The 144179-nt window shown below is 42.6% G+C and overlaps 6 protein-coding genes across 7 annotated transcripts in view; 1 reads left to right on the forward strand and 5 right to left on the reverse strand.

Annotated features, from left to right (window-relative positions):
- stag1a (STAG1 cohesin complex component a) overlaps positions 1-846 on the reverse strand; it is a 67957-nt gene extending 67111 nt beyond the window's left edge. The window contains exon 1 of the mRNA XM_080784751.1: positions 693-846. The gene's annotated coding sequence lies outside the window, so the exon portion shown is untranslated. The remainder of the gene's footprint in view (positions 1-692) is intronic.
- Positions 847-25980: 25134 nt separating this feature from the next.
- Positions 25981-32685, forward strand: slc35g2a (solute carrier family 35 member G2a; the record flags this gene model as incomplete). 2 transcript variants are annotated; one of them, XM_080784120.1, is made up of 2 exons in its annotated part: positions 25981-26098; positions 31306-32685. In XM_080784120.1, exon 2 carries the CDS (start codon positions 31324-31326, stop codon positions 32683-32685), a length of 1362 nt encoding a protein of 453 aa, XP_080640246.1. In that variant the 5' UTR covers positions 25981-26098; positions 31306-31323. The 2 variants fall into 2 exon arrangements, with proteins under 2 accessions (XP_080640246.1, XP_080640245.1); XM_080784119.1 differs by lacking the exon at positions 25981-26098 and adding an exon at positions 26883-26985.
- Positions 32686-35261: 2576 nt separating this feature from the next.
- LOC308329032 (pentraxin-related protein PTX3-like) lies at positions 35262-36844 on the reverse strand. The gene is made up of 2 exons (XM_080783190.1): positions 36505-36844; positions 35262-36123 (listed from the first exon to the last, which is right to left on the reverse strand). Exons 1-2 carry the CDS (start codon positions 36638-36640, stop codon positions 35537-35539), a joined length of 723 nt encoding a protein of 240 aa, XP_080639316.1. The 5' UTR covers positions 36641-36844; the 3' UTR covers positions 35262-35536.
- A 10891-nt stretch (positions 36845-47735) lies between these two features.
- LOC308330161 (endophilin-B1-like) lies at positions 47736-56379 on the reverse strand. The gene is made up of 10 exons (XM_080784891.1): positions 56266-56379; positions 55767-55908; positions 55145-55273; positions 53886-54019; positions 52650-52742; positions 52334-52423; positions 52165-52188; positions 51957-52046; positions 49114-49214; positions 47736-48559 (listed from the first exon to the last, which is right to left on the reverse strand). Exons 1-10 carry the CDS (start codon positions 56320-56322, stop codon positions 47854-47856), a joined length of 1566 nt encoding a protein of 521 aa, XP_080641017.1. The 5' UTR covers positions 56323-56379; the 3' UTR covers positions 47736-47853.
- A 3036-nt stretch (positions 56380-59415) lies between these two features.
- On the reverse strand, positions 59416-103600 carry atr (ATR checkpoint kinase). The gene is made up of 48 exons (XM_080784890.1): positions 103438-103600; positions 103185-103276; positions 102613-102771; positions 101411-102324; positions 101047-101189; positions 100025-100195; positions 98992-99155; positions 98570-98722; positions 97885-98083; positions 95228-95493; positions 94706-94896; positions 93879-93979; positions 93333-93507; positions 92294-92449; positions 91258-91452; positions 90268-90363; positions 90058-90138; positions 89452-89547; positions 88559-88689; positions 88288-88431; positions 87920-88013; positions 87034-87159; positions 86709-86915; positions 86461-86574; positions 86234-86349; positions 85417-85537; positions 84794-84931; positions 84006-84177; positions 83205-83371; positions 82569-82733; positions 80521-80612; positions 80074-80165; positions 79348-79525; positions 78792-78977; positions 77373-77532; positions 75852-76031; positions 75553-75695; positions 74203-74300; positions 73117-73346; positions 72780-72914; positions 72409-72609; positions 70998-71141; positions 70680-70830; positions 69537-69693; positions 64180-64333; positions 63787-63938; positions 63063-63168; positions 59416-59800 (listed from the first exon to the last, which is right to left on the reverse strand). Exons 1-48 carry the CDS (start codon positions 103488-103490, stop codon positions 59627-59629), a joined length of 7833 nt encoding a protein of 2610 aa, XP_080641016.1. The 5' UTR covers positions 103491-103600; the 3' UTR covers positions 59416-59626.
- Positions 103601-106079: 2479 nt separating this feature from the next.
- Positions 106080-116884, reverse strand: pls1 (plastin 1 (I isoform); the record flags this gene model as incomplete). Its single annotated transcript, XM_080783538.1, has 15 exons — positions 106080-106584; positions 106959-107092; positions 107291-107414; positions 109001-109134; positions 109347-109461; positions 109970-110048; positions 110258-110453; positions 112150-112245; positions 112405-112547; positions 113485-113650; positions 114580-114667; positions 114917-115049; positions 115560-115689; positions 116059-116219; positions 116815-116884. 15 exons carry the CDS (start codon positions 116882-116884, stop codon positions 106446-106448), a joined length of 1908 nt encoding a protein of 635 aa, XP_080639664.1. The 3' UTR covers positions 106080-106445.
- Positions 116885-144179: the final 27295 nt, after the last annotated feature.

A 144179-nucleotide genomic window follows, 5' to 3' on the forward strand; every position in this document is an offset into this window, starting at 1 on the left:
ATCTGAGATCTGACGAATCACCACAACAAAATTAGTCTGCTAAAACTTGAAACATCAAAGGGCGGGATATTCGTGTTGATACAAGAAAGAAAAAGTAACAGTCAAGAAGCAGAGATCGCATCCCACATCCTTAAATAGATGCATATGCAAGTAGCAGAACGGGAAAAGGCGAATAACAATGAAGTCCACAACCAACGTGGCAAGTAGCATTCGCACAGATGACAATAACCAACGCGCTGCACGACGAGCGGGCAGCAATACTGTACAATCATAATAGGAGTCTGCAAATGAGGAGGGGGGGGGGGGGGGTGCTCACAATTCTGCACTTCACTGCCTTGCAAGAGGCACAAAACACGTCACACCGCATGGCTTTATATTTGTTGACGAGCCAAACTCTCGCGTCTGGTGGCTATTTGTATCAAAGAGGGGAGTGTTGTTGCGGCCACCACTTGCCTTCTAGCAAGTGGTCTTTGCTGAAAATATTCGAGCTAGCTTGCGAGGCTAATCGCTCAGCTCTGTGTAACTGACTGGGGGAAGAGAGAGAGGGAGAGAGAAAGCACATTCACCTCCGTTAGCTACAGCGCCCATCCCCCAACTAACCAGCCTTCCCCCGTTCTGTGTCCACCATCTTTAATCTGTGCTCCGTCTCTCTTCCCACCGCTCAAAACATCACCAAAACACAAGTCACTCACCTTTATCGACCATCGCTGAGTCAAAAAGGACCTTCCGAAATAATGAATCGATATTTGTGTGTATATTGTGCGTATATTAATATTGAAAATTGGCCGTGCGAGCGGAACCGCGCCTTGGAGAAGAGCAGCAATCCTAAACTGCCATCTGGTGGTATTTTTCTCTCTGTAATGCAGCAGGAACGGCGCAGCCTCAGACCGAGACAAAGCTGCCCCCTGGCGGACACACCGCGCGGCGGACACGCGCCCCAGGGGCGAGGATGGGGAGGGAGGGACTGCAAGACCCCGCCAACATAACACTCGCGGGGACGCGCACACGAGAGGAGAAGGGGGGGCCCTCCCCCCTTTCTCTCTATCTCTCTCTCTCTCTCTCTCTCTCTCTCTCTCTCTCTCTCTCTCTCTATATATATATATATATATATATCTCTATCTCTCTCTCTGTCTATCAATTTGACAATTTTGGTCACATGTCCCAAAGGCTACCCTGGAAAATATTGAATTGACATAAGGAGTGAGATAGACTGTAGAACAGGGGTAGACAACCTTAGGCACGGCCGCACGGGTGCCACCATTGGCACAGGGGAGATTGATCACTGGCACACTGGCGTCTGAGAGAGAGGTTTCTCCTTTTAAAACAAATCATTCAAATATTAGCCTGTTAAATTATTATATATTATTATCGTTTTATTCAAACCGATAACTGACTGGGAGGGAGTCTGGGAGATAGGCAGGGTATTGCTAATCTAAGTGTAATGATCATACATCCTGAAAGAAAATATTTCTATTAGAAGAATAAAACATAAAGGCTGTTGTTATGTTTAGTATTATGTATTTGAGTTGTACTTGAAATGTACTGTAATTCTGCAAACTGTTAATAAATACTTAAATCAACTAATCAATCAAAAAAGCCTATGGACAATCAAAATCAGTTGATGACTGACTATCAAGAAAACGAAAACATTGCACTAGAACAGGGGCAGGCAACCTTTGGCACCGGTGCCAACATTGGCACTAAGGAGGGTGATCACTGGCACACTGGCATAAGTGTGAGAGAGGACTTTTGGTTTAAAATAAACTATTTAAACTTAGTCAAATAAGTCCCTCACATTTGTATGTACAGTAAATTACATCCTGCACATAATTATACATTCATTAAAACTCTGAACTCTGACTGGGGAGGGAGTCTGGGAGATACGTGGGTCATTGCTCTGAGACTAATGATCATTATATGAATAATAAATATAAATATTAAAAATAAGGATATTTCCGTGGACAATCAAAATGTGTTGGAAATGTTGATGTGGTGTCATTCAAATTAATGTTGACATGGCACACTGACTATCCAGAAAATAAAAACATGGCACTTAATTCCAAAAAGGTTGCAGACCCCTGCACTAGAATACAGTTATTATTTTACTTCTGCCTTTAAAATGCACTTTAATTTGTCTAAATTGAAATGGGCCTACAAATAAACCTGCATTTAATTTCTCATTAAACGTAATTACACATCAGCTTGAATGTACATTACATTACATTAGAGTCCTACTGTACATATTTCCAGCAAGAACTCAATTAAACCTACTGTATTAGCTTCACTTAAAACAATACCATATATCTTTGCACGCGCATGCGTGCGCTGTGTGTGTGTGTGTGTGTGTGTGTGTGTGTGTGTGTGTGTGTGTGTGTGTGTGTGTGCATGCTTGTGTTAAGAGGACACAAAGGACTATTTTCTCACAACCTTCCTCTCTCATACACACACACACACACGCACACGCACACGCACACGCACACGCACACACACACACACACACACACACACACACACACAGGCCACACTCATACACACACTTGGAGATGTTTGATCTGATGGACATGCCATGCTGTTGTTGTTGTCCATGGCAACAGCACGTAATGCTCATAAATACTTCAGCCACATCCCTTTAAGGGTTGTTTGTTTCAGAACCACGTGTATGTGTGTGCTTGCACATGCCTTGCACACACACACACACACACACACGCGCGCGCACACATGTGCGCATGCACGCACGCACGTGCACATACACAAACAACCCCTTAGCTACAGGTTTTCTCACACAGGCATGTTTCCGCAATCAAACTTGTGATATTATGCTCTAATGGATGGTCTAATGAGGCATTTGATTCCACAGGTTTGCACTTGGGATCGACAATGAGTATAAGCTGCAAATAGGGAAGTCTAATTGTGCCATTTTTAGGCTACAGTAGAAAAACATTGATGGTAGTTCTTGTCAATGTGTCATGAAGGAAGTGAAATCTAAATTTTCTTACGGGTAAATATTTTTGGACTTTATACATGGGAAAGGTTTGCCGAGTGTGCATGCTATTTGTTTCAGCTGCAATGAACCACTGTCTCCTAACATTTACACAGTGCTTTACTGCTGTGTGCTGAGCATCTCCATGCAGCTGTAAGAGTTAAGGGGCAGTAAGTGCCTTGCTCAAGGGCACAGTTGGGTTAATCATTCACCTCCCCCTCCACAGAGCCAGTTCAGTAGTCAAAAATTCTATTGCGTTTGCCTTTGACTTGTCTTTGTCTTTTGTATATGTATATGTAATTTGTAAGTTGATTAGCGGTATACTGTGGTTACTTTGCGCCGTACGAACCTTCCTAGCCGTCCCGCCAATTTTGATGCGTATGCACCGTCCCAGCAAATTGTGCCTGATACGGCAGTGGTGCCAGATTACATACATCTGTATAACTAGCTCTCAATGATGACGTGATAAAGATGTGGATTAGAGGACCCAATGCCAGAGTGTAATTGGTTTTCGATGGTGACGTAATGACGATATGTTTTAGTGTTGGGAGGATTAAAGGTAATGCTCCTGTGTATACATGTATGTAATCTGGCACCACTGCCGTATCAGGCACAATTTGCTGGGACGGTGCATACGCATCAAAATTGGCGGGACGGCTGAGGTGGTGCATACGAGTCCCGGGCGAAACTAGTACTTGCGCAAGTAACAAGTGAAATTGGAAGTGATGACACACAAATAAGTGAGAAGACAAAATTGGAACTGGAACAGTGAAACTGAAGCTGATATATGAATAGGTGATCTATCCTGATTCCCTGAAATTAGCAGCCCACCTGAGAGTGTATTTTCTGTTCATTAAGAGATATTAAGAGTTGGAGAGACAACCTTTGTTAGTGGACAAACACTATAGACCATATTCATACATAGATCTTGTCATTAAGTTAACTAGAGCAGTGCCCGTTGGGCTTTTGTGCTGGTTCTGTACAACAGGCGATCCAACAGACTCGACACGGGCACTGCACTCCCTGTGGTGTGGAACGTGTGTCAAATTTGTAGTGAGTGGGGCGAACGGTTTTCGATTTACGTCGATTACAGACGTATGTAGAACCACATGAACCCATAGGGTCCCTGTAAGAATCATACCGGTAATGGTTATAGGTGATCACTTGTCAAAAATAGGCAAACATTCAGCAAAAGCATACATGTACAGCACCCCAGGAGTGAGAACCTTTATCACATAGGTGGTGTGAAATAATTAATTTAACATTTAATATGTTAGCACTGAAGAGTAGCACTGAAGAGTAGGCCTACATACCATAGAATAGGCTACCATATCAGTATTGAAGTACTCAGTTACTAGGGTTAAGTGTAGGCATGGGTGTGGTTACGTTTAGGGTAAGGATTTGAGGTGGCGTCAGTAGTATACTCAGGTGAAGTGTCTGGAAGTGTCTGGTGTGTGGTTTGTTAATGTTGGACGGGTCACTGTGTGCCTTTGTTGTCTTGTATTGTGCATTGTATTGTATCTTTATGCTGCAGAGCGGGTCCTTGGGGTCCAAGACAAATTTCTTCCTCGGGAGACAAAATAAAGAAACCTTGAACTTGTCTTAAAAAGTGAATTCCATGCTGCACTGGCATCTTTGTGGCCCTTATGACCACACTCAATCAGTGATGTGATGTTACAACAGGTATTTTCCATCAGGTGTCGTTTAATATTTTATTATTAAAGATTGAAGACTTTTATCGTTACATCTTATACACAACAGAGTAAAATTATTTGGTTTTGGTTCCTGTTACGACCTTATATGGGGTCTTGGCTCCAAAGGAGTAACATATGTGGCTATCAAGGATCACAAACCAGGGTTACAAAAAAGTGTACATTTATTGAAGGGGGTACAAAAGGGAAAATAAAATAAATGGCAGCACACCCTTACCAAGCTTCCCTCTTCGGAACACAAGAGAATGGTTTACAAAAGACAGCCCATAGTGGTCTGCACTTCAAACACTCAGTAGATATGGCGCACACAGCCTACAGCCTACAAACAGGATCAGCACAGGTGACGGATGCCTGCGGTAGCAAGACTAACGCGGAGCTTCTCCCAGGCTTTTATGCTGGCTGCTGGCTGATTGAGAATGAGGCCCAGGTGCCACTCCTCCAATCTCCACTCCACCCTCCAATCACCATGCAGCACTGAAAATCACTGACAGTGGATTACACACAAATCAAACCAACACTAAGGCCACATAGGCCCGTAACAGTTCCTCAACACTGTATAGCAAATAACAACAATAACTAAAGTTATTCAACTGGGATGAATATGTGTAATGTATCATCAGTCATCAGGAACCAAGGAAGCTGTGGTGGAAAATAACATCTACAACAAACGGTGCAACCTTTAGCCTTTGTGGCACCTCCTATTCAGCAGAAGTGAACATACTTTTGGAGGTATGCTCTACAGAGGCCCCTCAACATGCATTTCTAATTTGGGGTTGATATCGTATTCTTAGTAAGAAACAGGTCCCTAGTGTCAGTATGGAAGTGTCATTGTCACATGACACCCGAGATTATTACCACTGAAATTGGTGGGGAAGAAAATGACATGTTCTTCTGCCACAAGCAGTGATATTTGTAACATATGGCACATCCTCTGGTTATAAGTGAAATTGTGTTTTGGCTCTGCGCTGTTTACAATTTACAATTTAGGCATTTAGCAGACGCTCTTAATCCAGAGCGATTTACATTAAGCAAGAACAAAAAAGCATGGGAATACATCACATAAAAACATTTATCAAGAAACATGCGTAAGCTAAGAAAGTAACAGTGGAATATCTATATAATGAAGCTATACATATAAACTATACATCTATACTACTATGCTATACATATGTACTATGACGTGCTATGACTACATACAATGCAATTATAGTGCTGTCTACATAACATGTTTAGATCGAGACCCATCAATGTGTGATTCAAATTTGAGGTCGATTAGACGCATTAATGATTTGGGGAATTTTTGGTCAAACTACTGTAGATGTTCAGGCCGGAAAATAAATCCTGTTTCAAGTGGCCTACACATAGGCATGTTACAGCCATGTGCATGTTACTCCACAGAGAAGAAGATTGTGTGCACATCTCTTGCCTGTATTTAGGGCATGCTGGATGTCAAGGCATCAAGGCGAACATCAAAGAGCAGGAAGAAACATTTGCCTAATGAAGACCAGTGGGTTGAAATGTTGCATTTGTTTTGCCATAATAAAGTAAGTCTCTTTGGAGCTCTAGAAACAAGTGTGCAGATATTTCTTCCTCCTCTTTGTACTACTACTGTATAATAGGGGGACGGGAGGGATGGGGGTTCACAGGGGTTGTGACTGCCTGTCAAGTAGGTTGTTTTTGTGCAGACTGAGAACCCTTCGATCCTCACCCTGGAGTCAGCCCAGCTCCTTATCCAGACATCAGTCTTATCAAAACTTCATGATCATTGTAACTCCCTCCTTACTGGCCTCCCGGCATGCGCACTTAAGCCAATTGATCCAAAATGCCGCAGCTCGCCTGGTCTTCAACCAGCCAAAGATTTCACATGTCTCCACTTGTACAAAGTACAAAACTCTAATGGTAGCCTTCACAGCAACCAAAGGTATGACACCCCCATATCTTGCAAGTCTGATCGAACCCTACAAACCCTCCCGCAAGCTCAGATCAACCGACGCAGGGAGGCTGGAAGTAATTTCGCTAAAAGTGCCGGGACAACTGACAACGCTCCACACGTCCCAAACTCTTCTCCCTTCTGGCTCCAAAACTATATGGAATTACTTCCTATAGCAATCATAACTGCAGAGTGCAGACTCACTCCCAAACTTCCGCCATAGTCTGAAAATCCACCTCTTCAGACTCCATCTTAGCCCATAGCACTTGCCGTAGCACTTGCCCTAGCCTCGACAACCTACAGGCATATGCATAGGCTCAAGTTATGTAACTTAAATAGCATTTTATGTAGACATAGCACTCTGTATAGTTTCATTATATTGATATTCCAATGTTAGGTTCTTAGTTTACGTATGATTCATGATGATTCTTTTTATGTATTTGATGTATTACCATTCTTGTTTACTAGTGTAAATCGCTCTGGATTAAGAGCATATCTTCTAAATGCCTAAATTGTAAATAGTTTTTGTGTTCCTGTTCCTGTTTTTTATTTTATTTTATTTTTTATGTAGGCTACCATGTTTAGTTTAGTTTAGTCTTTCTGTTTCAGTTTTTCTGGTTGCTGCGGCTGTTAATCTGTCCTGTGACATTTGTATGCTGTTGATGGGCCTTTATGTGAAATGTGAATACAAAAATATCTCTGGATCTTCCGGCAAAAGAGTTTAACGGACAACTTTAGTTTTTTCCAACCAAGGTTCATGTTTTAGGTCGTTATTAGAGAAAGTAAAAGATGAGTGTTAATTTCTTTTCATTTACTGCTTTCTTTAGTTTTAGCGATTTTCGAGATTCTTTGACATTCAATAGATCCCGTGATCTTTTGTGGCCAGATGAAATTTCCTGGGGTCTAGGACTATAGCAAATAATAATAAAGACATCGCCATCAAACTTTGGGGGAAAAAAAATAAAAAAAATAGTTCAAATGCCCCACACCCTGTCAAAACACTCTCTTTCTCTAATAAAGACCTACAATATAAAGAACCTTGGTTGAAGAAAACAATAACAGTCATAAGGGAATTTAAGTGATTCTGGGTGGACACTGATGTATCATAATATGATAAACACATGAACGCATAAGGTCCCTGCAAGCCTGCAAAGTTTGCACTTGGTTTGAAATAGGCTCTGTTGCAGGAGCCTGACCTCAGCAGCATAGTGTGCATAGAAACCCTATCGGTGCAGTTATATGTAAAGACATGAGTCACGTGACTTGGCCTGTTATAGTGCCACCTTGAGGCTGATTTGAAAAAGTGGCATTCTACCTCAGCCTAGTGGGAATATGCATTCAACCCCAATCGGACACTGCGCTGATGAGTTGTGGGATTTTGTACAAAACGGGACATTTTTCAAGTGGCATTTCTTCCGCGGTCTAGTAGGAATGTGTGTGCAAAAGTTCACGGAAATCACACAATGGGTTCATGATTAACTTTGGAAGCCAATCTTAGCCAATCAGGATGGAGTCTGAAAAATCTGAAAGACCTGTTTCGTTGAATGGCAAATGTGTTTTGCAAAAAGCGGCCTCCTGGTGGCGCTATAACAGGCCAATGGGAAAACTTTGGGGCAGAGGTTCAGCTCTGGCATCCAGGGAGTGTGTGTGCAGAGAGGGTGGCTGCGATCAAGCCAACGGTGCCAGAGATTAGCTGTCCACAGACGGACACACGGACAGATGGACGGAGTGCAAAACATACTCTCCCCATGCCTTCAGCTGGTGGAGACAAACATTTTTACAGTTTAGTGTCGGGTTTGTTTTGCTACTACTATGGAATTAATTTAGTCTGCCATAGCATTGTTTTCTGTTTATTAAATAGCTGGAGAGACAGGGAGTTTAAAGAAGAGAATATGTGTGGAGTGTTGCCCACAGTGTTTTAGCTGATCTAAGTGGGAAGAGTTTCTGAGAGTCCTAAACTCTAACACTGGCCTCATGAAGGTTAATAATTACCATATGGTTTGCACTACAACAGCCAGTCCAGGTGCTAGTGTTCACATATAGAAAAGTGTAGCCTACTCCTCAGTCAGAAGTTAGAACACAGATCCCCTCAGGGCTGGTTGCCTACCCAGAGGCCAGAGCTGTGTTGAACTTGCGACCTGTTATAGTGCTACCATTAGGCAGATATAATAAAATAGGGTGTACATTTTTCATTGTCTTGGTGGGACTGGGGATGTGTGTGCAAATTGTTGCACTCTTTTGTGGCATTTTGTGCAAAACGGGCCACTTCCGCAGCTAATTGTAGCCAATTGGAATGGAATATAAGAAATCTTGATCACATGTGTACCAATGATGTTTGGACAAACCTGCAGGAATAGTAGCAAAAATGTGTTCAAGGCCGATGTGAAGAATTTGGGGTGGAGGTTCTTCCTTGGCCTCCTGGGAATGTGCCTGCAAAGTTTTACACTACGGTCGGCAATCGGGCCACCGATGCCCGAGATCGGAGATCAGCCAGTCATTCAGCCAGACAGACAGATGGACGGATGTACAGACAAACTCACAGGAGCTAAAACATAATCATATCATGCCAATGAAGTAATTAAATGTCTTGTTACCAATATCGTCTTGCAATGTTATCCAACATTTACTGTATTCCCAACACCTTCCAATAGCATTCTCATCCACCTTTTGGCAGCTGATTTATACTATACAGCAAGATATGTTTTTGAGAGCTTCATCCTCAATTTGTGGATAACTTTGTCCTACTTCACGAATACGATTCATTCAAATCTAACAAGAAGAAAGCTATACTCCCTTTCCCTTCCTATTTCAGATTACTCCCATTTCAGTCTACCCTAGTAACTTGCAACCATAGACTGTAAAAAATATGGACAAAGCGTTCCCCGGGTCTAACATGAACGTAAAATGAAGCCTGTCAGTCCTTGAATTGTAAGTCGCCATCTTTCTAGATCCGTTTGGGCCCAGCTGAGCCATTGGCTGGCCCAGACAACGAGGCGGGACTTCCCCCCTTCTTCTTCGTTGGTTTTTATTTTGACTCGAGTGGGTGGGGGATCCCGTTCATAGACTGTAACGGTAGCCACGCCCCTCAGAACATACGCGACTTTATTGTCATTTTTTAAATAAATGGGACCATAATTTTCCAAAAAGAATATTATGACATTAGAAATGAGACTTTAAACTAGTGACTGGAAGCAGAAAGTATTCATGACCATGTTTATTAAGGTAATACAGTCTAGGTGAAGTTGGGCCCAAATACATGGACTTCTATGGGGCTATGGGTTTTTTTGGGCCCAATGACAGCGCCACAACAGGCCATTATATGAACTTTCAGGAAATCCCGATTTCCTTGTGGCTTCACAAAATATCTGTCTGACTGCCCCCCTGCTTGCAACACATAAATTATAAATGGAAATGGGGAATACATTTCTAACTTGGATTAATAATACAAACACACAAACACCATATTCATAAATATGGTCCTGGAGCCTCTTGCAGCATATGTGATAAACCTTTACACACTCTCCTCAAACACTCTCCAAGACATCCCAGATTTCCAACTAGGCAGATAATGTGTCAACATACTGTACGTACGCATGCATGCACACACCACGGCACGCACACAGAGAACTGCACAAAAACACACTGGCTCTCACAAATACAGATGACTTACATGCATACACAATCACACAGACTTCTACCAAACCAGGCTCTTGTTGTCTGCCAACTCTCCCACCCTTGTAGCAAACAGTCTGGTTGTGTGTTATTGTTCCCTTGTTATGTAGACAGTAGATCACTTGCTTTCAGCCATGCTCAGACACACACACACACACACACACACACACACACACACACACACACACACACACACACACACACACACACACACACACACACACGCCCGTGGTGTCCTGTGTTCTGTGCCGTGAAGCGTTCATACTTTTATATTATTAGACAGCTAATCCAGATAATTGTTACCGTGTTCTTTTCAGAGCTTAGGATCTAGAGACAGATTTCCATTAATTTCCCCATAAAAGATTGTGGATTTCTTTTCCCCTCACTCCATTAGTCTCAATTGAGACCCGGAGAAACAGTGGTGCAGATAGTATTGATCTCTCTCTCTCTCTCTGTCATTCTCACGCACACGCGCACGCGCACGCACACGCACACACACACACACACACACACACACACACACACACACACACACACACACACACACACACACACAAGTCCATCATAAACAGAAACTTTAACCTGTTACCGTAACCATAGAAACAGAGGCCATCTGGCCGTGCATCGTTGGAGCTGCTCTTCTAGATTGTTAGGATAATCACAGTGTATCACTTAGGAACAGTCAATTCTAATGACTGACACCTCAATCTGTTGGTAAACACTGGCCGCAGGCTTCAAGGGGGTCGATGACGGTAGGTATAGCACAAACTCGTTTTAAACCTTTCTCTTTTATTTGGGTTCGATTTCACATTTAAGCAGTCCAACTGATGCCCTTATCTAGAGGAACAAATGCAACTGCAGGCTGTGCTCATATTTATATAATTGGCCTGAATATAAGACAAGATAAGTTATTTTCCAATGGAAATGTCCTAAACACACAGAGTTGCACCACTTACTTCACACCCGTGTGAAGTAAGTGGTGCAACTCTGTGTGGGGGTCCCCGGGGGTCCCCGGAAGTTCCAGACCCACAGGAACGCACCCAGGGTGCCGGCCCCGTTCTGTCGAGCCGCCTCGCGTCCGAAACGGTAGAAAAATTACAAAGTCACCATGTGGGGGTCCCTGGGGGGTCTCCGGAATATCCAGGAACGCGCCCAGGGGGCCGGGCCGGTTCCAGCATGCCGCCCTGCAGTACTGTACTGTACTGTACTGTACTGTACTGTACTGTACTGTACTGTACTGTACTGTACTGGCACACCCAAAATCATCATATAAATACAGTTAATATGTGCGTGTGTACTGTGTTTCTGTGTGTTTTGCTCACAAATGGTGAAAAACAACCATGCTGTTTTGGTGCTCAGACCCAGGCACCCACCCACACATCCACACATCCACACACATATCTCCGTAAGGGAGTGGTTGCACCACTCAAAAACGGGGTCTTATTATAATCGGGGACTAGACTATTTGACATTCAATGTTTCCACAAATTAGTCTTGAAAAATCGTCTTATAATCAGAATCGTCTTATATTCATGACAATACAGGTAATATTAAGGTGTCGAAGCTGTGTGGTGGTCGATAATGAATCAATAAAAATAAATACAAATTGTATTCCACTGAGTATTGTAAATGAAAACTTTAATTGCAAGTTAATTTGTAGATTTAGGTTATGATTACAAAACAATTAAGCCCTATTTTGTATATTTAAAAAACTGTAGCCTACTTAAGTATATTTCCATGCCAATACTTTTTCTGAAATCAAAATTTTAATACAGTATACTATTACTTGTAACAGAGTATTTCTAAATTGTGGTATGGGCAATGGTGAAAAATCAATTAGGAAAAATCTGAGTACTTCATCCACCTCTGTTACTGTGATCTCAGATTGATCATACAAGAGAGAAATACCACAGAGCATTGCCCTGTGTCATGCTATACCCATACAATATGGTTCTCATTTGCAGCTGCAATCTGCATGCTTGCTGATTCCACACTGAGAGAGTGAACCAAGTGAATAAAGTAATTCTCGTCCATGCTCAGAAGCCGTTGACTATAACTATTAATGGCTCCATTTATAATTCCATTTGAGACTGCTTGTAGAATTGTAGTTTCCTCTCCACCCCACACCTTCCTGTCTCATACCTTATTCTCCTCTCTCTCTCTCTCGTCATTTCGCACTCCCTCTAGTACCTCTCTTTCTTTCTACCTCTCTTTCTCTCTCTCTCTCTTCCATCTCTCACCACCTTCGTGTCTCACATTCACTGTCATTTCAATCATCTATTACTCTCTTTTCCGAGCTTTCCCTATCCCCTCTCTTTCTCTCCTATGCTGTCTCCACACTCGGTTTCCTCCCCTCCTTTACAACCCCTCACCCCCCCTCCACTCTCCCCGCTTCTCCTGTGCTGAGGTCATGTAAAATGTATGAGAGGTACTGTAGTGTATGAGAGGTACTGTAGTGTATGAGAGGTACTGTAATGTATGAGAGGTACTGTAATGTATGAGAGGTACTGTAATGTATGAGAGGTACTGTAGTGTATGAGAGGTACTGTAGTGTATGAGAGGTACTGTAGTGTATGAGAGGTACTGTAATGTATGAGAGGTACTGTAGTGTATGAGAGGTACTGTAGTGTATGAGAGGTACTGTAGTGTATGAGAGGTACTGTAGTGTATGAGAGGTACTGTAGTGTATGAGAGGTACTGTAATGTATGAGAGGTACTGTAGTGTATGAGAGGTACTGTAATGTATGAGAGGTACTGTAATGTATGAGAGGTACTGTAGTGTATGAGAGGTACTGTAATGTATGAGAGGTAGTGTATGAGAGGTACTGTAATGTATGAGAGGTACTGTAATGTATGAGAGGTACTATAGTGTATGAGAGGTACTGTAATGTATGAGAGGTACTGTAGTGTATGAGAGGTACTGTAGTGTATGAGAGGTACTGTAATGTATGAGAGGTACTGTAGTGTATGAGAGGTACTGTAGTGTATGAGAGGTACTGTAATGTATGAGAGGTACTGTAGTGTATGAGAGGTACTGTAGTGTATGAGAGGTACTGTAATGTATGAGAGGTACTGTAGTGTATGAGAGGTACTGTAATGTATGAGAGGTACTGTAGTGTATGAGAGGTACTGTAATGTATGAGAGGTACTGTAATGTATGAGAGGTACTGTAATGTATGAGAGGTACTGTAATGTATGAGAGGTACTGTAGTGTATGAGAGGTACTGTAGTGTATGAGAGGTACTGTAGTGTATGAGAGGTACTGTAATGTATGAGAGGTACTGTAATGTATGAGAGGTACTGTAATGTATGAGAGGTACTGTAATGTATGAGAGGTACTGTAGTGTATGAGAGGTACTGTAGTGTATGAGAGGTACTGTAGTGTATGAGAGGTACTGTAGTGTATGAGAGGTACTGTAGTGTATGAGAGGTACTGTAGTGTATGAGAGGTACTGTAATGTATGAGAGGTACTGTAATGTATGAGAGGTACTGTAATGTATGAGAGGTACTGTAGTGTATGAGAGGTACTGTAGTGTATGAGAGGTACTGTAATGTATGAGAGGTACTGTAATGTATGAGAGGTACTGTAATGTATGAGAGGTACTGTAATGTATGAGAGGTACTGTAGTGTATGAGAGGTACTGTAATGTATGAGAGGTACTGTAGTGTATGAGAGGTACTGTAATGTATGAGAGGTACTGTAATGTATGAGAGGTACTGTAATGTATGAGAGGTACTGTAATGTATGAGAGGTACTGTAGTGTATGAGAGGTACTGTAGTGTATGAGAGGTACTGTAATGTATGAGAGGTACTGTAGTGTATGAGAGGTACTGTAGTGCGCTATATTAGCAGGCGAGGCCATCACAATCGTATTGCTGAACCAAGCACCCATCATACATCATATCTCACTCTACACTATGGTACACACACACACACACACACACACACACACACGTACGCATGCACACATGCACTCATGCACACACACACACACACACACACACACACACACACACACACACACGCGCGCGCGCGCGCACAACCATTCACATAAGAGAGCAGGTATGCAGTCGCTGCAGGTCTTCTACACAATGCTGTGGCCCTTCTTACTTCCTTCAGCTTCCACCAGAGCAGTGTATTCACATTCCTCAAATGGTTCCTATCTGTCTTGGTTTACAGTTTCCCCCCTCATCTTGACAACTCCCATAATGAAAATCAGCATTGAGACGGGCTGAAGACACCAGCATTTGAATGATGATGTAGCCTTTATACAGATCAACACTCAACTCTGAGTTATCACTCCAAACACAGAACAACAGGTCACTCAGCACAGCAAGTAAAATAATTGTGCAATATGGGGCAGATGGGTTCATGCTTTTGAAGCACTTCATCAGGTGAGCCGGCTGTTTGACGTTGCTGCTAAGTTCCCTGAGCTAATGCTTTATCTATATGGTGTGGGATCTTATTTCATGAATTTTGTATGCTTTTGTATGATTGTATGTTTTGGATATTAATAATCTGATTTATATTTTATGTGTTTCTTTTGATTTAGTGCTGATCACACACCCAGTGACACCATGAGAACAAGAGACAGAGAAAAAAAACCGGGGTGACAGAGAGAGAACAGTTTATCTTGTAATTTATTGTCACCCACATTGGAATTAAAATAAAGAGAAAATGAAAGAGAACTAGAAACATTCTCCAGATCCCCACCATGAGGCCAGCTAGGTTGAAACATTTGCCTACTATAGTGTGCATGCAATTTTTCACATCTATCTATCCAGCGGTGCCTGACATTAGGTTCAAGGTTCAAGGTTGTTTATTAGTGTCCCCGAAGGGCAAAAGGTTTTACAGCAGGTCATAAGGCTTGAAACACATACATCAATCAAACCAAACTTATTGCTACTGGTCGCAAGCGTGCATCTTCAGAAGAAAAAGAAAGAGGTGGGGGGGATAGGGGGGTATGGGGGGGCGGGGGGGTAAGAAGACTTGGGTGGGGGATAGGGGGGGGGGGGGGGGGGGGAGTGTGGTGTGGGTGACGGGGGCTTGGGGCAGTCTGTCTGTCTGTCAGACAGACAGACAGACTTACTGTACATCAGTGAAAACATAATCCCCTGCCTTCGGTTGTTCCACGGCCTGCAGGGTTAATGATCTGATGGATGGATGGAGAGAGTTATGGAGCATAGATGTAACAGTGGCTAAATGATAAACGTTTGAGAGGTTGTGGCGGCAGCAGCAGCAACTGTATGAAGTATCGAAGCATTAAATTAGCAACAGGCAACAGCAACCATAGAGTATGAAGCATTGAAACACTAATCTAGCAGAAGCTGCAACTGAAAGCAAGCATTGAAGCAGCACAGGTAAACAGTATGAATGATTGCAGCAGGAGCAGTGCGAAGCACTGACACACTGACGTAGCAGCAGCTGTATGCAAATAGGATCTGTGCATAACTGTACTTATGGTGGAGAATCTGTTTCCTGTTGCGGTTCATTTTCAGTTTTCACATAATAGTATTGTTTGATTGGCCAATTAGCATATTTCAACAGGAAACATATGAAAGTGTCATTTCCAGTTCAGTGCCACACAATACTCCTTACAGCCCTATAGCCTGGCGCAGCCAGACCTCATCCGCCCCTATTGCATATGCATATGCCCCGAGGCAGTGCAGCGCACTGGTATATTAGTATCGCAACGCAAGGCTACTACAGCCCTGAACGCCTCCTGGACCACTATATAGAACCCTTCGTAAAGGTGCCTGTATTGGGATTGTATTCCGCTGGGCAGAAGGATGATGTCAAAAGCAGAAAGGGTGCCTGCCACACGTTTTTCCCCTTTTTTACTTTCTTTAACTGTATACTGTATATGATGATTAGCTATTTTCATAGAAGTGTATATTTATATGTCTTTAAATGTTCTGATTAATTGAAAATGGAGGACCCTGATGGCTTTTTCTGGTTCTATCCTCGTAGCAGGTCTGATTTGGTGTAACGTGGTGTGTTGTGGACTAGTGGTGTAATATGGTGTGGTTTGGACTGTGTGCAGTAGACGTCTCTGTAGGGGGCTATGCCAGCAGGGTAGCAAGAACACAGGGGGGAGGGGACAGTGTGACAGGCAAGGGTCAGGCAAGTGTCAGAAAAACAAGAGCAGCCCAACTCAGACAAAGATATGGCCTACAAGTGTAGCAGGCAGAAAGTCCAGTCACAAGTAGCTCCATATCGGACCTCATTCCTTCCGCTCATAGAGTATAAGGCGGCGGTATAGGTGGCGGTGGCTCAGGGGTAGAGTGGCTGGATGGTAACCGCAAGGTTACCAGCTCGAACCCGGGCTCCCCCAGGGTTAGTGTGGAAGTGTCCTTGAGCAAGACACTGAACCCCTAATTGCTCCCGATGTGCTGGTTGGTGCCTTGCATGGTTTCCACCGCCATCAGTGTATGAATGGGTGTGCGAATGGGTGAATGTAATGCACAATCTATGTAAAGCGCGCTATATAATTGCACCATTTACCATTTATAAGCAGAGGGACTGAGGTCCTATATGGGGCTAGTAGTCACATAAGCAATGATCAGAAACAGACAGGCAGTCCAATACATGCAGACAAATCCAAAATGTCACTTTGTTTTCATCATCTTAAAATTTGTTTTTATTCACAAGCTTTGTTTGTGTTTTTACTTATTTTAAGAGCATCTATATGAGTTTATTTGTGTTTAACTTTTTATTTTTATTTGCGATTTCTCTGGTTTATTCTGATTCTTGTACTCTTATTTGTGTCTCTTCAACATTTTCTAATTCTGTAAAGTACTTGTTCTCTATAAATACATTTGGATTGGGTACAGGGAGACAAATCCAAATCCTAAATAGGGCCACAGGCAGAAATCCAAAACAAAGAAACAACCGAAACCAGAAGCTGGTAACTGAGATGAGACTCACCAGCACACACAACATGAAATGCAGAATCTGAAATGGGCCTCGATCAGGCAAACAGAAACCGACGGAAGGCTCTCACACTGACATAAGAGTTATAATTTAATTTAACATGGTATGAATAGCCTCTGTTCCGGGTTTCTAGAAGGTGGCTTACCTTACCTGTCTCCTGTTCCAGTTGATTTTCCCATAGCATTTTGATTGATCTTTGATTGGTTCGGCTGCAGGTTTGAACCAGAAAAACATATAACACACTAGAGTTAATTAGTGAACTCCTACATAGTATATATCCACGTTTTTCCCTGCAAACGTACTGAGGCTCCTTCTGTGTGTGCTTTACTTCCTTTAGGCCGTGTTGCCATGTCTGCTTATTATAAGCGACCTTTGACTAGTTTTTTCTGTAAAGTCACTTGCAAATAAATTATTGGTGCCTTTTTTATTAAAATGTTAAAGAAATATTCAAAATACTTTACTTTAATTTATTCTCAATGTGTTTTTAAATAACAGACACAATGTGTCGCTGTGAGCTTGTAGATCAGCTATATTCATTTCATTTGTGCTTGTTTTCATAGACCTGGCCACTTGTTTCTCTTGCAAAACTGGCAACACAGCAAGAGAAAGAGGAACTTATGCACACACAAACGCAAAGACTTATGGGCTATATGAAAAATGTGAATAGGACTCAGGAAAGAGTGAATGGGCTGACTGATCTGACTGATCTAAATGGTGCATTTATATATAGCGGCTTTATCCAAGGCGCTTTACATAGATTGTGCATTACATTCACACACACATTGCGGCAGAAGCCATGCAAGGTACCAACCAGCACATCGGGAGCAATTTGGGGTTCTTGCCCAAGGAAACTTCGACATGTAGACAGGAGGAGCCGGGATTCGAACCGCCGACCCATGGATCATTGGACGACCTGCTCTAGCTCCTGAGCCACAGTCGCCACACGGTCCCATGGTCTCTGAGCTGCACATAATTGTAGTGGAGAAAAATAGCCACAGTCAAGAGAGCTGTATTGGCAAAGAAACACTCAGATCAAAACTGTTTAGTCTCACTCTGCCCTTGACCACCTATTCCATTATTAATTTCCCCTCTGAGCCGAAAGAGTGAGTGTGTGAGAGAGAGAGCAAGAGCTTTTAAATGGAAATATCGGATGTACTCTAAAACTAGACAACCTCTCAGACGATCAACACCTCATCTTAACTCTTTTTTGCACCATCCCCACTTTTCTACACTCTCCTTCTCCACTGGCTAAATAGAAGTGTATGTTAATAAATATTTCAATCAAACTCTGTTTATGCGTCCTCCGTCTTCTCTGCTTACTCTCGATTCTCATCACGGTGTGTGTGAGATTACCAACTTGGTTCAGTCCCAACTTCTGGATGTAGAAGTGTAGAAATGTGTTCCCATCACCAATGGGGATAGTGAGCAGTTGGGATAAAGATAGATAGCTTGTTCCCATGTACCTTTACTCACCATTACTATGGTAACACAGCATACACTCCGCAACACCAACCCACCCATCGGCTATGTGTGTATGTCGAATACTGTATGCTCATGCATAGCACACACACACACACACACACACACACACACACACACACACACACACACACACACACACACACACACACACACACACACACACACACACGTAGCCAAGTAAGTCTTATCACTCTCCTGCACCATGCATCTCCCTACTGCAATCAACTCCCTGGGTTATATAATGTGGAGCATAGCAGAAAAATACTTTTTCTATCAGGGGAAGACTATGTCTCAAGTAAGCTAATTTATGCTGACATTTACAGGCCACAAACAGTCCATTAAAACAATATCCTACTACCTATTTAAATACAGACCTTATGTTGACAGAAAATAAGTATGTTGGCCCACAGTCCTAATTTCTAGACATTGTTGACATTGGTAGGTTGACAGGATATTGTAATTTGTTTTACACTCCAGCACCCTGACAACTAGAGCCTGAATCATCTTTTATAGTGATGTGTCTATTTGCTCTTATTCAAGGTGACCGGTTCCCTTCGACTGTGATGTTTTAGAGAGCACCTGTTTCCATCTCAGTTGTAGCAGAAGCTGTTTTAGTTTTTCTCTGTTCCTTTGGTGTCTTCCATTTCTTACATTAACAAGGAATTAAATTCTTGAATCGGAGCTGCAACGGTTAGCACATTTTCTTTTTGAGAAAGCTGATTCAATTCTTTTAAGAGTTTTTTTTAATTAATTTTTATTATGTGTGTGCTTTTTGCCTTTATTGATAGACTTTTACAGTATTACGACAGGAATTGGGAGAGATACCTGCCATGGCTGAATACGGTACCAGTTGTATAATTGCAACAGGGCCCTATAGGGGAGCTGTACGTTTCAAGTTTATTAGTGAATTAACCAAATTTATATTTCCATGACACATTTAGTTGATTTTCATCAAGTGACATTTTCACACGCATATGATTTGTGTAACTGCATGCATTACTATTGATAGAAGGATTGGACAGGGAGGCCATTCATGTATTTTAAGATGATTTTATTTGAAGAATTCAAATGAAACAATGCATTCTTTTCACGTGCGCTGAATCGTTAAATAAATGACTGACCAAACCAACACAAATAATGTGATGAAAGTTAAATGTGAATTTATTCAGGGTAAATATACAGAGTTGGGTATAGAACTCAAATAAAGCCAAATTACAAACATTCTTCCCAGACTGGGGTAAGTCCATGCAAACAGAGTCAAGCAGCGTTCAGTCAAACTCCTAAGTTGCCTATTAAAGGAAAAGAAACACATTTGTATGTAATCAACAACAATTTCAGTGAAATTGGGAGAGCATACCACCTGAGCATGTTTGTCCAACGAGGAGAGAATGAAAGTATGTCCTAGTCAAAGCCTGATCAGCAGTCAGCACCAACTCAGCACAGCTGTCTACACAGCTAATCAGTCAGAGGTGTTACAGTATCACATCAAGCTGATTCTCTCTGTGTTACTGTCCAAGGTGCTGAACTCTGTCTCCATAGCTGGCTCACATGCTGGGGTCCAGTGTAATGCGACTCTTGGGATTGTGTTGATGTCCATTCTGAGCACATGGCCATCCAGGTCCACCTGCGTTTATTGGTTATACTGTGCATGTTGTCTTGTTGGGTGATGTTGAGGAGGTTATTGTTTGAGATGGTCTTGGCAAGTTGGGCCAGAATATGTGCAGGATCTTTTGCAGGCATGATGTGTGGAAAGTGGATAGTTTATGAGAGTACGCAGCTTTGGTAAATCCGTAGTTTCGTTTTTGTGCTGTATTGCTTTGATTTCCAGATTTTCTTAAGTCTTATGAAGGTTGTGTATGCTTTGTTTATCCGGTTTTGAATGTCCTTACTAGCTCCCCCATCGTGGTGAATGATGCTTCCAAGGTGTGAAGTGATTTGTATTCTCCAATACCTGTTCCTCTTTTGTTATATGTGTTGTTGGTGTATTGGTGTTGATGGGCATGATTTTGGTTTTATTGTTGTTAACGATCAGTCCAACTTGTTGGCCATAGTGTTGTCTGTTTTTTCCTGAAGATGTGTGTGTGTATGTGTCGAGGTCTTCAATGGTGGAATGCAGGGTCCATCGTATCCCTCTTGCCTTGTCTTCTGTGGCTCATGACCCAGTCATGACCCAGTCTAAAGAGTTCTGCGTTTTGGTAAGTAACGAAGTAAATTTACTGTAGTACTGTACTTAAGTAGCCTACAATTTTGAGGTATTTCCAATTTCCAGTACTTTTACTTCTACTACACTACATTTTAGAGGCAAATATTGCCTCAATGCGTTGCGATGCGACGCGTTGTTGTAATTGTTGTAAATGAATGCATCTGTGAGGCATGCAGTGGCGGAGAGGCAGAAAACAGAGTGATAGAAAGAGGGACCTGGTAAAGAGGGGAAGTGAAGAGAGTGGAGGGAGAACAGGAGAGATAACGGGGCTGCCTCATATACTGTATGGCTTCATTGTATGACAAGCTCACATGTGAGCTTGTAGATCTGCTATTATTTCTGTCATACGGAGCATAAATTAAGCATAAGACGATGATGTCTTACTTTATCTGTATACATTAACAATTCATCTTTATGTAAAAACGTAAAGATTCAATAAGAAATGTTATAAAAAAGCATAATATAAGACGATGATAAGAGATGGAGAGATGGTGAGAAATGCGTAATTTTACTCCTAGAGCAGACACAATGGGAGAGTGATGATTTGTAGGCGTAGGAACCTTTTTTATGGATTGGGTTTCTTTTACTGGCCATTTATTTCTACCTCACACAGACATAAGAAAGGGATGTTATTGGTTTTATGATGTTTTCAGCATTATGTATATTATCATTGTTTGCACAGAAACATGTAGGGACAGAAGGATTGAGTATTGTTGATGAGAAACAATCTCTCTCTCTCTCTCTCTCTCTCTCTGCATCTCTCGCACACACACACACACACACACACACACACGACAGAACACTCAATGAACACTCAATGAACATGGGTACACTGATTGGATTTTCGGATGTCACGCATGCTCAGCCTGAGACAATGATTCAATTTTCTCATACACCATACACCCTCCCCTTATCTTTTTTCTCTTTCCATCTCTGCCCCCTTCTTTGTCCCTCCCTCCTTCCCTTTCTCCTCTCTCATCAAGTTGAAAGGGATAGCTATAAGTAGTGAACATCTATAGGTAAAAAGTAAAAACATGTACTCCCACCTGCAAGCCTAATCCCTGGATGCTCTCGTCTCGACACATCCACATGGGATTCGTGCTATTGTTATTTTTGTCTGAATATGTCTCGTACTTATCACAGATTTATCGCCAAATCAAGATGCCATTGTCCAGATCTCAGTAAATCACAGGCAACGCACACCAGGGCTCTGATCTGTGTTATTGAGTGATGTTCTCTTAGAGTGGCTATGTGGGGCACCATGTTCACTGTGTCAAAGTCAAAAGTGAGGCCAAAAGCCACCCAATCTCATCTGTCCTGGTGCAGTGCCTCCTGATGGATCCTGAGGAGTCCAGTCACATCTACTTTGTGAGACACACCATCGTTGGTCAGCACCTCTGATAACTCCCTCATGAAAGGCATGAACTCCTGCATGTGTTCTATACTCAAAGGAAGGATGGAGAATGTATGGAGCCATGGTGGCATGCAGGGAAGCTCAAATACATTCTTTGTCACTTTCTCTGACAGTCTTTCTGTGGAATGTGTGCTCGGAGATGCTATACAATGCATGTTTCTGCCAATGCCGAACCAGGGCTCAATTACATTGGAATAACTTCCTCCCCCGTCTTCTAGGCACATTGTACTTACCATGTCCTTTGTGAATTTGAAAGACTTCCTTGAATGTTCAACTCTCCAGTCTCACTAAGCACCTGCTCCTGTTCCGTAATGAATCTCTAATCACACACAGCAAGGTAGGCCTACTCTATAACTAGCTTAGCATTCCTTTTGTATGTCTTGCCAATGGCCCAAAGTGGGCAACATGCATGGCACTTCAGATCATACCATGCAGCAGTTGTCGCACCCTGTCAATCTCTATCCAAGAGCTTTTGGTCTGCAGCAGGCTATACCGCCAGGATTCTTACAAACACCAATCGCAGATCACACATCACACCGGTCCTCGCTTCACTTCACTGGTTACCCATTAAATCCAGAATCAATTTCAAAATCATTTTAACAACTTATAAGGCGTTACATGGGCTGGCCCCACCCTACATCTCAGACCTCCTGCTTCAAAAACAAAATACAAGATCACTCCGGTCCTCAGACAAGGGCCTACTGAAAATTCCGGCGACTAAACGCGTAACCAAGGGCAACCGGGCATTTGCCGTAGCTGCTCCCACACTGTGGAATGCCCTCCCCCTTTTTATAAAGAATGCAGAGTCTGTTGACATTTTTAAGAAGTCACTGAAAACATATTTATTTCGTTTGTATTTTGAGCTGTGATTTGTCGCTTTTAATTGATTGTCTTTGTTTTTACCTTGTTGTACAGCACTTTGTAAACTGTTGTTTTGAAAAGTGCTTTATAAATAAAATTTACTTACTTACTTACCTTGGACACAACAACTTTAGTAAGGTCCTAGGACAGCGTTATTGATTACTACCTTATTAACCGCATCTTCAATCCTTCATGGTGGAGTCTGGACCATTATGTTTAGATTAGTGTGGAATTTATAGGGTCTCAGTCAAATGTCAAATGTACGATGTGCTCAGCCATGTTTAGTTTAGTTTATTTATTTAGCACATACTGTAGTTATACAAAGAAAATAGACAATATATATATCAATGAGTAAAAATATACTGTGCGAGGAAATGAAGAAGCCATGGGCTGGCTTATTTGGAACAGCTGTGCACTAAAGAAATTAAAACACAGACTGTACAAAAAGGGGAATAAACAATACAACAACATAAACACAAAAGAAAAGATAATACATCAAACTAAATCATGTAAACTACAGCGAGCCATGGTGAACTCTCTAACAGGGAGAGAAAAAGTTGGCAATCTGAGTAACAGCAAACAGATGCTTTCCCTGATTAAACTTAGTTGTTTGAAATGAAGGAAGATTCCCTGAGCCCCGGTTTCAGGTCTCAGATACTGCAGCATGGCCTATTCCCTCCTGGCCCAATAGATGTCTGGAAGGAGATGGGGTGCGTGAGGTCATTTCCTGTGGTGGGCGACTTGGCGTTGTATTTCACAAAAAGGTCGGTAACCTCTTCTTGAGTAAAGTTATCCATCTCAGTTACGATGTCCTCCATCTCAGCCTTTCCTTGTTCCTTGGAGGTGGGCATTGAGGAGATGGTCCACATGCCCTGGCGTCTTCAGCACAGGCTCTTCAGAACATGTCAAAATGGCCATGCACTCAATCCTAAATGAACTCCTAAACTATAGGAGATCCTGCACAAAACTCTTTTTTGATCAAGCTTTGTGATCACTTTTAATGCCATTTTTTCCCACTGGATCATTCTGATCAAAAAGCTCAGGGACTTACTGAGGTCGTCATTAGATCCAAATAGTATGGATTCTGTTTTTCCCAGATGTATAGTGCAGTTTGTTATCGGAAAGGAGAGAACACAATTATTACCGAGATCAGTGCTGCAGGACTCTTTCGACCTGCAATTTGTACCTGTCCAAGACCAGGAGCACTGAGTCATCCGCGAACAGGAACAAATTGCAGTTACAACTTAATAAACTTGATTTCATGTCATTAATGTATGACTGTACTGCATGCACTATATGCTTATCACATAAAGAGTCCCTCTTCAAATGATCTTGCATCTTGGTTCAGTCATCCTTTGGGCTACATGGACAATGGACTTTAGTCTACATCAGGGGCACCTTCCTCTTTCACTACTACGCATCATAACCCCCTATTCTTTAACTGAAAGCCTGAGCATTGTTAGAACCTCTTCAATACTGCCATATAGGGTTGTAACAATATAGTAACTGTATAGAAATATCAACTTTAATAAAAATAAAAATAAATAGAATATCGATATGTAAATTGTAAACAGCAAATATCGTATCTTATCGTTTGACTTTGTATCGTATCGTTTCGCAATGGAAATAATCTGTATCAAATCGTTTTGCAATGTAAACAATTTAATCACTCAATTGTCAATCAATTGTCCATATGTGTTCAAAAACAATGTCCATCTATTTGCCAGATCATCACAGTGATTACTTATTTATATCCATATTTTCCATAATAATACATCTTTGCTTCAAAAGAACCTGCACTATCCACAAGTTTCACACAAATTGAATGTATTTGCTACTGTATCGATCTCAAATCATTGAAACGTATCGTATCATCATAATGAACCAATATCGTCCATGTATCGTATCGTCAACCATATTGTGATACTTATCTTATCGTTGTTAAAATGTCTCGTTACACACCCCTACATGCTATATCATTCAGATAGTATAAAGACCTATACTTCTATCTCTTTAAAAGTCCCATTCTATATTATATCTAGACCGGTGGCGGTGACCTTCAGGCACAAGCCAGCCTACACTCTGGGACCTCACAGCATGTATTCCCAACATGCAAGTTGGGGGAATGCATTATGCATGCCCAGAGTGATGAAATATATATAAGGTGGGGGGGGGGGGGGGGGGGGGTTCATGCAAGCAGGCAGGCACAGGATGCAGGCACACATGTTGAGACATCTGTGTGTGTGTGTGTGTGTGTGTGTGTGTGTGTGTGTGTGTGTGTGTGTGTGTGTGTGTGTGTGTGTGTGTGTGTGTGTGATAATACACAAACAGAGGTATATAGATCATCATGGACACACTAGGCACTATAGGCAGTGATTGATTAGGACGTCATCATGTGTACTGTCACGCATGCTCAGCCTCAAGACAACTATAGTTTCTCATACCCCCCCCCCCCCCCCCCCATCGAGCTGAGAGGGAGCCATCCGTAACCGTATACATCAGTGCTGATAAAGCCAAAGCGTGAACAGACAGAGTTACGTCTAATTATAATGGCAACATTCGAATATCACGTCCCACGGTCGAGACGCGCTACTCGTGGAGGCTGTCGAGAGTCTCGAACAACAAGATAACTGATAACATCTGCCTGGAGTCAGTGAAACCGTCTCTCTCTCTCTCTCTCTCTCTCTCTCTCTCTCTCTCTCTCTCTCCCTCTCTCTCGGAGAGCGTCCTGACCTGACTGTCGCATATGAGGAGGATAGACGAATGAGAAATGAGTGGTAACTGGTGACTGCAACCAGTGAGTCTTTCTGCCCTTTAACAGGCATAGCAGGTGCTCCCTATAATGGCCGAGGCTCGGAGAGAAAGTTGACTGCAGCTGGGCGTGGGAATCTTTAGTTGGGAGAAAGCAGGTGAGCTATCCGGTGGGCCATTTCTGCATGCCCCATAGCCCGATTTGTTATTATTAAGAAATGTTTTTATATATATATATATATATATATATATATATATGTGTGTATTATGTATTATTAGGCCAATATTATTTATTTTGCGAATTTAGTGATTTGCGCCTCTATCGCCGATCGATCCACGGGCGCAGCATGTGCACGAGTACGCACTTTTGTTCCATTCATGAAAGCGATATAGGCTACTATACAGGTTTCGCGTATTTGGGTTATTGACTATGTTATTGCATGCTTGCTTGGTCTGGTGAAATATGCACTGAAATGCGGACGCTGATGTGTCCCCCGTCGCCGATCAATGATCACAGCATTAATGCTGGTCTTTAAACGTCTTATACGATCTATAGAGCAAACAACATTGCCAGTGTGTGTGTGTGTGTGTGTGTGTGTGTGTGTGTGTGTGTGTGGGGGGGGGGGGGGCGCGCGTCACGTCATGGCATGGGGGCGCGTCAGCGAGGGACGAAGATAACCTTGACATGACACACGAGAGGCGCAATAAAAGGATGACGCACGCGCCGCACGCGCCACTCACGAAAAAGCTACTTCCCGATCTGTTATAGGCTACCTATTTATGTCACGGACATACACGCACCGTGCGTGACGCACGCACACACAGTCACACACCTATTCACACAACCTCACCACTGACCACATAAAATGACGCGGTTATTGTCTGCTCCTGAGTCCTGGCAGTCGGACTCTCAAGATGCCACAGGAATATTTGATAAATAGGACACCGACTGCCCATCTGGACAACACAATTACCAACCAAGAGGCACATTATTGCCATCGCATAAAAGGCATTAGGCAACAGAAATTAGGCTACGAGCATATAGGTAATGTATCATTAATTACTCCTATGGAACATAGCTAAATACATGCTACGTTTTCTTTAATCTATGTTATCAAAGTGTCATGTTCCGAATCCATAGAAAACGCATTGATTCACATCACAGCAGCAGCAGCAGCAGATGTGCCTGACTTGGTGTGCTGGTTTACGGACGGTGTGTGTGAGCTTATAAGGTGTGAAACAGGCTTTTGTGAGAGCTGCAACAGTGGCAACAGCATTGCAGAGGCAGGCTGCAGCTGTACATTTACAACAATGGACTGAGAGACCAAAAGGGGACAGAGGGGACTTAATCTTACTTCAGCAGGACATGATCAGATTTGTTGGACATGCCAATTATGGGAAGGAAGCATGACATGATGACAGTCAGATTATTTCCACAAATCAGTGTGGCTGTTTGCTTTACTTTTGTCATATTCCCATCCCATGAGGTCTCCTTCAGTAAATGGCAAATCCATAAACTTTTTTTTACTTTACATTATATTGACTGATTGATTGATTGATTGATTGATTGAATACTTTATTGGCAGAAATGTAATCAGTAGGCCTATACAGGGTATAAAACACAAGACCAATAGGATTGCCGCAAAAAGTTAGGTTGTTTCCATTCAGGTCCTGGGTATTCAATTCATAATCATGACAAAAATTCAAATCATCATAAAAGGTAAAAAATAACAAACAAAAATCACACCTGTGTGAAGTGATCTTTATTATTAATGGAATTTAATGTTTGTGTTAGGGACAAAACAAACGTTAAACCTATAGCGCCCCTCAAAAATGTACAGCTTTTTGTGATTATTCAGGGAAGGGGGTTTGCTGGGTGTGCTTGTTCCATTTCACATTCCCATGGGAACTGCCCAGAGCAGCCCCTTAACCCATTTTAGGCGGGAACCCCTTTTGGTGTTATAGCATTACGTTATGCTTTAGCTATTTAAAAATAGCAGATCTACAAGCTCATAGCTTGTATAGGTCTGCTATTAAATCTAAGAACGACATTTTTAGAATCTGATCTCAGGTCAGAATGGGTTAAAGTCTTCTGCTTCTGGCCACCGTGCTTATTATCACAAAATAAAATCAATCAAAGCTTGTTATCGCAGAATAAAAAAACAAAGCTTATTATCACCAAACAAAATCAATCAATTGTGGTGCTGGATTACGTGCCTTGCTCAAAGGCACCTCAACTGTAGTTATACTGAAATAAGAGGATAGCGTTTTCAAACCGGCAACTTTCCAGCATTAGCCTGCAGCCTAACCGTATCCCTATTCGGGGCATGTCATAATAGGCTGAACATTTCACGAGAATAGCAGATCTACAAACGTATAGATATTGAGCTGATCGATGATGATCGATGGAGTTGTACTGTAGATTATATTGATCGGCTGTATTCAGTGAAGAGATTTAGTGAGATTGGAGGGGGAAAAGGAGAGGGCCTGGGGAACATGGTCAACAAAGTGTAATATTATAGGATTTAAGAGGTTCAATTCACAATTCTGCACCCGCAAGGCTATAGACATATGCTGAAGCTGACCTGTTTATTAAAGGATAAATGGTATAAGTGACAGCTAGTTAAAGGCAGCAGCAGACTCAGACTGCATACACTATATACTCATAGTTTGTGACATTGGCACATTCATTTTGTGCTGATAAGTGGAAATATTCCCTATGCCTACAGAAAGAAGTCAGTCAGAAGTGACATGACTGCACCACACATACAACAGACTGACTGCACCACACATACAACAGACTGACTGCACCACACATACAACAGACTGACTGCACCACACATACAACAGACTGACTGCACCACACATACAACAGACTGACTGCACCACACATACAACAGACTGACTGCACCACACATACAACAGACTGACTGCACCACACATACAACAGACTGACTGCACCACACATACAACAGACTGACTGCACCACACATACAACAGACTGACTGCACCACACATACAACAGACTGTGTGGGTATTTTGTGCTTAAACCGACTGCCAGTTATTTTCCCTTCCAGACCTACAAAACTAAAGTGTGATGGGGGCCCAGATCTTTGGGGATGTTGATGTTCTCATGTCTGTGAAAAATGAAATACATTTATTACAAGATGTATTTATAATAGCAAGAGTGGTGTAATTTACTGCCCTAAAAAAAACATTAAAGTCCATAGACTTGGCTACCACGAATTGCATCATAATTTACCCTAAACAAATATTAAAGTCCATAATACTTGGCATGAATTACATAATTGACCCTAAACAAACACTAAAGTCTATAGACTTTGCTGGGGATAGGGAATTTATAATTAAGCTCTAAACAAACTCGGCTGGCCTAATTTAGGAAAACCTGCATTGGAGAAAAAATAATATCAATTGCAATTTATTCACCCAATTTTCCCTTTTCCTGCATCATTCGGCTCAGGTTTTTGCTAATTTCTCAAGATATTTCAGTAGGCCTACATGAAAAACAATATATAGGCTATATCTATATACACATACTGTACGTACACTGACAAAGAATAGGAAAATATGGCACTTGATGTCAAAAAGGTTGCCGACCCCTGTACAGTGTGTGCAAGTCTGTGTGTAGGCTACTGTAACTGTAGGCCTGAGCTGTTGATGCTCAGTCTCTGTCTCTGTAAATGTTAATTTTATCAATTCAGTTGTTAGTTTTTTCTCAATAACAGCGTCTCACATCTTCCCACATATCAGGTTGGAAAGATTTGAAATACAGACTGTGCATGTATTCATGTGTTAGCATGATTTCTGTGTTACTAGGTGTATATCGCTATATAGTCCAAGTAACATCAGCTCAGTCATTATCAAGCTTTCCATGTCTACAGTATGTTAAAATGACCTTCACGCAGGGTTACCGATGGTTGGCAATACCTGTTAAATGCCATGTGGCTTGCTGCCTCATCTCTCTCTCTCTCTCTCTCTCTCTGAACATTTTCAAGTGCCATTTCTTCCTCTGCCTAGTGGGAATGTGTGTGCAACTGTGCAACATTTCACGGAAATCACACAGTGTGCATGATTTGTGGCATTTTGTATGAAATGGAGCACACCTGCGAACTTTGGAAGGAAGCTTAGCCATCAGGCTGGAGTCTGAAAAATCTGAAAGACCCGTTTTGTTTAATGGCTCTAGAGAGACTATTATGTGTACTAATTTGCGTGATGTTTGGACAATATCTGTAGGTGTACTGTCAAAATAATTGTTTTACAAAAAGCAGCCTCCTGGTGGCGGTGGCGCTATAACAGGCCGATGTGAAACATTTGGCTCTGACATCAAGGGTGTGTGCGCAGTGCCAGTGTACTGCGATCAAGCCCATGGTGCCAGAGATTAGCTGTCCACAGATGGACACTCACACACACACACACACACACACACACAGACACATGGATGGATGGATGGACGGAGTGCAAAACATACTCTCCCCATGCCTTCGGCTGGTGGAGACAACAAACATTTCAACAAACAATGGTCACTCACCAATTCAACATCAACAGCTCAGTCTGGAGTGGGATATGGAGGTCTAAAATCATGATCAAATGTTGACCAGTGTTAGTAATTTTAATGTATAATCATGAAAAGTTAAATGTTTGTAGAAGGGATACTGACTGAGACAAAGTTCTGAGGACTGAGACAAAGTTCTGAGTTTATACTAGGGTGTGGTGGTGGTGGTGATGATTGCCAATTCCAAACTGGTGTGAGTGAGTGAGTGAGTGAGTGAGTGAGTGAGTGAGTGAGTGAGTGAGTGAGTGAGTGAGTGATTGGTGTGGATGATGAGCTGTGGAAGGATGTAGCTGCGGATAGAACCGTGACCAATACAAACAGTTATAATCCTGGGTTACACAGGACCTTCTAGCTGTGAGGCGACAGCGCTACCGACTGCGCCACCGGTGATGTTTGGTAGTTTGGCAACACCATGTGGCGACTGGTGGTCACATTGTGTGTGTTTTAATAATACATTCACAAAATGTCTACGTGGGTGAGTGAGTGTGTCACCAGGGTATCTAGAATAACCCTGACTGATCAACATGATGCCATATAGGCCTTAAGTCATAGAATGGCCTGGCTGCTTTGATTTCCTCTCCACATTTTACATGGCAGGAATGTAGGGGGGCAGACTCTCACAAATAAAAATAGTATTTAATGAAGCAGTCACACAACACATTTATGTGGAATGGTTATTGTGAAAGATATTACACGATATAAAAATAACCTTTTGATTTAAAATCCTACACAGAATGATTTAAATATATGCTGTATTTATGTCACTCAGTGACCTCTCTCTTCCTCCCCCAGGTCTCTGTCTACTATACCATGGAGTCCACCCACCTGCTCAGCGGCTCTAAGAAGAGAGTCAAGATCCACCCTCACACCGTCACAGCCAAGTACGCCACACACACCGCATACTCCCCCCAGCCCGGCATACACACACATTTCCCCCAGCCCGGGGATGAGGGCTACGATGATGCTCCCTCCTTTGAGGACTTTGGCTCCTTCCTGGAGGAGACGTCGGACCGGAAGCAACTGACAGAGGGCAGGAGGTGGCCGCGGACTCTGTTTGGCTCAAGAGACAAAGGCAAAGACACGCCCCTCAAACCACAGGCCACGGGGGCGGGGGGAGGAGACGGGGGGGACGGGGGTCCGAAAGTACCTGGGAGGGGCGTCGGAGAGCAGCTGGCTAGCTTTGGGGAAGCGTCTGTCTCCGCCTCCCGCCTGACCTGGGTGGGGCTGCTCGGTGCGGCGCTGGCTCACGGCTGTCTCATTGTTCTTACCCGTCTGGCCTCGGAGCGCTTCGGCCTCGGACCCCTGTTCCTGCTGCTGGTGCGCTCCGTTGTCCAGCTGGTCTCTGTGGCCGTACCACTGCAGAGGGGGGAGAACCCCTTTGGCCCAGAGGGCTACCGTCTACGTCTGCTCTGCTATGGCGTCGCTTACTCCGTCTCCCTCTGCTGCTCTTACTCCTCGCTAACCTTCGTCTCCTCGGGAGACGCCACGGCAACCTGGCGCCTGGCGACTACGGCGCTGTCGGCCATTCTGGCCTTCCTGCTCCTGGAGGAGAGGCTGGGATTGGCTGATGGCATCACCATAGCAGCAGGCCTGTGCGGCCTGGGTCTAGTGCTGCTTCCTACGGCAGATGAGAACGAGGCAGGCTTCTCGCCGAGTGACCCAGCAGTGTTCTGGAGGAGCGCGTTTGGCTGGTCCCTGTCAGCCCTGGCTGGGCTGTGGATGGCCCTGGCCCTGGTTGGCTATCGCTCCCTAAAGGAACGCGTTGGGGTCGGTACCGCTCTGTTTACTGTCAGCTGGACTGGTTCTCTGCTGGCCCCAGCCTCCTTGGTCCTGCTCCAAGAGGGCTGGTCCTGGCCCTCCAGTGCCCCCGCCTGGGGCCTGGTGCTGGGGCTGGCTGCCTGCTCGGTATCGGCCTTCCTGGGAATGACCCACGCCCTCACTCGGCTCCATCCTGCACTGGTGTCCACTTCTCAGAGTGTGGAGATACCCGTCGCTATGCTGCTGCAGCTGTTCCTGCTCCCATCAGCTCCCTCTGCCCCTGAGGTCGTCGGGAACGTGATGGTGGTACTGAGTGTAGGTTGGCTGGTGGCGATGAAGCTCCTTCCCTCTCGCGGGGGTGGGCGGAAACAAAGAGAGGAGTATGAGGAGATTCTGGACTCACCCATCAAATAGAAATAGACAATTCCTGTTCGTTGAAGTGCTCTCCCTATCCCTGCCCCCTCTTTGTGAACACGGTTGGTGTGAGACTGTTAACCTCTTATCCACTTATTGACCACAAAAGACAATCCAAAAAGTGGCATTATTGTGTTTGTGTCTGTGACAGTGACCATGTGAAGTGATATTAAAAATCTCCATTGTGTACACAAAGATTTCTGTCTGAGGCCTTACATATCTAATCATTGAGACCTCACAACTCCTTCTGTGGGCATGTTTACTGGCAGCATTTCACAGACGTGTAATGTCATTAACTTGCCCAGCCAGCTGAAGGTCAGCCAATGATTGGTACTATCAATCTGGCCGCTGCCTGCTAGTATATACTGTAGTTCCAGACTAAAATAACGGGAGTACGGAATGGGGTTGATTGAATAGTAAAGGAAGAGGGATGAAGAAAGGAGAAAGAAATAAAATAGACTGTGGCTGGTGGTAGCTGTCTGACCAGCTGGTAGGGAGCTGCTCTGATGTAAGTCAGTGTGAGTTCAGTCATTAGGTCTAATAAATGCCTGTCAAAGCAACAGAAAGTGTCATTCTCCTCTTCTCTGTCCTCTTCCACAAGGCTATGCCTCACTGTCATCCTCTGGGAATTCTTTCTCTCAACCCAACCGCTCATCATTTCTTTGTGTTTAAACTTTTCCATTCTGTCTCTTGCAGTTAAGGCCACAATATTGAAAATCAATGAACGTTTTAGTTTTTTCAATTGCTGAAAACTCCTTGCAATAGACAGAATAGATAACCTATAGAAAGCAGCTTTGTGGAGAGCTCTTGTTGTAGACTCAGGAAGACCTGGGGATATGAGATTCTCTGGATGCTCTACTACAGTACATTGTTACAGTACTCTGACATTTCAGAAACAGTCTGAGGGAGAAAACAGGCCTACAGTCCTCCACCCAGCTGTAGATTTATGTGGAAAAATACACACACGCGCGCACACACACATGCATGCACACATAATGAGCAGGCACAGACATACATTCATGCTACGGTCATAAACCGTTACTTGGTGAAAATGACATGAGATGGCAGAGAACCCAAACGCATGCACGCACGCACAACACACACACACACACACACACACACACACACACACACACACACACACACACAGTTTCTTATCGTTCCTTAACTCAGGGATACTCAAATAGATTTACCTGTGGGCCACATTACAAAAATGGCAAGGGGCCATTTCCGCAATTTCCTCAATTTCTATTTCCGCAATTTCCGCAATTTCCATTTCCACCATTTCCGCAATTACAATTTCCGCAATTTCCATTTCCGCAATTTCCGCAATTTCCATTTATTAATGGCAGCTGGGTTTCATCATTCAAATAAAATAGAATTCTGTCCGTTTAGCTATAAAATTATGTCAGGGAATAGGGATACACAGTATATGTCTTTCATTTGCATTGCATCCCCCCCCCCCCAAGCTTTTATTTTCGTTCGAGTAATAGTACAACTCTAATAGTATTACTTATAATAATGTAATTAAAGATAACTTCATTCAGATTTATTTATTTTTATTTCATTTTCCAGATTTTTTTTTCTTCTTTTTTTTAGATTTTCATTGGTGGGCCAGTCATAATGGTCCCGCGGGCCTGATGTGGCCCGCGGGCCTGAGGTTGAGTATCACTGCCTTAACTCATCCAGTACATTCAAACTCTATGTCTATGTCTCTGTCTGTCTGTCTCTCTCTCTCTCTCTCTTTCTGTGTGGTTGCATCAACCTATGCCAAATCAAATTAAGATAATAAAAATGAATGATGTGAATGATGATTGATTTGGGACCACAGGGTGGTTGTTTACATCTTTAAGTGACGCTGGAACTCCATTACACTGCACAGATGGAGAGTACCTGCAGTCAACACTTGCATAATTGCATAATTGTATGTGTGTGTGTATGTGTTGTGCTCCATTGTGCATCCGGCTCTGCACTCTGATCATTTTGGCATACCTGCCCCTATTCTTATAAAGACTGTGTGAACCTGCTGTGAGAGGATGTGGTGTGTGTGTGTGTGTGTGTGTGTGTGTGTGTGTGTGTGTGTGTGTGTGTGTGTGTGTGTGTGTGTGTGTGTGCGTGTGTGTGCGTGTGCGTGCGCGTGTTTACCTGGTATCCAATTTTCTTTGAAGCATGCGTTCTCCTTGTTGACTAGGGTTCATGGCATTTACTCTCATTTCGCACATGTTAGTCGTTCTGGATGAATTAGAATGTCTAAATAAACATAAACAGCTAAATCGTAATTGTAATTGTTGCGTGTGCGACGGTAGGAGTGGCGGACTGCAGAGTAATATGTCTGCCAGGGTTTCATAAGTCAGTGTGTAAGTACTTCATAAGTCAGCGCGTGTGAATAATGTGGTTGTTGAGAGGCAGACATTAATAAAATGTGTGGCACACTTTGCTTTCAAATGTCCACACCTATGGTGACCACTACATTTATACATGCATATTGACACTGGTTGTAAATTGAGTCACATGCACTTACTTAAACGCGCGTGCGTGTGCACGCACACACACACACACACACAAAATATGTGCACACACAAACTGGCGGATAGATCACCCTACGATTACACAATACTGATAATGAGTTAATGGCTGTGTGGGAGGAGGGAGGGAGCGCGATTTCCATGTGACTAACTAGGCTGTTGCTCTTTATTGAGATCTTTATTCATTAAGCCGGCATTTATTAAGGTATTCACTTTTTATTAAACATACACAAAACCAAACTCCAGACACAATAATGTATAAAAACAATGAACAGTCCAAAGATGACAGTGAACACACAGTCATTACTCCAGCCTCCATTTCTCTGTCAGCCATCCCTCCTTCTCTTGGCTCTTTCCTCTGTCTCTCTCCTCTTCCTCCCACTGTTCTGTCCCTCCTCCGTCAGTCCACTCAGCTGCACCTGCACTTTCTGAAGCTCAGTTGCCATGGCAACCAGGGCCCTCTCCATTTTGACCATGTCCAGCGGTGACGTCACTTCCTGTCCCTTCAGGCCAAACGGGGGCAGCTTCAGGCCCGAGCCAACTCCCACCCCTGTCCCCACAGGTCTGGGCGGTCCTGTCACCTCTCCCTTTATCGACACCGCTTCCTCCAGCCTCTTCAGCCTGGCGCTCTGTTCGTGGCTACCGTGCAGGAGCTGGTGGAAGGTAGCGTTCATCCTTCTCTCTCTCTCCTCTCCCTCGGCCCTCAGCTTCTCCAGGCCTCGCTGCAGCCGCAGGCTCGCCTGCTCTGCCAGCCTGTCCACTTGGGTCCTGAGTGAGGCCGTCTGTCCGCAGCACTGCTCCAGTGACTCCAGCAGCATGTTCTGCCTCATGTGGGAGTCCTCCAGGGCGATGAACAGCTTGTCCCAGCGCGTCAGGTTATCACTCTGGCATTCTGGGTGGGCTTGGGACTCCCCTTGAGGACAGACATTGGAGGAAAATGTCAGTAAAACAGTACAGTGAAAAGAGGAAAAGGTCATCACATTGTACGGAGATGAGAGGAATTCTATTTGACATTAGCCATATACTGTATAACGATAATTTATTCAACGTATTTGATGTGTTACATAGGTTTACATAATCAGCCAGGCAGGCAAGGCAGAACACGCAACAAGATTCCAATACGCTGAGCAAAATCTACCTTCCTAAACTTAACCTTTACATAAGCAAGCAAGTCAATTACATACAACTGAAAATAAAACGTTAGGTCTGATTTAGGTCCTGTATCTGCTGCTAATTAAATAACTATATGTTGGAAATAGAATAAGTAGGAGTTGAGAGAAAAGGAAAAACTCACCCTCTTGTGGTTCTTTGGTTATCTCATTGTTATAGTCATCCAAATAGTTCACGTCATACTCAATGCCATTTGCACAGACTGATGTGCTTACGTAGCAGAACACACTCAGCACACGCCAAACCCTGAACACACACATATTTGATCACTAGTTTATGTGTGCTTGTTAGTTGCACGTGTGTTATCCCTGTAAATGATCTGTGTAAGAATGGAATTTAAAAAGTTATCCCGGCTCATTCAGAACTCTTTCTAATCTAATGTTCCTGTCCTGTGTGCCTTCTCTATGCAGGCTCTTCTTCCTGTCCCTTACTCCTTCTGTCCTTTAGTCACCCCTGGTGCCTATGTAAAGTTCACAACACTGAGGCAACTGTTGCTGGTGCTGACTTATAAACCCAGCAGCGCTGACCAAGGGAGGGCAGGGGGAAGGAGGGACAAATGAGGGAGGGACGGACGGAGGGAGGGAGGGAGGGAGGGAGGGAAGGAATGAGTTGGGGGTACTGAGACATTTGGGTGACTAATGCTCCAGTGGAGGTGTAGCTTGTCAAATCCAGCCTGACTGTGCCCTACTCTGAACTAGGGTTGGGGTGGAGAGGCTGGTGTCCCTCGGGATAGGTACAGGAATATGGGGCAAATTAGGGTGAACAGGAGATGGGGTGGGTGTTGGGGTTTGGTTAATGGCATATGGTAGGAGAATGACAGAGAAAGATAGAGCCAGTGATTGGAAGAAGAGCCTGCCTTAACAGAAAACACTGACATACCGTACTGTTTTTGTTAAAATATATATTTTTTAAAACACCTACAACTAAAGGCAGCATGGGCTTATAGGATGGTGTCAAACTGTGATCTCCCACCAGAGACATACTGTATAGGGCAGGACGTGTCAATCTACATGTCTCATTTATTTCTGTCCATCTACCTGCTCCTCCCTTCTGCTGTACAGTGCTTCTTATCAACTGTGAATCATTTTCCTGCTTCGTCAGGAGGATGTGTCAGCAGCGATGCCGTGTATCAAAAAGTTGTATTACAGCATCTGGAACTTTCTTTCTTTTTTTTTTTGAATGATTCAGTTATTTTTTTAACCTCTTGGGTCTACATTCGTTACTAAGCAACACTCTGCAAAATTGCTCACTAGCAGAAATTGTACTTCGTTGCCTGGCAACATTGCAATATGTTGTACATTCTTGAAGAAGGGATTCTGAATAATTGAGTCCTTGTGACTCATATAAATGGCATAATTGTTATGAATAGACAGCTCTGATCTACAGGTGTGGGGTCAACTAGCAGACACAGTACGTGTCAAGGTCCCAGGAAAGAGCTGTGACCCCTCCAAACAGACACTTTGTCTGTCATTATGTCTCTAAAGTCTGTTTGTCAGTCCAAAGGGATAGGGTGTGAAGCTGCCACCACCGGTGGCAGATTTACAGCAGGAAAAGCAGTGGTGGACAGTAACAGAGTACTGTACTTAAAGCTGCTATAAGCAATAATATGTCAAACTTTTAATTATTATTATTTTTTGTATTCAGACAGATTTGCCTGTGTACTTCCTGATTGGTTAGTCTCATTTTGACGATTTATGAATGCAGATTGTGGCCCCTAGATGTGTCACAGAGACTACATTTTTTCACTTGGCAGGAGACAAACCGCTTTTCAGTGCCAAAAGTCGATATTGTGTGGCCCAATTCCATCAAACTAAGAAACAGGCATCCAATGCTTAAGTTACGGCTTCTGTATCTAAGCAACAATAGCAATTAATATGTATCAAAGAAGACTGCAGTACAGATGTGATAGTTTGTGTATGAGTGTGCATGCGTGTGTGCGACTGTGCGTGACAAAGACAGGTGGGAGTCTCACAACTTTTCATCTGTGCCCGTCGTGCCCGACCTAGATTTAGTTTTCTCTTTCTTCTCCGTATAGGTCATCTGTCTACAGTATGTAGGTCATCATATGTCTCCACAATAGTCAACTACTTTATCAGCCAGACTGTCTTTACCATGCCCGCCTGCACACCACACCTATGTCTGCTGTATGACAGAGAGAAAGCTATTGAGAGAGAGAGAGAGAGAGAGAGAGAGAGAGAGAGAGAGAGAGAGAGAGAGAGAGAGAGAGAGAGAGAGAGAGAGAGAGAGAGAGAGAGAGAGGAAAAGTAATTTAGAAGCATTCTTCACTCCATGTCATCATGCCTTCAATTGTAGTTGTTTGCCTATGGCAATGTTAGTTGGTCCATCCATCTGTATGTCCACCACTCCAAACACCATACATATCTATGTTGGTCCATCCATCTGTATGTCCACCACTCCAAACACCATACATATCTCTGTTGGTCCATCCATCTGTATGTCCACCACTCCAAACAACATACATATCTCTCACAGTCTAGAATGCCATGGATTTTGCTGTGCACCTTCATGCTCTCTAGAGGATGGCCTCCACTGATTTTGGTGACCCTATGGCCTTTCCTCTAGTCGAGTGCTGCCCTTAATAGGTAAACATGTGTCTACTAGCACACAAAATATAGCAAAATCGAATTATCACGAAATTTGAAACATCATGCTCCCTGATCTGGATAAACCATAACCATTTGAGTGACCCCATGACCTTTCCTCTAGTGACAGGCTCCAGCCAAAATGTTCAGTAGGTTGAAAAGAGCAACATGGTCTCTTGGGACTGTTAGCAGGGCTTTAAGACTCATCTTCCTGTTTCTGTAAGAAAACAGAGATGGAGGAATCTACAGAAATCCAGAAATAATTATTCAACAAGAAATGGAAAGACAGAATGGGTGTTGCCCCGTGCTAAAATTAGGATATAAAACATCACGTTTTAAACAGAACTTTACTGGTCAATAAAGTGCATGCCAACAATAACAACAGAGGGTACAGTTGACACCAAGCCACTTAATGAAAGTTGTGTGGGTTTACTGGGGTGTTCCCTATTTTGTCTCTGTAAGAGGAGGAAACCCGGGCAATATAACGTTACTCAAGCACGCCTTAAAGAATTATAACTCTTGTAAAGTTGATTACCATGCATCTGCATGCTGCTTAAAATAATATCTAATAATTATAACAAGATCATGTTGGCTAATGATTTTGTAACTGTTCAAGGTGTTGGTAGAATACCATTGCATACAGTATGAAGCACATTCCAGTATAGACAATCATGACAAAACAACACTATACCACCATCTACTATACAAGTGAAAAGGTGTACCCATACTCATTCTTTCTGCTCTATCTCCGACCGAACCACACTTTCACCACACATCTCTATATGCAAAATAAATTCGGAACGCTCCCCGAACTGACATAGGCTATTTTTTAGCCGTTCAAGTGTCTTATTTACTCTATTAAATATTACTTTTATGAAACATTCCTACACGGAACACGGAATCACTGCTGCCCCAACACGGTCAGAAACAAGCCCAACCAGCCCACAAACAAGCCCTTTAAACCACGCTACTTACATACACTACAACTCGCTTACAATTCGCAAACCTGGCAACACCCTGCCTCTTACGTCACCAGCTCTGTTGCCAACTACGTTCACTTAATGGGGCCAGTCTTTCACAGTGACACACATGTTACATGAACCACGCGCCCGGGATGGTTTCTACCCCTCAATGTCGTATTTGCTGCGCCCTTCTAATGCTGCGCCACGCCTACTCTACACTCACTGCTTGCAGCAGCAGCACTCGCTGGGAGCTGGGTCTGCAGGCGACCCTCGCGCAGGACATTGATGAGAGACAGAAGGAACAGGAGAGATTATACGATCGCTATTTCGCTTATTCCATCTAAATCTCTTTATTTACAAAAAAAATGACTCGACGATTCCCTTAGTTACATCAACATTGTTCTTTGACATTAATCGGATTGTGCCAACATATCACCCTTACACCGATCACTTTGCCTATTTTCGCCACACAGCCAATTTACTTCCGCGAGCGGCCGGGCCATTCCGCCCATGCGAATGCATGGAGAAAAAAAAGAGACGAAAATCCAGCTGTATCGGAGCAGTGCCACACACACACACAGTCAGTCACACACACACACACACACACACACACACAGAGAGGAGTTGACAAGTGAGAGAACGAGACGGCTGTTGCGTTTCACCATGGCCAGTGCTGTTGTAGACAGCGACGACGATGATACACGGAAATAAGTGTGGAAAAGAAAACGAGCAGACATCACAAAGAAATCGATCTGTCCAACGACGATGGTACAAAGACAACAACACAGCCAACTATATTCTTATAGAGAAAAGCTCTCAGCTAATTCGCCCCGTGCAAAACAATTAACGCACGGAGTTGCGGTCTGCATAGCTGCAGACATGCGACCACTATCAGTGGTGGAAAACGCTGGCTTTCAATATTTAATGAGAGTTGCAGAACAGCAGAACCACGTTACAAAATGCCATGCAGGTCACACATGTTTTCACTCCTAAAATGTATCAAACTAATAATACATGTGAAACGTTGCCCGTTAAAATCGTTTTGTCTAAAAGATCGTCAAATATATGGCCGTTAGTACTGTTAATTCAACATCCGGTGAGGGGAGGATACGGATTGTGTATGGAAATCAGCGCATACAGTGGGTGGGCTTTAGACCGGATGTAAGCCACATCCACTAAATGTACACTAAATAGAAATAGTATAAAATACTGCATAAAATGGTGTAGCCTACTGCAGCTATTTATAACCAGGTAGTGTATAAGTGAAATTGAACACTTAAATTAGTATTTAATACTTGAACTAACAACAGATGGGTCTATATACTATTTGACTTTTTTTTTTTTTCTTTCTTTTACTTACTTAGAGCTTAACAAGAATGTTACAAGTCATCTCATCTTAAAGAAACATTTAAAAAATGTTAGGGCATAAAACCCAAAGTTGTTAAACCTTTTATTATTCTCATTCTGATTTGTTATTTATAGAAAATAAATGTGACTTATTGGGAAACAAGTGTTTTTCTTTACAAACCAAGATATTGGCCTAAATTATAATGAATATAGCCCTCAATGCTGAAAAAGAAGGTTTTAAAAAAATAGATTGAAAAAATTTAATCGAACATCGAAGCAAATCGTGAGCTTCAAATCGAAAATTGAATTGAATCGTGGACTAGGCGAATCGTGATAGCGAATCGAACATCGAATCGAATCGTGAGCTGCAAATCGAAAATTGAATTGAATCGTGGACTAGGCGAATCGTGACAGCCCTAATGTATACATACGCCTGCACGCGCACACACACGCACATGCACGCCTGTAAGGCCCCCCCCACACACACACACACACACACCAACATGCGATTCATTAAATAACTATTTCTCCGCACGCGCGCACACAACATTATTCACGTGAAGCCTACAGGGAATTACCGACGGAATGTATATATACACACACACACACACACACACACACACACACACACTCCCGGCTCACACGCTTAGAATTTATAGATGCGCGATTACATAACAGCTGGGCGTCATTATAGCGAGCCTTAACATGTTGACTACACTACACTACACATAATAACTAATAACCCGTTTTCAGCTTAAAGCAATTATATTTCATTGAAGCAACTCCTTAGCATTGTTTTCATACCATGGATGTGATAAGAAAATGTATCAAACATAAGGGAAATATTAAATAGTATCGGGTGTACCAGTTTGGGCTTTTCTTTTTTTTCAATGGGGCAATACATTGATTAAACAAACGTTTGATTGATTGAGTTGTACAATGTTATACAACCCTAAACTACTTTTAGAATACACTACACAATACAATACAATTTTAGAACATATAATATTGGCCAATATGTCAAATATGTAAATATTACATATAATGGCATTGAATGGAAGCGGACCATTTGTAACACATGTTACAAATGACCCGCTTTTGCAAGTTTTCTTTGCAGTTGCTTACAGACCAGAATGAATGTGAATTCCGTCTAAACACGATGCAAACTAATGAAGAACATAAGCATGAACACATCCATGTGGATTTTTATTCACCAACACCAAAGACAAAAATTGTAGCACACATATACTCCAGGTGTAAAATTATACGCATTTTGAAGGTAAACACTTCAAACTTCCTTGCTGTACACATACTGACGCGATGGCGTCATGGTGGCGTTGACCAATCAAGAGATAACGTCCATGTTACAACCGTGAAGCGTTACAACCTTGGCGGCTCTCCCCTACATTTGTTACTAACATTAGGTTGTGGCGAAGTAGAAACGTGGCGAGCAGATAGTGTGTTTTGGACAAACAGGCTAGGTATTGGTGTTGATTTGGGTCAACTGGACAAACAGCGTGGTGTTGTTTTGTGTCTGTGTTTGTGTTGGAGCACCTCAGTGTGGCCGTACAGGTCATGTGCAACCTCTTCCACAGAGAGATGGAGACACTAAATCTCAGCTGGACAAACATGTTGGCACGCATGCATCGCTGCCTTGCATGCTGTGTGCTACTGTTGAGTCTGTCACTTACTTTGACTGATTTATGCCATTGTCTTTCTGTTAAAATCCAACTATGTTAATTTAAGAAATCTGGCCATATAGGTCATTGTTTATTCTCTGTGCACACGTGTAGCCTATTGTATGTCAGACTGTATGTCTGTCCCAGTCACAATCCTTTAGTAATTAGGCTGTGGAAATATTCAGGACAAAACAATGGTACATTTCCAATAACCCATCCGTTACTACATGTGGAGTCAACTCCCGCCATTTATTTCTTCCCATAGTGCGTGGCGAAGTAGCTCTGGGATGAGTGCGCGCGAAGCGCGCACGAAATTCTAGTACACTATATACAATCTATACCTGCAGTGAGAAAAAGGTGTTATAGATTTGTACTCAACAGGTAAAGGAAAATAACTCTAATCATCTATTCAGCAAGGGGTTTAGGTTTAGTTTAGGTCGCACCTACACTGGCTCACCAAACTGTTGAATGTTGATGTTTCTGAGCCAAACTAATTTAGAAACCAACCCTAGGTGTAGACTAATTTACCTTCACTTTTAAATACTATGCACAATTTTGTGGGTGGGTCCTTGGGTAGCTTCATGATGTTCAGTGACATCATAGAAGGTATGTTTGTTTGGGTGAATTTCTTACGGGTTTAGTGATATTGGGACCAGTGAAAAAAAACCATACACCGACAATGGGCAGTCACTGGACCATTCTCACGTGTCCCAGGAATTGGGACCTTCTCCAAAGGAGAAGTTCCCAAATCCATTATTATTATTTTTAGGAATAGAGTACCTCAAATTGCCATGTATTGCTGTACTTTAATATATTTTGATGAGAAATATTTTGTATCACGCAAAATATACATGGGTTTAGTGATGGTTTGACAAAAGTTGAGTTTAGTGTTCTAGGGTTAGACTGCCTTTCTGTTAGCAGAGGAAACTCTTGAGACCCTGAGCAGAAAATTACCTGGGGCCCTTCAAGCCATCTTGAATGAGCCTTTGGGAGGAGGGAGGGAGGGAAGGAATGAGTTGGGGGTACTGAGACATTTGGGTGACTATAATGCTCCAGTGGAGGTGTAGACTGTGCCCTACTCTGAACTAGTGTTGGGGTGGAGAGGCTGGTGTCCCTCGGGATAGGTATTAGGTACAGGAATTACATTATAATTATTATAATCTCCCTGTTCATAAAATGAACCTCTGTATTTGAGGTTTCGTTTCTGAAAATCAAGGTCAGACTCTGGAACAGTGGGTGTGTCAACTGGTCCAATTCCTAGAGGGACGAGGGGTCCCATGGAGGCCCGTTCAGAGATCCATCTCTCTAAATGGGGTGCGATGTCACGTGAGTTGAGCACGGTTTGAGGGTGCTAAACAGACTGTAGCCAGGCTACATTGCATTTTCCTCCCGGTCCCATGTCTGTAATGCACTCAACTTGGCAAGACAGCAACTTCACTTAACCCACCCTTTGTCTATACACCACTACCAACGGACAATAAAATAAAAGCTTAGTTATCATGCCAGGGACTATTGTGCTGATGGACATACTGTAGCACACAATGACATTCCACACATACAGGAAACTGTAAAATAAATGAAAAATGTAGGACCACTTTACATTTGGGGAATATCAGAGGAAAAAACTGTCTGGAGCAGGATATATGAGATATTCATCCTGTTTGTCTGAGTTATAGATGAAGAGACAGAGCTGTAGGCAGAAAAATGTTTATGCAGTAAGTAACAGATCTTCCTGTGGGCAGTCTGGTACCTATAGCTTGAGCTTAGAAAATGTTGGATTTCTATCATTAAAAGAGATTGAAGTGAAAGTAACGAACACAGAATAAACTGCACACAAGTGCATATACATGAAGATAGGATCTCACACACACACACACACACACACACACACACACACACACACACACACACACACACACACACACACACACCTATCCCTTCCCAACTAAATATTTAATATTGTTACTTGTAACCCCCAACTCCAAAAATATTCTTAACACATCGCTGTGAGCTTGTAGATCAGCTTTAAATAGTGAATGTAATATATGTTTAAAAGTGGTTAAAATAGATTTTTATCGTTTGCTGGGGACCCCCTGTAACAACGCTCAAGGACCCCTGGGGGTCCCCGGACTCACTGCTTTATGTGTTGGCTCTAATTGCTTCTTTATGAGAAGAGTGATTGATTGGTGAGCTGATTGGCAAATAGCAGTAAGCAGGGTTAAGAAATTAACACACACAAACGGTATGCATTTGTTGTGTACAAGGGGCGTATAAAGTATCATATCACTACCTCATCATGCTGATGATACTGTTAATGATGACAGTAAAAAATAGTGTAATTATAAAACAATCAACAGCCAAATCCAAACCACACAACTCCTTATGTACGTGGTTTGTTGTACTTTAGAGATGAGAAACACCATCCATGCCATGGCCCAGAAGAACCAACCAACTTCTCAGGCCAGGCTAGCTAAAGCGTTTGTGCCACATGCTTCTTATACTCAATGGCGTTCCAAAGTCATGCACTGAAAATGACAGATCTACATGCTCAGAACGCGTCACAGGTGCACACACAGGTGCACACACACAACATATAAATTACCCTTGAGTTTTGCATGACAAAAAATTTTGACAATGAAACTGAACTTGCATATCTTTAACACGGGGGAAAAAAGAGAGGTTCCAAAATGTTTTGTTTCTGAAATGATGTCACTTGACATTTATTTCCACATATTCACGTGACGTTCATATGAATCACACTCTTACAGTACAACCCGGGCCTTGTACTGGCATCAGCTCAACACACAACATATGACATATGATTTATATTCACAACTTAAGAACTAGCAGCGACCTAAACATACAGTGCATACGTAGCTATCAAAACACATGCTGGGACAAAAGAATGTAGGTGGTGATTACGTCACCAACTCCGCCGCCCAGTGGTGTTTGTCTGTCTGTCTGTCTGTCTGTCTGTCTGTCTGTCTGTGTGTGTGTGTGCGTGTGTGTGTGTGTGTGTGTGTGTGCGTGCGTGCGTGCGTGCGTGCGTGTGTGCGTGTAGTGTACTTGTATTACTATCACTCACACACACACACACACACACACAATAAATGTGTTTATACGTTTCCATCCAGGCTCCCTGGAGCAGAGCAGGGTTGCCCTCATGCAGAGAATTAAAAACATATGGGCATGGAAACATCGACAAATTTCATCAGTTTTTTTTGGCAGGGCAAAGTGTAAATGGCAATGGATATATGATTTGAATTAATTGTGGGCACAGTAAAAGTGGGAATTTATTTGTACCACTGAGTTTGCACAAATGTAACAAAATGGACCCGTTTGTGTGTGGTGTGTGTGGGTAGGTGAAGTTGCACCTGTGCAAGTGAACAACACTTGCCTGCATGTGTGATCACTTCAGTAATGACTGCCCTGCCTTACAAAGTGCTTGTAATGTGACAGCTCATTTCTGCCATTGACTATCATATAAAGACCCTGTTCAACTTGGTCCCCCTAACGCCTTCCTGCCCCCCCCCACACACACACACACACACTGACAGCATGTTACGTATGGGAAATGACTTCAACTTGTAGAGAGAGCAATGACAGAGTCTCACACTCACACCCTCAGCTCCATCTCTGCCTACAGAAAAACGCACGCACACGCACACACACACACACACACAGCACAGAGGTTGATTGGTTCTCACATTAAACACCCATTATGTTCATAAACATTTGGTTTTACTGTCACACTAATTCACATCTCTTATTATTAACTACTGCCACTAGAGGATGCAAAAGTCAACATTTTCTGACAGCATGAGGATTATAAATAATACTGACTATAGAGTGTTGCAGTCCCGCCCCCTACCAGGGACCATGAGGAAATGATTCCCCGTTCATTTTCCTCATAGACATTTCAAAAAGTATTTATTTAAAGACCTTTTAAGCCTCGTACAAAGCCAACTCGAGTTGTGACAAATCATGACAACAAACACAATTTTTTTGTTGTTTTTCTTCTTTGTAATTATTTGTTCGGCCCAAAATGTTGTGTTTGTTGTCATGATTTGTCACAACTCCAGTTGGCTTTTTCCGTGGCGTAATAGTCTTTAAATAAATACTTTTTTAAATATCTATGGGAAAAATGAATGAGGAATTCACTTCTGGTCCTGGACTGCGACACTCTATTAGCACTACATTGTGTTTAAAAAATGACTACTACCATGGCTTCACATACTTTTCCACATGAAATAAAAAACATTATTTCACCTTACTAAATGTACTAATTAAAGTAGTTATTGCCTTCTAAAATGTATCTAAGAACACATGGCAGGGCCCATGTGAGGGCAACAATAAATATTGCGGGTCAATCGACCACGACTGGTCGAGAGAATACAATGTGGCCTTAGACAGCGTGGTCTAGCTGCCTCCAAACAGATTGGATCAAAATGACCTGACATGGAGACTGATCCATTTTCTACTGAAGCTCAAACTCACTGCCTGATAAAGGCGGCTTGATGTTCTCTAGGTTGGTAGCCTGTGATTCACCATTCCTTTCATCACTTAGAAAGGGCTCACTCACTATTGTCTTGTTAGTTGAGTTTTTGTCTGTCTGTTCTTCCTTCAATAAAAATTAAGTGAAAAAAAAAAAAGAAAGGGCTCACTCACTGTGTCATTGGGCTCACGAGCCATTTCTCTGGATGTTGGAGGTTGAGACTGAGCTCACCGTTCGATTAACGATTGATTGCAAGCTCACTGGTCCTTCAGGTGTCAAAGGCTTGCCTGAAATGTCATTATTTGCTTGGGGCTCACTGGCAGTTTCATTTGTCAAAGGAGTTGTAGCTACTTGACCAATTGATGCTGAGGGCTCATTAAAAGTCCCCTAGGGCACCAAGAGGGGTGTATCGGTTCCACTGATTGCCAGAGACTCACTAGCTGTTTGACTGGATGGCAAGGGTTTCCCAACCATTTCATTTACTGTTACAGACTGGCCATCTGTGTTAGAGGTTGTCTGGAGATCACTATCCATCTCACTGGTAGCTTGCAGATCAGTAGCCATTGCACCGGCAATTGGACAAATCAGTTCACTGGAGGTGAGCTTGATAGTCATATCATTTTGTGCCACAGACTGGCTATAGGTTTCTTTGGTCGTTGGAGATTCATTTGCACTTTCCTCGCTAATCATGTGTGGACTGGCTGTTTCGTTAAATGTTGGGCATCGGCCCGTTATCGTTTCTGTTGAATGTTTGGTGGCAGAAGATTGGCTGACTTCTCCACTGGTTAGCAAGGACTCTGGGCACTTAGTTAGCTGTCGGTTACTTGAGGAATTGTTGTTGCCGTTGTTGTCGTTTGCCTTGTCAGGTTGTTGTGTGGGAAGAGATGACTCCGTGCTGCATGGCTTTTCATTTCCAGGCATGATATCAGCTGGCTCATTAAAGCCTGGAGGTTGGTGGATTATTACAGGTACAGGAGTCTTCAGGTTCATCTCTGAGGGCCCATTGGCTACATTTTTGCTGCTGGTTGATGGCTGATTTATTCCATTGCTGGTTGCTGTCTGCCAATTATTGGAGCAGAAGACAGCAGGAATACTGCAAGGCAAGGCAGAAGGGCTATCGTTATGTATATTTATTACACGGCTTGATTGAATGCTTGATTCTCATTGGTCAATCGCTGAATTCAGTGTGTTATTTCTTGATAATGAACGCTCCGCTCTATAACAGATGGCTCCCTAATCAAAGACTTGAATTTCATGCTGTATCCAACATGACAGCCATGTTAGCAAACACACAATGTAATTTACAGCTAAACATTGCTCTTGAAGAATGTTTTTTGAAAACATTTGAAGCGAATACTTTTATTACCGTAACCAAGGAAATACCTTGTTTTGTTGTTACTTTTGGGTCAATTGATAAATGTATTAATAAAGTAGCCTGGTAATAAGCAGGATAATGTATGACGCGACGGTAGTCGTTTAGAAATAATGCCCCTCAGGATGATTAAACACCTCAACTTCGTCTCAGTGTTTAGACATCCTGGCGGTCATTATTTCTCAACAGCTACCGCTGTGTCATACATTATCTCTTGCATATGAATAACGTTTTGTTTAAGGAATCATCTGCAGTGGTGTCACAGACATACCGACCTGGACAGCTGTCTCTGGAGCTCCTGGGCATGTTGGTAACACTGGTCATAGTAACAGGACTGAGCCTCCACAAAGTCAATAAGACTCCCCATATGGTTGGTCTGTCATTCATGCACACGCACACACACACACACACACACACACACACACACACACACACACACACACACACACACACACACACACACACACACACACACACACACACACACACACACACACACACACACACACACACAGAAAGCTGTGTTAATTGCGACAGTTAACTATGGACATCACGTGACATCAGCTCTCATATATGGTGCCCAGGTCATCGTTACATCACGTGACATCATCAGGGATGGATATATAGTAAATGCGACCTGCTGTCGCAGTTAAGCCCATATATGGAGATCCCTGATGTCATCAATATTGGTCAGCAACTCATCTGACTTCAAACCCTTAGATCTCCATATATGGATAATTGGATATGTCAGAACCTGTTCTGACATTCCATATGTTGATCCTTCCCCATCCATCATTCCTCTTCGATGTCTCCCTTTTGACTTATACCTGTGCATTCAAACTCTAGACGGGCCTGCCCCAAAGTTATTATTAGTGCACCCGGCAGCTGGCGAAAACTAGAGTTCTCAACAGGCCGAAAATTAAGGCCCGGCCCAACCTGGGCCCTCAAAACCTGTACACTCAAGAGAATGTCCCCGCTACCACGCTTAGATCTCCATATACCGTATGGAGCTGACCTGTTCTGACATTCCATATGTTGAACTGACCTCATCAAACCCTGTACACTCAAGACATGCTCCATATATGGGAAGTGCATAATTCATTCCATGTTGATCTGACTACCCATGCCAAAGCGCCAGCGCTCGCCCAGCAGTCTGCCGTCAACGAGGCGGATGCATGCACGCGACCTCGCCCTTTGGGGTGAGGTCAATTCTCGTCCTCAGGCGTCTTACTGGTAAATCTGTGAGGTGTGTGTGTGTGTGTGTGTGTGTGTGTGTGCGCGTGCATGCATGTGCTCTATGAATATGAGTGCTAAAGACCTACAATGTGCTGTAAAAGCAGGACAGCTGTGGTCACAGGGTAACAGACCTGTTGGGCTCTGGATGCAGGGCAGGGCAGTTTTTGTGGCCACGAGGCCACTTGTTCATCCTGGGAAACAGATTGACCTGGTGGCTGGTAAGACTGTCCATGGTCAAATCACAAAAGGCATAAGCTAAACATGTGACATGTAACCACTTGAACGTTTTTTTTCACTATATTACACGCCTTGGTTGAATGCTTGATTCTGATTGGTCAATCGGTGATTTCAGCGGTGTGTTGTTTCTTGATAATGTCCGCTCCGCTAATAAGAGACCACTGTTTAATCAAAGCCTCAGAGCACCTGGCTGCGCTGCTTGGATTTAATGCTGTATCCAACATCCAGACAGCTATGTAAACAAACACGCAATGTCATTTACAGCTAAACATTGCTCTCAAGAATGTTTTTGAAAACATTTGAAGCGAGAAATAGACGATGCAGTAACTACAAAAATATTCTATTTGATCAAAACTCAGTTCCTTGTTTTCTCAGGCGACTGCTGGAGCTGGGCAGACAGCCAGCGCGACACTTAAGGCAAGCAAGGACAATTTAATAATGTATTGATAAAGTAGCCGTGAAATAAGCGGGATAATGATTGATGCGGCGGTAATTGGATGATTAAACACCTCGACTTCGTCTCTGTGTTTAAACATCGTCTGTCATTATTTCTCAACAAGTACCACTAACAACTATCCCTTGTTTAAAACACTTCTGGTGTCATTTTAACATGTACACAGCTTTTGTGTCCAGACAGAAGTTGCTTGATTCAATATTTAGATATTTGATAATTATTTGATCAGACACCTCCTATATAGGTGATTTTTGAATGTGCTTATATTATAAGCACATTCACAAATCACAATACAGTAGGAAGTAGGAACACACACGACGATGATGTAATCCTGTCTCTACAACAAGTGATCTATCAAGAAGAAATATGCATGCAGCATTGTTAAAGGACCACTTCATCACTTTTCAACCTATATTCATATAATTGGTCCTCACTACTCAGTCTGTCTCATAGGAGGGCTGATATTACAATATATTACAAGATATATATTTAGATTTTTATTATCGTGAGAGCGATGGCTTCCATTTTTGCAATTTTTCAGGAATAAAAAGCCTGCTGTTTCTATTAGGTTGGATTCCCCATCGATGATGTCACTGGTGGACGGGATTCTGAACTGCCCACAGCCCTCCTATGAAACACAGACTGAGTAGGAACAAATTGTGCTATGTTATCATTTATTATTACTAGTGAGGACCAATTATATGAAGGTAGGGGTTGAGATTCGAGATCACTAATGAAAAGGATAAAGAACCTTATCTTATAAAGAAGAACCTAATCTTTATTTAAAGATTAGGATAGGAATTAAAAGGTCAAGCATCCTAAATGTTTGGAATGGGATTGGATAAAATGATGCCCTTGCTGTGTAGCAGTGTTTTACTTCACCTGAGGATGAACTGACTGCTCTTGTGTTGGCAGGGTAAAGGAGGGGTTCTCTCAACTGCGGCTTGTCCAAAAATGGCTACATGTTTAAACATGGAGCCTATGCAGCGATTCGCCGTTAGGTGTGTTCAGTTTAGTAAACTGTGACTATAAAACAGACACTGAATCGCCTAACGGAACCCAACCCTACAATGACGCCCACACAGTAAATTAAAGTTGCCATTAAATTAACACTTTTACAGTATGGTGTTGCATGAGTGTGTGTATGTGTGTGTGTGTGTGTGTGTGTGTGTGTGTGTGTTTTATACACACATGAGTGTTACTTATTCCTTCCAAAAGCCGTCTGGTGATCTCCGACTGTCTCTCAAACAGACTCTGACAGATCCTCAGCTCCATCTCTGCCTACAGAAAAGCATACGCACGCACACACGGGCACATGCACACACACACTTAATGCTGTGTTCAAACACTTTCTTCTCACAGTGTGAACAAACTTCCTTAATAATTAAGATGAACTCACCTGAGAGATCTCCTGAGCCCACACCTGATGGTATAAAATTGACACACAATTACACAAAATTCATTATCCAATAAGCAAGATTCAATATATATGTGTGTGAGAGGTGAGAAAGAGAGAGAGAAAGAGAGAGAGAGAGAGAGAGAGAGAGAGAGAGAGAGAGGGGACGAACCTTGAGCCACTTGACCCGAAGGAAGCTAAACATGTAGGAGACTTGACCCACATAGTCATCTGCTAATGGGTTGCGAGTGGAATTCAGATTCTGACATTCAGAGAGAGAGAGAGAGAGAGAGAGAGAGAGAGAGAGTGAAAATAAAACCTAAAAAGATGCTGAAGCATAATGGGACTTGACAACTGAGCACAGTGACATTCATGTGACTGTGTTATAATGAGTACAATAATACAAGAGTAATATGGTTTTATAAAATAAAGAATGCGTTAATGAAAACATGTGGCAGGTCTATTGATACATGGTCATGGTAACTCACTGTGGACTCTGCCTCCGCCTCGTGGGCTTTCCTGAGCCTGCTCTTCGCTATGTCCAAATCCAAACGCGTATTCACTAGCAGCCTGCGCTCATCCTATGCACGCATACAGACACACAATTCATAACCAAACTACGCACACATATCAGCAGGATACAGGACTTTACTGTGGACGAACAGTATAAGCAAGGTAACATTAAAGATTACCCAAATGACAGAAGTACAGAAAGTGTGAGAGAGCAACAAATGCAGAGTGAGCGGCAGAGAGAGTTGCAAAAGGGAGCCTCCTCGCTGCACTTTGTGGTATAACAGTATTTATTAACAGTATGCAAAATGGGTACATTTCAAACGAAAGCTCAACTCAATACATGACTTACATAATTACTGTGGACGACACCATAAAGCATTACACTTGTTTACAACAGAGTCCACCATTTTCAATTCATCAGTACAAATATACACTTCTATATAAAAAAAACAGGAAATTCCCATATAAGGAGGTAAACAGGTGAAAAAACATATACAGTAAGGGGGACTTCGACTTTTACGGGAGGCAGTTTCGAATTGCAGCCGTCATAGGTGCCCTTTGAGAGCGGTTTTGAAGGAGTCAAGGGATTCACATGTCTTAACTGTTAGTCCCCTTCAAATCCCAATCTGTTGGAGTACATTGACAGATGTAATGTAGCCTTCTTCTATGGTCAAATATACACTACACTTCATCTTTTATTGTGTGGCCTGACAATATTGAACAGCCATAGTGTAGTACTGTAGGTCTAGGGGCCAGATTCAGCAAGCAATTTACGCTCATATTTTGAGCGTACCGACATTTCCGACCATTCCACACGTTATGGAATTCATAAAATATGGAATATATACACTCATTTACGCACTTCATTTACACCTGGTCGTAAATTTCATTTGTAAATCTGGTCCTAGATGTTTTAAGTCAATGTAGTCTTGTCAGGCTGAAACCTTGCCCAAATTTGAATTAATCCATAATAGATATGTCATAGACCAGTGGTTCTCAAAGCGGAACACCCAGAGAGCCTAGAGGGGGTTTCAGAGGGTCCCGGCCCACCCAGTCAAATGATTGATAGATGGGAACCAAATTTAGTTAGGTTAGGTTTTTAAATGAACACTAACCCTAACTCAGAGATACAAAATGGCATCAAATGGGGGTCTATGGCTTCTCCCTTGTGTGAGAGAGAAAGAGAGAGATTCAAGAGGTTCATTTATTACCTGGATGACTCTATATTCGCCCTCAGTGAAACTACGGAGAGGTGTCAGGAAGTGGATGCAGGTGCTTTGGGCAAACTTCCGCTCTGCCTCTCCCATCTGCTTCTGAGCTTCTCCACATCTGAGCAGTGCCGTCCCTAAACACAAGTGTAAAGGTGAAATGAAGAAATTAATAAAGACATTTTCTGAGGAACAGTTGGAGCCCAGCCTAGGACTGAAACGGTGAACAATAGTTAACGATCCAAACAAAGCAGGCCCACACAGCATCAATGAATGATGATGAATGAAAAACATTAAAAACTAAACAAAACAAAAACATCACAATGTCTTCATGCATTCATTCCGTTGTTGGATTTACTTTATTTATTTTTTATAAAGCACTATACTCTATATCTGTGGACCACCAGTGTTCCTTGGGGGGGTTCCAGGTGGTCCCCAGCTAAATGATGGAAAGTTGGTAACCAAATGGACCCTTACAGATCTTTAACTTTCATTTTTACATTGCCAAAGCTTTAGATATGATAAAGAAAATAAAGGGAGGCTCTGCACGATCAAATATGTGCAAAATCTATATTTTTATTTTCTTTGGATAGCAAGCTTTCTGTCTATTGACCTTCTACAGGCATAAATGTAGCAGTGAATAGGACAGAATATACAGTAGGTTCATCACATGATTGGTAAATGTGTCAAACATTTCAGGAAAAAGAACCTCATGGGAGTTGTAGTCCAACCATTTAGTATACTACTACATAACACCCACAGGACACTTGTGTCCACTGAGACAGGAAACACGGAGACAAGGATTTTTCTTTTCAGAATTATTTACAGAGAGCAAAACAAAAAGAAGACTAAAGGCACTACAATGCAGACATCAGACACATCATAAAGCAAGGAGCAAATGGAATATATTTTGTGTTTGTTTCTGCTGTTTGATATCATCTCCTATTCTGATCTCCTTCCCCCATACCCCCACTTCTTCCCTCTCTTTATTCCAAACAATAACGACACGATGAGTACGGTGCACAAAAACTAATTTCACCCACTTCTTCACTTCTGTAAACTTGTGATGTGACAATAAAAGTGATTCTGAATCTATTGTTATTTGTTCGTTCGCTTTTTTTCCCCCTCACTGAAATGTTCAACACAGGACACATTTACCAATCAAGTGAATTAACCTATATATATTGTTGCCACGTAGCCAGTGCGGGGACATTCAGACCCAAATGACCCCACCCCCCTATGCATGTAGCCTATATATGTACCATAAGGTGTGTTGGACCCCATCTCCATCCCTGCCTGGGTCATGTGGTCTCCAAGCGTCTCAATGTCTCGAGGTCGTGGTGGGATGCTCCAGTCCAGATGCCCGTACACTTTGTCCTCTAACCGTGCCCCTGTGGATCCGTGGTCAAACAGAGGTCATACACTGGCTAATCAAAGGGTCAAATGTACCCACTGTTGTTCGTAGAATGACATTGTGGTCATTGTTGTTTGTTGTCTCATGTTAAAATAAATGTAAATGATGATTATCATAAGAAGACAATACAAAAGGCAGGCTCAGACAAATTAATTCATGTTTGATGATACAGACCTCAGTCTCAACTCTCAATCTAGGGCAGCCTGTATCAAACCCTCATCTAGCAGACATGCCTCTGGGTGGTTCACCTCATTTAACCTACAGACCACTAAACTCTCATTGATTCATTATATTGGGTCACTTTACTTGCTGGGTAAATAAAATCGTCTGGGTTTCCGAGGCTACTTACTGGGTTGATGTAGGCAACAAAACAACATATTCAGTCATCATCTGATGTCAGCCTATATAATCATTGATTATAAGGGGGGGAAATATCTAGGAAGTAGGATATTAAAGTGAGATTCCCTCACCGGGTCTGGGCTCTAGTAAAATCTCAGTCTGGGAGATGATCTGGTCCGTCCAGGTCTTGGTGGATTCAGCCCGGGACAGCAGCACCTCCAACCCACTGCCCAACTCTGTTTTCTCCGCCTGGCCCAGCGTCTCACCAGTGTACTGGTTAAAGATGGGAGCAGGGAGCATAATATGTTGATTGATTGATTGAAATATTTATTAACAGTTTGCAGAATTACAGTACATTTCAAGCACAAACTCAATACAAAGACTGTTAACTGTGAGTGGACGACCCAATTAAGCATTACACTTGTTTACAAGAGTGTCCACCTTGTTCAATTCATCAAAACATTTAGAGACGTACAAATAGACACTTCTATATAGTCAAAGTAGAATATACATAGCCTAGACTAGACTATACTACAGCAACCGCTGCCAATATAAACACGTGGAGATCAGTCATCAGTATAAAACAGTGAATGTGCCAGAGAAGCTGTAGAGAGAACTAGAATTGTTCACCTGGACCGCGCGGTTGATGAACTGCCCCGCGTCTACAGCCAGACTCGTCAAATCCATGTCTCCAAGGTCGCGGTTAGTCAGACGAGTGTCTGGTCTGGATGCCCTCCAGTTGACTTCACCACGATTCCGTATAAAGCACATTACCAGGGCAGGCCATGATGATGCCACACGTGTTGCTCTTCAAGGCCTACCGTGCGGACGCCAGCGCCATCCTTCGCATCACAAGGACAACTCAAGACGTGTCTTTGCCGCAGAGATCTGTCCTCCGTTTCGTTTATAGAGTGACAGATTGCCGGTTGTTTACCTCCCGGTAGATTTGCGCTCGGTCGCGGCTTACACCCGTCCCGTCCCGTGCGTCACGGCGCAGGACCGCGTACAATAGAGTGGCGTCACTCGAGCCGCCGCATTCGAAAGGCGACGGGAAGTCTCTGCCTCTCTGGCTGTGTTAAATATAGCCTAATAATAACAGCTGGATAAAAAATAATAATATCACCAAATCCTGTGGAAACCACCCCAAAAGGCGCACAAAACACGTACCGCATTCATCCCCATTCTCGTTCACAAACTAGACCGTTCCCAGTCGCACAAATACAATCTAGCCGAACTTTCACCATCACAACACCCTCGTTTGTTATCCGAATGCCATCATGAACATCAGCCAAACGTTGATAAAAAGAAGCACAGTGACGATCAAAAATACTGAAACTCGTTGAGTATCTGAACTCATGACGAAATGGAACAAAGACGATTCACACAAAACAAACACATCTCCTCTCTCCCCCTATCTTCCACTCACATGATTATCCTCTCCATTATCCTCTTAACGTTCTTACAGGTCTTTTACATAGCAGCAGGCTGACAGTAAGCTGCAGGTCTAGCCTACAGACAGACAGAAATTTGCAAAACCTGCATCAACAAAATAAAAATCAGACCAGTCTGCAACAGTTGGTACTCTACACGGAATGACGATAAACATTTAACAGAGTTTGAATTAAAACAATCGGTTGTGCTTCCACTCGGCACCAATAGCCTACAAATGAAATCACCAGTCCGCACTGGACTCCCAGCTAGCAAGTCATGGAGCCGGGCGGAGGACACGATTATTTACAGAAAGAATAAGGGGTTTCTATTGCAACGACAAGAGTTGGCTTCGTACGACGCTTAAAAGGCTTTAAATAAATACGTTTTGAAATGTCTATGGGAAAAATGCATTGGGATTCATTTCCTGGGCCATTGGTCGTTCTGAAAGGGGGTGGGACTGACGCTCTATACCGCTGCACCTTGTCAGTGCGGAGAGCGCTCTCCGTGGTGCTGAAACCTTTTTTCCTGTTGTATTCCACTATTCCAGGAGTTTCCAGAATTGTAACGTGTGAGAGATGGGATCTGTCACGGGGCAGCCCTGCCCTTAGACAATATCAAGGACCTTGCAAATAGACCACACAGTTAAGTCAACTTGATCAATTGACAAACAGCTGGACTGGAAGTAGCCTAACGGTTTTATATATTGTACACACTAGCCCTTACCCGTTGTGAGATATTTGCCCCCCCGCCCCCCCTTGTGGCCGTGGGGGGTACTGCGCCCAGGTGCGTTTGTAATTGACTAATACATTCATTAATAATCATTAATGTGTAAAATCGAAAAAAGGGCTTCGTTACGCCCTCCATATACATATGGTCAATGCCTGTGTGAAAAGTGGGAGTGATGGTGCAGGCAGTAAGGAGCTACGGCAGTCACAGTGACACACACAGAGACACACACGCAGACAGACATTAGTATGATGATGATGATGACATTTTTTGTAATTAACACAATGGTTGAAAGAGTACACCCAATGAAAATATAAACTTCGAATAAGGGCCGATCCGATCCCAAGCCGGGTATATCCACGGATATCCCAATGTCCGTGACAATTACATAAACCAGACAGTGCGGTCAGTAAGTGATACGAAACAAGAATAGCATGCAGCATTACTACAGTAGCAACTCTGACAATAGTATTACTGCAGACAGCTACCATTTGGATAGATGCACCAACGCAAAGCCAAGTAGCCATGGTGCTTATTAGATGGGGGTAGCACCCGCAGTTTCATTAAAGAGGATATTTCCAGAGCACTTAACCTGCCAGTTATATAGGTAAAGAAACGTTGAATATGTATTGTTTGGTTCAAAAACACCCTGCAGAGAATTACCTGCAGGAAAGTGAAGGCTCGTTTGAGAAATATTAAGAACAATCAAAGCATTGATGTCCATTTTGAAACACCCAAGTTGAGCTCTTCTATGATTAAAGCGCCAAACGGAAAGATAAGGAGGGACTTGGAAGCAAAAGGAATGCCCATAGCAGATGTACCCATCATAGGGAACAGCACCACTCCAACCCAAATGGTGCGATTGCTGCTGATCGGCGTGTTCCCTGTTGAGGAACTCCTGGAGAGTATTTCCCCCCCCCCCCAAATCTCTTAAAGTCTATCTAAATTTTAAAACACCATAAGTTGCTGCTTTACAAATATATTAGACCCATAACCTTTTACTATAACCCTGAAAGCAGATCTCCTTAAAAGGGATAGTTCAGATTTTTTTTAACTTAAGCTGTATGAAATACTTGCCATTAATATAGTGGTTGCAACTGTATGCATTGATTGCCCGATTGAGTCCCGTGGTGGGAGTTCTGCTCTGGTTTTGGGGAATATTAAGTAGTTCCAGTCATTTTGTGGGGGTTACAGGGGGCCACGCATTAAAAGTAAATTAATTCACAAAACTAACGTCATTTGTATTGTTGACCTATTTCTAAAATATAACAAAAGGTATGGCGTCGGTCCCACACACCCCGTCTCTGTCTGTGTCCACAGCAGGTGAACAGATGACCCAAGGTAACCTTGGGCCCGCCCCCATGACCGTCAATCATCCACATCAACACCAGTGACAGCCTACTCCTTTCATTTGACCAATGTATAATCAACATAACCAAACCAATTCATGGCTCTTACATTACCCATAGAGCTATAAAGGAGATCTTACCCCGTTCTCCCCTATTTCTCTTTCAAAACTAGACCGTTCCCAAATTGACAGACACACAGGTTTGCAAAACCATCAAAAAAAGATTTGTTTTAATACAAAAACCAAATCCACAGTAGTGAAACAAATATCTTCCTTTAAGACATGAAACCAGACTGTGGTCAGTCAGTAACAAAACAAGAAAAGCAGCATCACTGTACAGTACAATACAATGAATGTTAAGTTTAACCTTTTGGATATCAGCTGGGTGGAGGTTTGATGATCCATCAGAAATATTCAGACCTTGGTTCTGGCACTGGTTAAAAAAACTATACATTTCGATCTGGTGTGCGTGAACGTACACAATGGTTACAAGTAGGGCCCCCAGCCCAGGTACATCTGACAGAGGAGGTTGTCATCTGTGGATTCCTGTATGAGGTAGTGGACGTGTCCCTCTATGGACAGAGGCAAGCCAAGCACTTTGTTCCTGCTCTTTATCACACCCTGGAGACGTTGCTCAATGTCACACACATGAGTCTTTGCCTGGCGGTAACGAGGAAAGAGATAACGAAGGTTGAGAAGCAGAGGAGAGAGAAAAAACAAACCAATGAAGACTTGGAATATTAAAAAGCCAGCAGTATTACGTGAAAGAACAATGAAAAACACACTGGCTATTCGGGTTAGTTTTCAACTGAATTCGTCCCGACACTCTTGGCTGTGACAAACTATTTTTATTATTTAAGTAAGTGATAATGCATGATGATTTGCCTTGATATTAGAAAATTACATTGCTGGGTACAAAATATAAAATGTAATAAGATAGCTATTTCCTCATTGCCCTTCATTATGGAGAAGTAGCGTTAAGGTCTATTCATACAACATGACGTCACTGAGCTGCGATGAAGAGAAGACCACTGCAGACCTTAGATTTTACTAACCACCAAAACGGTGGTCACAGAGACTCGAGGCAATGTGATTTCCCTAAAGTCGGTCCTCTTGGTTTGCAAGTTCCCGACGTAAAAACAAACAAAGCAACAAAGGAATGAAATGATAGACAGCGACTAAATAGAATAGGAAAGGAACAGAAAAGTACCAGAAAGGAATAGAATAGAGGCAGATAGGCAGTAGAGAGAAACAGAGGGAAAACAATGGACGAATTGTTGAGGAATTGTTGGCCATGGAGGTTAGGAGATATGAGCAATGAGCATGAATGTAATGGGTACTGTACGTTATGCATGTTAGATGAATGTAATGGTACTGTACGTTATGCACGTTAGATGAATGTAATGGTACTGTACGTTATGCATGTTAGATGAATGTAATGGTACTGTACGTTATGCATGTTAGATGAATGTAATGGTACTGTACGTTATGCACGTTAGATGCATGTAATGGTACTGTACGTTATGCATGTTAGATGAATGTAATGGTACTGTACGTTATGCACGTTAGATGAATGTAATGGTACTGTACGTTATGCATGTTAGATGAATGTAATGGTACTGTACGTTATGCACGTTAGATGAATGTAATGGTACTGTACGTTATGCATGTTAGATGCATGTAATGGTACTGTACGTTATGCACGTTAGATGAATGTAATGGTACTGTACGTTATGCATGTTAGATGAATGTAATGGTACTGTACGTTATGCATGTTAGATGAATGTAATGGTACTGTACGTTATGCACGTTAGATGAATGTAATGGTACTGTACGTTATGCATGTTAGATGAATGTAATGGTACTGTACGTTATGCACGTTAGATGAATGTAATGGTACTGTACGTTATGCACGTTAGATGAATGTAATGGTACTGTACGTTATGCATGTTAGATGAATGTAATGGTACTGTACGTTATGCACGTTAGATGAATGTAATGGTACTGTACGTTATGCATGTTAGATGAATGTAATGATACTGTACGTTATGCATGTTAGATGAATGTAATGGTACTGTACGTTATGCACGTTAGATGAATGTAATGGTACTGTACGTTATGCATGTTAGATGAATGTAATGGTACTGTACGTTATGCATGTTAGATGAATGTAATGGTACTGTACGTTATGCACGTTAGATGAATGTAATGGTACTGTACGTTATGCACGTTAGATGAATGTAATGGTACTGTACGTTATGCACGTTAGATGAATGTAATGGTACTGTACGTTATGCATGTTAGATGAATGTAATGGTACTGTACGTTATGCACGTTAGATGAATGTAATGGTACTGTACGTTATGCACGTTATATGAATGTAATGGTACTGTACGTTATGCACGTTAGATGAATGTAATGGTACTGTACGTTATGCACGTTAGATGAATGTAATGGTACTGTACGTTATGCACGTTAGATGAATGTAATGGTACTGTACGTTATGCACGTTAGATGAATGTAATGGTACTGTACGTTATGCACGTTAGATGAATGTAATGGTACTGTACGTTATGCACGTTAGATGAATGTAATGGTACTGTACGTTATGCACGTTAGATGAATGTAATGGTACTGTACGTTATGCACGTTAGATGAATGTAATGGTACTGTACGTTATGCATGTTAGATGAATGTAATGGTACTGTACGTTATGCATGTTAGATGAATGTAATGGTACTGTACGTTATGCACGTTAGATGAATGTAATGGTACTGTACGTTATGCACGTTAGATGAATGTAATGGTACTGTACGTTATGCACGTAGGATGAATGTAATGGTACTGTACGTTATGCACGTTAGATGAATGTAATGGTACTGTACGTTATGCATGTTAGATGAATGTAATGGTACTGTACGTTATGCATGTTAGATGAATGTAATGGTACTGTACGTTATGCATGTTAGATGAATGTAATGGTACTGTACGTTATGCACGTTAGATGAATGTAATGGTACTGTACGTTATGCACGTTAGATGAATGTAATGGTACTGTACGTTATGCATGTTAGATGAATGTAATGGTACTGTACATTATGCATGTTAGATGAATGTAATGGTACTGTACGTTATGCACGTTAGATGAATGTAATGGTACTGTACGTTATGCACGTTAGATGAATGTAATGGTACTGTACGTTATGCATGTTAGATGAATGTAATGGTACTGTACGTTATGCATGTTAGATGAATGTAATGGTACTGTACGTTATGCATGTTAGATGAATGTAATGGTACTGTACGTTATGCATGTTAGATGAATGTAATGGTACTGTACGTTATGCACGTTAGATGAATGTAATGGTACTGTACGTTATGCACGTTAGATGAATGTAATGGTACTGTACGTTATGCATGTTAGATGAATGTAATGGTACTGTACGTTATGCACGTTAGATGAATGTAATGGTACTGTACGTTATGCACGTTAGATGAATGTAATGGTACTGTACGTTATGCTCGCACAAGGGTGTCTCGAAAACACACAAGCCTATGAATTTGGGGGAAAACAAATATGTATTTGGATGAACAAACAATAGCATCGTTTTTCAGCTCTCTCTCTCTCTCTCTACTTTTTTGCTTTTATTACTCTCATCATAGTTTACATGCATGTAAAAAAGTTCTTAGTTATACCAACATCATTCTTACGAAGGCTTATGTTCATAGAACACATGACAGGCGCTTTTCATTCACACTCCAGCTGCGGGAGAACATTGCTGGAAATCAGTCAAGGGATTTGTGAAATGTCAAATGTGGTGGCACAAAATAAAAAAGGAACGACTGAAAGATTACTCACACACAACAGTGAGGGAGAGAGGAATAGGGGAAGAGAGTGAGAATGGGGAGAGAGAGAAATCACCTTCTCATTGAGTATCTCTCCGGTCTCGTTAGCTTGGCTTTTAGACGGGCCTTTTTCCTGTTTGCTCCACTCCACCAGAGGGTCATGAAGAAAGGTCTTCAGGACACTGGTACAAACAAAATAATTTGTCCAAGTGTAAGGCAAAGCAGCTTGCAACATCCTGTTCAATCTCCTCCATTAAAGGCAGTTTCTGTACCCATGATTTTTCTCTGGTGTTGGTAATATGACAGACTGAAGTGTATGACCAATGTTAACTGTGAATAAATTGTGCTTGTACATTTAGGGATTGTTTGGATTCAAGCACAGAGACGCATGTTGTTTCGAGTGTGTACCCTTGGGAATATATTGTAGGGTTGTCTCGACATCCGATCACGTGATCAGAAATCAGTCCTGTCAGTGCCTTGAGGGAAGGAGAGACAGAGAGAGCAATGCCACTGGCTACGGTACTCGCTCCTTTGCAGGAGCGAGTGCCTGCAAAGGTGGGCCAGTTGCGATACCCCTCATCGTATTTTGCATATGACATGGCATAAACGTGTTCTGTAAAAATATAAATCGATCGGGAAAAATCGGTATCAGCAGACACTCAAAATCAAATGATCGGAATCAGATCTGGAGCAAAAGAAAACGAGATTGGGACATTTTATAAATGTGGACTACACAAAATTTGAGTCCACACATTTCAATAAAGACATTGAAATGTGTGTACAGTACAGTGTGACTGTACCTCATTAGTGGCTCTCTCTGGTCCCTCATCAGTCTAATTGTGACCTCACAGGCCTGTCTGAAGAGGCCCTCGGTGCCCATAGGGCCCATGGCATGAACCATGTTCTGTGTCAGACGGAAAGGAACCACCTCTGGGACGTCGAATGTCTCCCCCTGGCGGTGGAGAGAGAAAGAGACAGGATGAAAAGGCAACATAAATAAACAAAAGACTCATCAGTATTAATTTATTCATGTTTGTAACTCCAATACCAATAGTGTACACATTTTTGAATTAACAGTCTAGATGATATCTTCACACTTCACACATATTTATAACTATTTAAACACATTCTCTCTCTCACACACACACACACACACACACACACACAGAGTATGGTAGTGCATTTCATCAAACCTTGTTGAAGAGGCAGTTGAAGTCAACGTGAACACACTCCCCGGTGAAGGAGTCAAACAGGATGTTCTCTCCGTGGCGATCGCCCAGGCCGAGGATGTAGCCCACCATGGACATCACAGCAGTGGACCGACAGTACGCAGAGCGACTGCTGTACCTGTCCGCGTGCGCGTATTGTACACACACACACACACACACACACACACACACACACACACACACAAGTCATCTAAGTCATCTACTGACAACATTAGTTGCCCAATATCATTGCACTTATTCTAAGTCGGGGATCCACAGGCCCAAAAGCTCTTGAAAATGGGTTGAACCTGTGATGTCATGCTATACTTTTTTTTGGTGTTTTTTCTATTAATTTGGTCATTAAGGTCCATAGAATAAGAGGGCTGCTCTGCCGGAAACATCGCGAAAAAAAGTTATGGCCATTTTAGTATAATGAAGCCTTTATTTTTTTGCCCATTTTCGCCTATTGTAAAAAACTAGGTTTCTTTTCTTAAAGTGCTCAGTAGGTTGTGTAGGCTGTCAATAAATGATTCCCAGATACACAGAACACATGTGTGAACAACACCAAGTCCAGAAATACACTCACAAAGCCTTTCCAAATGATTTATAGCCATTTTTGGTACCAAAAATTCATCCGTTTTTTGCATTTTTCCCAATACTTTCATCTTTACTTCAATAGTAATCAACTTTGCCATGGGTTATGACATCAGCCAATGTCTCATTCTTTTCATCAATCTTTATAGTCATTCCACATTTTTTTAAATTAAAATCAACCCTAAATTAAAGGAACTGTGGTGACTTTATTACCCTAATGCTCAAAATTCCCAGAGCCTTTTTTTTCTTGAAAACAACTGTACCCCCACAAAATAAAAGTGTAACACAACAAATTCAAAACACAAGTATTTTTTTTATTATTATAAAATAAACAGATGTGCACAGCTGATTCTTTATGTTAGTTGAAATATCACACCTAGTGTGAAGTGAGCTGTGCTATTTATGAATACTAATATATATTGTCTCTGTTGTGATCATAGTGATGCAATTGCTATCCTTGATCTTGATTGGCGTACATACATGCTAAACGTCCCATGACGCTTGGAGCTATACTCCTTCCAGAAGCACAGCTCAAAAAAGGAAATTAAACATTGTCTGAATAAAATAATGTCTAATATCACGAAAATGAAAATTATCAGGAAAATGAAAACGACTAACTAATCAACTCACTCACTGTCACTGTCTTCGAGTGTGAGTTCAACTCGTGAACATCTTTTGGGGTCCTCAGTGCAGAGACAGGCAATGACATACTTGACACCGGCTCTTGCACAGGAGCATCCTCTGGCACACTTGCTTTTCTTGCAGTGGCAATATTTGGTGCGCTTGTATTGTGCAGGTTTTGCATCCTTCAGCATCATTGTTGCCACCAGCTTACCATTGACAAGCTCTCTGCCAAAGTTGGTTGCCACAGGGTAGGTTGGCTGAGACATGTGTGCCCTCTTACATACAACCAACTGATGCAGGGCTCTGAGAAGGTGTAATTTGAAGGCATCTTCAATAGGTGGAAGGCAACGCATGTCTCCTTTGATGTTGCCAAAAAGATGGGCTCGCAGTGTATCCAAGTTACCACTGAAGTCACTCCTCTCATACAGTGAAGCCATGTATCATCTAGCCGCTGTCCCGACATCTTGTGTAACATCCAGACTTTCCCCAGAGTCACCATTTTGGCACAGAGGCAGAAGGTCTTTCAGGTGATCTACGGCAGCTTTGTAGGCACGTCTTTTTCCTCTTCTGTAAAGATAGCTCACTGTGTCACATCCAGTCAGTATGTAGGTGCTGAGGAGTATGGATGAAAGATCGGAAGCTTCAACATCATACTTCACTGCCAGGGCATCCACAATTGCATGAGCAGGTAGGTAGATATCCATCTTCTTTACCCATAGCTCCTGTAGGCCATCCATGTGTGTGATGTAATATGCACATCATGATCACATCTGTGTCAGTAGCCACAACTACAGCCCGTTCGTGGTGCAGATGTTCTACTGAGTATGCAATGTGGGCAAACATCCTAGTATCTGCCTCCTCATGCTTCTCACAGTTCTGGAAGTTCTGGAAGCTCAACCTGGCAATCTGCTGATAACAGAACAGTGCGACTAGGATCACGGAGCCAGATCCATCCCTTGACCAAGGTTATGCCATGCGAAAAGGGAATAAGGCTGACTACTTGGCTGCAATCAAGACATCCCTTGGCAGTTCATGGTGTGAAGTGGACAGATTGCCACCATTCGACAAGCCTGTTGTAATGGTGGTTGATGCCATGGCATTCATCCAGCGTCAACAACATCTTGGTTGCAGCACCTTCCATGAACTGCAAGAAAAATACCTGAAGCAGCTCCTTAGTGGTATCCCAGACAACTGTGACTGCATCCACTTTGTTGGTGATCGATATGATGTCTCCAGCAAGATGAAGGAGTACAAGCCACATGATAGTCTTGCCTTACCTGAATGGAAAGGCTTTGTTCAAAATCCACTGAATAAAGCAAACCTGTTGAACTATATGGGAGAAGCATGGGCTGCTCAGCACAAATCACTTCCTGCTGGATGCACACTTATTCTGGGTGGACTTTTCCATGATCCTAGTCGCACTGTTCTGTTATCAGCAGATTGTCAGGTTGAGCTTCCAGAACTGTCCTGTGAGAAGCATGAGGAGGCAGATACCAGGATGTTTGCCCACATTGCATACTCAGTAGAAAATCTGCACCACGAACGGGCTGTAGTTGTGGCTACTGACACAGATGTGATCATGATGTGCATATATTACATCACACACATGGATGGCCTACAAGAGCTATGGGTAAAGAAGATGGATATCTACCTACCTGCTCATGCAATTGTGGATGCCCTGGCAGTGAAGTATGATGTTGAAGCTTCCGATCTTTCATCCATACTCCTCAGCACCTACATACTGACTGGATGTGACACAGTGGGCTATCTTTACAGAAGAGGAAAAAGACGTGCCTACAAAGCTGCCGTTGATCACCTGAAAGACCTTCTGCCTCTGTGCCAATACGGTGACTCTGGGGAAAGTCTGGATGTTACACAAGATGTCGTGACAGCGGCTAGACGATACATGGCTTCACTGTATGAGAGGAGTGACTTCAGTGGTAACTTGGATGCACTGCGAGCCCATCTTTTTGGCAACATCAAAGGAGACCTGCGTTGCCTTCCACCTACTGAAGATGCCTTCAAATTACACCTTCTCAGAGCCCTGCATCAGTTGGTTGTATGTAAGAGGGCACACATGTCTCAGCCAACCTACCCTGTGGCAATCAACTTTGGCAGAGAGCTTGTCAATGGTAAGCTGGTGGCAACAATGATGCTGAAGGATGCAAAACCTGCACAATACAAGCGCACCAAATATTGCCACTGCAAGAAAAGCAAGTGTGCCAGAGGATGCTCCTGTGCAAGAGCCGGTGTCAAGTATGTCATTGCCTGTCTCTGCACTGGGGACCCCAAAAGATGTTCACGAGTTGAACTCACACTCGAAGACAGTGACAGTGAGTGAGTTGATTAGTTAGTTGTTTTCATTTTCCTGATCATTTTCATTTTCGTGATATTAGACATAATCTTTATTTTATTCAGACAATGTTTAATTTCCTTTTTTGAGCTGTGCTCCTGCTATCATAAATAGCACAGCTCACTTCACACTAGGTGTGATATTTCAACTAACAAAGAATCAGCTGTGCACATCTGTTTATTTTATAATAAAAAAATACTTGTGTTGTTTTGAATTTGTTGTGTTACACTTTTATTTTGTGGGGGTACAGGTGTTTTCAAGAAAAAAAAAGGCTCTGGGAATTTTGAGCATAAGGGTAATAAAGTCACCACAGTTCCTTTAATTTAGGGTTGATTTTAATTAAAAGAATTGTGGAATGACTATAAAAATTGATGAAAAGAATGACACATTGGCCTACCAGCATGTGCACTTAAGCCTCTCCAGCTGATCCAAAATGCCGCAGCTCGCTTGGTCTTCAACCAGCCAAAATTCTCACATGTCTCCCCCCTGCTCCGCTCCCTCCACTGGCTCCCGGTCGCTGCCCGCACAGAATACAAAACTCTGATGCTGGCATTCAAAGCAACCAAAGGTATGGCTCCCCCATATCTTGCAAGTATGATTGAACCCTACAAACCCTCCCGCGCACTCAGATCAGCTAACGCAGGGAAGCTGGAAGTACCCTCACTAAAAACGCCGGGACAACGCTCCACACGTCCCAAACTCTTCTCCCTTCTGGCTCCAAAACTGTGGAATGCACTTCCCATGGCAGTCAGAACTGCAGCATCACTCCCAATCTTCCGCCGTAGTCTGAAAACCCACCTTTTCAGACTCCATCATGGCCCATAGCACTTACTCTACCCTAGATAGCACTTCTGTAGACTTAGATAGCATTTGAAACAGACTTATAGCATGTTATGTAGACAGCACTAGAATTGCATTGTATATAGTCATAGCACGCCATAGTACATATGTATAGCATAGTAGTATATATGTAAAGTTTATACGTATAAATTTCATTATATAGATATTCCACTGTTACTTTCTTAGCTTACGCATGTTTCATGATGAATGTTTTTATGTGATGTATTCCCATGCTTTTGTTCTTGCTTAATGTAAGTCGCTCTGGATTAAGAGCGTCTGCTAAATGCCTAAATTGTAAATTGTAAATTGTAACCCATGGCAAAGTTGATTACTATTGAAGTAAAGATGAAAGTATTGGGGAAAATGAAAAAAACAGATGAATTTTTGGTACCAAAAATGGCTATAAATCATTTGGAAAGGCTTTGTGAGTGTATTTCTGGACTTGGTGTTGTTCACATATGTGTTCTGTGTATCTGGGAATCATTTATTGACAGCCTACACAACCTACTGAGCACTTTAAGAAAAGAAACCTAGTTTTTTACAATAGGCGAAAATGGGCAAAAAAATAAAGGCTTCATTATACTAAAATGGCCATAACTTTTTTTCGCGATGTTTCCGGCAGAGCAGCCCTCTTATTCTATGGACCTTAATGACCAAATTAATAGAAAAAACACCAAAAAAAAGTATAGCATGACATCACAGGTCCTCTCAAATTTCCGGTGACTGGATCCCCGACTATAACCCCAAACAATATATTTGTCACGATATAGATTACATCTAAATAGTAAATATACAATTATATGTTCTGAACCTTGATCATGAATTGGTTGTATGTTTTCAAAGATTATGAACGAGTCCAGTATACAGTAGTATAACTGCACAAGTGACATGCATTATCATCATAATCAGTCCACCTGGCGGTGGGTCATACCAAGACGTTGGGTCGGGGAAGGTTCGGAGGAACCACTCATGGAAGACAGGGGGGTGTCGAGGACACAGCACCTCCTTGTGTATGCGGAGTTTCTCATCAAAGGGAGCCGTCTTGGGAAGAATCAGCTTCCTCAGCTCCTTACCGGACAGGTTCACGCCTGGTATGCACACACACGAACGCATGCACATGCACGCACACAGTCACACACACACAGTAACATCTTCATAACCACTTAACCACTCTTGACTTAGTAAACAGAATATGAATTGTCTCTGTTCTCTTCTAGGATACTAGGGTTAATTCAAGTGGTTAATTTATGGATAAATTAAGACCCAATTAAATGGGTACTGGTAGTTAGAAATGTAATCACGAGTGTCACGTTGCAAAAGTTGATACCAAATGGACCCTTAAGGCCAGGGTATGGCCAGTGGGGTGCATATGTTGGTTAGACATACTAACGGTCCGACAGGCTTTAGTCCGACAACACCGGTTGTCGCCGGTTACAACTAACCCGTGGCTCCCGACATGCGTGTTGACTTGAATTCACACTCACAATTCTAGTGTGCACATTACTAACACTAGAGGTGTTGATGATGCAACAGTAGCATCAGATCATTGCATCATATATTTACAATTTAAGCATGTAGTAGACACCCGACTTAGTAAGCATGGTTAACAGTACAGAAGGTAATACATCAAGAAATAGTATCTAGGATCATAGGGAAACCAAGAACCTATCATCAGTCTAACCCAACCAGGCTAGTAAGATCATTGGAGACAAACAATTGCAACTTCAGGACATATACTAGCGCTCCATAACCAAAAAGGCAAATCAGATTTACAATGATTCTACCCACCCTCTTCGCCCTGAATTTGACTTGTTACTATCAGGCAAGAGGCTTAGAGTGCCATTAGCAAAAACGAAGGGTTAGAAGACGTTGTTTGTGCCAACTGTAGTGGACATTTTTTTCCACGTAACGATCACTGTTGCTGCGCTATGGAAATGAATTTGATTCTAGAAACCTGGCATCTGTCTAAAATTAAGATGTGTTTAAAGAATCCTACTTAATTCATAGCCCTGCCCTGCCAAAAGCTGTGTAGGCCTGAAATGCTTCATGCATGCATGAACACATGCGTGCGTACCTCTCTCCTTGTACAGCTTGGTGAGGATGTGTCTCAGGCCAGCAGTGTTGTTGACCCATTCAATGATGCCACACTCCTCATTCAGAGGAATCACAGCGTACGTGCGGATGTGGAGCTCCCTCCTCCTCGACTCAGCATCTTTACGCAGGCACTACACACACACACACACACACACACACACACACACACACACACACACACACACACACACACAGTGTTCATTTTGGTTGTACACTCTCCGAGTTGCACACGGACAAAGAAACAATGAAGATTTGACTGTGTATATGTGCATACACTATACTCTATGTACACACACACCTTATTGATAAGACAATTAAACTCCATGAGTCGGCAGTCCTTTCTCAGGTCGTCTTTGGGTTTACACATCATGGTGTAGCTTCTTCCATCCGTCCCCTTCAAACTGATCTTTTTAGGTTTCTGTAAGGAGGCCAGGATCTCCACCTTGACACACACACACACACACACACACACACACACACACACACGCGCACACACGTCTGACTTTAAGTCTGATTTCACTTTGTTTCATGATGGCGTCAGTAAAATAAAATACTGTAACACACTGAGCACTATAATGATAAATATATTGGTCACCATTGTATTTTTTATATTTGGTGTGAACTCTGCCATGCACTTGACTTGCGATTTTTAAAACTATATTTTTGTAGTTATATTTTGTAGTTCAGTCACGTGAGTACACCATTGCCCAGCCACACACTTCTATAAATGACATGACATCACGCTACCTGCTGAATAGGTAGTGTGTTGGCCTCGCGTCAGAGCTCCAGGCTGTTTTTGTTTGATGCCGCACGTGTTTGTTTTGTTTGTATCCCCGTAAAGTTTGTTTTGTTTGTCACACGTATGGTTTCTTTTGGAGTGGAGGACGGGTCACACGGAGAGGATACATCTCTCTATGGATCTTTGGGATCGTCATAAGGAAACCTTCGGAGCCGTGGGGATTTAACCACCAACAGTGGTTCAATCCAGTGAAACAGCCTTATGTAGTGATTAGGCTACTGACTAACTCAGTGGTTACCAAAGTGGGGTCCAGGGACCCCCAGGGGTCATTGAGGGAGTTCCAGGGGGTCCCCAGCTAAATGATAGTTTGGAACCAAATTGACTCTTACATGGGTCTGTAACTCTGAGTGAGTGTACACTCATAGTTAAATTAACATTGATTTTACAATATAAACTGGGGTCCCAGAGATAGAAATGCCATTAAATGGGGGTCAGTACTAAGTAGACAAATATGCATGTCAAACTGACGGTCCTTGAAATTAAACGGGTTGAGAATCACTGCTAGAACATAAAATCTTCTCTTATGGGGTCCCTGTCATATCTTTTCAAATGGGGGTCGGCTAATTAGTGTCAATTTGGGGGTGAAAAGGTTTGGGAACCAATGGGCTAACTAACATTTTGTCAGGTGAAACACCTGGTTGGCACCCCGGGCCATTTGTCTATTTGGCCAAAACATTACAAGTTATAGTACTCAGTGTGTGAACGCATCTGGGACTTGATTCCAGACTTGTCACTAAAGGCTTGAGATTTGTCTTCAGACAAAAAAGCAACTCTGATAGTACAGCTTTAACTTGTTGCTTAATACATGCATACATATTCAATGTTTCTAAACATACTTTATATTTATCTAAAGAAATTTTGTTGAGAATTTATATAATTTCACAGCGTTTCACTTTCTCGCTCCCCCTACCGAATCTTCAAAGCCAGCAAGGTAGGCCCAGTGCCCAGGAAAGGCGTCATGCTTAGTGTTGGCTCCCCCAGTAGAGGGCAGTGTAGGAATGAGGACAGACTGCAGTGGGATTAGTATCTGGCTGAAGTTGGGCTCCTCCACCATGCGCTTCAGCTGCTTGAAGTGAACGCTCATACTGAGAGTGGTGCTATTCCCATCCACCTGCATTGGGGAGATAATAAAATATCGACTGTAGTACCACAGGGTACAGATCAGCAGTTTTAAAGTTACAAGCCAAGAGGAACATGCTGGCCTCTATGGAATCTAAATGACTGAAAGTTGTGGTGACTGTGTGTGTGTGTGTGTGTGTGTGTGTGCACGCGCGCATCTACCGGCTTGTTGCAGAGTTCCAGCAGCTTGTCAGTCAGCCTGTTGGCATCTCCAATAAACTTCCCCAGAGGTGGTTTAAGACTGACAGCCTTCTTCAAAATCTCATTACAGCGATTCTTACGCATGTGGTAGGATGACTGAGAGAGACACACACACACACACACACACACACACACACACACACACACACACACACACACACACACACACACACAGTTCAAATGAATAAATAGATTACATTGATATATTTACAACACAGTTACCGAAGTTATCAAATTGTCGAATCAGTGACAGCACTGAAATGCAAATTGTCTCTCACACAGCACTCAACACACCCACCTTGGAAACAGCCGTCATTAGCCAGATGGACTGCTGAGGGTACGCCAGGAAGACCTTGGCCACGATGGCCATGAGAACCTTGAAGACTTCGTCACTGGAGTGACACACCCTGGAGATGAGCTGGGAGAAGGCTGTGAGGAACTGGTAGGGTGCTAGGCTGTCACAGTGCTCACTCATCGCTGTGTTGATCTTACTCATGTCCATACGGAGCTGCCTGTCTGCTCGCCCCGCTACACCACCACAGAGACACAACCAATGACTTTGTTGGTGTGTATTTAAAAGCAACAAACTCTTAATACGATTGTGAAATTAAACGGTGGTGTATGTGTTCTTTTTTGGTTAAAACAAAACATTTTTGCCCTCCTATGCCCAGCTTTGTCTGTTTGTGTGAACACAAACTTTGGCTGATGATTGGCTGATCACGTCATAGTGATGATTTGATTGGCTGAGCAAAGTACATAGAGGATAAAAGTGAAGACGCCAAAAGTGATTGGCCGGAATAACATGTGTGATGATTTGATTGTCTCAGTACGGAATGTGATGTATGATGATAAGAGCGCCCCTCACTTCACACGGGTGTGATTTTTAATTAAAAAGTTAAAGCTCTATTCTGATAGCAATCATTGCTATAGTGTTTACTTCGTTCTCCTCATCTCACCAGCTCTTTAATAAATGGAAAATGCATTTTCAGGTGGGTCACCAGGAGACCCCATTTATCAGCTTCAGTTTTATACTATGTCAGTTCCAAATGTATGGATTTCTCCCCAATTGGATGAAATTGTTATTGTGACATGAAAAAACATTTTCCTTTTACTCTTTACCTTTATACTGATAAAATCCAGGAAATTGTCAGTTACTGTACAGCTACCAAAACAACTTCCTTTTTGGTTCTAAAAGCGCTTTGAAATGCTTGTCTGAGCTGTCAACAGCGTTAATGAGAAGAATGACCGACTTCGTAACATTTGCTGGCATGAAGAGAGACTGGTAGCTTTTGTTAGTGTTCCTTGAGACTACGTATTTGTATCATGATTTGAAACTAACACACCCTGTTAAGACATGTGTACCTTCACTGTGCTGTACACTCACTTTTCTCACACTCATAGACCTTAGCTCCAAAGTCCAGCCAGAGGGAAAGCATGCGGGGCATAGCCTGGTAGATATACTGGTTCCCAAATTGCAGAGCTCTGGAAGCAGAAGAAATGTGGTTAGTGGCTCATAAATTAGCAGCTAATTACAAAAGAAACTAGAACTGCACTCTGCCGAGTGCATACTTGCTTGTTGCACACTAGTAGGCCATAAATGGCCTACTAGTGCGCAAGCAGAGCGCGCAAGTACTTTCGACCGCTGGAAAGTATCACATCTCAGTATCTCTGTGAAGGAACGTTTGAAATGTATAATCATTACGTGTAACTATTTGCTACCTAACTACTTTTTTACAGAAAAATGAATCATTGATATGTGATGAAAAAAAAAGGTATCCCAGCAAACCAGGCACAGATTTACCGTTGAAGAAAACTTGTCTTCACTTTTTGGAACCAAGTAACCACAGTATACTGCTAATCAAATTACAACTACATACTCTGTATGTAGTGGTTACTGTGGTTACTTGGTTCCAAAAAGTGAAGCCAAGTTTTCTTCAACGGTAGGTTTGTGCCTGGTTTGCTGGGACTAGTTACAACATTACGTCATCCTTGAGAGAGTACATGGTGTGTATATGACGTAATGTTGTAACTTGTAACTTGTAACTTGTAACTTGTAACATTACGTCATATACACACCATGTACTCTCTCAAGGATGACGTAATGTTGTAACTAGTCCCAGCAAACCAGGCACAGACTGTATGTAGTTGTTCTAGTTACAACTACATACAGAGTATGTAGTTGTAATTTGATTAGCAGTATACTGTGGTTACTTGGTTCCAAAAAGTGAAGACAAGTTTTCTTCAACGGTAAATCTGTGCCTGGTTTGCTGGGACTAGTTACAACATTACGTCATCCTTGAGAGAGTACATGGTGTGTATATGACGTAATGTTGTAACTTGTAACTTGTAACATTACGTCATATACACACCATGTACTCTCTCAAGGATGACGTAATAGTTGTAACTAGTCCCAGCAAACCAGGCACAGATTTACCGTTGAAGAAAACTTGTCTTCACTTCGAAGAGACCAAGCGAAACGATTACTTGCGCGCTCTGCTTGCGCAAGTAATTACCGTAGTATATATGGTACAGTAATGTTAAATGATAGTTTGTTATTACTGTAGCTGTTAACAGCCTATGCCCTTAAACCCTTTTACTTTGTTGAGTGGTGTCCATCAGTAATCCATTCTTGACCCCTGCTTTATTTTCCTAGTCTATACCAAATCCCTTCAACAAAAAAATAGAGTAGTACTGGATTTACAACTAGGTGGCAAATAAACGAAATGGTCCTCACTTTCCAAAGAATGTAACGATGTATCGGATGAGGTTTCCTTGCTTCTCTATTTTATTGTCAGTGACCATGGGCATGAGCTTGTCATAGTACTTGGCCAGGTAGAAGTTTCCATCCTCCCACTCTGGTAGCAGGTTGGTCACATCCTAAAAATAAATAAAAAGCATACTATACATAATGCATACTTGTATTTCTCTTTAACCAGCCCTTGTTTTTCTGTCTTTTTAATGCACAAAGTCAATGTAAATCAAGAGTATCATTATTATGTACAGTAATACATGGGATGTGTTCTATCTTGGTACCTTATAGGCCTTCATGATGGCATTGGACTCAAAGTTGGCCGTCTCCTCCATGAAGCGTCCCACCAGCAGCATGGCCTTGCCTTTGGTCTGCAGGGTACGAGGGTCCAACAGGGGCTGGTCGTCTGGGAAACACTGTGTCACACCCTTCTGGAGGACAATCAGAGCCTGGTGCACGTCTCCCTGAAGACGGAGAGACATGGCATGACTTGTACAGTGTACACTTCCAATCCATGTAGTTTTGGTGCGTGCGTGCATGGACTCGTATCAGACAATCTGTTCGTGATCCAACCATTCCGATGTCATGTGAAACAGCTATTAAAAGCTTTCTTTGCTCAATGATTTACTTTAGTCAGTATATAGGTGAATTGCACAAATGAAAAATGAAATAAAATATTAAAGTTCTTTCTTTTCTTTAAAGGAATAGTTCACCCAAAAAAGGGATTATTTTCTATCATTTACACAATTTACAATTTAGGCAATTAGCAGATGCTCTTAATCCAGAGCAATTTACAGCAAGAACACCACAAGGTAATACATCAAATGCATAGAAATAGTCATCGTGTCATAACTTGTTCCTTCCACGCGCTATGTGCAGGCCTTTAAAATGCATTGCACTGCGACACGTTTTGAGCTTGTAGATCAGCTTCCTTTGACTATATGCATTGTTTCCCTCTGGAGTGAGTTTGAAATATAGAGGCCCTCGCCATCATCAAAGTTTCCCACCCCTGCCCTATCCAATGTTTTGTTTTGCAGCCTACTGCTGATGTTGGCAAATGGCAATAATAGCACAGTAAAGATGATAATAATCCAATATGATGTGTGTAGTTCTTTATAGATCTAGCCTCTTCAGCCTGGCTATGTCCAATCAGGGAAACTCCCCCCTGTCAGGTGTAAAGGAGCAACTTGGACACTCAGGCATGAAGGAAGCATGAGTTCAAGTCTGTTGCTCTCCCCATGTCCACCGTCAAGGATGGAAGTAAGTAAACTAAGAACCTAACATCCAAACAGTATAATATCTTTACAATTAAGCTGTAAGTATACGTAACCCATGAAGCCTTGAATTCATGGAGATCTTTGTTTTTGAAACATTCCTAAGCCAATAATTTGAAGAGGGGCTGGGTTTCTGGTAGGAGACTCAAAGGCGACTCTTTGAGTCTCCTTATACTGGAAACACAACCGGTCATCCTTATTTTGGTCATGTAGGCAAAAATAGGCAAAATGTAGAACAATGGCCATATTTACACCTAATCCGTAAACTTCTTTGCCTTTTTTTACTATTTTGAAAAACATTTTTAAATAGCCACGTGTCGATGTAGACTGGCTAATTGAAAAATGTTGAGATTTTTTGAGTAAAAGAAGGCAAACAAGTTTAGGTCAAATAGGGCCCTAAAGAGTCAGACTGTAGATAGGCTATTTTGTCTATTTCTGGATATAGGGCTAAGTGATTAACATCCACGTCAATTTAATGACCATAAAGCAAATTAATCCCGACCCTCAGCTCAAGTGTGTGTGGTCGTGTACCTTGGACCAGAGCCACTTGGCTTTCTCTGTGAGCAGCTCAGCCCGGTGTGTGTTTTCTGCGTTCAGCAGAGCATTGTAGGCTGTCTGGTGGTGTCCTGCCTTCCTGGCCACACGGGCGCTTTGGAGCCAGCACTCCCCCACCTGCTCCTGACATGCTGGCCTGAGGGCCACACAAAGATACGGCCCCAGTTGGATTTATCATTTATAGCCCGAGAGTTGGCTACATTAGTGTGGGCTACTGATCAAAATTGCTTTGAACTGGATGAATACAGTATACTCACCTCTGAATGGTAGTATAACGATTACAATAATGACAATTAAATAAACCAATTATAGCAAAATGAGGGAGGTGGTGGGTCAGTTCAGAATAAGAATCACTAAACAAATCAGCAAATAAGCTTAAACTGTGATTTATTAAATCAAAAGAAAATCAAGTGCTCTATCACATAATGTTCACTTAATCAGAACAAAATTAAATAAAACTCTCAAAAGGTAGCACTGTCCAAACTAAACTCAAAGTGTCCAAACTAAACTCAGGTGCCCAAAAATAACGCAAATCCAAACCAGTAGAGTGTGGCCAGTCTCCTCTGGCCACTCTTAAACTCCTCGGAAAAGTCTGGTCAAATGTCCAATATCCACACTCCAGGAAAGGAAGAAGTTCTCTAAATCCAGAGGTCTAATCCAAATTCAAGGGAATAATCCAACTCCAAGGGAATAATCCAAAAGGGAAAGAATGGCAAGAACATGGGAAATATTCCTCTTGCCCACAGCAGCAGCCTGTCTGTCTCCCTGCTCCTTCACTCTGCACTGCCTGAGTCAAACTCCCCAGGTGGCCCAAACATTGTGATTGCCCATCAACCCCAGGTGAGCTGTGGGCGGGGCTTCACAATCACTGCCGGTTGCCATAGCAACCCATGTATCCAACTGGCTTCTTGTAGCATAGTCCAGCAGATAATTAGCAACATTTCATAGCGCAACGGATTGGTAGAAAATAATAAAATACATGAAAAATTGTGCATAGCAAACAAAAAATGCATGGAACCAATGTGACTCTGGGCACAGATGTTACAGTAGTGACCAATGTAAAAATGTGGAGGTGCAAGTACTGCCTGGCAGCATACGGCAAGATTTCTTGTTTAGATTGTTCAGATATGACCAATTATGAAACTTTGATAACGTAATTCCAGTGAATCATCCCTTCGGGGCAACAGTATGATCATTCCCACCAAGTTTCATGACAATCCCCTCACTTTTTCGTTATCTTGATACGACCTTTTTTGTTAATCATCTACCTACTGATCATTCCAAGTTGAATGAAAATCCCCCATCCGTTACAAACTTTTTTTGTGCAGAGGCACAGGTGCGCACGCACGCTCACGCACACACACACACACGCACGCATGTACAGTACTTCCTTACCTTGATCCGAGGCTGAGCAGGGCTCGACGCAGGGCCAGGATTGGTTCCTTGGCCCTGAAGGAATTCTGGGTCATCTCCAGTCGTTCTGACCAATGGAGAGACAGTGGGATGAGGCTGGGTGCGGAGTCATTGCTCTGCTTCAGCAGCTCAGTGAATGCATGCTCCAACTCACTCAGCATGTGAAGCCTGCACACGTACACACACACACACACACACACACACACACACACACACACACACACACACACACACACACACACACACACACACACACACACACACACACACACACACACACACACACACACACACACACACACACACACACACACACACACACACACACACACGGATATGCTTAACTTAACAGGCAAATAAATAATGGACAATTACCTGTTTAATTAAATTTAATTTACCTACTGTACTTTCCATCAGTGCAAAATAACTTAATGCATTATAATGTACAAAATGTTTTATGTAAATAAAATGTGATCTATTCCAAAAAAACACACTTGCGCGCACACGCACGCACACACACACACACACACACACACACCTGACAATGTGCTCGTATCCCCTCTGGTAGGTCCCGCACTCATAGCTGGCAGCAGACAGAGGGACCACCTGCTCCTTCCTGACCAGCTTTAGCTTCTCATAGAAGGCCTCGGCAGGCTGCTGTTTAGCAGCCAGCAACATCTGGCCCAGGCGCACTCCCCACGTACTGGACTGCTCATCTGAACGTGACCATACAACACATGACAATGAGACCTTCAAAGCCCAAATGCTAATTTATACTTTGTTGCACGACCCTTTCAAGAAGAAAGGCCTTAACAGGAGCGCCTCGTACAAGGTTTCTTTGACTATGCATGCACCTCTTGGTACCACAGCACCTCAAAGGCCCTTAAGACAAGGCTCCAGACCTCCCAAAACAAACTGGTCAGGCTCCTACTTGGCCTCACCCCCCGAACCCACCTCACCCCTGCCCACTTTGACAGGCTGGAATGGCTTAGGGTCGACGAAGTACAGCATCTTGCAATGGGTCTGGTCCACAAGATTCGATACACCACCAAGATACCCATGTACCTGTCTAAATACTTCCTTAATGTTAACGAAGTCCACACCCACAACACCAGAAGGAGTGCAACGAACCATGTACAACCCAGATTCGGCACAAACAAGGGACTAAATTATTTTCATGCTAAGAGAGAGGAAAAGTTATATTAGCTGCGCTGAGTAAATAGACTGAATAGATTTCATTTGAGGCTGTAAAGAGTGTAATTACCTGAACCCAAGTAATCTTCCAGCAGGTCCCATTTACTGAGCTTCCAGGCAGCCTCCACTCTGTAGGCATTCAGGTCGGACTTCCACTGTGGCCTAAACACGTACACATGTGATTCAATTCAACTGAGTCTTTTGTAATACACAGTAAAATCCTCAGCCTTAAATTTGAACTCTGAGAGTTTACACACTCAGAGTATGGATACGTTAACACTTTACTCTTTAACATTGAATATTATATTGTTGCATGTACTGTCCATGTAGCCATCCAGGATCGTGGTGATTCATGACCATAAAATCTTTGATTCTGTATTTGTTTTTTAACAGCTGCTTGGAAAGTAAGATATTTCTATTCTATTTTCTCTCGGGATGGCTTTGACGACCAAAGCCAGTTTGTCTGTGTGTGTGTGTGACGTGTGTGTGTGTGTGTGCGTGTGTGTGTGTGTGTCACCTGTTGGTTAGTACTCCATTAACCTGGGTGATAACAGTGGATAGCTGTCCCAGACCAAGCATGGAACTCATCACGCCATGATAGTGACCAATCTACATACAAATAGAAAGAGAAGGGTGGGAAAATACAATGTCAGAAAACTACTGTCCATCATTACACTTTGTATTCCACCGATAGTTTGTACTGTAAGATGTGGAAATGTTTTTGTTGCCGAGATGGACAGAACTGTGTATGCCTGCTTATATGCACACACGTCCAGACAGTGGTGGAAAGTAACCAAGTGCATTTACAGTAAGTGCTGTACTTTTTTGGTATTTGCACTTTAGATTATTTACAATTTCCAATACTTTTACTTCTACTCCACTAAATTTCAGAGGCAAATATTGTACTTTTACTACATTTATACTGTATTTACTAGTTACTTTAATAGTTTATTCGATTATTATTACAAAACATACACTAAAGGCAGAGTATCACGCTGGCATCTACGTTGTCTGAGTTTAATTATGACAAAGTTGTGATACTATTCGCAACTATAAGGCTCTATACAGCCTGTTCAATGCTGTGTGAAGTCGGGGCGGGCTAGTGGCCACTGCTATGAAAAATCCCTCCCACTGCGTCGGAGAGGGCCGAACCAAAACAGCGTGTCATCGATAGTATCTCCCCTACGTCATCCCATTAGATCCCATATTAAAAGCCCCTTGGGATTTCACTATTTTAGCGTCTTCATAATGAAATAAATAAATATTTTTTTTGATTACCACGACCAATGACATGTCTGCTATACACTCGAGATTCTTTGTAAATAATGCACCGGCCATTTTCTTCGTATCGATACGGAAACAGAGCTTGTACTGGCTTGGGGGCGTGTCCATCGCAACCAGGCTGTTCCAGCCAGCGGATCAGCTTGCCCACAATGAGTGCTGTTCTCTGGGTGTAACTAGTGAAATGACTCTTATGGAGGGTTTTTTTTCTCCACATCTGACCTCTCTATTCTTGTGTTTGTGTGTGGCTGGAACAACAGTGACACTACATTCGCAGAATACTTCATACAAAAATAAAAATGGAGAACCCTGATGTAGTCTTAGTGCTTTTACTGGTTTTAACCTCAGAGTAGTTTCTGTGAATAAAAATGTCAATCAATCTTGACTTCCATAGCAAAAGGAGCTTAAAGCGCAAATAACATGCATTTTAAAACGGCTTTTAATATTTAATATCACATTGTCTATGTCCCTCAAAGTTATTTCTAATGGTTTGAGCCTCAATCACCACTCTGATATAACCCAGTCCTTGTCATTTCTTTCTGGGTTTTGAAAGCAGTTTTTGCTGCAGTACCACAATGTCCTGAGGTGGTGGGGGTGCTGATATGCAGATTATTTAATATATGAGTCATTATAATACTGATGCTAGATAAAACCAGGCTTGTTTCCATTCCATGCCAGCTTGGAAAATCAACAATGGTGGACATTGTAAACAAAGTGGAAATGCAAATTTGGAACTGAAGACTGAAGAAGAGGAGGAATTATACAAAGTAGGGTGACATTGATGACATCACGATGAGGCCAAAATCAGTTGAGCTGTTCCTGAGAGCAATTTCGATTAAAACACCTGTATGATATGAAAGCTTGATTGTTCAAAATTGCTTATTTGTGGGGATAGAAAACACATATGGGAGTCCCAAAAACAGAAAATAAATTGAAAAAGTTGAATTTGATGTTATAGGTCCTTTAATATTATCACATCATATTTCTTATGTCATCGACATGGTAAAATGGCGCCATCTACTGGCTAACTATACTTTGGACTTACTTTGGACTTCAACTGCAACTGTGCCTACAGGTAAATATTTTTTTTCTAAATATTTTTTTTAACTGGACATACTTAGGTTTTTTTTATAGATATGCATCATTATTTTCAAAAGTAAATGTACTTGCTTCCCACCCTTTAACCACTTTAACCACGATGCAACACATTGTGAGCTTGTAGATCTGCGAAAAAATATTTGTATACATTGGAAAACTTGAAACGGGACATTCTGCATACTGCACCTGATCCGACTCCAGCTGAATGGCTCGGTCGTAGCAGGCTGTGGCGTCCCGGAGCAGGCCGATGCTCTCGTGTTCCAGAATCTGTTCCCGTAGCGATGGCTCCTCCCTCCTCAGTGCGTTGACGCCGCGCACTCCGTCAGGTTCGTGCATCGCCGCATACAGCGTCTATCAACAGCCAATCACAGTTACTAAGCGAGGCACACAAAGAAAATGCAGCCCTCTTGAATCTGAAGCCAACGGCTTCCTGTCTGAGATCTATCTACGCCGTAGATTCTACGGTATCTATTTGGCAAATGTCAAAGGACCACAGAGGAATATTTTATCTCTTTCTTTGTTCCAGTCATTCAGCTATGGTCGCAATCATTCAGCTATGGTCGCAATCATTCAGCTATGGTCGCAATCATTCAGCTGTGGTCGCAATCATTCAGCTGTGGTCGCAATCATTCAGCTATGGTCGCAATCATTCAGCTGTGGTCGTAATCATTCAGCTATGGTCGTAATCATTCAGCTATGGTCGTAATCATTCAGCTATGGCAGAGAAGACCAATACAGTTCCCTGAGGCACCCTGCTCAATGAAGTACAGTATACAGTATATAGGGTTTAAGTGGTTAATCAACAGCTCCATGTGGTCCTACCTGGAGGAAGGTGAGATGGTCCTGGATGTTCTCCTTGTTCTCCAGGATGTAGGCTTCAAAGTGCATCAGTGCTCTGGTGTAGGCTTTGGAGCGCAGTGAGGCCCTGGCCAGCACGTCTTGAGGAATGCCCTTCAGGAAGGCTACCACTCGCTGATACTCGCCACTCTCTGGAGGCAGAAAGACAAATACAATGGGATTACATGTTTTACTGATAAAACATGTTGCCACCAGGGTTTATTCGACTGCCAGACACAGAAGAGCTGCCTGCAGCAAAGTCTTCTACAGTACACTATACGGACTGGCTGCTTGTGTGAAATCTGTGAAAGTCTATTGAACAATGTTCAATGAAACTCTGAAAATAACGTTTTACAGTTTACACGCATAGGTCTTCAATTACAATCCTATTTTAACACTTCGTGTAGCAGAATCTAATTTTGAAGGGACATTATTTACACAGATACTATACGTATATTATACTAAACATACGGGTAAACCCTGTTCTAGACAGTATACTGTACTCTAAAGGCTGATAGCGTAGCTAGCTAGCTAGAATGTCCTGCAATTAGGAAGTCAAGAAAATAAATGTAGATTTCTCTCATCCCGGCCCCTTACATCATTAGTTTTAGTTACAGTATGCTAAAACCGATTGATGACAGCTAACTTAGTTAGTTGACAGAAGATAATATGAACCAACCAGCAGCTGTTCCAAAACTATTATCTAGTTTAATTAGTCAGTAGTAGTGTCTAATTAGCCTTTAAAATATATTTGATGTTGTTAGTGTGTGTGTGTGTGTGTCTCACCGCTCTGTTTGGACTTAGAGGACAGAATGTGACGACTCCACTGAGTGAGGTGAGCCAGCATACTGAACACCGTCTGCGTGCTGAGCTGTGATAGGCTGGAGGCTGTCTCCTGGACACGCCCCCCTCCCCGCCCTTCATCTGCGGTTAGTACGGCCAGCATCTCTTCCCTCACCTGGGGGAGGGGAGGAAGAATGGGATGCAGATAAAGATGTAGTACGGAGGAATGGTGTCAAAGGGAAGTAGTGAAGGAGGCATGGACAGATAAAGCAAGCTTCAATCTTTTATTGCAGGTTTTTTGGGGAAACAAATTACTAATTACTAAAAAGACATCCGACTAATTGAGAATTACTTATAATGGTAGGTGTTCTATAAAATCACACCCGTGTGAAGTGAGTGTTGCAACTCCGTGTGGGGGTCTCCGGGGGGTCCCCGGAACTTCCAGACCCACAGGAACGAGCCCAGGGTGCCGGGCCGGTTTCCGGAACGGTTGAGAAATGACAGAGTTACCGTGTGGGGGTCCCTGTACTGTACTGTCACATGAAATCATCATACACTTAATATGTGTGTGTGTGTGTGTGTGTGTGTGTGTGTGTGTGTGTGAGGCTGCGCAAGTGCGCAACAGTGACACTTGGTGATGTCCTTTATTCCATTATATCAGTCATTTTATTGCCATGGTTTTCACATTTATTTGTCGATTGCTCCTCCCATTAATACTCGATGAAGTGATTATGAAGATAATGGTTAGTTGCGGTTCTAGCATATAATACAGTACATGTATACACACTCACCTCCTGTTGCTCGGTGTCAGTGCAGCCCAGCAGCATGTACAGTAGTATATGAGACAGCAGGTAGATGGTGACCTTGTAGTCGTGTTTGATGATGATACTGCAGCATGTGAACACCTTTCTGGCCAGCTCATGCCTCACCTGGAACATCAAAAACAGGCATTTCTGTTTGAGTTTCTGCAAGTTTCACAGAGGTGGAAATGGCGGGGGGGGGGGGGGGGGGGGGGGGAGTTACGTGCTACACATGGCTTCATTGTCTAGGTTTGGACATTTCTTCTCCCTGGAAATCTAGTATGGAGTTTAGGGCTGGGATATACTACACTACAGCGATTACATAAAGTTGTTCCAAATCCAATGTGATATTACTATTATTCAACATTTAGTATAATGTTGTTATGAATAAACAAAGATCCATTAACATAAACGTCAGGCGGACCAGGGGGAGGCAGTCCAGGATTACTGCATGTTTTTTGTGAGGGTACCTACTGTAGCCTATACATGGGGAGCATGCAGAAAGGCCCTTTCACCACGCAGCGCCCACAGCCTCCTCAGGAATTGAACCCGGGACCTTCCAGCTGTGAGGCAACAGCGCTACCGACTACGCCACCGTAGTTATAATTACTGACTTTGCTAATGAGATATCCAGCCCATGTAGCCGACCAGTCAGAGAACCTGCTTCCCATGTTGCTCAGGTACACCGGTTTCTTCAGCTTTGACCAGTCCACCTCCTTCTGACAGCTCTTATACCTGCAAGGACACATGAATCAAAGTTGGGTGGGCAAATTAAGAAAACGGAAAACAAATGTTTTATATTTGAAAATTCATTCTTAATTATTTCGATGCCTGCTAGGGGGTAGCATAAGCACAGCACAGCATTGACTCCCCATTGTAACGTCCCGCCGTTTCATTTCCGGGTTATCAGAGAGGTGGGGGCTAGTGTTGTGAGCAGTGATCGTTAGCATTAGCTCATACCCCTTAGCTCTCATCAGAAACTGGAGCGATGAGAGACAAAGTCACAAATTATTTTCGATCATCAGGATGCACGACGGCTAAGGCTAACCATGGACAGCGCTCGAAACTTTAGAGATACAGGGCTTTGGAAATTTAGCTTTTAATAATAATGGATTTAAATGGAGCCTGGATGTAAAAAGTCCCATAGCTGGTGGGGACGGAGGCGCACCATAGCAACCGGAGCAATGCTAAAAGGTAAATTGATGGCCGCCGCTTTCATATATGGAGTATACAGGGGGGGGTGGGGGGGGGGGGGGGGGGGTACGAACATGTTCGTAGATGGCTGATGCTGTACCCTAGCCTAGGGGGTACGATTATCATCGTAGATAGCACAGAAATAATTAAGAACAGTAGATTATTCAGAAGAATACATTTGGTCAGCCATGCACATCCCTAGTGTCATTTAGTGTGTGTTTGCTTTGATCCGTCAACCTGGTATTGAGGTGAGGCTCCAGGATCTCTTGGATCTGTTCAGGGAACCTCCTCCACAGCCGCCGGCCTGGAGAGTCAGAACGACCCTCACGGCACTCAAAGACTGATAGCAGCTCCTACACACACACACACACACACACACACACACACAGATTAAGAAATTGCAGCTAGATTAATACATTTTTAATCTTGCTCTGGCGTGTGTGTGTGTGTGTGTGTGTGTGTACCTGCATGGCATAAGCAGCAGAATCTTGCCCTCTTACATCGTCAGCATAAGCCAGAAATGTTCTCGTCAGTTCCGTCAGCAGCTCATAAGCGAAGTTAGGATCATCCACCCCACTCTAACACACACACACACACACACACACACACACACACACACACACACAGAGAGAATACATGTAATAAAAACAACACACTTAGATGTATCATAGGATGGTGATTAATAGGGAACTTGGGCCAATCATCCTCTTACCACGAAGGTGTTGCGGTCGCCATACGTGTGTGTGTGGGATAGGTCCAGACGTCCAGGGTCGACGGCACCCAGCTCTCCCAGACACTCCCCACAGAGGAGCCTGGCCTCCGGGGACGAGTCCTGGCACCCCTTCAGCAGCACCGCCACCAGGCTAGAGATGACCGGCTCTACCGCCTCGCTGGCACACACCTGACGTAGCACCCACTCCTACAATGGATGCACATACGGCAAAATGTCCATACGGTTAATTTAACAAATCGCCGACTACTTAACGCACCTCCAGTGCAAACAACTCATGTACGTGTGTGTGTGTGTGCATACACACCTGCTTGCTGTGCAGCATGTCCCTGAGGCTGGTGAGTGCGTGGATTCTGACATCCACGTTCTCGTGCTGGATGGCCCTCATGGAGAGCTGCAGCGCTGCAGCCAGGTCACTGCTGCCAGACGTCAGCTACACAAACACCACATGACCACTGTTACTGCTGCAGTGTTGCCACGACAACTGTACAAAACATGGCCGTCTAGTATCATCCCTGCCATTGCAGTCATACATACAGCACACTGCCAGTAACACAATTAATGGTACTATGTAGCATGTTGATTTTTGTAAACAGCCAAGCATGTGCTAGAGTTCCATTTCCTAATTTTCCTCATTCTTTTTTCCTGACAAACTCAATAGTTACAGTATGCTTCTCCATTACCCCACACCCACCAATATGCTTGCATTTCTTATTTTACAGGGTGACTTCATTCAGATCAAGCAATGACCCATAAAGTGACTGGATAGAGAGTTGCCGTGGTTTTATAACAGAACAATAAGAGACAACTCTCTGGAATCCATTCCTTTAGTCCAATTAAGTGACTTGTTTTCGCAATATCAAAACAGTCTTATATTTGATTGATTTTCAAAAGTATGACTCAAACAGATCAGAGATTTCAGTTAATCACGAGTAAGAGAGGTAATGTAAGTCAACAAGCTTACAGGGTCCGGTTGAAGTAGGCTTGTCTAGATTGTGTTTATTTTAGCTGTGACCACTCAGTCAGCCAAAGAGTACCCAAAGAGGGCCCTCGGTCCAAACCGAGGGCCGGTCACACAAATTACATGACTTAATGCTACCTACATATTTCACCCAAACATAGGGCACAATATGCTGAGTCAAATTCCTTGTATGTGTGAGCATACTTGGCCTACTGTATAAACTCAGTCAGACCTTCTTGTAGTCCTGTAGAACAATGTGGATTTCTTTCAGTTCAGGATTGTCTGGTAAGAAGTAAATCTCATGGAGGAAGTCTTGGACCTCTTCTCTGTGGGAGAGAAGTCAGGTTGTTCATCACATGTCATAAACCACGTTAAGTCTGGAACAAAATGCATAAATATTCCTTACAGTTTTGAGATTATACACAAAGAACCATAAACTCTCATTAAGACAAAATCAAAATGCAAACGACAGTGTGGTCATTCTATTTTATTTCTATTATTTTCTTGTTACTGTAGTGTAGAATACTATTTTTGATTACATGATAGCTGAGGTATTTTTAGTAACCCGTCTGTGACTGTGTGCGCGTGCGAATGCATTACCTGTTGTCCAATATGAGGAAGCGTATGATAGCGGCGGTCTCTTTGGGCAGTAGTGGGATGAGAGGGAGGAGTGCTACAATCACATGACTCAGCAGAGGACCCAGGTGGGTGGGCTCCACGCTCCTCACAAAACACTCCCACGTCCTGTTCACACACGAAGTAGGACGTGACAAATGAGGATAACAATCACATGACCAAATGAAACATATTTACGCGTGTGTGTGTGTGTGTGTGTGTGTGTGTGTGTGTGTGTGTGTCCGTTACTACTGACTGGCAGCAGAGCAGAGGGAAGTCCTCCCTGTACTGCAGGCCAGTGCGGAGTGTTGTCATCATCTTCACCCGGACAGAACTGATGTGTTTGGAACCCATCAGTTTCATCAGAGCCATCACACTGGTCAGGACCTGCACAGAAAAAGACATGAAAACCTGTACTTTATGTTGTACAAGGCAGAACACTCCGTTAGGCAGGTTAGAAGGAGCATGGTTCACAGAGTAGCCTCCCGTTAGAAGGAGCATGGTTCACAGAGTGGCCTCAGGTTAGAAGGAGCATGGTTCACAGAGTGGCCTCAGGTTAGAAGGAGCATGGTTCACAGAGTGGCCTCAGGTTAGAAGGAGCATGGTTCACAGAGTGGTCTCAGGTTAGAAGGAGCATGGTTCACAGAGTGGCCTCAGGTTAGAAGGAGCATGGTTCACAGAGTGGCCTCAGGTTAGAAGGAGCATGGTTCACAGAGTAGCCTCAGGTTAGAAGGAGCATGGTTCACAGAGTGGCCTCAGGTTAGAAGGAGCATGGTTCACAGAGTGGCCTCAGGTTAAAAGGAGCATGGTTCACAGAGTGGCCTCAGGTTAGAAGGAGCATGGTTCACAGAGTGGCCTCCCGTTAGAAGGAGCATGTTTCACAGAGTGGCCTCCCGTTAGAAGGAGCATGTTTCACAGAGTGGCCTCCCGTTAGAAGGAGCATGGTTCACAGAGTGGCCTCCCGTGCCTATAGGAGGCTGGGAGCTAATACTGTACCTCAATTTAATCACAATTTATTGTGTTTCAATAAGTTGTTCAGAGTTTACAAATTCCCGCCGACGAAAATGTATGCCAATTAGTCGGTCCAGCCCGGGGCTCGGGTTCCATGATAGAATAGAATAGAATAGAATATGTCACAGGATCACCCACCTGCTTCTTGCGTTCCTTCTCCCCAGCGCTGGAGCTAAGCAGCTGCAGGTTGAAAAAGGCCAAGATGCCCAACAGTTTGGGCTGCAGATAATCAGCCTAATTCCCAGACAAAGAAACAACATGAAATATTTATGTAAGTTGAGAAGGAAGGAAAGAAGGAGATCACAATTTATATGACTGATATCTGTTTATCTGATTGAGATTGATATGTACCGGTATACAGTATATGATTCGTTTTGTGTGTAACATGTACGTACGTATGTTGTTTCAACAATATTTAAATTATTTTAAAATGAGTTCTAATAATCTTAGATATTATAAGTTAGCAAGCATGCAACATCTGATTTTGGTAATAACCAGTAAGACGCGTTAACGCGGGAAGCGAACGCAGCCGTTTTTATTTTGCGTGCATGTTTATTTTGTGTGTGTGATACAGCTGCGCCCTCTGGTGGCGGGCGGGTGGTGTAACAGCGGGACAGACACACAGACAGACATGATCTGCAGGGTCTCATAGTTAGTGCTCACTGCGTTCGCAATCAGAGTGAAAGATTAGAAGCTCCTCCCCAGAAATGTATGCATTTGATTACCATTCAGTCTGACACTTACCATGCGTTCGGGAGTAGTGATTTCCCGTGGACCTTGGTATGGGTCATCATTGGAGGCGAGCATAGCTAGGCCATTAAACACCTAAAATAACACCAAACAAACAACATTTATCAGCACTGTGGACAGAAACTAATTCGATTTTAAGCTGAATTTATATACCATGTATCAATACAGATCTTCAATCAAAAGTGCGTGCGTGCGTCTGTAGACCTGCTGGTAATTCTCTCCCAGACGTAGAAGCAGCTCATTGTGAAGGCCTTGAAAGTCCTGCCTCAGCAGAGAACCCAGTTCAATCTCTGTCTCACTCTGGGACACAACACAGCATTAGAAAGAGTTATATAAATGTATAAAAAGTCTGGTAAGTGGTGGTAATCACATAATTTCTTTGTATTGTTTTTATAAAACAAAATCAAAAACTCAGCTTTGATAATAAATGAAATGTTTCATTCCTCCTGACCGGGGATTTTAACAGGTTGATTTTAATACCAACAAAGTCACTCCGTGACCTGTGTGGCGTAAGCTACCTATAGGTGCGCGCACACAGCAAAGCATCTTTCACGGTTGGAGCTAAGTTTTCGTCCTCCAGCGACTGCATAGCCCGTTTTCTACTTGGGGTTTTGCCAAACTGGCATTCACTCTCCCACAGTAATAAGGAAAAAAACAACACATATTGGCCATTTTCACTCTATTAATTTTACACTCTTGTGTTAGGGAACTCAATAGCATATGGAAGATCCATACGCAGTGATGCAAATAGCCTGCATCATTAGACTCATTAAATTGAGAATGGACGCAATCATGTCACCCTCCGGTGGTCCTGGGATGCAATACTGTACTCAGTACTGTACTCTAACGCCGTTGAAGTAGGTCCCTGGGACCCATCTAAAATTACTATCTACATCACTGCATACGCAGCCATAAACTTGGCATGGTATGGGGTGGTATCTCTCTCACAGGCAAGACAGAACTTATAGTACTTTTCTGGGTATCTCAATCCTCTTAGCAGACCTTGTAACTGTGTCGAACTTAGCTTTCTTTTTTTTTCTTTTGTTTTTACAAACTGTTAATACAATCTTTTATTAATCAATCAATCCAACCCACTAAGCAAACCAGGGGTAATACCAACCATTTTCCATTTTGGCAAACAAAATGCTTACACGCTGTACCTCGTTGTAAAGGTGGATAATAATATAATAATACCTGGAGATAGCGAAAGGCCCGCTCTAACTCGTCCTGATTACAAGAGCAGATCAGATGGCTGAAGATGTACTTGAAGTTGTTGATGAGAATCTCCCTCCTGTTGGCCTTCAGCTCATTGGCTAAAGTGCGGATGAGGGAGGAGGCGGTAGAGCTGGCCTTTGCCGCCAGGTAGGGCAGGAGTACCTGGAGAGTTCTCTACATACACACGAGCACAACATACTATAATGACTAACACTACATTTATAATCTGTTATAAAAATAGCTAATCTACAAGAACACAGTTTGTAGATCGGCAATTTTGAGCAGTGGTGTAAAGTAACATGTACCCAAGTACTGCATTCCACTCATTTTCAACATTTTACTATGTAATTAATATACATTAGAGCTGTTGTGTGGAAATAATAAAAAAGTCTGAAAAGGGTGGTCATCAAGATGTGTCTGTGTCTACAGTGAGGTAGAGGTCTTTCTGTGCCTACAGTGAGTTAGAGGTCTTTCTGTGCCTACAGTGAGGTAGAGGTCTTTCTGTGTCTACAGTGAGGTAGAGGTCTTTCTGTGTCTACAGTGAGGTAGAGGTCTTTCTGTGCCTACAGTGAGGTAGAGGTCTTTCTGTGTCTACAGTGAGGTAGAGGTCTTTCTGTGTCTACAGTGAGGTAGAGGTCTTTCTGTGTCTACAGTGAGGTAGAGGTCTTTCTGTGCCTACAGTGAGGTAGAGGTCTTTCTGTGTCTACAGTGAGGTAGAGGTCTTTCTGTGTCTACAGTGAGGTAGAGGTCTTTCTGTGCCTACAGTGAGGTAGAGGTCTTTCTGTGCCTACAGTGAGGTAGAGGTCTTTCTGTGCCTACAGTGAGTTAGAGGTCTTTCTGTGCCTACAGTGAGGTAGAGGTCTTTCTGTGTCTACAGTGAGGTAGAGGTCTTTCTGTGTCTACAGTGAGGTAGAGGTCTTTCTGTGCCTACAGTGAGGTAGAGGTCTTTCTGTGTCTACAGTGAGGTAGAGGTCTTTCTGTGTCTACAGTGAGGTAGAGGTCTTTCTGTGCCTACAGTGAGAAAGCGGTTGAGGTCTGGGAAGTCGAAGGCGTGCGCGGTCTGAGCCAAGCTATCCAGGGCCAACTCTCTCTGATTGGCTGACTCGCTGCACTGATCGGGCGTGCTCCGCAGGGCAGTCACATGACGTGAGTGCAATGACTCCACCAGGAACTAAACACAACACAAGAGAGAGAAACAGGGCTGCAGCCATCCATTATTTTCTTAGCCATTATTATATGGTTTACTTTTTTTGATTAATCCGATAATCAAGAGCATTTTTATATAGATATTATTTCTTTACATATCAATGAGTCAAAGCAAGAAAATAAAGGAAATCATCTGATTCACCACTTAAGTTCTATTTTATACTTAGTTGGTCAACTGTTGCAAGAGAGAAATAAACACTGTTGCACCCCGAGAGAGAAATAAACACTGTTGCACCCCGAGAGAGAAATAAACCCTGTTGCACCCCGAGAGAGAAATAAACCCTGTTGCACCCCGAGAGAGAAATAAACCCTGTTGCACCCCGAGAGAGAAATAAACACTGTTGCACCCCGAGAGAGAAATAAACACTGTTGCACCCCGAGAGAGAAATAAACCCTGTTGCACCCCGAGAGAGAAATAAACCCTGTTGCACCCCGAGAGAGAAATAAACCCTGTTGCACCCCGAGAGAGAAATAAACACTGTTGCACCCTGAGAGAGAAATAAACACTGTAAGTATACACCACTAACAGAGTATGGGTAAACCCTATGCTTCATCTACATCATTTCTCCATTGCAATAAACGCAATCCCACAAATGCAGCCTTTATTAAAGATCAATAAAATACAAACATTAACATACAGTATGAAGAAATTTGATATTTACCAAAACAAGAAAAGAGGTGTAAATATTGTCGCCAACAACACGCTTATCTGATTGACAAAAGAAGCTTACATCCGTGCTGTTATATTTGATAAATGACATTAAGATTCTGAATTCAACAATAATTCCTACTCCAACTGCAATTCCAACTAAAACTATTATCTTGTGTTGTGTTGTGTTATGTCACACCTGGCAGATGGGGTTCTTGTACTGGCTGAAGAGGGTCTGCAGGTGCAGGCCTTTGGCCTTGGCCAGGGCTCTGATCTGGGTGTATGCTGCCACAGACACTGGCGAAGACTTGGACAGCAGACAGTGGAGCAACCTCAGGACGGCAAAGGACACCAAGAGATGCATCGGGGATGCTCTGAGAGAAAGACAATTCAAAATTAAATATGTCGCTTAATTGACCTCCATAAGGCGTGTATGCAAAAACTGCACTGGCCTCTTGTGTGTGTGTGTGTGTGTGTGTGTGTGTGTGTGTGTGTGTGTGTGGGTGCGTGCGCGTGCGTGCGTTTAAACCAAAACCAACAGTTTTCTATAGTTTGTATTGTTTCCCAGGGCAACAAGGGGTTATAAAACATTATGTTCAAAAGTGTGGAAAGCTACTATAAGAATGTGTGTGTTTTTATTGTGTACAGACTGAAACCATCTACACGCAGGTTGTAGTGTAACACCACCAATGAAACCTCAGGTCCCCTGCATAGTGTACGACGGTAATGGTGTGATTCTCCATACCTGCCTATCTCTCCTGTAGTGAGGATGAGAGTATTGCGCAGCTCGTCATCTTGGTTGATTTTAGCATTGGTGAAGGCCTCTGTCAGGCGTGTGACCAGGAGCTGGGGATACAGATTAAGGACAAACGTATCCATGTCATCATCATCATCACATCATCAGGATGATTTTTGAGGGGCAATAGCCCCAACTATGTCCATCTTTTGGTGTGTGTGCATGTGTGTAAACACAAACTTTGTCCTGACTCCTAACACAAACATTAAATGCCATTTGAGTGTTTGTTTAAACGCAAACATTGAAGACGAAGGTGAGGACGCAAATTCTGATTGGCCGGAATGAGGTGATGTACGGAAATAAGAGAACCCCTCACTACAAGAGTGGGATTTTATAAATATAACTAGAAAAGCAGTTCCTGCAGAAACTGCGTGGGCTTGCTGAAAACCCGCAATTAATGTGTGTGTGTGTGTGTGTGTGTGTGTGTGTATATATATATATAATAATGAATTGCATTTTTATAGCGCTTTTCCAAGTTCTCAAAGCGCTTTACAATGGTTCATTCATTCCATTCATACATTGGGAGGTCAAGCGGCGAACAGTCGAGTCGACACCAGCGTCCACACTTCCCACATTCACACACCAATGGTGGTAAACTCACACTTACCGACCAACTCATTGGAGGCAATGTAGTGTTCAGTGTCTTGCCCAAGGACACTTCGACATATGGACAGGAGGAGCCGGGAAATTCCCCCCACGGGATCAATAAAGGCATCTATTTATTTAGTAGTAATACCTAGTTACTTTTGATTTAGCGCTGTGATGACATCACTCACCTCACTGAGAAAGTCTTGCTCAGGGTTGGGCTCTGCTACCAGGAAGCGCACAGACTGGGCGAAGCTTGTTCTGACTAGTGGATCGGGATCCTCCGTTAGACAAATCAAAGCACCCAGAACGGCCCGGGAGTCACCATCTCCACCCAGAAGATTCACACATTGGCAGAGGAGAGGAAGAGACTCCACAAAAGCTGTAATAAAGGAAGTTATATTAGACATCACGTTCATTTTGGGGCACATCCCCTCACCAATAAAGACAAGAATGACATTCTGTTATGGTCATGGTGCCAAAATAATAACTCCACAAAGCACACAAATAAAACACACAAACACACACACACGTATCACACATTTATCTTAGCAAAATGCAAGCACACCATTCCCGATGAAGCCGTTTCAATTTGACATATGGCTCAAGTGCGTACCGCCAAAACTGTGAGACAAGTAGCCTGACAAACTTTAGTCTTACTCTAGCGTGGTTGCCCTGCTAATGAAAACATGTCACTGCAGACACCTCAGTACCTCGTTTGACAGAGTTGGCAGCCTGCTCTCCCAGCAGAGGCAGGAAGGGTCTGAGGAGGGATGCTCCGAGGACCGTTTCTTTCTTCCCAGCAGTGTGCTTGGCGGCCAGGCTGAAGCGGGAGCAGAGGATGCTACTGGGGAGGTGGATGGTGGCATCCGTGTGGCCAACACTAAGCTGAGAGTTCCCCGTCAGGATGCAGACCAGCTGACCCACGCTCCTCGCCAGCTCTGTCTTCACTTGCTCTGAGCCGTCTTCCAGCCTAGCCCTTTTTATCACACACACACACACACACACACACACACACACACAACCCAAATACATCTCAAGACTCCTAAACTTTTTTTTTTCTTTTTTTCACTGTTTTGTTTATTCAAGATTCAGGGTATACAGTAAATCAAATGACAGTATATGTGACACACCCATATGAAACATATAAAAGATAACAAAATGTTGTGAGTCCATACACAAAATATTGTGGTAGCATAAAATAAAAATAAGAAAATAAAATAAAAAGTTGGAAACATGGAAGTGACATTAATACAAACCACATAACCTGAATCAAGTTTTGAAACAAAAACAAGACAAACGTACGACAAGACAAGACAAGACAACTTGGCATAAGTTACAATAGACGTGGTATTGCATCCACACATGGCTCCTAATAATAAATATACTGAACAACCCAGCTGCGTCGGGAATCTACAGTAGCATGCTCAGATCCAGAATTAAACTCATTCAATCTGGAATTGCTTGGAACTGCAAGTTATTTACTAGTGCGAGGAAGGGGCCCCATGTGTCCTCAAATTTGGATACAGAGCCTCTCAGGGTACATCTAATTTTTTCTAATAAAGTGGAGTACATCTCTAATCCAGTGAAGATGGGTTGGGGGAGCAGAGGACTTCCATTTCATCAGAATCAGACGCCTACCTAAGAGAGTGGTAAAGGCCACCAAGTGAGCTTTGTATTTTGACAGGAATAGATCAGGGGGAGAGATTCCGAAAATAGCCGTCATTACATTTGGTTCAAATGGTACAAGACTCCTAAACTTGACTTTACACGGTTTACTGTTGTATACCTTACCCACAACAACGTGTGGTAGGTCGGCCTTGTCTGTTTGATTCATTTCAACCAGAGCATGTGAGCGGCGTGGACTGCAAGCGGAGCAGGGGGGATTTTGAATTGAGCGCTGATCGGGGTTAAAATGCACCAGAGCGGCTTCAGAGCGAGGACCGCCCTCTGCTCCAAGCCGGGGTAAATGGTGTTTTATCTGACCCAAACATCATGGAAAGTGGAGTTCCCACAAGGAAGCATTCTAGGCCCAGCTCCATTTTCAGAGTACGTGAATGGTATGACAGATGCATGTAACTGTGATTTGTTCTTGTACGCTGATGATTCTGCCCTGCTAATGTCCCATACGGATCCAGCCACTTTAGAAAGCTCCCTGAGTGAGGAAGTGGCCAATGTTAATTCCTGACTTATAGTTATCTTTACACTCAGGGAAGACCTGATCAGTGGTCCAGGTGCATGCCACATAATAGGCTCTGGCCTGACAGTGCACCGCACAGAGATGGACTCAATTTCCGGACACATTTATTGGAGGAACTATTTAATGGGAATCTAATCTTTTGTAATTTTAGACAATGCAAGATGTCTCTTATCCAGTGAGTGTGAGAGGAGGGAGTGGGTGCTTTCCAATTGGTCAAAATCCTAGCCAATAGTGTGCACCACATGTTTGAGCAGGCAGGGTTGCGCATCAAGTGGTGGCAAGTCCCATCCACACTTTGTGTGTGGACCACACACAAAGTAGAAGTAGAAGCAGCTCACTAGTGTGAAGGTTCAGCATTGGTGAACTATCAGCCGGCACTGGCAGTGTTGGCACTAACCAATGGGACAGATACATCTACTACACAACTGGAAAACCGGCCAATCTCTTTGAAGTGGCACTTTGACGGCACTGCCCACCAGCATATCAAAGGAACGGCTGAAGTGCTGCCTGGGCTTGCGTTTTGCTCGCTCAAAAATAATCCACTGTGACACAGAGACACGTGCCACCGCAGCATGGAGCAGTGCTGTGCGTTTGCTCCGTGTTTAGGAGTTTGGACGTGAAGCAACATGAGTGGACGGATCTGAGCTTGATATCGGAGTAACCGGTGCGCAAATGAAGGCGAGCGGTGGGAGTGGATGGGAGCGGTGTGGGGGTAATCAACACGAGCGAATGAGCGAGCGAGACTCCCCTCTGGAGTGAAAAGCTTTTTTTCCCCCAATTCCACCCGGCTCACATGCTCTGATTTCAATATAACCTGAAATTGGAAGGTCAGCTTTCATGACACTTACTGGGAATAATCGCTAGGCTGCCACCAAAGAGATAATTAACTTTTTGGGTCAAAAGGGTCAGAGGTCAAGGTCATAATCATGTATAAAGGTGAAAATCGAGAGGCTGGGAATGTTTTTATGAAGCTCACAGTTTGAGAAGAGAATTTGTTTAAATTGGACATGCAATTTCACAGTAGCTTCTTAAAATCCCTCTTGGCACTAAAACGATTATTTAGATAAAATGATATGTAAATCTTCTATTTATTAATCGATTAATCATTTCACCCCTAATGCAAACATGGCCAGAGGGGAGTGTGTACTGTGTTTAACTACCGGTACTTACAGTAAAGTACTCTTGATGAGGTTGTGGTGTGTGTTTCCCAGGTGGTGCAACAGCAAAGGAAATGTTCGAACGGCTGCAGCCCTCACCACCTCATCTTGGCTCTGCAGTGCTTTGGAAAACACGCACACGCGCCATGTCTCACATACACCCTGATGGAGCAGGGCCAGTAGTGTTACACACTCTGCCTGAATCTGAGAAGCTGGGGAGAAACAGGTGGTCCTATTTTACCTTTTTTCATGTAAATGGTTCTGGATCGCACCACAAACATCAACAGGCATATCTATAAACCACTTAAAAACTATAATTAGTCGACTGGTCCAAATGGACAATATTTAAGACCTGAACACAAAGAATAAGGGAATGGGGGAATGAGGTACAACAGAAAATGTCTAGGAATATGTAAAGTAACATGCAAGATTTGATACGCATTGTTGATTTTTTTTTCTTTTTTCTTTTTCATGTTTGTTTGTACTGTGTTTGTCTTTTGCTATTGTTTTTTCACATTTTTGTTCAAAAAATTAAGTGACAAAAAAAACAAAAAACTATAATTAGTTGACTCGTGTCCTCTATACTAGGCGTTGGTTGAAGGCCTAAAAATGTACAATAAAACACATTTAGACATTATTACTCTAATAAAGCATTTTTCTTTCAACGCTGGTTGAGAATTTGTGGCAATGGTACTTACAGTAGCAGGCGGAAAGTCTCTGTGCCAGGGTAGGCAGACTGGAAGGGAACCCTGCATTCCTATAGGCTGAGACAGACTTGTGCTCACACACCCAAGGCAGAGACAGCATGGCACACACCCGCCGCTGGAGCCCTTCTTCGCCTTGACAGCTCACTGTATATGTACGCACATAGGTGGACACATTGGAGGCTTGCATGGTTTCCACCGCCATCAGTGTATGAATGTGTGTGTGAATGGGTGTGTGAATGGGTGTGTGAATGGGTGAATGTAATGCACAATCTATATAAAGCGCTTTGGATAAAAGGTTTTACAGTATATACTGTATAAATGCACCATTTACCATTCAGCTTGAAAAGATTGCATGGAAGAGTGAATGCGTGTGCTCGTGTGTGTGGGTGTACAAACTGTACACGTGACCTTACTTGTCAGGTAGACGAGAGAGTCCAGCACCCTGACGGTGTGTTGGACAGCAGACTGTGTAAGGGCAGGGTCAGTTTCTGGTTTAAGCCCTCCTTCTAATATTGACTGACAGCTCTTCAGGGCCCTGCCCAGAGTCTCAGTGGAAACCCAAAGGAGAGAGGATGGCCTGATGTAAAGAAAAAGAAAAATACAAATATTGGTCCAGCAGAGGCAACACCCTGCTACTATTACAAACATTTGCATTTGAAAATGTATTAATTCTTAAAGTTGGTTAAAGTCTGGGTTATGTTTTGCCCCTGTTATTCTGTCTATTAATGTGAGAATGGATGGGTGGGTTTTAATGTACTGTGGCAGGTTTGATCCAAACAATCCAAGATGCTCCTATACAACAGAAATGTCAAGTCAGCAGAACAAATGGTATGGTTCCAAGAGCTGGCGAGTGATCAAAACTGTTTAGTGTCCCACAAAAGATGCCTCCGATATGTCAGATCTTTTGGCCGGGTAACATCTCCAGGTGAGGGCTTATGAAAATAGGCACACCACCAGGCAAAAGAAAACCTAGTGGGAGGCCCAAAACCACCTGGCGCAGACCTGTGGCACAAGAGCTGGAACAGATGAACCTGTCATGGGGAGAGGCTGCCAGGGATGCAATGGAGAGTGCTCATTGAAGCCTTACAGTATGTCCCACAGGGGAAGAAGAGGAGTAAATAAGTAAGGTTTGATGCAAACAGATGATTAACTTTATTAGTCATATTTCAGGTGGAAATAGCATAAATATTTCATACGATACAGACTGAACATCAATTCTTATGCATATTTTCATGTGGTTTCATATGGCCATTAAGTTATTTTTTGTGTGTGTGTGTGTGTGTGTGTGTGTGTGTGTGTGTGTATATATATATATATATATATATATATATATATATCGTGTAATCAAAGTACATCATTCTACTGACTGTTAAAGAAAGGTGGAAGGACAAAAGAGGGAAAGACAAAGGCAGAGCAACTGAAGAAAAAAAGCATAATGCAAGTGACCTGGTGGGCGAGGAACAGAGGGCAACCAGGTGCAGGATGAGGGCCAGCCCCTCCAGAGCAGAGAGGGTATGGAGAGACCGGGGGTCACCGCTCTCAGAGTTCAGAGAGGTCAGGAGCTCTTCCAGACGGCTGTTCAGCAAAGTCCAAACCTTGCTCCGCACACGCATGTCCCTGTAGACACAGACATGTTAGAACACTAATCTCTCAGGTCTCTCAAGACTACTGTACCACCTGTTGTTGTTAGTAGGAATAAACACAGTAGCAAGGAACTGGGAGGAAGTGGACTAAGAAAGGGGAGGAGGCTAACCAAGTTCTTGGCAACTTCTAATCAGTTGCCAGTTTGGAACAACACAAACAGATGAACAATACATTGACAGAAACACACAAATAAACACAACGGTACACAAATAAAATAAGTCTCAGTCCCTACTTTGCAAACCACAAAGTGACTTGCACAGTTCATTGTGACAGTGGCCATAAGGCCCCATATGATAATTTAATACCTGCACTCTCTGTTACTGACTGACTGATACAGTTATGTACACACACGACGACTATCTGGGAAAACGTTCATGGACATAATATGTAAAAACTTCAATTCAGTTTAAATTTTGAGAAAAGAGCCAATAAGAACACATAACACCTTACTATTCTTTCTGTCCATTTCAACACATACTGTATCATACTGAACTTCCCATTGCAATCAGAACAGCCATAGTCTCAAAACTCACCTCTTCAGACTCCATCTTAGCCCGTAGCACTTGCACTAACGTCAACAACCTTACAGGCGTATGCAAAGACTAAACTTATGTATTGCATTGTATGCATTCATGTAGAGTAGACATCGCACTCTATAGTGTATATTCATAGTTTCATTGTACAGACATTCTACTGTTAGACGGATGTTAGGCTCTTAGCTTGCTTATGATCCTTGATGACTATTTCTATGTATTTCATGTATTACCATGTGTTGTTCTGGACTTAGTCTGCTAAATGCCTAAATTGTAAAATTGTGAACTCACATTGGTGGTGCCCGTTGTGTTTTGCTGACCATGGGGCTAACTGGTAAGCAAGGTCTTTTAGCAACCGTCTCCCCTTCCTCCAACTCCTTCATCACAACGGCAACCTCGGCTTTGAGAGCAACATGTAGAAACCCCTCTGCACACTGTACAACATAAACATCAAGACCAGGGTGTGTTACAGCAATTCAGGGTTTGTGTAAATGAGGTACGCACACACACACACACACACACACACACACACACACACACACACACACACACACACAGAGATATTAATGCCACATTACCTATGAAAGCGTCTATTAATGTTCAGTACAGTGAAAAGGGAAAGGACACACAGAAAGAGAATACAATGGAACGCTACCTCAGCCCGATTCTCTGTTCCGACAGTGTGCGCCAGCTCCTTGCACACCTCAGTGACTCTCGGCCTCCATAACAATGCAGCGCTCACATAATCCGGAGCAACGGACAAGAGGAAATCAAAGACCAGACAGAGAGATTGGCTGACCTCTGCCCCCAGTCTTTGGCCTGCCCCTCCCAGAGTACACACACATTCTAGCAGCTGCATGGGCTCAAACCCCACAGTGTGTGCATGAGTGACACCAAGGCACTGGAATACACTCTGAGTCAGGTTGAGGAGCTCTCCTTCATAAGGCTTTTGGTGCTCTAGCTCTGTCTGCGTGTGCGTGCAGCAGTGTGTTTCCAGCAGATGAAGGTAAGATGCAAAGAATTCCTGGCCCTGCCTTTCAGGAAACCCTTCCAGCTCCACCAATCGCCTCAGCAGCACCATGGAAGACTTCCTGAGCCTCATATTGCCGTTGGCCAGTAAAGAGCACGCCGTTTCCCAGGCCACTCCAATGTCACTACGAGACACCCCTCCCCTCAGAGTGTCGGTCAGAACACTGAGCGTAACTGCAACCAGTGACTCCAAGGCAGCAGGTGAGGACAGCACCAGGGGAGAGGGGGTGAGGTAGGTGGACTGGCACATAGCGGGCATACAAGTGAAATGCTCAAGTGTTACAGGCCACAGACTCTGCATGTGAGAGTCAAACGTGTGCCTGTATCCCACCAACATGGAAACATGCTTGTAGAGAACGCTACTGAGGTCCTGGATCAATCGGAGCAGCTCCTCAACAAGGCGGTGGTAGATGACAGGTCCCCGGGCTCTGAGCATGTGCAGTAAGGAGCAGATCACGGCAGACACTGACACATGGACGACGTCACACTCTGGAGCTGCTGCCACTCTGAGCAACCTCCCCAGCACCCACCTACTGAACTCTACCACAGAGGGAATTGAAAACAAAGCATATCTGATTTTAGCTGAATGTTTGCGGTTATCAAGGAATGAGATAAGATAGGTTTAGTAGTTATGATTAAAAGATCACCATAAAACGAATAAACAGACTTTACTGGTCCTTGATTGACATGATATATACCATTGGGGAAGTAAGACTCAACAAATTAACAAAAACATATCTAATGTATGGATTACATTTGCAACAAGTTTATAATAGAATAGTTCACACTGTATGACATACGTATAGGCTATAGAATAACAATTCTCACCAGTGCAACTCTGAACAGTGTCTGTGTACACAGCAGGTGGGCACGGACAGGCAGGGTTGGCGAACATCAAATAGGACGATTTGATTATGTGCTTGAGAAAATCCAGCAGCATCACACAGGGAGGTTGGGAAGTAGACTTCTTACTCAGGCCGAGTGCCACTGTGAGAATATGTACATCAGCATATATCAAATTATTTACATGATAACTTACTTCTTATACGAACCAGTAGACTTAGGACAATAAAGGCTACTAATATGTGGATCCTTCAATTAAAACACACCCAAAGGACAACAGCATTATAACATTTTGACAATTTTGTAATTAAAATCAGGGTAAACGAAAACCTTCAGTGGTGTGACACTGCAGGGTCTCATTTACCCTGATTATATTGTTGTGATATTTGATATATAACCTGGACTTTATTAACAGGTTTACAATGACTGCTAAGACGATAACACAGAAAGCTTTTTAATTGTTTCCATTGTGGTCCAAGCTGAACGAAGAGGGCATTCCACTGACTGAGTAAGAATTGTGCAGTGTACTGTCACTCTGTCATGCATGCCACACTCACCGATATCCACATCTGTCAGTATTCCGTCAATAAACTGACAGAGGATCTGTCGAGGTTTCTGTACCACCTGGTTGTAGTCGACATCACTGGCACTGCAAACACCAAAATATACATATATAAATTAAAACTATATGTTGTCTTATATATATATATACACACACACACACACACACAATAATTGAGTTGCTCATGCTGGACCGATAGCTTATTGGCTAAGCAAGAGCTAACTTTAGCCGGTCGGCTGCAGGTTCACCTCGAAAGTTCCTGGAGAGCAGGTATCATGGCAGACATTTCCAGACCTTCCATTTTTAGGACAGGGGGAGAACGTTTTAGTGTACAAAGCAAACTTCGCTAATGACGAGAGGGCTTTCTCGGGTATAGGAGGCCACCCGTGCAGACATAACATGCCTTCCCAGTGGAGCCTTTCGAATGCTTTCGCTCCAAAGTGACGTATTTTGTGTTTTGATACGGCGGCCTACGAGGTTCATGCTACTACACACAGTGATGCTGTGCTCAGTGCGACCCGGCCGCAGCTCTCGTTCAATTAAGTTCAAGTTCACTGTAAGTGCAGCATACGTGAAGTTGCGAATGCGATACTAATATTCCACTGCACTAGGGCAGATGAGGTGAGATCATGAGACAAGATTCCTTTACAGGATCTCCTCACTGGTCAACAAAAACACCTTGAAGACCTTTAACAGGAGCCCTCGTACAAGGTTTCTTTGACTATGCATGCACCTCTTGGTACCACAGCACCTCAAAGGCCCTTAAAACAAGGCTCCAGTCTCCAGACCTCCCAAAACAAACTGGTCAGGCTCCTTGGCCTCACCCCCGAACCCACCTCACCCCTGCCTACTTTGACAGGGTCGACGACAGAGTACAGCATCTTGCAATGGGTCTGGTCTACAGACCACAAGATTCGATACATCACCAAGATACTTACTCATGTACCTGTCTAAATACTTCCTTAATGTTAACAAAGTCCTGCACACCCACAACACCAGAGGGAGTGCAACGAACCATGTACAACCCAGATTCGGCACAAACAAGGGACTCAATTATTTTCGCTCCTCAAAATGTGGAAGTGGAACGCCCTACCAACAGTCATTAAGACATGTGCCTACGGACGGCTGCAATTCGAAACTGGCCCCTGTAAGATCTGACTCCTTCCCCAACGCCCCCCCCCCCCCGTTTTTCCCCTCACTGTATGTTTATTTTTCCTTTTTACCTCCTTTATGATGAATTCCTGTTCTGTTCTTTGACTAGTGTCTATTTGTACGTCTCTAAATGTTTTGATGAATTGAACATGGTGGACCCTCTTGTAAACAAGTGTAATGCTTAATTGGGTCGTCCACTCACAGTTAACAGTCTTTGTATTGAGTTTGTGCTTGAAATGTACTGTAATTCTGCAAACTGTTAATAAATATTTCAATCAATCAATCAATCAATCAGATATACTGGCTGGCTGCACGAGGCTAACATGGTAGCGGGGTAGCCTACTGCCTGATTTTATAAGCTTTTAAGTTTATCATCTATAGCTCGGTTCTGATACCTTTACTTTTGGGAAACAATACTGCGAAAAGGGTATTCGCTACTGTTTTTTGATGACTCAACTCAACCCCCGTTCTACCAGTGCAGGTATATCCTGCCACGGAACCTATTCTCTGGGCTAAAGTGAAATAAAGATGAGTGAACTGTAACCAGCTAGAGCTGCTAGACTCTAGTCTAGACTACTAGAGGCTAGTAGCCTATAGATACACACTCGCTTCCAAACGGAGCTACAAATGCCATTGCTGTAGTGTTTGTTCAGTAATAGGGTCGATTCATACTCCTATTTTAGAGCCGAATAAAAGTCGGTTCGGCGCTGTAGAGCCTACAATTTGACGTCATTTGAGGTTCGGGGGGGCGGGTACCGTCCTAAAGTCGGCTCTTCGGTGCTACTGAAATTTTCTGACGAGCCGAAATCATTTCGGCACTACAGCGCCGAAACAGGAGTATGAATCGGCCCATAGAGTCCCCACCCCTCTCCACCTCTTTATTAAACAGAAAGTGAGAAAATTCATAGGCTACAGGATAAAGGATAATCAAGTTAAATTGGAAGCTGATAAATTCGTTCTCTCCTGATTGGATGAAATTGGTGACCTGCTATTTTTATTTTCTGTTTAAAGAGATGGAGAAACACTCTAGAAATGATCAGTATTCTATCAAGACCTTTAACTTTTTAACAACAAAGTTTTGCGTTAACCAAAATAATATGCTAAAACAGCCATAGTCGTAATCACAAATGTGATGATGTCAGCACATTTGGCTATGGCTATGGCCATTTGGCTATGGCCGTTTATAGCCCAAGGAATGTTTTTTTTCTTTTTGCAAAACTATTGCTTGGAATGGATTCAGCATCATGAGAACCCCCTAGTTTGACATGTCACATGCTACATAAAGCATGATGAAATTTGGAATGTTTTGCCTTCTATAGGTTGTTAATGGTATGGTCACATATGCCAATTATGAAAATTGCTCAACATATGCAAGTTAGCATCCGGCAGTTTCTACATGCTGGGGATCTATACTCAACATTTCTAACATAAAACTTTGGTGTACTCAACAGACTAAAAAACAGGCAACAAAAAGGTTTGGGCACCACTCTGCTCTAGTCTATATTGTCAAATTTGCTCAACGCTAGCTGGGTATTTCAGTCAGTGCTAATTCGAGATGTACACACATTTCACATACTTTTTAGGGAATAATGTTTTACTAATCTGGGGTAGCTTCACTTTCCAAGTATTCAATGAGACAGGAGATATGTGACAAACCATAAATGTAATAGATTCACTTTAATTATTAAATAATAATAACAATACATTAACATTTAAAAGGCATAAAGTGTCACAGAAAGAACGGGTGTGCATGTCATTATTAATATTCTGTATCTCCTTCGCTGCTCAAATTTGGCAGGTCAAAAGCTGAGTTCTCATATATAATGCATAATATATCAATTAGCAGCCTATCTTATAAAATCACAGACAACAGCAAAAGGACCGGCCAGAAGCAGTAATTTTCTAACTTGACATAATTTGAAATTACTGGGTAAAGAAACTGATACATATATGACATCTTTGACCAAAAAAGTGATCAAAGACAGTGAGGGCAGTTGCCAAAAAAACTTTATGTCAAAGAACAGTGATGATGATAAGTGGTAAAATGTTGTAGCCTAAATGTTGAAATGCATTAGTCCTTCCAGGCAGTTCAGTCCTGATTGGTTCAACTGTTGGCCCTCTTCATCCCACGGCCCATGAGGCAGGCGAAAACAGTCAACACCATCTTGGGTTTCACTTCCACCAAGTCATCAGGCAATGCATAGACACGCGCTCCCATCTTACGGGCCACAGAGATAGCATACCTGAGAGAGAGAGAGAGAGAGAGAGAGAGACAGAGACTGTTTGTTGTAGCAGAAACTCTGCTTGTTCTCTGTTATATTTTGTATTTATTTTATTTTGTTCGGTTCTTTTGTTGAACTTCATGCTTTGGCAATACTGTAGCTACTACATTCATGCCAATAAAGCTAACTGAATTGAATTGAATTGACAGAGACAGAGACAGAGACAGAGACAGAGACAGAGACAGAGACAGAGACAGAGACAGAGACAGACAAGGAGTGACAGAGACAAAGAGACAGAAGTGATGGCAATATTTTCCCTCTGTTGTCAATGTGCTGTATAATGGTTTCAGTTGAAAGAAATGATGTGATGTGTCCTAGGTGGTCAGATTATTTACTTGGCATTGTTGAGTTTGTCTGCGTCACTCAGCACTCCTTCCACTCCTCTCTTCACCATCTCCTCTCTAACAGCACTGGGAGCAATGATGTCAATCAGATCAATCACAGGTAGACTGGTGCTGATCAGCTTGTCCTGAAGACAACATAGAAAAAACAGCACATACACACAACCATTATTACACAGAGACAGAGGCAACAAGGACAGATACAGAGCATGAATGTGTGTATTTGACACACGCAAGCGCACGCGCACACGCACACACACACACACACACACACACACACACACACACACACACACACACACACACACACACACACGCACACACACCTTGAAGCTGCTGATCTGCGTGTTCTTGTGACCTTCGCTCAGGGTGGAGTTAACCCAGTTAAGGATGATGTGATCGCCCACTTTTTCTCCATCTCCAAGATCTGACAACACCAGCATTGTGTACCTAGTATAACACACACACACACACACACACACACACACACACACACACACACACACACACAGGCACGAGCTAAAATTAACCCCAATAAATAAACTGCATAATGTAAAAGGAAGAGCAACTTTGTTTATTCAGCAGGTGAGGTAAAGAAAAAGGGAAAGTAATTTGAAACGAGGACAGAAGATCACATTTCAGCTGGGCATGTCAAAGATACGTGTAGGTTCAAATTGACTTCAGGAAGTACATTTAATTAGTAGGATGTTGTCATTAAGCTACTACTACTAGATCGATACTTGTTGGCATGGTCAACCTCAAACTTAAAAGCTATTAAACCAATCAAACCAGTAAACAAAGCCAGGATTCTGGATTATGAGGACTCAGGTCATCATAATGAGGAATCCATAATAATAATATTGACTGGTGGACCCTTAGCAAGGTTAAAAAAATTACAGGAAGAGTGCAAAATAATATAATCTGCTGTCTCTTGTATTGTCTACTATGTGTTCTGCCGTGTACCATTGCACCTGCATGAAAGCATTGTATTGTACACATTGTGTGTCTGTGAATATCGTCAGTTGTACTCCTTTTGAACACTGGACTGTTACAATCATATTAAGTGTAACTTAAATAGCCTTTTATGTAGACATAGCACCCTATAATGTATATGCAGTTAATTGCAACGGTAGGTCGCAGATGACTATGAAATTCTGCAAAACCTATCCATCCATCAGTCATGCCTCCATATGTGGTTGTCAGTGCATCACGCCTTGTGACATCACGCCTCATGACACGTCACGGCACCATCAATGGCTGTCAGTCCATCAGGCCCATCACGCCTCGTGACACGCTCCGATATATGGCCATCTCCATATATGAAGATCACAACACTGACCGTATCAAATGGATGAGCCATCAACTGGATAACCATACATGGCGAAGCATGGATCATCACCTAGATCTCCATATATGGAGCTGACCTGTTCTGACATTCCATATATTGATCCTACCCCACCGTCCCCACACGTCCTTGATCCTCTCCGATGTCTCCCTTTTGACTGATACCTGTCCATTCAAACTCCAGACGGGCCCGCCACAAAGTTATTAGTGCAGCCACGCCCGGCACCCGACAAAAACTAGAGTTCTCAACAGGCCCGAAAATGATCAAACCCTGTACACTCAAGACACTGCCCCCGCTGCCACCCTTAGATCTCCATATATGGAGCTGACCTGTTCTGACATAATGTTGATCTGACCTCATCAAACCCTGTACACTCAAGACACTGCCCCCGCTGCCACCCTTAGATCTCCATATATGGAGCTGACCTGTTCTGACATAATGTTGATCTGACCTCATCAAACCCTGTACACTCAAGACACGCTCCATATATGGCCAGATCTCATCAAACCCTGTACACTCAAGAAGACACTTCCCCCGCTGCCACCCTTAGATCTCCATATATGGAGCTGAGTCAGCTGACCTGTTCCATATATTGATCTGACTTCATCAAATCCTGTACACTCTAGACACACTCCATATAATTATGGCCAGTACAGAATTAATTCCATATGTTGATCTGACCCCACAGTACCTTCTCATCAGTTGCCAGACCAGTGCAAGGGTGTGCATTGGGTTTCCCTCGTTGAGGTTGACTCCTCCAATGCCAACCAGAGAGAAGCGGGCCTCACTCGTCCCCAGCTCCACAGCATAGCTGCAGTTCTCTAGCTAATGAAAATGTAAAAAATGACAATAATCACATATATATTTTACATTGTAACGTTTACGTTCCTAATATTTTTTTATTTTAGTCCATTCGGTCCTACTGTATTCTTTGCAATGTGTGCATGTCTTTCATCTCTTTCATGCAAGAAATACAGTTTGTCTTCCAAAAAAGAATTAAAGTGTATTGATTCATTGCTTGATTTATGTGTATTTACTTTCTTCATGTTAGCGCCCAGGACAGGGTAAGGGGGTCTATTGACTTTCCTCCAGTTCACTGGCACATTCACTTTCTCATAGAGCTGCAGAATCACTAAGGCATCACACAGGTCACTGTAAAAAGAACGTAAACCAAATGTGTACAAAAACATACAGTAACTGTTAACACAGTACTATAACAAGTGCAATGTACATAAATTGCTAACGAGTAGACAGTCAATAAGCAAACACTGGTGACTGTATGATTTGTGCCGTTTATCGTATTTGTGCCCTTAAATTCAAGTAATATTTCATTGTCGTGTGTATAATATAATGAGTCAATGACATATTTGTTCTGGCTAACTTTGTCTTAACAAAAGGACACACCATTCCAAAACCAACAGCAAACACAAAGACTGTGTACACAATGCACTCATATCTATACATTATACTGCACATAATTTACAGCACATACATTTACAATGATGTGAGCATCCGCTATTCAGCAACCTGACTGGAAATAATAATAACTGTTGAGGTGAATGATTTGATGCTTCGCTAAAAACAGTTGTCCTTAATGATGTTTTGGCCTTTGTGGTATACAAATGTTATAAAGTTGTGGTAGTTCTGTGTCAGTTTATACCAGTATAGATGGTTGACATATGGAGAGACGCCCAATGAGTTCATCCAGTTCCGGAAGGTTCTCTCTTCTCTGGACTCACCTAGAAAGGGACCAGATTATAATGAAAGACAAAACAGTAGTATGTATAAAATATACCATAAAATATGCTAGAGGCAGTGAATACGTTGCTAAACTGCGTGCGTGCGTGCGTGCGTGCGTGCGTGCGTGCGTGCGTGCGTGCGTGCGTGCGTGCGTGCGTGCGTGCGTGCGTGCGTGCATACAGTATGTGTTTGTGTGTGCCGGACTCACCCTCTATGACTGTAGTGTCTATGCCATTACTGTTAGACTTCTGCATAGCAGGGTGCATGTTGAAGAGGTTGGCTACGAAGGCCAGGTTCAGCTTGCTGTTTCCAGATGTGACATCATGAGGAGAGACAAACTGCCTGCAGTCCAGTCTGGCTGCCTGACAGAGCATCAACTCAGCTCTGTGCTCCAAATCAGGATGCTACAAAGATACATCAAGCAAACATATATACTGAACAAAAACACAATATATATATATATATATATATATATGCAGAGTGCACACATCTCTGGTCGAAACTGTTTGACACTCTTGCATTTCAAAATAAGACAGAAATGCAGTGGTGTACAATAACTACCGTAAGTACATTTACTTTTACATTTTTATTTCATTTTTAGAAGAAAGGGACAGGTACAGCTACAGAAATTGCAAATAAAACAGATTCTTTGCCAGCTACAGTATCAGTAAGTGGCTTGCCCCCTTGCCTCATTTTTAAAATCCTACCTCCAGACCCCAGCACCAACCACCATTGACAAAAAAGGGGAAAATAATTAAATACAACATAACACCAGATTTGTTAAATTAACAACAAATTGTAAATAATTAAAAAATCCTTTCTTATTTCTTTCTTTTACTTTACTGGAGTATTTCCAATTTTCAATACTTTTACTTCTACTAAAACTGTATAGTTACTAGTTACTTTGTATATTTTGATTATTATATCACAAAACATGCATTAACCACTAGTAGATCTAAAGTTTTCAAAGGATTCTTATTTCTTATACGTTGTACGTGTGTACATTAGAATTGTGGTAGGCCTACTTTAAGTACAATTTCATGCCAATACTTTTGTACTTACTAATACTCACTACATTTTTAATTCCGTACATTTACTTATAGATAATGTTTACATTGTGGTATTGATATACTTTTACTTAAGTAAAAATTGAGTCTCAAAACTCAATTTTCCCACCACTGCAGAAGTGTAATAACAGCTTGGCAGGCACAAAAGCCAAAAACAAATCTTTAAAACAAATCTTGTTTAAAATAATAATCTGCCTAACGATGATGCCACTGGAAGACAGGTTTCTAAACTGCCCACAGCCCTCCTATGAGACAAAGATAGTAGAGTAGAAATAAATTGTGCTGTTTTATCATGAGCATTAGCGAGGACCAATTACATGAAGATAGACAACAACACAGACAGAGACATGTATGTCAGAACTATATGTCTGTGCATAATTACACAATATATTTGTCCGGTTTACATGAAAGGAGAAATTAGTTTGAAGTGCCAACTGGTGAGTGGGGGACAAGGCATTGATAAGAGTCAGTTTACTGTAGTTTTCTATGACTGACATCTTATCTGACAGCATGATAACAGAGCTGGAAGGTCAGGAGATAAGGAAATTAAAATGTCTGTAATCATTTCCTCATCGCCTGTTTAGCCTCAGGTCACCCCTGTAAATAACTCACTGCATCCATGGCACGGTTGAATTACATTGATACTTTACAGCACCTTTGATATTGAATTTGCCATTCGGCCCTAAGATACAGTACAGTATGTTCACGAGGAAAACATGAGATAATATCCGTTTCCATTAGGACAGGTCGAAGATTATTTCAAATTATGTTGTATGGACCCCAGGGGACCCCAGGAAGGTAGTAGCTAATGGGGATCCAAATAAGATGTTCAATCACTCTGGGGGGGGGAAATAGAAGATCTACAATGCGATACAATTTAGATTTTTTCGAAGTATTGCAGATCTATCGTAAGTGGTTAAGCTGAAGTGTAATGGATTCATTCCAAATATTATCAGAAGTATTCTGCGGCATGCACCGCTGGACTTGTGCCACTGTACCCACTTTGAGAAACCTTGCTTTATATAAGACTTACATTGAGGCCAGTCATATCGATGTCCACACTCATCTCAAACTCGTCCTCTCCTTTAGGAGAGATCTGGTCCAGCAGGTGGAAATAGGCCCTGGAGTCCTGCAACATTACATATAGCACATAGTAAGTTTACATTCATTGTTTGTGTGTGTGTGTGTGTGTGTGTGTGTGTGTGTGTGTGTGTGTGTGTGTGTGTGTGTGTGCGTGTGCGTGTGCGTGTGTGTGCGTGCGTGCGTGCGTGTTTATACTGCATGGTACCATGATGTCTTGGCTGAAGTTACAGATGAGCTCTGCTCCTGCGTTGCGGAGGTGGTGGTTGACCCAGCGAAGGAGCAACTCCTCAGGAGAGACAGACAGCAGACGGTCCAGCTCCTCACCCTCTTGCAGCAGACCAATCAGAGCTAGACACAGGCACAGAGAATTTCAATGTTATCATAGCTCCGACTGTTCCTGGCGAGGTGAAAAGGCCTTTCAATGCACAAGCATTATTATTATTATTATTAAAATTAAAGAACAGGAGAGGGTACGACAGGGCACAGAACTGCCAAACAAAAATGTGGAGAGTCGTAGGGTTCCCAAGGCCTATGCAAAAATAATCCAATGCAAAAATAGATGAGTAGGGACTAGGGACTAGGGAGACCACTGTATAATGCAAAATATAGTTTGAATGTAGCCTACTCAAATATGCATTTTCTTTAGTTTGTTATGGCAGAAATGGCAGAAATGGCAAAAAATATTTCACATTTCAAGTACTTCCTCAGGCAGCTATGAATGAATTAATCATTGCTGCCTGTCTGTATGATTTTTAAACACTTTTTTATCTTCTGCCTAAACTCCCTAAAGTAAACAAATGTAGCTGTTTATGCATAGGACACAGAACATAAGAATAGAACAGAACAGTATGAATTCTTGGTAGTGTAAAAAAACTGAAAAGCAATAAAGTGCTTACTGTAAGCAGTGAGCACTGCTTACCGTAAGAAGCAATAAACATTCTGACATAAATGCTTAAGTTGCAAAAAAGCAGTCAGAAGTGAAAGTAAAAAATAAAATATTACCATTGGTCAATAGAAACAAAACAAGTGTGTAGAGACTGGGTTTGATAGTGTGTGTGCATGTCCATGTGCTCAGCATACCGTATGTATAATATTGTGTCTTGCCTATGTTTGATCATGAGTGTATTTGCATGTGTGTGTGTGTGTGTGTGTGTGTGTGTGTGTGTGTGTGTGTGTGTGTGTGTGTGTGTGTGTGTGTGTGTGTGTGTGTGTGTGTGTGTGTGTGTGTGTGTGTGTGTGTGTGTGTGTGTGTGTGTGTGTGTGTTGTATATTTGTATATTCTGACCTTCGTTCCTGCTGATTTCAATATCAGCGAACAGGCCAATCTTGATAATCTGCCAGAGCAACCCTAGGACCAAGTGCGGTTTTCCAGCCATGAGATCGTGTGCATCGATGTTTACCACAGTACAGCCTATGGCTGATGCTGAGTTGAGAGCCAACATCAGATTCTCCTACAAAGAAAAAATGATTGAGAATCAACATTAAGAAATGTGGCTTCATCCTGTTGATGATACAGCAATTTTACAGATGGTCATACAAATATAACAAAAACAAAACGGACGGGACCAGTACTGTAAATGAACACTGAGTACAAAAACTGGGGACAAAAACATTTTAGTTCACACTCACAGAAATAAAATAAAATAGTTCAACTTAATGAAATTATATTGTGTCTTTATAAAACTATAATAACTCAGTTGTACTTGAATGTATGTCTCCCTGAAAACTCCCTGAAAAAAGTCTGGTGAAATGAAAAATCACACCAGTGTGAAGTGAGGGGCGCTGTTATCATCTTACAACATCACTACCAAAACATATTTTATGACATAATTATCAGACAAAATAAACATTAAACTCTGTCCATTTCAATGGCGTTTTTAATGTTTTTTGAAAAACAAACATTAAACATGTAGGGATTAGCGCCCCTCAAAAATAGACACTAAGCGATTTGCTCAGATACTGTGACGTAATTCTCCATTCATTGTCAATGGGAATTTAATGTTTGTGTAGGACGGAAAACTACACTAATAGCTGAATATAGGAGGGGATACAAAAATAAGTTTTTTTACACTTTTAGAGCATATCATCATATGGGCATATTACCTAACTATATGCAAAAACGAAAGGCTATGGAAATCACACATGTTGAACAAAATCAAGATTAATTTATATTCATAAAAGTTGATCTATGTCATCATGCAGCACGTTTTCATTCACAAAAAGTCATTAAGATTGGCTTTTTATGGACCTTTGATATAAAATACACACATTTTTTTTGCCATCTATTGTTAGGTATGCCCATATGATGACCACGGATATGCTCTAAAAGTGTGAAAAGCCTATTTTTCATTTCACCAGACCTTTAACCGTAGCTACTCACAGTCATAGTGAAGGTTGAATGTTTCTTTTCTTTTCTGTTGATGACTCTCTCATCAATAGTGTCGGGCTGAGACAGGTTGATCATCTTACTAAAGGGAGAATAAAACATTGGATGAGTCAGTGAGTAAGTAAATGACTGACTGACTGACTGACTGTAGAGGGCTGAAAAGGAATTAAGAAATTAGAACAGTAGAATTATTTCATACTATACTTTATTACCTTATTTTGAGCATTACACATTGTTGAATGCTCTTCGGCATGTGTGTTCATTTGCTTATGTGTGTCTGTGTGTGGTGTGCATGCATGCAGTACTTCATGGTTGTGTGAGTGTGTTTTACCAGAGCAGGATTCCATCACGGACAGAGGTGAAGAGATTATCATTCTCAGGGTTCATGGGTAACAGATGACTGCAGTCTGGGTCGCTTGCTAGGGCTTTGTTGATCCAGTTCACAAACGCCACCTTCTCTTCATCTAAAATACAAACACCACATACATTTTCATATACAAATACACATAAATATTTGGCCATATGGAAATACATGCTTTGTTAATCAAGTTAACGAAACTATCTCCTCACATATGCAAATATACATGGAAATGTTGCCATGTGGAAATGCATTTCACAGATATAAACACTCACATACAAACCCATACCTGTGCATGGAAATACTACTGTAGGCCTATATAAACCTATGCATGGAACACACATTTGACATCTTTATTTGCCTTCACATTTAACAAGAATTTCTTGAACACAAACAATAGCAGATGCACAAAGTTGGAAAACTCAACAACTGTTTCAGGATACAGATCACGGGTACAGGAAGCATCTCCTCCTCCATATATGGCCAATTATCACAGACACTGAACCGAATTTAGGTAAGGAATGCCTCTTCCAGACTGTGGTCAAACACACACGCACGCACGAACGCACACACGCACGCACGCACGCACGCCCGCACGCAGGCCCGCACGCCTTACCGGAGTAGGAGTGTTGTGTTCCTTCACTGGAGATTCCTGACGTTCCTCCAAATGATCGGATCCCAGCTCTTCTGCCGATGGTTTTTTTGAACGTCTCACTGAACTCCTTACCCTTCAACTCCTGGTAGATCTGCACATGAACATGCCGTACTGTTACTCTCTCTCTGTGTGTGTGTGTGTGTGTGTGTGTGTGTGTGTGTGTGTGTGTGTGTGTGTGTGTGTGTGTGTGTGTGTGTGTGTGTGTGTGTGTGCGTGCCATAGTGTGCATGCATGCGTGCGTGCATCCGTGCGTGTGTGTGTGTGTGTGTGTGTGTGTGTGTGTGTGTGTGTGTGTTTCATGACCAGGTGAATGCACATGTTTTATGTGATAAGTATGTCATAACCTCACCTACAAGTGAGTTTACGACATAGTTGAGAATGAAAACAACAGAGAACAATTGGACAGAATAAGAGACATGGGAGAGAACACTATCAGACTGGTACATTATTTGGGTCTTACAGACACAAACTCTTCAAAGCTGATCTTCTCATCTTTGTTGGTGTCTCCAGCGATAAAGGTCTCAATGATCTCTCGTATCCTGTAGCCTGGCAAGGAAAAACTGGCTTCTCTGAAGAGTTCCTGAAGCTCAAAGTCGCTCACGAAGCCACTGTTGTCGATGTCTGAAAACACACATTCATTTCACAAATACTGTACATACTACACAGAATGCTTATAATATTCACTCCAAACTCATGCGTTACTAAACTTGCTATTGACTACTTTCTTAAACCACAAATAGATGAATATTATGATCCATGCTGTTATCACGTGTCTCCATCTAATTATGCAATTATGCTTACTGATAAAACCTATAAAAAAGTAAATTCCTGCACACACTTATCACCTACTTACTATAACTTGTACCTGATAAAAACCCATGGCAACCTCTCACCTTTGCATATGACAGGACTTAAGGTCTATAACAGAAGGCCTTTATGGGTGGCTGTAAAATCATTCCCATATTTGAAATAATTGTAATTACAAAAGTAAGAGTGATCACACACACACACACACACACACACACACACACACACACACACACACACACACACACACACACACACACACACACACACAATCATTTGTGTGTGTGTGTGTGTGTGTGTGTGTGTGTGTGTGTGTGTGTGTGTGTGTGTGTGTGTGTGTGTGTGTGTGTGTGTGTGTGTGTGTGTGTGTGTGTGTGTGTGTGTGTGTGTGTGTTGTCTTTACACTGACCAATCTTGTTAAAAGCCTCTCTGAGATCATCCAGGTCCTCTCTGGATATCTGTGTGATGTGGTTCGCCATATTTACTTCTCCTTAATGAACACGCACACACGCACGCACGCACGCACAGAGAGAGAGAGACAGAGAGAGAGAGAGAGAGAGAGAGAGAGAGATTCAAACAATTGGCCATATTCAGCCATCTTGCCAGCAAGGTGCTACCTACGTAGGTGATACTTATAGGCAGCCCATTCATCCAAACAGAAAAGTCCTATCTAATTATATAAAACAACCTCATTGCAGCTGTAGGGAAAGCTTGAATTATCCTCTTTCAATCTGCAAAATGTTTGTTTCATAAAAATCCACCGTAGACATTTTATGAGCTACTTCCTATCAAGAAATTCCTTGCATGATTTGGAGTGTTGGAGTTTGGAAGCGCTCGTTGAATATCACTCAACGGCCCATGCGTATCACCTGTTTTGAATGTGCACATTCAGCAGGAGGTTGCTTTACTGATAACGAGCGCTTCCATACTCCGATACTTAGAAAATAATCATCTGCAAGGAATTAGCTCATAACATGTCTATTTCTATTAAATAAAAAAAACTTTACATATTGAAAGAGGATAATTCAAGATTTCCCTACAGGTGCAATGTTGGTGATTTTGACGTTGTAGCACCTCGGTATCACCTTGCTGGAAAGATGGCTGCGGTATGAATATGGCCATTAATTAGGGCAAGCTTCTATGGAGAAAAGTTGACTTCAATTCAACAAAGCCATACAGGTACAGTTAAGTGTATTTAAGACGTTCATTTGTTTGTCACTTGAAAGAGACAGAGACAGCATGAGATGTCAGCAGAGATACCATGAGAGTTCAGATAACAGCAGAAACACAATAAGGAAGTATTGTATAAGGTTACATAGGTGAGATTACCTTGTTGTCTTCGCTCTCCAAATGCATAATACTTGATGCAATAGTTTTAGCACATTTTGTCTGCATTGTAATACTTCAATAAACCTTTACTTATAGTATAGTAAAAGCCTTTTAGTACAGGGTAGTTTATCCCCTTGGAGATTAGCTCTGTTTAGGAATTACCTTGCCACATAATTTAAGTAAAAAGAACAGACAATAGTCTATTGTACTGCTGAGTCAGGTTTATGGTAAATGAGTCTTTGAATTTCAAAGACATATTCCCTTCATAGTACAAATATAATTTCCAGTGTCTAAACTGACAGTCAATTTCAATAGAGGTAAGCTAACTTTAACTATAAGGACCCTACCGTATGCACTTGTAGGTGCTTTAACCTCGTAAACCCTGGCCTCTGCACCAAATCTCTTTCCCGAAAATAGCCGATCTACAAGTCAACAACATGCTGCATTGAGACACATTGTGAGCTAGTACATCTGCGTTGTTTTCTGCAAACGCATACCCTCAGAATAGGGATGCCAGGGTTCAAGTGGTTAAGGAAGTATGGAATGGAAAACTTAACTAAGTGAGTAGCTGAACATAACTCTTAACTAATTGTTCTAGATTATAGGTAGATTAGACACCATGCTGAGTAATACTAAATTTATACTTGCCACTCACTTGGCAAAAAAAAAAAACAGTTATATTTGGCAGGCAACACTGTTGTACTTTGGGAGTATACGATGCGGTTTAATTAAGTCTGAGCTAGTGCTCAGTAGTAAATGCGGCCCCAGGAAAGATGACAGCGTGCATGTGCTTTTCTGTGTAATTTGGTGTTTGAAAAAGAGCATGAGAGATTAATCGCACACACTCCACAGAACCTGACTAACGAGTACCTTTACATGAGCATGCGTGATGTCACTCAGTGTCGTCCTGTCCCTGCCAGTGATACAATGTCCGTTTCTGTCTGCGGCTCCTAGTGCAGGTCTGGGCTGAGTCCAGGCTCCAGCAAGCTCCAGAACGGGGCTGGGAAGGGAAACGGGTCTGCTGGGTCTTCTGTTGTTAAGGAACTGGTTAGCAGTCAGGTGGAGCTAGTGAGGAGAAGCATGAAGTGGACCTTTGACCTGCCTGGACTCTGGGATAGGCGTAGCCAGAGTTAACATTTAACACTTCAGCTGTGTCATGTGTCTTCTAGTCTTCCTTTCTGATGACACCTAATAGTATGCACGCACAGAACAAAGAACAAAATCATACATGGACAGTATAGTACACAGTACAGTGAGTACACATCATCCACAAACATGCACTCGACACATGAATGCATTTAATAACATGCATTCTGCTCTGTCTATTGAGTGTATTTTGTGTTTCCAGAGCAGACATGTTTAAAATATGAGGCCTCTGTTTTCCTACTCACCTCCCCTCGTTACCTCACAATGCCTTGTAACCTGAGGCATGAGGCCAACAGCATCACTTAAATTAAACAGCTGCCCACTTCACAAAAGTCACACCACCTTACCACAAATAATTATTGTCATTATTTCACTTTTAAACACTCCTGGACCTGGAGTCATTTTAATGTCTACTCTAGGTTTTGTCATCTTTTTTAAATTAACTTTTTTTTAAACAAACAAACAAACAAACAAACAAACAAACAAACAAACAAACAAACAAACATAAATATATAAATAAATAAATAAATAAATAAAGTAAACAAAACATTGAGGGTCCCTTGTAAATTTAATGACAAAATTAGTGACCAGAAACAAAGAGACTGCATGACATGATTAACGTGGAGTTTGAAGTTAAATGGGCTTACAGTATAGGAGTGGTTCGTCATCGTCTGGTCAATTGAATATCAAATATCTAAATATTGAATCGAGCCATTTAAAAACTGTCTTGGATACAAACACCCGAGCAGACGTTAAAAGGACCATAGAAGTGCCTTAAAGTGAAATACCCATTTTGATTGATTTAATATTTTAGTGGTGGTTTTTACAGGCAGTACGAGTTAGAAACACACCAAATGGATGGAGGTCTCTTTAACAATCAACACTCAAACAACTGGACAAATATAATAGAAAATCTAAAATAGATCGAGTCAGATCCAGATCACCAGGTGACCAAGCTGCAACAACATTCAGTGTGAGAACAGTTAAAAATGGTGATGCAGCTGTAAAGTAAGAAGTTTATTTTCACTCACAGGCAGGCTGGAGAATTTATACTCCAACACCAGAGCTGGATGGTCCAATGTGGGAAGGTGGCTAACCAGGTGCTGCTAACCAGGTTCAGGCCACTTGGTCCCTTATTCTACCTTTTCTATAACTCCTCTTCCCTCCATTGCTTTTCAGTTAAGCCCTGTTCCTCTTCTGTCTCCTTCCTCACCTCACCTTTTGCCTTTCCTTGCCCTCGTTTCACCGTGTCCACTCCTCAGAAGCACAGAGTCCCATAATCGGCCTAAGCCAGAGGAAAAGACTCGCTGAGTGGTACTACTTTGCCTTCAAGGCTCAGCTATGCACCCTCCTGTGCATACCTGAAGCATTCTCTACCAGGTCAACTCTAAGTTTTGTCTCTGAACAAACACAGACTGAGAACTCTTATCTCTCCATCGTTCCTTCAGATCTGCTGTTTCCCCGACACCTGATCCAGTGAGTTTCACTCCAAGGCCCTCTGGGGCTCTCTGGTTACCCTCTCTCCCCTCCTCACTGGCCTGAGATCAGGGGCATTACCTCTCTCTGGTTACCCTCTCTCCCCTCCTCACTGGCCTGAGATCAGGGGCTCTAACTCCGGCATCATACGTCATCTCATGTTTGGGCCCTGGGCCAGAAGCTGGGGTTTAAGGGGTTAAGGTCGCAGTCCGTGTGAGAGAAAGCTAGAGACTTTCTCATAAGCCCTCTACAAGTAGAACAGTAGAATACACACATGCACGCACGCACACGCACGCACGCACGCACGCACGCACGCACGCACGCACGCACGCACGCACACACACACACACACACACACACACACACACACACACACACACACACACACACACACACACACACACACACACACACACACAGTACAATTGTCCATTTGTGGAGCCAAATATACAGTATAGTTTTTTTTCATGTGCGTTGACCTGTTGAATTAGTCTTCTATGTTGGTTTGAAGTTTCTGTATTGTTTCATATCCTCAGGTGAGCCCAGGATTCCGAGAGCAGTCAAATACATAGAGCACCAACAGAGCAGAGATGAGGTCCTTCGGTGTCATTGCTTACATCCAAGGGCTGCGGCACATACTGTACTGGATAACCTTAGAGGTGATGTAGGGAAAAGCATGTCATTACATAGGCTACAGAATGTGAAATGAAGACATAAATATACAGTAAATGTAGCCTACTGAAAGCATTTGGCTGTGAAAATAAATGTAAGATTATGTAACGCCAGATGATTTTTTTATGGACCTCTGTAGATCATGGATCTACAGTGGGTGAAACACTGGTTGCATCCAACACTGACATCCGGCAAAGACTGGATAACCTTGAAGTTGGTGAACATAGTCCATATGCAACAACAGCATTTTTTAGATATTTCGCCTATAATGACACCCAAAAATTAACAGCAGGGTTAATGTGGTTAAATATAGACACTCTGGCAAACCGTACCTGTACGTACTTTGAGAAGTGACTCAAATGGGAGTTGGCCCAAACCACTAGGAACTGTGAGGGATGGCCAACCCATTTATAACACCCATAAAATACAATGATGTGTTTAATAATTGCCATTCAATGTTACATGCCTCCACCTGCTGCCTCTCAAGGCACAGACTAATTACTTTCCTTCTAATCTACCAGACAGTGGCCTTGTGGTTAGAGTGTCCTCCCTGAAACTGGGAGGTCGGGGTTCGATCCCCGGCCGGGTCATACCAAAGACTGTAAAAATGGGACCCAATGCCTCCCTGCTTGGCACTCAGCATCAAAGGGTTGGATTGGGGGGTCAAATATACTAATCAAATGATTCCCGAGTGCGGCACGGCACTGCTCCAAGAGATGGGTCAAATGCGGAGAACAAATTTCACTGCGGTAACGTGTGTGACAAATCGTACTCCTAAAATTAAATCCAGAGGGGTCAACACCCCCAACTAGCGTTACTATAGTGGGGGGTGTTATTCTCATTTCACAATATGAATATTTAACCAGTGAATCAGCCGCACTCTCCTTTTTTCTTGTTTTCTTTTTTTACGAATCAACAATAAGTAGCCTATAGTGAAACAGTTAGCAATTAGATCCAGATGCTTTAAGGGGCAAGGGCTTTCTTTCATTTCTTTACAGACCCAGTGAAAGGGGTCTACTTCTTTACATGGTCAGGTGATGGCATACAACCATCTTTCAGTTGGGAGACTGTGGACACCCACAATATACTACTTTTCAACTTACATATGTCGTGTAATTTCTATAAATGAACCAAGATTAAACCACAGTCTGTGATGTTCCTTAGAGGGGTAAAAGTTACATGGCGTATATTAAAACCCAGGCCTTTGTCTTAAAACCGTTTGAAGCTCCCTCCGGGGCAAAAGGTTTCACACGTCACAAGAGGCCACTGATTAACATCACTATGAATGCATCTGCTATTTCCTATGCTAGAATCAATCTAGAAGGTTCCATGGTGTAAATCTTGGTTAAGGACACTGAGAAAAAAACTTAACTCTGATTTAAGGAAACCTTTAAAACTAGTTTATAATTATTAATAGTTATAAGCATACTAGATAGAAGCTATAACTATTAATAAGGAGTGCAATTGATGTATTGATTGAAAACGTACTAGGAGATTATAGTTATAGCTTTTACTCGGTTTAAATGGTTTTTATAACCTTCTAGATAAATCTGTTCCGGTTTAAACATTGCTTAGATTTTTAAACTATGTGTCATAAAGAGTAAACTTAGGTTTCATCTAGTTTCTGGCATGTTTTAACTATGTTTGCCTTAGAAGTAGCAATTCATCACATTTTTGTAAAAGGTTGTAACAGTAAAAGGCAGTTGTAAGTCCCGCCTCTCTGCAGACCGGATGGGCTGGGGGGAGGCGGGGACTGCAAAATTAGATATAAACGGAGTACCCGCGAAAATCCTGGTAGCTCTTCTTGGGTCCGTGGTGCTGCATTTTTCCTGACTCCAAGCGCTGCCAGTGTGTTATTATCCGAAGAGCTGCCAGGGATCCGTTTGGTGATCCTTTTTGTTACACCGTGTTGCCGTGTGCAGACCGTCTTTGCAAAATAAAGGACTCTCTTCCAAGCCAACTGAACCTCTCCTTTGTCTGTTTCCTGTACGCCGTTACACGCTGTGAGAGCGGGTGAGAGATACGTCACATATACATACATACATTACCTGTTACCCAACCAATATTGAAACATATCGTAATTATGTCACCATTGACAGACAGTTATAACCCGACTTTAGTATTTAATTTCAATGTTTCACAGAGAGGCTGAGACTTGAAAATTCGTAGCGGTTAACAGTACTTGCGCGCTCTGCTTGCGCACTAGTAGGCCATTTATGGTCTACTTGTGTGCAACGCAAGTAGGCACTCGACAGAGTGCAGTTCAGAGGCGCAACACTGACCGAACGCTAGGGGGGGATATAGAGCGGCGCCGCCGAAAAATCCGTCCCCCCCGTCCCCCCCACCACCCTAGGGGAGGGGGGGATGGGGGGGTCTAACCACCAAAACGTGGGGTTATGGTTAGGGTCGGATTACAGAGAGGTTGTTCCAGTGACTCAATGCACATACAAAACTGCTTTGGCACAGTTATTATTATTATGAATTACCTCCTTTTCCTCCTCCTCGTTGGTCTCTGTGTTGTGTGTGTGGATCTGATCCTGTCTTGGTGGGGGTGTGTGTGTGTGTGTGTGTGTCTGCCTCCCTCTGGCTGGCTGACGGAGAGAAGAACACGGTTTCTCAACCAGTGGTCCGGGGACCACCAGTGGTCCTTTATGGAGTTTCCAGGTGGTCATCCGATGATCCATCCATCCATCCATCCATATGCAGCTATAAATGATGGAGAGTTGGTAACCAAAATTACCAAATGGACTCCGTATTATATGTGGTTTCATTTGTACGCTCTCAAGAGTTAATTTATTGTTAAACATCTGGTATTTAGTTTAGTAGTTTAGTATGTCTACACAGTACAGTTAGACAATTGTAGAACTTAACAATTGTTATTTTTGATCAACGTTTGGCCCGTTATCTCTCCTACTATGGTTAACACATCAATACAGCATGACATTATGTGGACAAAATCCTATCTGACGACAAAACATGCTTTAATAGTTTTGGGTCTGTCTGAGAGAGGCTAAAATGTCATCAGATGGTGTTCCGTGTGGCTAAAATGCCGAATACAGAGTACAGACACAGTCAGACAGTGTAGTGTAGCAGTGTGGAAAGGCCCTGGACGACGGATGCACTGATCTGCGGTCAGTTCTTGCCCACAGTGGCCAGACACACAATTCAATTAAATTCAAAGGAGCTTTATTGGCATGAGAAAACATACGTTTACATTGCCAAAGCAAGTGTCGAAATACAATAAAAACAGTTGAAAATGGGGAAAGTATAATACAGTTGGAGGGGTATAGCCTAGGCTACAGCATCATTATTAAAGTAAACAGAGCTATGCCACATTGCATCATATGCTATAGCTTTATTTTTTAAACAAATAGCAGCTTTATTTTTGCATGCAGACATTTTAGGACAAATGGCAGCATTTTTTCCCTCACGCGTATTTAAATAGTATAGAAAATAAGCTCAGATAGCAGCTCGTTTGCAGTGCCAGTATACTTGGTATAGGCCTGTGCTAGACAGGCCTAGTACACAAGCACACATCGAGTACAGAGCAGCAGTGGGAATGGACTGGCCCAGCCAGGATCTGCGTTTCAGTCTTTCTTCTGTGTACCTTCCTCGATCTCTTCAGATGCTGTTTCCACGTTGGTCAATGGCCTTGAGTTGATCGGGCTGGTTCATTGTTCACAGCAGTCAGTATCATTCTAGGCTACTGTCAACATCTTCGACTCCTACTCTGTGCTTGAAAATTGATTGAATGTCGTACTCCTCACAATTTGTAGAATAGGTATAGGCTATAGGCCTAGATTTCAAACGAGAGCACAATTAAGTCAATACAAATCAAAAGTGTATATGCTTTATCGTGTCGTCCACAGTTAACAGTTTTGTATTGATTTGTTTTATAGGCTGTAATTCTCCAAACTGTTAAATACAGAGTGTTATGTTTGACATTGTTTAGACCAGTGTTTCCCAAACTTTTTCATGTCAAGGACCCCCAAATTGGCACTAATCAGCCCACTGACCCCCATTTTAAAACATATGCCAGGGACCCCCATAAGAGAAGATTTTTACGGCTCTAGCAGTGATTCTCAACCCGTTTAGGACCCCCAGATTGACATGCATTAGTCCACGGACCACCAATGGCATTTCTATCTCTGGGACTGGGGGACCCCCAATTCATATTGTAAAATCAATGAGTATTAGCTGCTTTCTGCCAAGAAATTTCGTGCAGGTGATTCAATTTCTAGGTTTGGTTTGGAAGCCTCATAATTCATTGATTGAGGGTGGTTTTTTATTTCAGTGTGTAGAATGGGTACATTTCAAATTAAAGCATATACAAAAACTGCTATGAGGAATTAATTGACCATGAATGACCATGAAAAGCACTATTAAAGACTTTTTTACACGCTGCCCTATATATACAGGGTCCTCCATGTTCAATTCATCAGAATAAGTCACTGAACGGCCCTGTGTACCTACCATCCATGCACCTGCTTTGAATTAGCACATAATGCAGGAGGCAGCAGCACAGATGAATGAGATTATGCATTCATGAAAACGAGTGATAAATGATTACCGGTGTGTCATGTAGCCTACTGATACATGAACTTGGATTGTGTAGGCTGTAACGTACCCACAGGGCTGTTTCCATGATTAATTTGTGTTTTCTTTGAGCTTTTATTTTGACGTGTTTCCTGCCCCAAGTCAGTTCTCCAGGGCTTTCATTGTAAAGGTTTCCTGCCCACAGGGCCAAATCAGTTTAATTGAAATGATCAAGTTCACCTGTGACTGTGAGGACAACGCCCAGGATGGGGCTGCAGATAGCAGCACTTGATCATAAATGCCACCTGCCAACCTCAGTGGTAAGAGGATTGAGGAACAGATACTGCCATGAGAAGGAATGGCAACACATGGAGAAGTTTGTCAAGGAAGGAACTAAGGACGGATGGCCAAAGAGCCCTGGAACAAACTGCACATGCCACTTTATTAGCGCCTAGCTGGAAGGGGAACAAGGTTAATACTTTTATTTGTCATATCTTGTATTTTCACTGCTTATGAATTTGATTGGCTTATTGTTGTGGGGTTTGTCATGGTTGATGCAAAGGAGTTTTGAGTTATGTTTCACAGTAAAAAGTAAACCGTGATTAACTTTAATTATTGGTTCATGTGAACATGTATGCTGTTGGTTTAGGTCTACTGTATATGCATATGTCTCAACCTGTACTGTGTTTGTTTATGGATTTATTGATTTACTTATGTTATGTATATTTATCTTTTCTCAGTTTCTACGGTGAATTTTGAAATAAAGTATCAGTCAAAATCATCAGTCAGTCTTCAACCTAATTGGCCAGCTGGGTCCGCTACAGTAGAAACTTCACCCAAGGACTGCAACTCTTCACCACTCATCTACACTGGAGCTCAAACTATGCCATCAGGCCTGCAACGCATCGGACAGTCGAATGAATCTGGTGAATGGTTACATTAACACAAACGCTACAACTGCATGATAGAACATTATACGGTCAGGAAACAAAGACTAAGGATCATACGGAAACTGAACATATATGGACATATGGCATAGGCCTACAAGGGTTTTTGAATTTAATTTCAGTTAATGGTTTACATGCAAAGATTATTGTGTTTTACAGTGAGATTGTAATACAGTGATTTAAGGTCCAGATTTGTTTTTGTTTCATTTATTTATGGTTATTATATTCAAGGTCTTTATTCTCAGTCACACCCACAAAACCTACATTTTATTTGAAATCTAATCCAAAATGGCAGACATTAGCATGATGGTGAATGAGTCAGATGACAATGCAGATCTAGAAATTGTTGAGAATAAGGTAAAGAGGCTTCTATCTATGTATGATCAATGGAAGGTTATTGCATGGATCACAAAAAGACAGTTAAAGGCCAACATTGCTGAGAGCGACCCAGGACTTGTCCTTGACACTTTGGTTAAGTGCAAGGATATTTCTAAACTCTACTCTGACATCTTTAAACATGGCACCCCAGATGATGATGTGAGAAGAATAATAGATCGATGTAAATTTATATCGACGGGCATTTTTGAAGTTATTTTTGATAGAATTGTTGATAATGAATTTGGAACGGGAATGCAGGATTGTTTTTATGGACTGCTTGTCCATGATCCTTTTCACTCTATTTTTAAACGTACTCCATCACACGTTGATACCAAGAGTAGCTATCACTCTGCATCTGTGGCAGCAGCAGTAGAGCTTGCCAGGAAGAGGCAGGGGAGGAGTTGCACAGAACAGATTGAAGATGAACGAGAGGAACGGATGGAGCAGCTAAAGGCAACAAGAGGAGTGGAAGAGCAGAAAAAGAAGGAAGAACTGGAGCAGCGACAACAGAGGGCTGCCGCAGAGAAGCGAGAGCAGCAGAGGCTCCTGGCTGAGCAGGAGCAGGAGCAACTACAGAGGGCTGCCGCAGAGAAGCGAGAGCAGCAGAGGCTCCTGGCTGAGCAGGAGCAACTACAGAGGGCTGCCGCAGAGAAGCGAGAGCAGCAGAGGCTCCTGGCTGAGCAGGAGCAACTACAGAGGGCTGCCGCAGAGAAGCGAGAGCAGCAGAGGCTCCTGGCTGAGCAGGAGCAGGAGCAACTACAGAGGGCTGCCGCAGAGAAGCGAGAGCAGCAGAGGCTCCTGGCTGCTGAGCAGGAGCAGGAGCTACTACAGAGGGCGGCCATAGAGAAGCGGGAGCAGCAGGAGAAACTCCTGACTGCCATGAAGAAGCAACATGAAGAGATTCAACAAAAGCAGCCAGGCCTGGGTGCGCCGGCTGGTGAGGAAGAAACGAACATCAAGAAGCAGCTGGAGGTGACGGAGGGAGCAGCAGCGGTGAAGCCCAAAGACCCAGCCCAGCAGGGTTCAGATGCCCTGGCCTCACATCCCAAGGCACCAGGGGATTCGGTGGGAGTTGGTACTCTGCAGGCCGGAGAGGCCGAGCCTAATGCAGTGGCTGCGATGGCCTACAAGGGGGCTACCAATCAAGACTCCCCGGCAGCAGTCAAGGGGGAACGGCGGCCTAGAGGAGTGCGAAGACAACCAGCCATGGCTAGAAGGTTCAAGGCCCAGGACACTAGGCTCCTGGAAGTCAATGCTGAGCATGCTCTGATTGGAGATGGAGTATTCATGGTGGGAGAAAGACTGCATGCCCCATTCCTGCCGATTATTTTTAAAATTCTAAACGAGTTTGGGGTCACGTAATTTGATGTAAAATCATGTTTTGATTTATGCAACCTGGTTTTAAATCACTAATGATTTTGGTGGGAGTGTAACGTACCCACAGGGCTGTTTCCATGATTAATTTGTGTTTTCTTTGAGCTTTTATTTTGACGTGTTTCCTGCCCCAAGTCAGTTCTCCAGGGCTTTCATTGTAAAGGTTTCCTGCCCACAGGGCCAAATCAGTTTAATTGAAATGATCAAGTTCACCTGTGACTGTGAGGACAACGCCCAGGATGGGGCTGCAGATAGCAGCACTTGATCATAAATGCCACCTGCCAACCTCAGTGGTAAGAGGATTGAGGAACAGATACTGCCATGAGAAGGAATGGCAACACATGGAGAAGTTTGTCAAGGAAGGAACTAAGGACGGATGGCCAAAGAGCCCTGGAACAAACTGCACATGCCACTTTATTAGCGCCTAGCTGGAAGGGGAACAAGGTTAATACTTTTATTTGTCATATCTTGTATTTTCACTGCTTATGAATTTGATTGGCTTATTGTTGTGGGGTTTGTCATGGTTGATGCAAAGGAGTTTTGAGTTATGTTTCACAGTAAAAAGTAAACCGTGATTAACTTTAATTATTGGTTCATGTGAACATGTATGCTGTTGGTTTAGGTCTACTGTATATGCATATGTCTCAACCTGTACTGTGTTTGTTTATGGATTTATTGATTTACTTATGTTATGTATATTTATCTTTTCTCAGTTTCTACGGTGAATTTTGAAATAAAGTATCAGTCAAAATCATCAGTCAGTCTTCAACCTAATTGGCCAGCTGGGTCCGCTACATAGGCTACAACCAAAATGTTTTTATAATGACCTGATTAAATGACGCCCATGTATGTTACTTATTGTATTTATTAAGCCTCGTTTTCAATCATTAACCGCCCCGTGTTTTTAAGTTGGTACCGTCGGGGGAGTGGAAAGGTCAAATTGGACTGTCCAGTTTGAAGATAACTCTAATACCTGATTCCGCCAGATGGGGGTGCTATTGATTCATGTGATTGTGAAGGAAGTTGTGTATTCCATGATCTGGCAGAGTCTGATAAATGCCCGTGGGTTTAAACCCTTTTCATGACACGGACCCGGTCCATTATTTATTTATTCAGCATTAGAGCCACGGACCACCATTTGATGACATTTAGCCTCTCAGACCCATTTGAGCCACGGAACCACCATTTGATGACATTTAGCCTCTCAGACCCATTTGAGCCACGGAACCACCATTTGATGACATTTAGCCTCTCAGAACCCCCCCCCAAAAAACGAAAGATTTTTGTTGTCATTGGATAAGATTTTCAACAAAATTCACAATTCCATGCTGTATTGATGTTAATTGGTACCATTAAGAGGCAAACATTAAGGTCAAAATGACTTCTACATTCTCTAATTGTGTAGACTGCTTGTAAACAGATGTTTAACAATAATGTAACTCTTGAGAGCGTATCATTTTACTTTGCACTCTCAAGATCAAGTTAAAGATCTACAAGGGTCCATTTGGTTACAAACTCTCCATCATTTAAATGGGGACCACCTGGAACCTCCTCAAGGACCACTGGTGGTCCCCGGGACCACGGGTTGAAACTAAGCCACTGCTCTATGCCATGGTACCAATTTGGATGTAGGCCCATCTCAGTATATTGTTGATATTGTCTCTTGACTGTGTCTTTACTGGCAAAATGTATTGTTTGGCTTCAGTAATAATAGGATTAAGAAGAAAATTGAAGTATAGGCTACATAATTAATTTGATCATTATTCAGAAAGCAAAACTCTCATGTCAAGGACCCCCAAATTCACACCAATTATAGCCCGCAGACCTCCATTTGAAAAGATATGCCAGGGACCCCCCATAAGAGAAGGCTCTAGCAGTGGTTCTAGCAGTGGTTCTCAACACGTTTTATTTCAAGGACACCCCAGTTTGACATGCATTAGTCTACGGACCCCCATTGTATTGTATTTCTATCTCTGGGACCCTCAATTTGTATTGCGGGGGTGGGGGTGTCATGCATTTCATTTTGGGAGAATGTACATTTGTTAATATCACAATTAACGCGAACACATGTGACACCTAGAACGCCAGGGGTTATTCAATCCATTACATTATAGAGCGCCGCAGTCCGTCCCCCTTTCAGAAAAACGAGTGGCCCAGGAAATGAAAACGCAATGCATTCTCCCATCGGCACTTCTAATATAATTTATTTAAAGACGGTTACGCCGCGGACAAAGCCAACTCGGATCGTAACAAATTATGACAATGAACACAAATACACAATGTTTTGGGCCGATCAAGGCTCAGGAGGATGTTTGTCTGATAAAATACAACAGATATGTCAAAATGATGGCTTTCGATTTCAGAAATTTGTCGCCGTGCAAACAGATATTCTTTATAGTAAAGCAATACATGAAGGTCTTGGAGCTATCTGCATAGTATTAAGAAAAATAGGCTATATCATCAATCAGACAAAGCAAAAAGTCCTATCCGACTTGTGCACCAGGGACACCAAGAACTACATCCAAACCGGAAAGTCCTATCTGATTGACAGCCCATACATCCAAACAGAAAAGTCATCCCTCAAAAAAGAAAAAAAAAACACAGCACTCCATCTTTAAATGTTTATCCAGTGTGGACACGCTGGTGTCTCTTCAGATGACTTGCCCGACTGAAACTCTTGTCACACCGTTTTTCAAGGTTTTTCTCCAGTGTGGACACGCTGGTGTCTCTTCAGATTACTTGCCAGACTGAAAGTCTTGTCACAATGTTGGCAAAGGAAAGATTTTTCTCCAGTGTGGACAAGCTGGTGTCTCTTCAGATGACTTGCCAGACTGAAACTCTTGTCACAATGTTGGCAACGGAAAGGTTTTTCTCCAGTGTGGACACGCTGGTGTGTCTTCAGATGACTTGACTGACTGAAACTCTTGTCACAATGTTGGCAACGGAAAGGTTTTTCTCCAGTGTGGACACGCTGGTGTCTCTTCAGATGACTTGACTGACTGAAACTCTTGTCACAGTGTTGGCAGGGGAAAGGTTTTTCTCCAGTGTGGACATGCTGGTGTCTCTTCAGACTACCTGACCGACTCTCCCTGGCCTCCTCCCAGTCAGACTCATCACTGTCTGTTGTATCAGAGTCTGATACAACAGACAGTGATGACTGGCCACAGGCCACAGGCTCTGCTCCACGCTGGTCTGCAATGAAAGAATACAATAAGGACTTTAATAATAACGACTTTGATGTGACAGGAATAAAGACTTTATTAAAACAGAGAGAGAGAGAGAGAGAGAGAAAGGGGAGTTGCACCACTCAGTTGACATAGGTGTGATTTTTTTATATAGAGTATTAATGTATTTTAGCGCACAGTATGTGTTTGACCACAGCCTAGAGGAAGCCTTTATGACCAAGCATTGTAGTGTCTGTTATAATTGGCAGCCATACCTACAGTATACCCAGAGTAATCTAGTAAGAGAGTGGCGACACTAGCCGAGCGCACCACCACCCAAGGCCCTCAGAAGGGTGCTCAGCCGAGCGCATCACTGGGTGTCGGCTGCCCAGCATGGAGGAACTGTACACTCAGAGATGCCTCAGGAAGTCCCTGAGGATCATTAAGGACCCCACACACACCCATACAGTTTGTTTCAGGCTGCTGCCCTCGGGGAAGAGGTACCAGAGTATCAAAGCCAACACAGGCAGATATACTGATCTGAGTTCTTTAAACTTTTATACTTAGTATCGTTATTTAATTATTTACTTTTTTTTTTACTTATGTGTATTGTGGAGCATCAACCAACCTAAGTTTTTCACAATGCTGTACCTGTACATCTGTGCGACAATAAACACCTTGAACCTTGACTCCCATTGTAACAATTATGGAATGCAGAAGTGCTCATTCTATCTCAATGGGATAGTTCCAATGTTTGGAACTATAGCCCAAAGGCACCCGCTTTGCGGCATGTCGCCACTCTTACTATTCCACTCGGTGTATATAGATGCTGAGTGGCATGTGCCTATTGTAACATGAAAACACATGCCATGATAAGTGTAACTGTATTTATGTCCTTGTATGCATCTCCTTTGTGTGGACATAAATAAATGGTTATGACATTATATCATGATAGGACCTGTCTGCCCCACTACCCACAGTCTGGGCTGTATTTTGCGTGTCTTAAGTACCAGGTCTTATTCCCTAACTTGAGTAAACTAAAGACCTGGAGGATTGATCAATGCTCTTTGGCCACTCAGAATAGCCAAATGGCATTGATCACACCTCCAGGTCTTTAGTTTACTCAAGTTAGGGAATAAGACCTGGTACTTAAGACACGCAAAATACAGCCCTCTGTGTGGTGTGTGCGTGCGTGCAATGTCCTTAATCAGAGTGTGTGTGTATATATAGGGCATGGGCTGCACCGTGACACAGTTTTTACCAGAGCATTCTTGTATTTAATAAAAACACTATTGCTACCCTGTACAACTTGACTACAGGTTTACGCCAGCAGTAAATAAAACAGTACTTACGAAGCCCCTCCGTCTGGCAGCCTACCGATGACCCTAGTCCTCTCTGACTACCTGTCAGTGGGAGAGGAGAGAGCTGAATGAATATCAACATCCTAATACAGGGGGGTCTAATTATGACAGGCAATCCCCCCCCCGCTATTAAAATATAATAATTTAAAAAATATATAAAAGCAGTACAGACCTGAGTCCAGCACCTGGCCCAAAAGCAGGTTCTGTGGGAGGGCGTCCAGCACACCTTCCACCGGCGTGCGGCACACAGGGCAGCCTGGCTGGCTGCAGCTCAGCACCTTCTCCTGGAGGCACCGCCGGTGGAAGGTGTGCTGACAGGAGAGCATCTTCACATGGAACAGAAGCAACAGAAAACCTCATGACTCTCAACAACGGACCGCTTTTGTCACATAATCCGATTAGTGAAACAGTGTAAAAGCAAAGCAGACCCTCCTCCTCCTCCACCCAATAGTGATCAATAATGAACAGAGTATGTAAGATGTGGATGTTTAGGTATTGTCATTACTAAATACACAATGAACACAGTCTGTAAGATTATGTCATTCTAAAACCTGTGTAGTACAGCACAACGAAAGTTTGCAGTTTAGAAGCACTCGTTTTTGTTAACGGGTCGCGCTGCTGCCTCCTGCATTATGTGCAAATTCGAAACAGGTGGAACGCAGGGCCGTTCAGTGACGTACGACGAGTGCTTCCAAACTCCAGCACTTAGAAAAATAATCACTTGCAGAGGATGTCTTGACAGAAAGTAGCTCATAACATCTCTATGGTGGATTTTTATGAAAAACAAGCTCGGCAGATTGAAAGAGGATAATTCAAGCTTGGACTACAGCTACAATGTTGGTGAGTTTAACGTTGTTTGAGACAAGCAGATAGCAAACCAAAAAAGATCAGTGGGGAGTCAATGGAGGGTATTGCAACTCTAGATTCATCCCATTATACAAAAATCTAGAGTTGCAAATTGCGGCTACCTACGGCAGTGGTACCCAAACTTTTTCATGTTAGGACCCCCAAATTGACACCAAGTAGCCCACGGACCGCCCCTTTTGAAATGCCATTCTCCCATGAGAGAAGATTTTTACGGCTCTAGCAGTGATGCTCAACCCGTTTAATTGCAAGGACCCCCAGTTTGACATGAATTAGTCTACGGACCCCCATTTAATGGCATTTCTATTTCCGAGACCCCCAAGTTATAGTGTAAAATCAATGTGGACCCCATTAGGGTCCATTTGGTTCCAAACAATGATTTGGCTGGGGACCCCCTGGAACTCCCTCAAGGACCCCTGGGGGTCCCCAGACCCCACTTTGGGAACCACTGTCCTAGAGGCCATTCATGTTTCATGGAAGTAGCTTCTGAACACGAATCCTATTGCTAGTTTGACAACTTCAAATACTCTGTCATCTTATTAAAATAACTAATAACTGAAAAATAGCAGATCTACAAGCTCACAACACCTCGCAGCGTGTCGTGCTGTGAGCTTGTAGATCTGCCATTTTCAGGGACGCGACTGCTGGCTTCTATGGAATACCCAAATGACTGAAATTAGTCGTGAGGACTGACCTATGTGAAAACCGTAAGTATAGACAGGCTATTTGCAACCTTAGGCTAAACAACACAAGAATCCCAAAGGTCATCGGTAGATGTAAAGGATTGGAAAGAAGTCAGAGGATTTGTAACCTATGTAATGAAGCCAGAATTGGAGATGAGTATCATGTTTTGTTGGAATGTAAGAATACTGGCATTGTGAATTTCAGGCAAAAATACCTGCCACTTTATTTTTTTACCCACCCTTCTATGTTTAAATTAATTGCATTACTAAAATCTGAAAAACAAAAAGTAATCTATAAATTGGGTGCTTTTCTGAAAAATTTTCTTCCACTGTACAAATAGGGGAAGCCTTCCGATATGTCTATGTATATCGTGTAATCTGTAATGTATTGTATACTTTCGATTGTATACTTTTATGAATCTGTGCTCCAAACCATGTGATCATGGTCGTGAGTTAAATAAATGATGATGATGAGAACTTTAATACATGCCTTGGCCGTCCTGTCGTTCTGCTCCAGGCACACGGAACACTCCAGCAGGGGTTCCAGCCAAGCAGGGAGAGATGGCCGGGCTCCCTGCTGGACGGTGCTGTTGGAGGAGGAGGAGGAGGAGGAGGAGGCGGCTGAAGACATCTTGCGCTTCTGTGGGAAAGGGGAAAAAAAGAGCCTGTCTTTATAGGACATTCCTCAAACTTGATAAAATGATAAATTCATCATATACAGGTCCATCTCAATTAATTAGAATTTTCGTAAAAATTATCATTATCAAACACCAATAGCTTATTCTAAACTGGTATCAGCCCGTTTAGCCCGACTTGATACCAGCAATAGCATGTCAAGCTATTTAATACAAATTAAATAGAATCAACTCATACTGTATCTCTGCTAACTACACATCCATGCAGGGGTCAGATCAGCAGTGGAACAATGAATTCCATCATCAAGTGTAAGATCATTCAAGTAACCCAAATCGGTTCATGATGGCATTTCATTAGTGGCTGTTCCAGACAAACTTACTTGGGACTCGGACACAGCCTGAAAATCCACATTCTCTGCCGTTTTTAACTAAGTTAGTTATATATGCATGGAATAAAGTAGCCATGGTTTACATGACGCTCGTAGGCTACTTCATGACAGTCATGTTTCAGGGCTAGGAATAAAGCAAAATAAAAGTAGGCTAAATTGTTTTTTTGTCCACGAAGTTGAAGAATTAAATCATGACAATTCTGAGACCATTCATGTTTCTGGAAGATGCTTCTAAACATTTATTATATTGCTAGTTTGATCAATTTCATCTTAAAATAACTAATTTTCACAACACGTCGCACTGCGACGAGTTGTGAGTTTGTAGATGGGTTATTTTTGGTGAGCAGCATGCTTTCACAGAAGACACGCTATGGCTTCTATGGATGCGGATCCATGTTTTTGGACTGTGACTTAAGCAAGCTTGACAATTTATTTAAACCTTTCACCTGATGTGAACTGGAATGAAGACTTTGTCCACTTTGGAGAGTGTGGAGAGCGGGGAAGGGAGAGAGAAGACCATAGTGAAACTAGCCGCAATTTGCAACTCTAGATTGTTTTAATAATGTGATGAATCTAGTTGCAATACCCTCCATTGACCCCCCACTCATCCAATTTGGTTTGCGATCTGCATGTCTTAAACGACGTTAAACTCACCAACATCACAGCTGTAGACAGTCCAAGCTTGAATTATCCTCTTTTAACTGCCGAGCTTGTTTTTCGTAAAGGTAGGGCCTACTTGGAGATCTCTGCATTTGTCTGTCTGTCTGCCTGCCTGTGTGTGAAGAGGCTGGGAATTTCACAGGTGATGGGGATTTAGGCTGATTAGGCCCACTGGCAGAGCCTGACAAGAGCCTTCTGGAGAACCATGGGTCCTACCGACTCGATACAGGGCACTGTACTCCCTGTGGGGGTGTGGAAAGCGTGTGAAGTCGGTGGGGCAAACGGTTCTCGAGTTATTACAACCGTACAGTGTACAGTTCTACACTGTACTTTACTGTACTGTACAGAGGCGCAACACTGACCGAACGCTAGGGGGGGATATAGAGCGGCGCCGCGAAGCGGCGCCGCCGAAAAATCCATGTACCCCTGAATGCAGCCCGCAGATCGGGGCGGGGCTTCTCCCAGGAGGAGTGGGCGGGGTTATGGAGGAGGAGTGGGTGGGGTTTTGAGAGGAGTGGGTGGGGTTACACCCAGCCCCTTGAGTGAAGGGTACAATACTTATTCATTATCAATGTTTATAAGTTAAATACCGAAATTAAACTAAAAATAATTATGTATAAATTAGCCTATATTTTATTTAAGACATAGTAAAAATCGCTAATCAAAAAATCATAGGCTACTACTGATTAAAAGTCTTCTTTATAGGCCTAAATGGTAAATGGTGCATTTATATAGTGCCTTTATCTAAATAAATCTAAATCTATCTAATCTAAATCCTGATATAAAAAGCTTGTTTCATGGTAGGCCTACAATGTCTTATAACAATGGAATCAGCATGATATAACGTAATAATGGAAAATTCCATACAGATGACATCAATAGTCCAATAATAATAATACTAATACTAATACTAATACTACTACTAATAATAATAATAATAAAGTTGTGCAATTGCTATAGTCTGGCAACCAGATTATTGCCCACTCACAATATGTTGCGTATTGAGATAAACACGCACACACGCACGCGCACACACACACACACACACACACACACACACACACACACACACACACACACACACACACACACACACACACACACACACACACAAGCTGTGCCTATTGTAGAGCAGCTGTATATCAAGGTGAGTTACTGTACCAGTGCCAGTGTCTGTTTACTATGACAAATGAAACACTATAGTCTGTCTGTATACACTATGTACACTAATGTTTTTAATGCGACTGTACATTTTTTTATTGTGTTGTGTTATGAATACAAGGGACCTCAGACATCTTGGCACCTTTTTTGGGATGACTGGATCCTTGATGAGTACCTTCTAATTCTAATCTTCAATATGATTTAATTTATAGCACTCTGAGAGTCCCTGTGAGTGACAAGTGCAATACAAATAAAATATGAACAACAAATTACCTCTTATAGTGACTTATGTACTCACTGTATAATGGATTTTAATGCATTTTAAGAGTGACTATAAAGCATTATAAAATGATTGCAATGTCTTACAACTATGATATTTAACATAGATAGAAACTGTCATTACACAATGTTTTGTGTTATGAGTGCGTATAGAACTGTGTTATATGCATTTCATGATGCATTTATACTTGGCCTTATACTGATTTATAACACATTGTTGTCGTGGATGGCTAGATGGCAACCACAAGGTTCCCAGTTCAAACCCGGGCTAGAGTTAGTGTCGAAGTGTCCTTGAGCAAGACACTGAAACGTTAGTGCCTTGCAGTTTAATTCCTCATGCTAAAATGTCATCAGATGGTGTTCCGTGTGGCTAAAATGCCGAATACAGAGTACAGACACAGTCAGACAGTGTAGTGTAGCAGTGTGGAAAGGCCCTGGACGACGGATGCACTGATCTGCGGTCAGTTCTTGCCCACAGTGGCCAGACACACAATTCAATTAAATTCAAAGGAGCTTTATTGGCATGAGAAAACATACGTTTACATTGCCAAAGCAAGTGTCGAAATACAATAAAAACAGTTGAAAATGGGGAAAGTATAATACAGTTGGAGGGGTATAGCCTAGGCTACAGCATCATTATTAAAGTAAACAGAGCTATGCCACATTGCATCATATGCTATAGCTATATTTTTAAAACAAATAGCAGCTTTATTTTTGCATGCAGACATTTTAGGACAAATGGCAGCATTTTTTCCCTCACGCGTATTTAAATAGTATAGAAAATAAGCTCAGATAGCAGCTCGTTTGCAGTGCCAGTATACTTGGTATAGGCCTGTGCTAGACAGGCCTAGTACACAAGCACACATCGAGTACAGAGCAGCAGTGGGAATGGACTGGCCCAGCCAGGATCTGCGTTTCAGTCTTTCTTCTGTGTACCTTCCTCGATCTCTTCAGATGCTGTTTCCACGTTGGTCAATGGCCTTGAGTTGATCGGGCTGGTTCATTGTTCACAGCAGTCAGTATCTAGGCTACTGTCAACATCTTCGACTCCTACTCTGTGCTTGAAAATTGATTGAATGTCGTACTCCTCACAATTTGTAGAATAGGTATAGGCTATAGGCCTAGATTTCAAACGAGAGCACAATTAAGTCAATACAAATCAAAAGTGTATATGCTTTATCGTGTCGTCCACAGTTAACAGTTTTGTATTGATTTGTTTTATAGGCTGTAATTCTCCAAACTGTTAAATACAGAGTGTTATGTTTGACATTGTTTAGACCAGTGTTTCCCAAACTTTTTCATGTCAAGGACCCCCAAATTGGCACTAATCAGCCCACTGACCCCCATTTTAAAACATATGCCAGGGACCCCCATAAGAGAAGATTTTTACGGCTCTAGCAGTGATTCTCAACCCGTTTAGGACCCCCAGATTGACATGCATTAGTCCACGGACCACCAATGGCATTTCTATCTCTGGGACTGGGGGACCCCCAATTCATATTGTAAAATCAATGAGTATTAGCTGCTTTCTGCCAAGAAATTTCGTGCAGGTGATTCAATTTCTAGGTTTGGTTTGGAAGCCTCATAATTCATTGATTGAGGGTGGTTTTTTATTTCAGTGTGTAGAATGGGTACATTTCAAATTAAAGCATATACAAAAACTGCTATGAGGAATTAATTGACCATGAATGACCATGAAAAGCACTATTAAAGACTTTTTTACACGCTGCCCTATATATACAGGGTCCTCCATGTTCAATTCATCAGAATAAGTCACTGAACGGCCCTGTGTACCTACCATCCATGCACCTGCTTTGAATTAGCACATAATGCAGGAGGCAGCAGCACAGATGAATGAGATTATGCATTCATGAAAACGAGTGATAAATGATTACCGGTGTGTCATGTAGCCTACTGATACATGAACTTGGATTGTGTAGGCTACAACCAAAATGTTTTTATAATGACCTGATTAAATGACGCCCATGTATGTTACTTATTGTATTTATTAAGCCTCGTTTTCAATCATTAACCGCCCCGTGTTTTTAAGTTGGTACCGTCGGGGGAGTGGAAAGGTCAAATTGGACTGTCCAGTTTGAAGATAACTCTAATACCTGATTCCGCCAGATGGGGGTGCTATTGATTCATGTGATTGTGAAGGAAGTTGTGTATTCCATGATCTGGCAGAGTCTGATAAATGCCCGTGGGTTTAAACCCTTTTCATGACACGGACCCGGTCCATTATTTATTTATTCAGCATTAGAGCCACGGACCACCATTTGATGACATTTAGCCTCTCAGACCCATTTGAGCCACGGAACCACCATTTGATGACATTTAGCCTCTCAGACCCATTTGAGCCACGGAACCACCATTTGATGACATTTAGCCTCTCAGAACCCCCCCCCAAAAAACGAAAGATTTTTGTTGTCATTGGATAAGATTTTCAACAAAATTCACAATTCCATGCTGTATTGATGTTAATTGGTACCATTAAGAGGCAAACATTAAGGTCAAAATGACTTCTACATTCTCTAATTGTGTAGACTGCTTGTAAACAGATGTTTAACAATAATGTAACTCTTGAGAGCGTATCATTTTACTTTGCACTCTCAAGATCAAGTTAAAGATCTACAAGGGTCCATTTGGTTACAAACTCTCCATCATTTAAATGGGGACCACCTGGAACCTCCTCAAGGACCACTGGTGGTCCCCGGGACCACGGGTTGAAACTAAGCCACTGCTCTATGCCATGGTACCAATTTGGATGTAGGCCCATCTCAGTATATTGTTGATATTGTCTCTTGACTGTGTCTTTACTGGCAAAATGTATTGTTTGGCTTCAGTAATAATAGGATTAAGAAGAAAATTGAAGTATAGGCTACATAATTAATTTGATCATTATTCAGAAAGCAAAACTCTCTCATGTCAAGGACCCCCAAATTCACACCAATTATAGCCCGCAGACCTCCATTTGAAAAGATATGCCAGGGACCCCCCATAAGAGAAGGCTCTAGCAGTGGTTCTAGCAGTGGTTCTCAACACGTTTTATTTCAAGGACACCCCAGTTTGACATGCATTAGTCTACGGACCCCCATTGTATTGTATTTCTATCTCTGGGACCCTCAATTTGTATTGCGGGGGTGGGGGTGTCATGCATTTCATTTTGGGAGAATGTACATTTGTTAATATCACAATTAACGCGAACACATGTGACACCTAGAACGCCAGGGGTTATTCAATCCATTACATTATAGAGCGCCGCAGTCCGTCCCCCTTTCAGAAAAACGAGTGGCCCAGGAAATGAAAACGCAATGCATTCTCCCATCGGCACTTCTAATATAATTTATTTAAAGACGGTTACGCCGCGGACAAAGCCAACTCGGATCGTAACAAATTATGACAATGAACACAAATACACAATGTTTTGGGCCGATCAAGGCTCAGGAGGATGTTTGTCTGATAAAATACAACAGATATGTCAAAATGATGGCTTTCGATTTCAGAAATTTGTCGCCGTGCAAACAGATATTCTTTATAGTAAAGCAATACATGAAGGTCTTGGAGCTATCTGCATAGTATTAAGAAAAATAGGCTATATCATCAATCAGACAAAGCAAAAAGTCCTATCCGACTTGTGCACCAGGGACACCAAGAACTACATCCAAACCGGAAAGTCCTATCTGATTGACAGCCCATACATCCAAACAGAAAAGTCATCCCTCAAAAAAGAAAAAAAAAACACAGCACTCCATCTTTAAATGTTTATCCAGTGTGGACACGCTGGTGTCTCTTCAGATGACTTGCCCGACTGAAACTCTTGTCACACCGTTTTTCAAGGTTTTTCTCCAGTGTGGACACGCTGGTGTCTCTTCAGATGACTTGCCAGACTGAAAGTCTTGTCACAATGTTGGCAAAGGAAAGATTTTTCTCCAGTGTGGACAAGCTGGTGTCTCTTCAGATGACTTGCCAGACTGAAACTCTTGTCACAATGTTGGCAACGGAAAGGTTTTTCTCCAGTGTGGACACGCTGGTGTGTCTTCAGATGACTTGACTGACTGAAACTCTTGTCACAATGTTGGCAACGGAAAGGTTTTTCTCCAGTGTGGACACGCTGGTGTGTCTTCAGATGACTTGACTGACTGAAACTCTTGTCACAGTGTTGGCAACGGAAAGGTTTTTCTCCAGTGTGGACACGCTGGTGTCTCTTCAGATGACTTGACTGACTGAAACTCTTGTCACAGTGTTGGCAGGGGAAAGGTTTTTCTCCAGTGTGGACATGCTGGTGTCTCTTCAGACTACCTGACCGACTCTCCCTGGCCTCCTCCCAGTCAGACTCATCACTGTCTGTTGTATCAGAGTCTGATACAACAGACAGTGATGACTGGCCACAGGCCACAGGCTCTGCTCCACGCTGGTCTGCAATGAAAGAATACAATAAGGACTTTAATAATAACGACTTTGATGTGACAGGAATAAAGACTTTATTAAAACAGAGAGAGAGAGAGAGAGAGAGAGAGAGAAAGGGGAGTTGCACCACTCAGTTGACATAGGTGTGATTTTTTTATATAGAGTATTAATGTATTTTAGCGCACAGTATGTGTTTGACCACAGCCTAGAGGAAGCCTTTATGACCAAGCATTGTAGTGTCTGTTATAATTGGCAGCCATACCTACAGTATACCCAGAGTAATCTAGTAAGAGAGTGGCGACACTAGCCGAGCGCACCACCACCCAAGGCCCTCAGAAGGGTGCTCAGCCGAGCGCATCACTGGGTGTCGGCTGCCCAGCATGGAGGAACTGTACACTCAGAGATGCCTCAGGAAGTCCCTGAGGATCATTAACCCATTCAGAACGGGAACCCATTTTGGTGTTAGCATCATGTCGTGCTTTAGCTATTGAAAAATAGCAGATCTACAAGCTCATAGCGCACCACCGAGTGGCGCGCTACGAGCTTGTAGGTCTGCTATTTTTGAAAAATCGAAGAACGACTGACATTTTTAGAATCTGATCTCAGGTCAGAATGGGTTCATCAGACCAGTGTGTGTCCAGTGGAAACCTCGTATGAATCTGATCTCAGGTCAGAATGGGTTAAGGACCCCACACACACCCATACAGTTTGTTTCAGGCTGCTGCCCTCGGGGAAGAGGTACCAGAGTATCAAAGCCAACACAGGCAGATATACTGATCTGAGTTCTTTAAACTTTTATACTTAGTATCGTTATTTAATTATTTACTTTTTTTTTTACTTATGTGTATTGTGGAGCATCAACCAACCTAAGTTTTTCACAATGCTGTACCTGTACATCTGTGCGACAATAAACACCTTGAACCTTGACTCCCATTGTAACAATTATGGAATGCAGAAGTGCTCATTCTATCTCAATGGGATAGTTCCAATGTTTGGAACTATAGCCCAAAGGCACCCGCTTTGCGGCATGTCGCCACTCTTACTATTCCACTCGGTGTATATAGATGCTGAGTGGCATGTGCCTATTGTAACATGAAAACACATGCCATGATAAGTGTAACTGTATTTATGTCCTTGTATGCATCTCCTTTGTGTGGACATAAATAAATGGTTATGACATTATATCATGATAGGACCTGTCTGCCCCACTACCCACAGTCTGGGCTGTATTTTGCGTGTCTTAAGTACCAGGTCTTATTCCCTAACTTGAGTAAACTAAAGACCTGGAGGATTGATCAATGCTCTTTGGCCACTCAGAATAGCCAAATGGCATTGATCACACCTCCAGGTCTTTAGTTTACTCAAGTTAGGGAATAAGACCTGGTACTTAAGACACGCAAAATACAGCCCTCTGTGTGGTGTGTGCGTGCGTGCAATGTCCTTAATCAGAGTGTGTGTGTATATATAGGGCATGGGCTGCACCGTGACACAGTTTTTACCAGAGCATTCTTGTATTTAATAAAAACACTATTGCTACCCTGTACAACTTGACTACAGGTTTACGCCAGCAGTAAATAAAACAGTACTTACGAAGCCCCTCCGTCTGGCAGCCTACCGATGACCCTAGTCCTCTCTGACTACCTGTCAGTGGGAGAGGAGAGAGCTGAATGAATATCAACATCCTAATACAGGGGGGTCTAATTATGACAGGCAATCCCCCCCCCGCTATTAAAATATAATAATTAAAAAAATATATAAAAGCAGTACAGACCTGAGTCCAGCACCTGGCCCAAAAGCAGGTTCTGTGGGAGGGCGTCCAGCACACCTTCCACCGGCGTGCGGCACACAGGGCAGGCTGGCTGGCTGCAGCTCAGCACCTTCTCCTGGAGGCACCGCCGGTGGAAGGTGTGCTGACAGGAGAGCATCTTCACATGGAACAGAAGCAACAGAAAACCTCATGACTCTCAACAACGGACCGCTTTTGTCACATAATCCGATTAGTGAAACAGTGTAAAAGCAAAGCAGACCCTCCTCCTCCTCCACCCAATAGTGATCAATAATGAACAGAGTATGTAAGATGTGGATGTTTAGGTATTGTCATTACTAAATACACAATGAACACAGTCTGTAAGATTATGTCATTCTAAAACCTGTGTAGTACAGCACAACGAAAGTTTGCAGTTTAGAAGCACTCGTTTTTGTTAACGGGTCGCGCTGCTGCCTCCTGCATTATGTGCAAATTCGAAACAGGTGGAACGCAGGGCCGTTCAGTGACGTACGACGAGTGCTTCCAAACTCCAGCACTTAGAA

The sequence above is a fragment of the Protomyctophum bolini genome, assembly GCF_963924005.1.
Source record: "Protomyctophum bolini genome assembly, chromosome: 15".
Taxonomy (NCBI): Eukaryota; Metazoa; Chordata; class Actinopteri; order Myctophiformes; family Myctophidae; genus Protomyctophum; species Protomyctophum bolini.

Coding starts and splice junctions, on each gene's coding strand:
- LOC308329032 (XM_080783190.1), bottom strand. CDS start 36,640: ATGTGTGTGTTCAGGGTTTGGCGTGTGCTGAGTGTGTTCTGCTACGTA. Junction 36,124..36,504: donor AACCAAAGAACCACAAGAGG/GTGAGTTTTTCC, acceptor TCTGTCCTCAAG/GGGAGTCCCAAGCCCACCCA.
- LOC308330161 (XM_080784891.1), bottom strand. CDS start 56,322: ATGGATTTGACGAGTCTGGCTGTAGACGCGGGGCAGTTCATCAACCGC. Junction 54,020..55,144: donor GGGGTCCAACACACCTTATG/GTACATATATAG, acceptor ACTTGTGTTTAG/GGACGGCACTGCTCAGATGT. Junction 48,560..49,113: donor CTCCAGAGACAGCTGTCCAG/GTCGGTATGTCT, acceptor CTTGCCTTGCAG/TATTCCTGCTGTCTTCTGCT.
- atr (XM_080784890.1), bottom strand. CDS start 103,490: ATGGAAGGTCTGGAAATGTCTGCCATGATACCTGCTCTCCAGGAACTT. Junction 98,723..98,991: donor CTCTCTCGTCTACCTGACAA/GTAAGGTCACGT, acceptor GTACATATACAG/TGAGCTGTCAAGGCGAAGAA. Junction 86,350..86,460: donor CTGCTGCTTATGCCATGCAG/GTACACACACAC, acceptor GTGTGTGTGTAG/GAGCTGCTATCAGTCTTTGA.